Source organism: Syngnathus floridae, chromosome 4 (genome assembly GCF_059516105.1).
Source record: "Syngnathus floridae isolate MCC-2025c chromosome 4, RoL_Sflo_1.0, whole genome shotgun sequence".
NCBI lineage: Eukaryota > Metazoa > Chordata > Actinopteri > Syngnathiformes > Syngnathidae > Syngnathus > Syngnathus floridae.
Genome location: NC_142416.1, coordinates 525,385 through 669,563, shown reverse-complemented (window position 1 = coordinate 669,563; position 144,179 = coordinate 525,385).

The following is a 144,179-nucleotide window of genomic DNA, read 5'->3' as shown; positions in this document are numbered from 1 at the left end:
GAACTCAAGTGAAGCCAACACGCACAACCCCCCCCCCCCCCCCCCACACACACACACACACACAATGTTGATATGAACATAAAAGAGCCGCATGCGGTTCGGGAGTTGCGGCTTGGCCAAACCTGTACTATACAACTTTATTTGTATAAAATTTTCACAACAGCTGTCACACAAACAAAGCGGGAAAAACCGAAGACGTGCGTGTTCCGCCCACGCTGGATTTATTTGCACCTTTGAAAAGACACCGTATTGCCGCAGATGTGGCAAAGAGTACTTTTGGGCATCTGAGACGGAAGGATGTCCAAAGCATCACGTCACCTGCTCTGGTAGGCATGGTGGTGGGACGTTGAGGTCAACCGCTTTGGGGTTGGCTGAATCTTTGATCGCAGGATGCAAAACACTTGAAGACAGAAGCAGAAAAGCAGAGCTAAATGCAAAATGTACTCACCGGTGACTCCAATTTTTTTCCCCCCTGAAGAAACAGCTGGACGGGTGGCCCCGGCTGGCCAGTGGGACTCTTGTTATTCTGACCCTTTTTAGTGCGCGTTTGGGGCAACAACCGTTTTTTGTGGCGCTCTTTTCTGGTTCAAAAGTGCCCTGCATGTGAATTTGCTTTTCCTGCCTTCTGATTGGATGAGCGCCGGTGTGACGCGGTGCCTCTGTCACCGTGGCGGGGGGTATACGTTGGCATCGGAGCGTCTGCCAACGTCTGAGACCGGCTGGCAGTGTATCGGAGGTGTCGAGTGCGGTGCCGATGGAGCTCACTCACCAGCTGGTGTTAGGGCCACAGAATGAAGGCCAAGGAGAAGAATAGAAAGAGAAACAGAAACTTCTCCTCCAATTGTTTGATTTGTCTCTTCTGAGCTTCAATGAATTCTTTCAGCTCTTTGTAAGCGTGCAAGTAAGTGCCGGGCTGGCTTTGGGCCCTTACCTGTTGCGCGCTGTGCAGCAGATCCATTCTCTCTTGGAGGATGCAAGCGTCGCGCTCCCTCAACTCGCACATCAGGGCTCGCTTCCATTGGTCCACGGCGCTCCTAAGCTCTTCTCTCTGATCCGCCGTCAGCACGTCATTCACGCCAGCGTGGCTGGCTTTTTCGCCGTCCGTGGCGGGGCAGTCCCGCTGCGGTAGCGCCTCGTACAACATGGCCTCCAGCTCCAGGATCCTCTGGGCCGCAATCCTCGTCCATCAGTGGTCCGGCGGGAGATTTGAGGGAGGCTTACCTTATGAGCCTGGTCCATGGAACACTTCCTGAAGTCCAACTCTTCATCCAGGTAGCCCTTCTGCTTGCAGAACATAGAAGAGCCCAAAGGCACAGCGTCAACAAGCTTCTTTCAGCGCAAAGCCTTCCAAAAGTCACATTTGAGCCGCCGAGTCTCGTGGAGTGCGAACATAAGGAGTTCGACATACACTTACGGCGTTATAGCCCAGGATGTCCAGCTTCTTCATCAGATCACTGATGTTGATGTCCGGGGGAAAGGCGCAAGGAGCAATGTAAGGTGTTCTGGGACCTCGGGTTAAGGTTAGGGTTGCGAGGGACGCCTTACGTACGCTCACGCCCTCGGCCTCGCAGTAGATCTGCAAAGGGCTGAGGCCGTCTGGGAAACGGACTTGCAGAAACTTCAAGACGGGGGAGCGCCACTCCCTCTCCTGAAAGGCAGAGGCATGCATCCGTCCGTCCGTCCGTCCGTCACATCTCTGGCCTCAACACGCTTGTGCGAGTCTTCCCACCTCCAGCTCCAGGATGCGGAACTCAAGCAGTTCGTTTTGGTCTCGGATATCCTGGATGTGCTCTTTCAGACGCGCTTCTTCCGCCTCCATCCGCCTGACCTGAAAAGACAGTCAGACCTCATCTGCGGGGCTTCCCGACGGGTGTGACGCCAAGCGACTCCGCCCAGCGCCTTTCTTTCCGTCACCTTTTCGGCCAACTGCTGATTGCTCTGACGCAGCAGCTGCTTCTCCTCCACCCACTTGACATTCTAGAAGAGACAAACGCGTGGACAGCTTTGGAATGTTGTGTCATTTTCATCCACAAATTCTTTGGTTGACTGGAAAATGACATTTGCTTTTCTCCGCATTTTCCCAGCCACATTCGGGGGGGGGGTTGGTCCAGTAATGCCAGACGAATGAGTGACTGAAGAAAGTAGCTATTTTGTCTGAGAAAAAGGTGTGCTCATTGATGAGCTTACCTGTCCTTGTTGCTTCAGCGCTGACTCCAGATCTGCTACTCTGCTTTGATAGTGACCCATTTCTACCATCAGCTTTTCTCTGGTCTGAAAGGAGGAGGAGGGAGGCTCCTCCTCCTCCTTTCAGACCAGAGAACACCCGAGGCTGGGTGAGAACGGGGAGGCTGCGACCCGGCCGGGGGTTGCGGGAAGGGGCGCCACCTTGATCTCCTTCTCGGCGTCGTAGTCCCCTTCGCTGGTCTGGGCTAGCAGAGCGTAGGCTCGTTGCAGCGCTTGATATTCTTGCGTCAGCTGGCGGTAGCGAAGCTCCGCCTCTTCATGCACACACCAATGCAACACAGCACTAGTACCAGAATCAGTCAGACCGGCGACAAAGCACCCGCGACGCAAAGACGAGTCCGATTCCAGGCTGAAGAGGAATGTTTGGTGCCAATACGCTGGCAGAAATGGCGGGCTACCTCTTCGGGTTCCGTGTCGGGGGTTCTGTCGGTGTGAAAAGACAAGGACGATCCGTCCGAGTCCACCAACACGTCTTCGTCGTAGCCGTAAAATGTTTCGATGACCTGCGGGCGCGGAAGCAAACATCTCTCTGAACAAACTGAAGCGACACCTCACGATGAATCGACGATAGGAACGATAGCGAGAAAAAGGCCATTTCATCTTGCGCAACACCAAGCAGCCGCAAACAAACAGACTCACCTTGCAGGACCTCACGCTTTGTTCCTCCTCAGAGATTCTCGACGTCGGTATCGTAGCAGCAAATCTCTCTCCTGTCGACACAAATAATCCGCCTTTGAGATTCTTTGGATGCAAAGGGAACGAACGGCTCCGGCGCAGAAACAAACGCGACTCACAATGACATTTCTGACATGAGCTCCTGTCTCCAGAGCCTGAAAAACACGTCACCGGCGATGATTGGAGGGACGCTCGTCTTTTCCAAAAGTGACAACTACAGGGTGTGTCAGGGTTTTCCAGATTATCTTTATCGTATCATTATGTTGCTTTGACTTTGACTGCAACCTGTAATAAATAATATTATTTATCCCTTATTTATCCCTATCGCTTATCCCTTCCTACACAAAGTCGTAAAACACCCCTTGCTATGTTTTGACTAGAGGTCAAGGGCTTCCTCTATTCAATCCACTCTTACACCCACCCTGTTTCTCTTAATTGAAATGCTCGTGCAGGAGCCGAGAGTCAGACTTCATTCGTACAACGGATGGACTCTCCACCTGCAGGTGTCCAAAAGAACTTACTTGTCTCCCGTGTGGTTCTTGCAAAATAAGTTGGAGCGAGCGCAACTCTAACAGGGTGCATTTTGCCACTAGCTGCCTACGGACAATGATGTCGCGCTCGCGGCTCATGGTTGACGGGCTGAGCAGCCGGGCAAGTCCGTCGTTTTCAGCGCACAGCGAGTGGCAAAGGCGCTGACAAAACGGGAGCTTTGAGCTGCTGAAAACGGCAAAACAAGTCTAAAGCGTGTTCAAACGCGTGCGCACAATGCTCCTGCTTGAAAGGTCGGAATTTAAGGGGCCAATTTTTTGGATGGCGGCCGCCGGCCAAGCTTTGGACGGAAAAGGTTTCCTGGCGACAGCGAGCGAGCGTGGCGCTGCCGTACGTGCACCGAGTCGCCTGCCTGAAGACCTTGGACAAGTCGTCGATGATGTGCCGCTGCTCCACAACTTGAAGGAACTCCATTTCACCGTCCTGCTGGCCGCAACCGCGGTCCAGGTCATTGAGCGAACTAGGCCTTCTCTGTGGAACACAAATGCAGTGGACTCTGTTGGCACGCCGCCGTTGTCCGCGTCGACTTACCAAGCTTGCCATCTCCTCGTTCTCCTGGGTGACAAAGCGCACTTTGTTTTCAAGGCGACACAGCACCAGCGAGAGTTCTTCATTCTTCCTGCTCAGGCGTTTGTTTTTGTACAGGAGTGGCAGAAACTGGCTTTCTGTTTCTCTCAGTCGCTTTAGCTGCAAGCATGAAGTGCGGGATGTGAAAGACGCACAACACGCGGGCCAGAACGTATCCATTCCTTTTGCATCGGTTTGAACGGAATCGTGGCTTTGGCTCCCAATAAAAGACATCTACCAGGCAACCGACTCGACGCGCCGCTCAACTAATAAGCAAGCGCAATGGGTGCCTCGCTGGATGGCGCGCATCAAACGTAGCGCAAACCTTCAAGCGTGCCGTCAATAAATTACCAGTTCATTGCGCTCTTCAGAAAGCAGGGCGTTTCGATCCTCCAGGTTCCTGATGACTGCGCTGAGCTCAGCGATTTTCAGATGAAACCGTCGCGTGTCCCGATCCTCCTGAGACTGAAAACGCCCCGCAACACACACACACAAGCACTCGTTCAAAGTTCAAAACTGTTTTTGTGCTACCTTCCTCCAGCAACGAACTAAGTCATGCGTACTGCAAGTGTGTGATGAGGTGGCTTACGCAATGAAGAGGATTGCTAGTAGCGGCGTTGACCCCACTTCCAGGGTAGTTTAGGCCCGCCCTTTGGGAATCCCTCAGGGCAGCGATCTGCTGCTCGGCAGCCTGAGTCTGCAGCTGAAGGCGGTGGACGTGGCCGGCCCCAGGGCTTCATCCAAAACACTAACCGCTCTGTCTTTCAGCTTGATCTCATCCGTCTGGATGTACAAACGGGGAGCGCTCAGGCAGGCGGGCAAACTCATTTGCCAGAATTGTGACAAAAACAAAGAGAGCAACCGGCCAATTTTTTTTCTTGAATCGACTAGAACACCTTTGCTGTGACAAAAGCGAAGCGAGCAACCGGACATTTTCTTCTTGTGAAATAGAATAGAATAGAATGCCTTAGGTGTCATTGCACTGCAGGTATACAACGAAATTGGGAACATAGCCACGCACCGCGCATCTGATCAGTCCTACCAGTCGGCGGATCTCCCTCTCGCAGTCTCTCTTGGTTCGGCTCAGCTCCTCCCGATGCTGGTGATGAGCCGATCGGAGCTCGGCCGCTCGGGACTGCCAGGCCTGCTGGGCCGCTGCCAGGGCTTCTTCCGCGCTCCTGGTGGAGGCGACACCGCTCGGTCTCCCGACACCGCCGCGTCTCCTCCACCTCCGCCAGCAAAGCGCCCCCCCTCCTCACCTGAGCAGACATTGCGCCACACCGGGCCGTTGAGACCGCAACGGAGCGCCGCGACGCTTACTGGGGACAAGCTACACAATACGGTAGCGGCCGCATCGAAGCCCGACGTGGCGTGCGGATAGTCAGACACGGATAGAGCGGATCACCTTGTCCATGGAGCCGTCCCTCAGGCTGAGGACCAAGGCATTCAGTCGCTGGATCTCTCCATCTTTGATTTTGATCACTCTCATCAGCTCCATTTCATGCTGCCGCAGTAATGTCTCCCTGGTAATGGCTAACTCTTTCTGCTTCTCCTCATGGAGTTTGCTTTTGAGTTCCGTCATGGCGGCGGTGGCACGGTGGTGCTCCGCCCGCAGGTCCTGACTTCTCTCTCTCTCCAGACAGCTGACCTGACATGACTTAGACTTAGACTTAGACAAACTTTATTGTCATCTTGTCTGCACATGGTGCATACAAAACGAAATTCCGTTGCATACGTCTTACAACAAAGTAGTGATATTGCAGTTGAATAGAAGTAACATATCCTATGAAAATATATATATATACATATACTATATATATATATATATATATTAAAAATAAGTATAAAGTGCAGCAGTGATAATTATGCAATAGTGCAAGTAGGCAAAACAGTATTCAAGAGTGTGCAGAGGAATGCTAAACCATGTATTAAACTTCTATTTAAAGGGTTTATACAAGTTCAGTAAAGTTGGTAGTGCGAGATAGTGCAAGATAGAGGTCCGTAGTGTCATAAAGTACAGTTCTGTGAATGTGTGATGCAGAGTTCAGTTTAGAGCTCAACAGTTCTAGTGTTCAACAGTCTGATGACAGCAGGGAAAAAGCTGTTGCAGAACCTGGTGGACCTGCAGCGGATGCTGCAAACCTCTTCCCAGAGGGCAGCAGGGAGAACAGTCCATGGTGGGGGTGTGATGGGTCATTGATGATGTTACGGGCACGGGACATGCAGCGCTGAGATGAAATGTCCTGAATGGAGGGAAGAGGAGCCCCTATGATCCTCTCTGCTGTCCTCACCACTCTCCTCACGTTCTTCCAATCGGAGGCGGTGCAGCCTCCACACCACACAGAGAGACAGCTTGTCAGAATGCTCTCTATGGTGCTCCTGTAGAACGTCCTCATGATGGGTGGGGGCAGGTGGGCTCTCCTCATCCTCCGCTGTAAGTACAAGCGCTTCTGTGCCCTCTTGACCAGTGCCGTAGTGTTCATAGTCCAGGTGAGGTCTTCTGTGATGTGGACCCCCAGGAATTTGGTGGTGCTGACCACCTCCACAGCTGAGCTGTTGATGATCAGTGGAGCGTGGTGAGGCTGTTTTTTCCTGAAGTCGACGATGATCTCCTTCATCTTCTCCTCATTCAGGATCAGGCTGTTTTCTCTGCACCAGCCCACCAGCTGCTCCACCTCCTCTCTGTAGTCCAGGTCGTTGTTGTCTCTGATGAGCCCCACCACCGTTGTGTCGTCTGCTGACTTCACGATGTGATTGGTGGTGAACCTGAGGACGCAGTCGTGTGTCATCAGGGTGAACAGCAGGGGGCTCAGGACGCAGCCCTGAAGGGAGCCTGTGCTGAGGGTGATGACATCAGAGGTGTTCTGTCCGACCCGGACTGACTGAGGTCTGTTGCTGAGGAAGTCTAGCAGCCAGTTGCGAAGGGGGGTGTTGAAGCCCAGGTGTTCCAATTTTCCTACCAGATGCTGTGGGATGATGGTGTTAAACGCTGAGCTGAAGTCCAGGAACAGCCTCCGCACATGGGTGTTCTTCTCCTCCAGGTGAGCCAGGCTCAGGTGAAGAACGGAGGAGATGGCGTCCTGAGTGGAGCGGTTTTGCCGGTCGGCAAACTGGAACGGGTCAAATAATAGGGGGAGTCTGGAAACGATGTGACCTTTAAGCAGCCTTTCGAAGCACTTCATCATAACCGGAGTCAGTGCAACAGGCCGGTAATCATTAAATGAGGTGATTTGAGGTTTCTTCGGCACCGGAATGATGGAGGCAGTCTTAAAGCACGCCGGCACTGTGGCTTGGCCCAGCGAGGTGTTAAAAATGTCTGTGATGACCCCAGCCAGATGACTTGCACATTCCCTGAACACACGCCCAGGAATGTTGTCGGGGCCAGGGGCCTTACAGGGGTTGACTCTCCTCAGGGTCTTCAACACATCGGCGGAGTCAAGGCAGAGTACCTCCTCTTCCTGATGGGGGACAGTTTTAACTGCTGGAGTGCCGTTTAGTGCCTCGAACCTCCCAAAGAAGTTATTTAGACCATTTAGAAAGTCAGCATCAACTACACCCACCGGGGGGGGGGAGAGTGAGTTGTAGTCTGTAATCGCCCGTATGCCTTGCCACATACTCCTGATGTTTTTGACGTCGTGGAAACGATCCTGAAATTTTCGACTGCGGTCTCGCTTCGCTATCCTGATGGCACGGTTCAAGTTGGCTCTCGCTGTCCTCAGTGTCTCCTTGTCGCCAGACTTGAAGGCAGAGTTCCGCGCTCGTAGCGTTTGACGTACCTCCTCAGTCATCCAGGGTCGTTGGTTGCCCCGGGTGATGATATTCTTAGTGGTGCTGACGTCCTCGGTGCATTTGTTGATGTAGGCTGACACAGTCATGGCACACGCATGTCTAATCTACATCGGGAAAACTGGGAGGGAGGGAGGGAGGCAGGCAGGGAGGCAGGCAGGGAGGCAGGCAGTGTCTGTCTGTTGAGGTTTTCACCTTGTTCTTCTCCTGCTGAAGTTCTAACTGGACGTCCATCAGTTTGGTTCTCAGCTCGTCATTGGCGGCCTGAAGGGCGTCCGTTCGCTCCGCCTTGGCCCGCCCTGCCGGAGCTCGTTTGGACATCTCTTACTCGAGTCTCGCCCGGTCGTCAGTCAGAGATCACAACATTTGTACCTGGAGAGCACAAACGCAGCGCTGTTTTCCACTGGCTTCGAACTCAACTTCAATCGGTACCGTAACTTACAACATCATAAACATAGAACTAGCTTGACTTATTCATTGAATAAATGCATTTGGTTCTTCAAAACTGCATCACGCAACATAGCGTGACCGAGACGGCCGTTATCCACCTGCGTGAAGTTATTTGGTGAAATGAATGAGATGTTTAAGACACCATCGTTCTGTCTCTATGTAGATGAAGGGAAATAATCGATTGCTGAAGGTCCAAAGTTGTTGTGATAAACAAATAAACATATTAGTGATTAGTGACATATTTGTGATAAACATATTAGGCAGGATAATCACATATGTTAACGTGACTGCCCACACTGTATTTATTTATGGTTATTTGTTAAATCGAGTACTGTTAGACATGAAATAGGAAGTGTTTAACATAAATGGAAGACGAAAGGGGTACTCACCATTGTAGCTCCTGCTGGTCAATGATACGAGCCTCTTCTTGCAGTGGAAAACATACAGCCAACAAACACCGTGGAACCTAAAGGAATGAAATTAAACATTAACATTTAGCCTCAACCAACATTCACAGATACAACGCAACGCAAACTACACAAACGTAAATCTTTTTAAACACAATGAGTTGTACTTACCGTGTACGCTCTAGACGGTCCACTTGCAAGCAGAAAATAAAGATATTTCTGTTGATAATCGTCGTGTTTGTATCCGGTGTCTCGCTCAAGGCCATTGCGCCCACAGATTTGAATTTTGGCGAGAGTTCAGCCTATTGACGTCATTTCCGCGGTGTAATACCCGCATATCTGAAACGGCAAAGTTAAGAGTAGAGTTAAATAAAGTTTTTAGTCAACGCAATAATTTACAACCGTTGACCAGTCGAAATAATCGTCGAAATTTGGCGTCTGTGGCTGGAAGCAGACGCCGAGTTCGACATTCCTCCCAAACGCCACACTCCCTCGCTTTTCAGGGCTAAAAAAAAACAGTTGTAATTACCTTGTACGCTCTAGACGGTCAAGTTGCAAGCTGAAAACAAAAATATTTGCCTTGTTAGTCATCGTGTTACTAACCGCTGTGTCTTGTTTGCCAGAATTGCCGCTTTCCTACTTCCTGTTGCAAGCCACGCCCACGGATTATAATTTTGCCGTGAGTTCCGCCTATTGACGTCATGTCCGCGTCACATGACTGCGACGTAATATTATCTAAAACTGTTTGTGCGGTATTGTGTTGTTCTGTGCGGTATTGTTATTCTGTGCGGTGTCGTGTTGTTCTGTGCGGCGTCGTGTTGTTCAGTGCGACGTCGTGTTGTTCAGTGCGGCATGGTGTTGTTCAGTAAGGCATGGTGTTGTTCAGTGCGGCATGGTGTTGTTCAGTGCGGCATGCTGTTGTTCAGTGCGGAATGGTGTTGTTCAGTGCAGCATGGTGTTGTTCAGTCCGGGATGGTGTTGTTCAATGCGGGATGGTGTTGTTCAGTGCGGGGTGGTGTTGTTCAGTGCGGGATGGTGTTGTTCAATGCGGCATGGTGTTGTTCAATGCGGCATGGTGTTGTTCAGTGCGGGATGGTGTTGTTCATTGCGGCATGGTGTTGTTCAGTGCGGCATGGTGTTGTTCAGTGCGGCATGGTGTTGTTCAGTGCGGCATGGTGTTGTTCAGTGCGGCATAATGTTGTTCAGTGCGGCATGGTGTTGTTCACTGCAGGATGGTGTTGTTCAGTGCGGCATGGTGTTGTTCAATGCAGGATCGTGTTGTTCAGTGCAGCATAATGTTGTTCAGTGCAGCATGGTGTTGTTCAGTGCGGCATGGTGTTGTTCAATGCGGCATGGTGTTGTTCACTGCGGGATGGTGTTGTTCAATGCGGGATCGTGTTGTTCAGTGCGGCATAATGTTGTTCAGTGCGGCATGGTGTTGTTCAGTGCGGCATGGTGTTGTTCAGTGCGACATAATGTTGTTTAGTGCGGCATAATGTTGTTCAGTGCGGCATAATGTTGTTCAGTGCGGCATGGTGTTGTTCAGTGCGGCATGGTGTTGTTCAGTGCGGCATGGTGTTGTTCAGTGCAGGATGGTGTTGTTCAGTGCGGCATGGTGTTGTTCAATGCGGCATGGTGTTGTGCAGTGCGGGATGGTGTTGTTCAGTGCGGGATGGTGTTGTTCAGTGCGGCATGGTGTTGTTCAGTGCGGAATGGTGTTGTTCAGTGCGGCATGGTGTTGTTCAGTGCGGCATGGTGTTCTTCAGTGCAGGATGGTGTTGTTCAATGCGGGATCGTGTTGTTCAGTGCGGCATGGTGTTGTTCAGTGCGGCATGGTGTTGTTCAGTGCGGCATAATGTTGTTCAGTGCGGCATGGTGTTGTTCAGTGCGGCATGGTGTTGTTCAGTGCGGCATGGTGTTGTTCAGTGCGGCATGGTGTTGTTCAGTGCGCCATAATGTTGTTCAGTGCGGCATGGTGTTGTTCAGTGCGGGATGGTGTTGTTCAGTGCGGCATGGTGTTGTTCAATGCGGCATAGTGTTGTTCAGTGCGGGATGGTGTTGTTCAGTGCAGGATGGTGTTGTTCAGTGCGGCATGGTGTTGTTCAATGCGTCAGTGCGGCATAATGTTGTTCAGTGCGGCATGGTGTTGTTCAGTGCGGCATGGTGTTGTTCAGTGCGGCATGGTGTTGTTCAGTGCAGGATGGTGTTGTTCAGTGCGGCATGGTGTTGTTCAATGCGGCATGGTGTTGTTCAGTGCGGGATGGTGTTGTTCAGTGCAGGATGGTGTTGTTCAGTGCGGCATGGTGTTGTTCAGTGCGGAATGGTGCTGTTCAGTGCGGCATGGTGTTGTTCAGTGCGGCATGGTGTTGTTCAGTGCAGGATGGTGTTGTTCAATGCGGGATCGTGTTGTTCAGTGCGGCATGGTGTTGTTCAGTGCGGCATGGTGTTGTTCAGTGCGGCATAATGTTGTTCAGTGCGGCATGGTGTTGTTCAGTGCGGCATGGTGTTGTTCAGTGCGGCATGGTGTTGTTCAGTGCGGCATGGTGTTGTCCAGTGCGCCATAATGTTGTCCAGTGCGCCATAATGTTGTTCAGTGCGGCATGGTGTTGTTCAGTGCGGCATGGTGTTGTTCAGTGCGGCATGGTGTTGTTCAGTGCGGCATGGTGTTGTTCAGTGCGGGATGGTGTTGTTCAGTGCGGGATAGTGTTGTTCAGTGCGGCATGGTGTTGTTCAATGCGGCATGGTGTTGTTCAGTGCGGCATGGTGTTGTTCAGTGCGGCATGGTGTTGTTCAGTGCGGCATGGTGTTGTTCAGTGCGGCATGGTGTTGTTCAGTGCGGCATGGTGTTGTTCAGTGCGGCATGGTGTTGTTCAGTGCGGCATGGTGTTGTTCAGTGCGGGATGGTGTTGTTCAGTGCGGCATGGTGTTGTTCAGTGCGGGATGGTGTTGTTCAATGCGGGATCGTGTTGTTCAGTGCGGGGTGGTGTTGTTCAGTGCAGGATGGTGTTGTTCAGTGCAGGATGGTGTTGTTCAGTGCGGCATGGTGTTGTTCAGTGCAGCATGGTGTTGTTCAGTGCGGCATGGTGTTGTTCAGTGCGGCATGGTGTTGTTCAGTGCGGCATGGTGTTGTTCAATGCGGCATGGTGTTGTTCAGTGCGGCATGGTGTTGTTCAGTGCGGCATGGTGTTTTTCAGTGCGGCATGGTGTTGTTCAGTGCAGCATGGTGTTGTTCAGTGCGGCATGGTGTTGTTCAGTGCGACATAATGTTGTTCAGTGCGGCATAATGTTGTTCAGTGCGGCATGGTGTTGTTCAGTGCGGCATGGTGTTGTTCAGTGCGGCATGGTGTTGTTCAGTGCGGCATGGTGTTGTTCAGTGCAGGATGGTGTTGTTCAGTGCAGGATGGTGTTGTTCAATGCGGCATGGTGTTGTTCAGTGCGGGATGGTGTTGTTCAGAGCGGGATGGTGTTGTTCATTGCGGCATGGTGTTGTTCAGTGCGGCATGGTGTTGTTCAGTGCGGCATGGTGTTGTTCAGTGCGGCATGGTGTTGTTCAGTGCGGCATAATGTTGTTCAGTGCGGCATGGTGTTGTTCAGTGCGGCATGGTGTTGTTCAGTGCAGGATGGTGTTGTTCAGTGCGGCATGGTGTTGTTCAATGCGGGATCGTGTTGTTCAGTGCGGCATGGTGTTGTTCAGTGCGGCATGGTGTTGTTCAGTGCGGCATGGTGTTGTTCAGTGCGGCATGGTGTTGTTCAGTGCGGCATAATGTTGTTCAGTGCGGCATAATGTTGTTCAGTGCGGCATAATGTTGTTCAGTGCGGCATAATGTTGTTCAGTGCGGCATAATGTTGTTCAGTGCGGGATGGTGTTGTTCAGTGCGGCATGGTGTTGTTCAGTGCGGCATGGTGTTGTTCAGTGCGGCATGGTGTTGTTCAGTGCGGGTTGGTGTTGTTCAGTGCAGGATGGTGTTGTTCAGTGCGGCATGGTGTTGTTCAATGCGGCATGGTGTTGTTCAGTTCGGGATGGTGTTGTTCAGTGCGGCATGGTGTTGTTCAGTGCGGCATAATGTTTTTCAGTGCGGCATGGTGTTGTTCAGTGCGGCATGGTGTTGTTCAGTGCAGCATAATGTTGTTCAGTGCGGCATGGTGTTGTTCAGTGCGGCATGGTGTTGTTCAGTGCGGCATGGTGTTGTTCAGTGCGGCATGGTGTTGTTCAGTGCGGCATGGTGTTGTTCAGTGCGGCATGGTGTTGTTCAGTGCGGGATGGTGTTCAATGCGGGATCGTGTTGTTCAGTGCGGCATGGTGTTGTTCAGTGCGGCATGGTGTTGTTCAGTGCGGCATGGTGTTGTTCAGTGCGGCATGGTGTTGTTCAGTGCGGCATGGTGTTGTTCATTTCGGCATAATGTTGTTCAGTGCGGCATAATGTTGTTTAGTGCGGCATGGTGTTGTTCAGTGCGGGATGGTGTTGTTCAGTGCGTTATAATGTTGTTCAGTGCGGCATGGTGTTGTTCAGTGCGGCATGGTGTTCAGTGCGGCATGGTGTTGTTCAGTGCGGCATAATGTTGTTCAGTGCGGCATAATGTTGTTCAGTGCGGCATGGTGTTGTTCAGTGCGGGATGGTGTTGTTCAGTGCGGGATGGTGTTGTTCAGTGCGGCATGGTGTTCAATGCGGAATGGTGTTGTTCAGTGCAGGATGGTGTTTTTCAGTGCGGCATGGTGTTGTTCAGTGCGGCATAATGTTGTTCAGTGCGGCATGGTGTTGTTCAGTGCGGCATGGTGTTGTTCAGTGCGGCATGGTGTTGTTCAGTGCGGCATGGTGTTGTTCAGTCCGGCATAATGTTGTTCAGTGCGGCATGGTGTTGTTCAGTGCGGCATGGTGTTGTTCAGTGCGGCATAATGTTCAGTGCGGCATAATGTTGTTCAGTGCGGCATGGTGTTCTTCAGTGCGGGATGGTGTTGTTCAGTGCAGGATGGTGTTGTTCAGTGCGGCATGGTGTTCAGTGCGGGATGGTGTCTTTCAGTGCGGCATGGTGTCGTTCAGTGCGGCATGGTGTCTTTCAGTGCGGCATGGTGTCGTTCAGTGAGGCATGGTGTTGTTCAGTGCGGCATGGTGTTATTTAGTGCGGCATGGTGTTGTTCAGTGCGGGATGGTGTTGTTCAGTGTGGCATGGTGTTCAGTGCGGCATGGTGTTGTTCAGTGCGGTATCGTGTTGTTCAGTGCGGTATCGTGTTTCTCAGTGCGGTATCGTGTTGTTCAGTGCAGTATCGTCGTGTTGTTCGTATTGTGTTGTGTTGTTCGTAATGTGTTGTGTTGTTCGTATTGTGTTGTGTTGTTCATATTGTGTTGTTCATATTGTGTTGAGTTATTCGTATTGTGTTGTGTTGTTCGTATTGTGTTGCCTTTAACACTTAGCCTCTAACACTTAGCCTCTAACACTTAGCCTCTAACACTTAGCCTCTAGCATCTAGAAGGTAAATAAATAGGAAGGAAGGACTCACCAGTGACGTCTTCGCCCACGTCCAAGCGTTGTACTTTGTATTTTCATCCTTCTGACAGTGGAAAACATAGCCAACAAACACCGTGGAACCTAAACGAATGAAAGAAAACTATCATTTGGCCACAACCAACATTCACAGATACAACACAATGTGACGTGCGGGGTTGAGGTTAAAGGTTGAGTGAAGGGCCCTCGTTTTAAACTACTTTTTTGAAAAGGATTGGGAACAAGTAAGACGTATTTAATTTATTTAATGGGAAGTAGTAAGAGCTATTGAATTTAATCTATGTATTATATTCTATTGTATTGTATTCTGTTGTATTCTTTTGGATTGTATTCACACTAACCCCACTAATACTTCAGCCCACAAAAACTCGCCTCTGGCGCCTAGCCTCTGGCACTTAGCCTTTAACACTTAGCCTTTAACACTTAGCCTTTAACACTTAGCCTAGAAGGTGAATAAATAGGGTTAAAGGTTGAGTGAAGGGACCTCGTTTTAAACTACTTTTTTGAAAAGGAGTGGGAACAAGTAAGACGTATTTAATTTATTTAATGGGAAGTAGTAAGACTTATTAAATTTATTTAATCTACTTTTCTTCCCAGGCAAAATTTGATGTGCTGCAATTCCAAATTTCCAAAGTGAATGAAGGAATGAAGTCCTTTAAATTATGATTTTGTATAAATACTAGGCATTAACACAAAATCGACGGCACAAAATGGGCAGACTTTACTTGTTTGAAAAGGACTGGTTACAAGACAGACTTTTTTAATTTATTTAATGGGAAGAAGACTTATTTAGTTTAATTGATCTATTTTTGTTCCCTGGCAAAATTCGATTTGCTGCAATTCCAAATTTCCAAAGTGAATGAAGGAAAGAAGTCGTTTAAATTATGATTTTGTTTAAATACTAGGCATAGACACAAAATCTACGGCACAAAATGGGCAGACTTTACTTGTTTGAAGAGGACTGGTTACAAGACAGACTTTTCTGATTTATTTAATGGGAAGAAGACTTATTTAGTTTATTTAATCTATTTTTGTTCCCTGGCAAAATTGGATTTGCTGAAATTGTATTTTGCCAAATCTTGCCTTGAGACCTGATAGGAAGTATTAAACGCTTAGTTAAATCAATACAAGTTGGTAATAAGAGCGAGTAATGTTGGTTGAACCGATGAATGAAGGTTGAAAGCAATTTAAATTATGACTTTGTATAAATACTAGATATTAACAGAACATCTACTGCGCGAAATGGGCAGAGTTTACTTGTTTGAGAAGGAGTGGCTTATTCAAAACTAAGATTTATTTAATCTGTTTGTTCCCAGGCAAAATTGGATGTGATGCAATTCCAAATTTCACCACATGATGGTGCCCAATTTTGACTTCATAGGACATATTAAACACTTAGCTTGTTATTATGTTCAAGGTAATCAGATTTGTTTATTATTCTAATGGCCTCTTCAAAACTATTCTGGATTACTACTTTGGATCTATTCTACATTACTTGGCAACAACATACTCTGTAACAGATTAGGCAGTATAATCATATATGTTAACTTGAGAGTGTCCACACTCAATCTACTTATCGTGATGTGTTAAATCAATTACTGTTAGACATTATTTGTCTGATAATCTACCAAATCTTTGAATTGAAGAATTTGTGATTTAATTAATAGCTTGTTGTTATGTTCAGGGTAATCAGACTTGTATATAATTCTAATGGCCTTCTTTTGAAAACTATTCTGAATTACAACTTTGGATCTTATATTACTTTGCAACAATCTACTCGGTGACAGATTAGGCAGTATAATCACATATGTTAACTTCAGTGCCCACACCGTATTTATTTATGGTTATTTGTTAAATCAAGTACTGTTAGACATGAAATAGGAAGTGTTTAACATAAATGTTATGGCTACTCACCATTGTAGCTCGCTCCTGGTCAATGATACGAGCCTCTTCTTGCAGTGGAAAACTTGCAGCCAACAAACACCGTGGAACCTAAAGGAATGAAATTAAACATTAACATTTCGCCTCGACCAATTTTCACACGTACAACGCAACGCGGCTACACTTCTGCTATTACAAACGTAAATCTCCTTAAACACAATGAGTGTTACTTACCGTGTACGCTCTAGACGGTCCAGTTGCAAGCAGAAAATAAAGATATTTCCGTTGATAATCGTCGCTGCTCAGTGGCTCACGGCCATCGCGCCAACAGATTTGAATTTTGGCGGAGGTTCGGGCAATTACGTCATATCCGCGGCACATGACTGCGACGTAATACCCGCTTATCTGAAACGGCAGTTAAAAGTAGAGTTACATCAAGTTTTCTTGGAACCTAAACGAATGAAAGAAAACTATCATTTGGCCACAACCAACATTCACAGATACAACACAACGTGCGGGGTTGAGGTTAAAGATTGAGTGAAGGGCCCTCGTTTTAAACTACTGTTTTGAAAAGGAGTGGGAACAAGTAAGACGTATTTAATTTATTTAATGGGAAGTAGTAAGACTTATTAAATTTATTTAATCTACTTTTCTTCCCAGGCAAAATTTGATGTGCTGCAATTCCAAATTTCCAAAGTGAATGAAGGAATGAAGTCCTTTAAATTATGATTTTGTATAAATACTAGGCATTAACACAAAATCGACGGCACAAAATGGGCAGACTTTACTTGTTTGAAAAGGACTGGTTACAAGACAGACTTTTTTAATTTATTTAATGGGAAGAAGACTTATTTAGTTTAATTGATCTATTTTTGTTCCCTGGCAAAATTCGATTTGCTGCAATTCCAAATTTCCAAAGTGAATGAAGGAAAGAAGTCGTTTAAATTATGATTTTGTTTAAATACTTGGCATAGACACAAAATCTACGGCACAAAATGGGCAGACTTTACTTGTTTGAAGAGGACTGGTTACAAGACAGACTTTTCTGATTTATTTAATGGGAAGAAGACTTATTTAGTTTATTTAATCTATTTTTGTTCCCTGGCAAAATTGGATTTGCTGAAACTGTATTTTGCCAAATCTTGCCTTGAGACCTGATAGGAAGTATTAAACGCTTAGTTAAATCAATACAAGTTGGTAATAAGAGCGAGTAATGTTGGTTGAACCGATGAATGAAGGTTGAAAGCAATTTAAATTATGACTTTGTATAAATACTAGATATTAACAGAACATCTACTGCGCGAAATGGGCAGAGTTTACTTGTTTGAGAAGGAGTGGCTTATTCAAAACTAAGATTTATTTAATCTGTTTGTTCCCAGGCAAAATTGGATGTGATGCAATTCCAAATTTCACCACATGATGGTGCCCAATTTTGACTTCATAGGACATATTAAACACTTAGCTTGTTATTATGTTCAAGGTAATCAGATTTGTTTATTATTCTAATGGCCTCTTCAAAACTATTCTGGATTACTACTTTGGATCTATTCTACATTACTTGGCAACAACATACTCTGTAACAGATTAGGCAGTATAATCATATATGTTAACTTGAGAGTGCCCACACTCAATCTACTTATCGTGATGTGTTAAATCAATTACTGTTAGACATTATTTGTCTGATAATCTACCAAATCTTTGAATTGAAGAATTTGTGATTTAATTAATAGCTTGTTCAGGGTAATCAGACTTGTATATAATTCTAATGGCCTTCTTTTGAAAACTATTCTGAATTACAACTTTGGATCTTATATTACTTTGCAACAATCTACTCGGTGACAGATTAGGCAGTATAATCACATATGTTAACTTCAGTGCCCACACTGTATTTATTTATGGTTATTTGTTAAATCAAGTACTGTTACACATGAAATAGGAAGTGTTTAACATAAATGTTATGGCTACTCACCATTGTAGCTCGCTCCTGGTCAATGATACGAGCCTCTTCTTGCAGTGGAAAACTTGCAGCCAACAAACACCGTGGAACCTAAAGGAATGAAATTAAACATTAACATTTCGCCTCGACCAATTTTCACACGTACAACGCAACGCGGCTACACTTCTGCTATTACAAACGTAAATCTCCTTAAACACAATGAGTGTTACTTACCGTGTACGCTCTAGACGGTCCAGTTGCAAGCAGAAAATAAAGATATTTCCGTTGATAATCGTCGCTGCTCAGTGGCTCACGGCCATCGCGCCAACAGATTTGAATTTTGGCGGAGGTTCGGGCAATTACGTCATATCCGCGGCACATGACTGCGACGTAATACCCGCTTATCTGAAACGGCAGTTAAAAGTAGAGTTACATCAAGTTTTCTTGGAACCTAAACGAATGAAAGAAAACTATCATTTGGCCACAACCAACATTCACAGATACAACACAACGTGCGGGGTTGAGGTTAAAGATTGAGTGAAGGGCCCTCGTTTTAAACTACTGTTTTGAAAAGGAGTGGAAACAAGTAAGACGTATTTAATTTATTTAATGGGAAGTAGTAAGACTTATTAGATTTATTTAATCTACTTTTCTTCCCAGGCAAAATTTGATGTGCTGCAATTCCAAATTTCCAAAGTGAATGAAGGAATGAAGTCCTTTAAATTATGATTTTGTATAAATACTAGGCATAAACACAAAATCGACGGCACAAAATGGGCAGACTTTACTTGTTTGAAAAGGACTGGTTACAAGACAGACTTTTTTAATTTATTTAATGGGAAGAAGACTTATTTAGTTTAATTGATCTATTTTTGTTCCCTGGCAAAATTCGATTTGCTGCAATTCCAAATTTCCAAAGTGAATGAAGGAAAGAAGTCGTTTAAATTATGATTTTGTTTAAATACTAGGCATAGACACAAAATCTACGGCACAAAATGGGCAGACTTTACTTGTTTGAAGAGGACTGGTTACAAGACAGACTTTTCTGATTTATTTAATGGGAAGAGGACTTATTTAGTTTATTTAATCTATTTTTGTTCCCTGGCAAAATTGGATTTGCTGAAATTGTATTTTGCCAAATCTCGATTTGAGACCTGATAGGAAGTATTAAACGCTTAGTTAAATCAATACAAGTTGGTAATAAGAGCGAGTAATGTTGGTTGAACCGATGAATGAAGGTTGAAAGCAATTTAAATTATGACTTTGTATAAATACTAGATATTAAAAGAACATCTACTGCGCAAAATGGGCAGAGTTTACTTGTTTGAGAAGGAGTGGCTTATTCAAAACTAAGATTTATGTAATCTGTTTGTTCCCAGGCAAAATTGGATGTGATGCAATTCCAAATTTCACCATATGATGGTGCCCAATTTTGACTTCATAGGACATATTAAACACTTAGCTTGTTATTATGTTCAAGGTAATCAGATTTGTTTATCATTCTAATGGCCTCTTCAAAACTATTCTGGATTACTACTTTGGATCTATTCTACATTACTTGGCAACAACATACTCTGTAACAGATTAGGCAGTATAATCACATATGTTAACTTGAGAGTGCCCACACTCAATCTACTTATCGTGATGTGTTAAATCAATTACTGTTAGACATTATTTGTCTGATAATCTACCAAATCTTTGAATTGAAGAATTTGTGATTTAATTAATAGCTTGTTCAGGGTAATCAGACTTGTATATAATTCTAATGGCCTTCTTTTGAAAACTATTCTGAATTACAACTTTGGATCTTATATTACTTTGCAACAATCTACTCGGTGACAGATTAGGCAGTATAATCACATATGTTAACTTCAGTGCCCACACTGTATTTATTTATGGTTATTTGTTAAATCAAGTACCGTTAGACATGAAATAGGAAGTGTTTAACATAAATGTTATGGCTACTCACCATTGTAGCTCGCTCCTGGTCAATGATATGAGCCTCTTCTTGCAGTGGAAACCTTGCAGCCAACAAACACCGTGGAACCTAAAGGAATGAAATTAAACATTAACATTTCGCCTGGACCAACATTCACACGTACAACGCAACGCGGCTACACTTCTGCTATTACAAACGTAAATCTCCTTAAACACAACGAGTGTTACTTACCGTGTACGCTCTAGGCAAAATTGGATGTGATGCAATTCCAAATCTAGCTGAAACGGCAGTTAAAAGTAGAGTTACATCAAGTTTTCTTTTTTAATCAACACAATCATTTACAACCGTTGACCAGAAAGAATCGTCGAAATTCGACGTCCCCCACAAACGCCACGCTCACTCGCTTTTCAGGGCAACAAAAGTACTTCTTTTTAAAAACGATGAGTTGTACTTACCGTGTACGCTCTGGACGGTCCAGTTGCAAGCAGAAAATAAAAATATTTCTCTTGTTAGTCGTATGTTACCATCCGCTGTGTCTTTGTCAACATCGCCGCCATTTTCCTACTTCCTGCTGCGAGCCACGCCCACGGATTTAAATTTGGGCGGAAGCTCTTTCCATTGGCGTCGTTCTCGCGTATAGCAAATCCGATTGGTTGGGAAGGGGGCACGGTTATGCAGCCGAGGGGTCCTGTGATCGGTGGGATGTAAAGTAGGCGTCGACGTCACGTCCGCGTCACGTGACCACGACGTGGCAAACGTCATATAGCAACCGCTGTTTTGTTTAGTAGACTTACAGTTGTTATGCATTGACATAATGGCGCACACACCAAATAGATTTAAATAAATTAAATAATTCTTCTGCCCACTCTCTTTTAAACAAGTTAACTCTCCCCGCGGATTTGAATTCTGGCGAAAGTTACGCCCATCGACGTCACGTATGTCACGTGACCACGACGTGGCAGATGTCATATAGCAACCGCTGGTTTGTTTAGTAGATTTACAGTTGTTATGCATTGGCATAATGGTGTGCACTCAAAATAGATTTAAATAAATTAAATATTTCTTCTGCCCACTCCCTTTTAAACAAGTTAACTCTGCCCACGTCCATTGACGTCTTGTCTGCGTCACGTGACCACGACGTAGCGACGTCATATAGTAACCGCTGTTTTGATCAGTAGACTTAGTTATTATGCGTTGACATAATGGCGCATAGTGAGCTGAAGTGCATGGCGCTGAAGATTTGAATCTTTGAAATGCGCTGAGGTCTGACATATCAGGCAGAATGGTTTGCCATCACGTTCAACAAAAAATAGAAACTTTCCCACTCTGATTAAAACGTCCTGTGTTCATCTACGTATTTTCGTTTTGCTGTGCATCTTTTCCCTGCCATTTCGAGAGCCCAATTGACACTCATAGTTTAAAGAAATGTGTTTGCCCATCCTACTTTGTGGAATTTCACCACATGCGCTTTTGACCAAAATACCAAATTGAACTCAAGTGAAGCCAACACGCACAACCCCCCCCCCCCCCCACACACACACACACACACACACACAAATGTTGATATGAACATAAAAGAGCCGCATGCGGTTCGGGAGTTGCGGCTTGGCCAAACCTGTACTATACAACTTTATTTGTATAAAATTTTCACAACAGCTGTCACACAAACAAAGCGGGAAAAACCGAAGACGTGCGTGTTCCGCCCACGCTGGATTTATTTGCACCTTTGAAAAGACACCGTATTGCCGCAGATGTGGCAAAGAGTACTTTTGGGCATCTGAGACGGAAGGATGTCCAAAGCATCACGTCACCTGCTCTGGTAGGCATGGTGGTGGGACGTTGAGGTCAACCGCTTTGGGGTTGGCTGAATCTTTGATCGCAGGATGCAAAACACTTGAAGACAGAAGCAGAAAAGCAGAGCTAAATGCAAAATGTACTCACCGGTGACTCCAATTTTTTTCCCCCCTGAAGAAACAGCTGGACGGGTGGCCCCGGCTGGCCAGTGGGACTCTTGTTATTCTGACCCTTTTTAGTGCGCGTTTGGGGCAACAACCGTTTTTTGTGGCGCTCTTTTCTGGTTCAAAAGTGCCCTGCATGTGAATTTGCTTTTCCTGCCTTCTGATTGGATGAGCGCCGGTGTGACGCGGTGCCTCTGTCACCGTGGCGGGGGGTATACGTTGGCATCGGAGCGTCTGCCAACGTCTGAGACCGGCTGGCAGTGTATCGGAGGTGTCGAGTGCGGTGCCGATGGAGCTCACTCACCAGCTGGTGTTAGGGCCACAGAATGAAGGCCAAGGAGAAGAATAGAAAGAGAAACAGAAACTTCTCCTCCAATTGTTTGATTTGTCTCTTCTGAGCTTCAATGAATTCTTTCAGCTCTTTGTAAGCGTGCAAGTAAGTGCCGGGCTGGCTTTGGGCCCTTACCTGTTGCGCGCTGTGCAGCAGATCCATTCTCTCTTGGAGGATGCAAGCGTCGCGCTCCCTCAACTCGCACATCAGGGCTCGCTTCCATTGGTCCACGGCGCTCCTAAGCTCTTCTCTCTGATCCGCCGTCAGCACGTCATTCACGCCAGCGTGGCTGGCTTTTTCGCCGTCCGTGGCGGGGCAGTCCCGCTGCGGTAGCGCCTCGTACAACATGGCCTCCAGCTCCAGGATCCTCTGGGCCGCAATCCTCGTCCATCAGTGGTCCGGCGGGAGATTTGAGGGAGGCTTACCTTATGAGCCTGGTCCATGGAACACTTCCTGAAGTCCAACTCTTCATCCAGGTAGCCCTTCTGCTTGCAGAACATAGAAGAGCCCAAAGGCACAGCGTCAACAAGCTTCTTTCAGCGCAAAGCCTTCCAAAAGTCACATTTGAGCCGCCGAGTCTCGTGGAGTGCGAACATAAGGAGTTCGACATACACTTACGGCGTTATAGCCCAGGATGTCCAGCTTCTTCATCAGATCACTGATGTTGATGTCCGGGGGAAAGGCGCAAGGAGCAATGTAAGGTGTTCTGGGACCTCGGGTTAAGGTTAGGGTTGCGAGGGACGCCTTACGTACGCTCACGCCCTCGGCCTCGCAGTAGATCTGCAAAGGGCTGAGGCCGTCTGGGAAACGGACTTGCAGAAACTTCAAGACGGGGGAGCGCCACTCCCTCTCCTGAAAGGCAGAGGCATGCATCCGTCCGTCCGTCCGTCCGTCACATCTCTGGCCTCAACACGCTTGTGCGAGTCTTCCCACCTCCAGCTCCAGGATGCGGAACTCAAGCAGTTCGTTTTGGTCTCGGATATCCTGGATGTGCTCTTTCAGACGCGCTTCTTCCGCCTCCATCCGCCTGACCTGAAAAGACAGTCAGACCTCATCTGCGGGGCTTCCCGACGGGTGTGACGCCAAGCGACTCCGCCCAGCGCCTTTCTTTCCGTCACCTTTTCGGCCAACTGCTGATTGCTCTGACGCAGCAGCTGCTTCTCCTCCACCCACTTGACATTCTAGAAGAGACAAACGCGTGGACAGCTTTGGAATGTTGTGTCATTTTCATCCACAAATTCTTTGGTTGACTGGAAAATGACATTTGCTTTTCTCCGCATTTTCCCAGCCACATTCGGGGGGGGGGTTGGTCCAGTAATGCCAGACGAATGAGTGACTGAAGAAAGTAGCTATTTTGTCTGAGAAAAAGGTGTGCTCATTGATGAGCTTACCTGTCCTTGTTGCTTCAGCGCTGACTCCAGATCTGCTACTCTGCTTTGATAGTGACCCATTTCTACCATCAGCTTTTCTCTGGTCTGAAAGGAGGAGGAGGGAGGCTCCTCCTCCTCCTTTCAGACCAGAGAACACCCGAGGCTGGGTGAGAACGGGGAGGCTGCGACCCGGCCGGGGGTTGCGGGAAGGGGCGCCACCTTGATCTCCTTCTCGGCGTCGTAGTCCCCTTCGCTGGTCTGGGCTAGCAGAGCGTAGGCTCGTTGCAGCGCTTGATATTCTTGCGTCAGCTGGCGGTAGCGAAGCTCCGCCTCTTCATGCACACACCAATGCAACACAGCACTAGTACCAGAATCAGTCAGACCGGCGACAAAGCACCCGCGACGCAAAGACGAGTCCGATTCCAGGCTGAAGAGGAATGTTTGGTGCCAATACGCTGGCAGAAATGGCGGGCTACCTCTTCGGGTTCCGTGTCGGGGGTTCTGTCGGTGTGAAAAGACAAGGACGATCCGTCCGAGTCCACCAACACGTCTTCGTCGTAGCCGTAAAATGTTTCGATGACCTGCGGGCGCGGAAGCAAACATCTCTCTGAACAAACTGAAGCGACACCTCACGATGAATCGACGATAGGAACGATAGCGAGAAAAAGGCCATTTCATCTTGCGCAACACCAAGCAGCCGCAAACAAACAGACTCACCTTGCAGGACCTCACGCTTTGTTCCTCCTCAGAGATTCTCGACGTCGGTATCGTAGCAGCAAATCTCTCTCCTGTCGACACAAATAATCCGCCTTTGAGATTCTTTGGATGCAAAGGGAACGAACGGCTCCGGCGCAGAAACAAACGCGACTCACAATGACATTTCTGACATGAGCTCCTGTCTCCAGAGCCTGAAAAACACGTCACCGGCGATGATTGGAGGGACGCTCGTCTTTTCCAAAAGTGACAACTACAGGGTGTGTCAGGGTTTTCCAGATTATCTTTATCGTATCATTATGTTGCTTTGACTTTGACTGCAACCTGTAATAAATAATATTATTTATCCCTTATTTATCCCTATCGCTTATCCCTTCCTACACAAAGTCGTAAAACACCCCTTGCTATGTTTTGACTAGAGGTCAAGGGCTTCCTCTATTCAATCCACTCTTACACCCACCCTGTTTCTCTTAATTGAAATGCTCGTGCAGGAGCCGAGAGTCAGACTTCATTCGTACAACGGATGGACTCTCCACCTGCAGGTGTCCAAAAGAACTTACTTGTCTCCCGTGTGGTTCTTGCAAAATAAGTTGGAGCGAGCGCAACTCTAACAGGGTGCATTTTGCCACTAGCTGCCTACGGACAATGATGTCGCGCTCGCGGCTCATGGTTGACGGGCTGAGCAGCCGGGCAAGTCCGTCGTTTTCAGCGCACAGCGAGTGGCAAAGGCGCTGACAAAACGGGAGCTTTGAGCTGCTGAAAACGGCAAAACAAGTCTAAAGCGTGTTCAAACGCGTGCGCACAATGCTCCTGCTTGAAAGGTCGGAATTTAAGGGGCCAATTTTTTGGATGGCGGCCGCCGGCCAAGCTTTGGACGGAAAAGGTTTCCTGGCGACAGCGAGCGAGCGTGGCGCTGCCGTACGTGCACCGAGTCGCCTGCCTGAAGACCTTGGACAAGTCGTCGATGATGTGCCGCTGCTCCACAACTTGAAGGAACTCCATTTCACCGTCCTGCTGGCCGCAACCGCGGTCCAGGTCATTGAGCGAACTAGGCCTTCTCTGTGGAACACAAATGCAGTGGACTCTGTTGGCACGCCGCCGTTGTCCGCGTCGACTTACCAAGCTTGCCATCTCCTCGTTCTCCTGGGTGACAAAGCGCACTTTGTTTTCAAGGCGACACAGCACCAGCGAGAGTTCTTCATTCTTCCTGCTCAGGCGTTTGTTTTTGTACAGGAGTGGCAGAAACTGGCTTTCTGTTTCTCTCAGTCGCTTTAGCTGCAAGCATGAAGTGCGGGATGTGAAAGACGCACAACACGCGGGCCAGAACGTATCCATTCCTTTTGCATCGGTTTGAACGGAATCGTGGCTTTGGCTCCCAATAAAAGACATCTACCAGGCAACCGACTCGACGCGCCGCTCAACTAATAAGCAAGCGCAATGGGTGCCTCGCTGGATGGCGCGCATCAAACGTAGCGCAAACCTTCAAGCGTGCCGTCAATAAATTACCAGTTCATTGCGCTCTTCAGAAAGCAGGGCGTTTCGATCCTCCAGGTTCCTGATGACTGCGCTGAGCTCAGCGATTTTCAGATGAAACCGTCGCGTGTCCCGATCCTCCTGAGACTGAAAACGCCCCGCAACACACACACACAAGCACTCGTTCAAAGTTCAAAACTGTTTTTGTGCTACCTTCCTCCAGCAACGAACTAAGTCATGCGTACTGCAAGTGTGTGATGAGGTGGCTTACGCAATGAAGAGGATTGCTAGTAGCGGCGTTGACCCCACTTCCAGGGTAGTTTAGGCCCGCCCTTTGGGAATCCCTCAGGGCAGCGATCTGCTGCTCGGCAGCCTGAGTCTGCAGCTGAAGGCGGTGGACGTGGCCGGCCCCAGGGCTTCATCCAAAACACTAACCGCTCTGTCTTTCAGCTTGATCTCATCCGTCTGGATGTACAAACGGGGAGCGCTCAGGCAGGCGGGCAAACTCATTTGCCAGAATTGTGACAAAAACAAAGAGAGCAACCGGCCAATTTTTTTTCTTGAATCGACTAGAACACCTTTGCTGTGACAAAAGCGAAGCGAGCAACCGGACATTTTCTTCTTGTGAAATAGAATAGAATAGAATGCCTTAGGTGTCATTGCACTGCAGGTATACAACGAAATTGGGAACATAGCCACGCACCGCGCATCTGATCAGTCCTACCAGTCGGCGGATCTCCCTCTCGCAGTCTCTCTTGGTTCGGCTCAGCTCCTCCCGATGCTGGTGATGAGCTGATCGGAGCTCGGCCGCTCGGGACTGCCAGGCCTGCTGGGCCGCTGCCAGGGCTTCTTCCGCGCTCCTGGTGGAGGCGACACCGCTCGGTCTCCCGACACCGCCGCGTCTCCTCCACCTCCGCCAGCAAAGCGCCCCCCCTCCTCACCTGAGCAGACATTGCGCCACACCGGGCCGTTGAGACCGCAACGGAGCGCCGCGACGCTTACTGGGGACAAGCTACACAATACGGTAGCGGCCGCATCGAAGCCCGACGTGGCGTGCGGATAGTCAGACACGGATAGAGCGGATCACCTTGTCCATGGAGCCGTCCCTCAGGCTGAGGACCAAGGCATTCAGTCGCTGGATCTCTCCATCTTTGATTTTGATCACTCTCATCAGCTCCATTTCATGCTGCCGCAGTAATGTCTCCCTGGTAATGGCTAACTCTTTCTGCTTCTCCTCATGGAGTTTGCTTTTGAGTTCCGTCATGGCGGCGGTGGCACGGTGGTGCTCCGCCCGCAGGTCCTGACTTCTCTCTCTCTCCAGACAGCTGACCTGACATGACTTAGACTTAGACTTAGACAAACTTTATTGTCATCTTGTCTGCACATGGTGCATACAAAACGAAATTCCGTTGCATACGTCTTACAACAAAGTAGTGATATTGCAGTTGAATAGAAGTAACATATCCTATGAAAATATATATATATACATATACTATTTATATATATATATATATTAAAAATAAGTATAAAGTGCAGCAGTGATAATTATGCAATAGTGCAAGTAGGCAAAACAGTATTCAAGAGTGTGCAGAGGAATGCTAAACCATGTATTAAACTTCTATTTAAAGGGTTTATACAAGTTCAGTAAAGTTGGTAGTGCGAGATAGTGCAAGATAGAGGTCCGTAGTGTCATAAAGTACAGTTCTGTGAATGTGTGATGCAGAGTTCAGTTTAGAGCTCAACAGTTCTAGTGTTCAACAGTCTGATGACAGCAGGGAAAAAGCTGTTGCAGAACCTGGTGGACCTGCAGCGGATGCTGCAAACCTCTTCCCAGAGGGCAGCAGGGAGAACAGTCCATGGTGGGGGTGTGATGGGTCATTGATGATGTTACGGGCACGGGACATGCAGCGCTGAGATGAAATGTCCTGAATGGAGGGAAGAGGAGCCCCTATGATCCTCTCTGCTGTCCTCACCACTCTCCTCACGTTCTTCCAATCGGAGGCGGTGCAGCCTCCACACCACACAGAGAGACAGCTTGTCAGAATGCTCTCTATGGTGCTCCTGTAGAACGTCCTCATGATGGGTGGGGGCAGGTGGGCTCTCCTCATCCTCCGCTGTAAGTACAAGCGCTTCTGTGCCCTCTTGACCAGTGCCGTAGTGTTCATAGTCCAGGTGAGGTCTTCTGTGATGTGGACCCCCAGGAATTTGGTGGTGCTGACCACCTCCACAGCTGAGCTGTTGATGATCAGTGGAGCGTGGTGAGGCTGTTTTTTCCTGAAGTCGACGATGATCTCCTTCATCTTCTCCTCATTCAGGATCAGGCTGTTTTCTCTGCACCAGCCCACCAGCTGCTCCACCTCCTCTCTGTAGTCCAGGTCGTTGTTGTCTCTGATGAGCCCCACCACCGTTGTGTCGTCTGCTGACTTCACGATGTGATTGGTGGTGAACCTGAGGACGCAGTCGTGTGTCATCAGGGTGAACAGCAGGGGGCTCAGGACGCAGCCCTGAAGGGAGCCTGTGCTGAGGGTGATGACATCAGAGGTGTTCTGTCCGACCCGGACTGACTGAGGTCTGTTGCTGAGGAAGTCTAGCAGCCAGTTGCGAAGGGGGGTGTTGAAGCCCAGGTGTTCCAATTTTCCTACCAGATGCTGTGGGATGATGGTGTTAAACGCTGAGCTGAAGTCCAGGAACAGCCTCCGCACATGGGTGTTCTTCTCCTCCAGGTGAGCCAGGCTCAGGTGAAGAACGGAGGAGATGGCGTCCTGAGTGGAGCGGTTTTGCCGGTCGGCAAACTGGAACGGGTCAAATAATAGGGGGAGTCTGGAAACGATGTGACCTTTAAGCAGCCTTTCGAAGCACTTCATCATAACCGGAGTCAGTGCAACAGGCCGGTAATCATTAAATGAGGTGATTTGAGGTTTCTTCGGCACCGGAATGATGGAGGCAGTCTTAAAGCACGCCGGCACTGTGGCTTGGCCCAGCGAGGTGTTAAAAATGTCTGTGATGACCCCAGCCAGATGACTTGCACATTCCCTGAACACACGCCCAGGAATGTTGTCGGGGCCAGGGGCCTTACAGGGGTTGACTCTCCTCAGGGTCTTCAACACATCGGCGGAGTCAAGGCAGAGTACCTCCTCTTCCTGATGGGGGACAGTTTTAACTGCTGGAGTGCCGTTTAGTGCCTCGAACCTCCCAAAGAAGTTATTTAGACCATTTAGAAAGTCAGCATCAACTACACCCACCGGGGGGGGGGGGGGAGAGTGAGTTGTAGTCTGTAATCGCCCGTATGCCTTGCCACATACTCCTGATGTTTTTGACGTCGTGGAAACGATCCTGAAATTTTCGACTGCGGTCTCGCTTCGCTATCCTGATGGCACGGTTCAAGTTGGCTCTCGCTGTCCTCAGTGTCTCCTTGTCGCCAGACTTGAAGGCAGAGTTCCGCGCTCGTAGCGTTTGACGTACCTCCTCAGTCATCCAGGGTCGTTGGTTGCCCCGGGTGATGATATTCTTAGTGGTGCTGACGTCCTCGGTGCATTTGTTGATGTAGGCTGACACAGTCATGGCACACGCATGTCTAATCTACATCGGGAAAACTGGGAGGGAGGGAGGGAGGCAGGCAGGGAGGCAGGCAGGGAGGCAGGCAGTGTCTGTCTGTTGAGGTTTTCACCTTGTTCTTCTCCTGCTGAAGTTCTAACTGGACGTCCATCAGTTTGGTTCTCAGCTCGTCATTGGCGGCCTGAAGGGCGTCCGTTCGCTCCGCCTTGGCCCGCCCTGCCGGAGCTCGTTTGGACATCTCTTACTCGAGTCTCGCCCGGTCGTCAGTCAGAGATCACAACATTTGTACCTGGAGAGCACAAACGCAGCGCTGTTTTCCACTGGCTTCGAACTCAACTTCAATCGGTACCGTAACTTACAACATCATAAACATAGAACTAGCTTGACTTATTCATTGAATAAATGCATTTGGTTCTTCAAAACTGCATCACGCAACATAGCGTGACCGAGACGGCCGTTATCCACCTGCGTGAAGTTATTTGGTGAAATGAATGAGATGTTTAAGACACCATCGTTCTGTCTCTATGTAGATGAAGGGAAATAATCGATTGCTGAAGGTCCAAAGTTGTTGTGATAAACAAATAAACATATTAGTGATTAGTGACATATTTGTGATAAACATATTAGGCAGGATAATCACATATGTTAACGTGACTGCCCACACTGTATTTATTTATGGTTATTTGTTAAATCGAGTACTGTTAGACATGAAATAGGAAGTGTTTAACATAAATGGAAGACGAAAGGGGTACTCACCATTGTAGCTCCTGCTGGTCAATGATACGAGCCTCTTCTTGCAGTGGAAAACATACAGCCAACAAACACCGTGGAACCTAAAGGAATGAAATTAAACATTAACATTTAGCCTCAACCAACATTCACAGATACAACGCAACGCAATCTACACAAACGTAAATCTTTTTAAACACAATGAGTTGTACTTACCGTGTACGCTCTAGACGGTCCACTTGCAAGCAGAAAATAAAGATATTTCTGTTGATAATCGTCGTGTTTGTATCCGGTGTCTCGCTCAAGGCCATTGCGCCCACAGATTTGAATTTTGGCGAGAGTTCAGCCTATTGACGTCATTTCCGCGGTGTAATACCCGCATATCTGAAACGGCAAAGTTAAGAGTAGAGTTAAATAAAGTTTTTAGTCAACGCAATAATTTACAACCGTTGACCAGTCGAAATAATCGTCGAAATTTGGCGTCTGTGGCTGGAAGCAGACGCCGAGTTCGACATTCCTCCCAAACGCCACACTCCCTCGCTTTTCAGGGCTAAAAAAAAACAGTTGTAATTACCTTGTACGCTCTAGACGGTCAAGTTGCAAGCTGAAAACAAAAATATTTGCCTTGTTAGTCATCGTGTTACTAACCGCTGTGTCTTGTTTGCCAGAATTGCCGCTTTCCTACTTCCTGTTGCAAGCCACGCCCACGGATTATAATTTTGCCGTGAGTTCCGCCTATTGACGTCATGTCCGCGTCACATGACTGCGACGTAATATTATCTAAAACTGTTTGTGCGGTATTGTGTTGTTCTGTGCGGTATTGTTATTCTGTGCGGCGTCGTGTTGTTCTGTGCGGCGTCGTGTTGTTCAGTGCGACGTCGTGTTGTTCAGTGCGGCATGGTGTTGTTCAGTAAGGCATGGTGTTGTTCAGTGCGGCATGGTGTTGTTCAGTGCGGCATGGTGTTGTTCAGTGCGGAATGGTGTTGTTCAGTGCAGAATGGTGTTGTTCAGTCCGGGATGGTGTTGTTCAATGCGGGATGGTGTTGTTCAGTGCGGGGTGGTGTTGTTCAGTGCGGGATGGTGTTGTTCAGTGCGGCATGGTGTTGTTCAATGCGGCATGGTGTTGTTCAGTGCGGGATGGTGTTGTTCATTGCGGCATGGTGTTGTTCAGTGCGGCATGGTGTTGTTCAGTGCGGCATGGTGTTGTTCAGTGCGGCATGGTGTTGTTCAGTGCGGCATAATGTTGTTCAGTGCGGCATGGTGTTGTTCAGTGCAGGATGGTGTTGTTCAGTGCGGCATGGTGTTGTTCAATGCAGGATCGTGTTGTTCAGTGCAGCATAATGTTGTTCAGTGCAGCATGGTGTTGTTCAGTGCGGCATGGTGTTGTTCAATGCGGCATGGTGTTGTTCACTGCGGGATGGTGTTGTTCAATGCGGGATCGTGTTGTTCAGTGCGGCATAATGTTGTTCAGTGCGGCATGGTGTTGTTCAGTGCGGCATGGTGTTGTTCAGTGCGACATAATGTTGTTTAGTGCGGCATAATGTTGTTCAGTGCGGCATAATGTTGTTCAGTGCGGCATGGTGTTGTTCAGTGCGGCATGGTGTTGTTCAGTGCGGCATGGTGTTGTTCAGTGCAGGATGGTGTTGTTCAGTGCGGCATGGTGTTGTTCAATGCGGCATGGTGTTGTGCAGTGCGGGATGGTGTTGTTCAGTGCGGGATGGTGTTGTTCAGTGCGGCATGGTGTTGTTCAGTGCGGAATGGTGTTGTTCAGTGCGGCATGGTGTTGTTCAGTGCGGCATGGTGTTGTTCAGTGCAGGATGGTGTTGTTCAATGCGGGATCGTGTTGTTCAGTGCGGCATGGTGTTGTTCAGTGCGGCATGGTGTTGTTCAGTGCGGCATAATGTTGTTCAGTGCGGCATGGTGTTGTTCAGTGCGGCATGGTGTTGTTCAGTGCGGCATGGTGTTGTTCAGTGCGGCATGGTGTTGTTCAGTGCGCCATAATGTTGTTCAGTGCGGCATGGTGTTGTTCAGTGCGGGATGGTGTTGTTCAGTGCGGCATGGTGTTGTTCAATGCGGCATAGTGTTGTTCAGTGCGGGATGGTGTTGTTCAGTGCAGGATGGTGTTGTTCAGTGCGGCATGGTGTTGTTCAATGCGTCAGTGCGGCATAATGTTGTTCAGTGCGGCATGGTGTTGTTCAGTGCGGCATGGTGTTGTTCAGTGCGGCATGGTGTTGTTCAGTGCAGGATGGTGTTGTTCAGTGCGGCATGGTGTTGTTCAATGCGGCATGGTGTTGTTCAGTGCGGGATGGTGTTGTTCAGTGCAGGATGGTGTTGTTCAGTGCGGCATGGTGTTGTTCAGTGCGGAATGGTGCTGTTCAGTGCGGCATGGTGTTGTTCAGTGCGGCATGGTGTTGTTCAGTGCAGGATGGTGTTGTTCAATGCGGGATCGTGTTGTTCAGTGCGGCATGGTGTTGTTCAGTGCGGCATGGTGTTGTTCAGTGCGGCATAATGTTGTTCAGTGCGGCATGGTGTTGTTCAGTGCGGCATGGTGTTGTTCAGTGCGGCATGGTGTTGTTCAGTGCGGCATGGTGTTGTTCAGTGCGGCATAATGTTGTCCAGTGCGCCATAATGTTGTTCAGTGCGGCATGGTGTTGTTCAGTGCGGGATGGTGTTGTTCAGTGCGGCATGGTGTTGTTCAATGCGGCATGGTGTTGTTCAGTGCGGGATGGTGTTGTTCAGTGCGGGATAGTGTTGTTCAGTGCGGCATGGTGTTGTTCAATGCGGCATGGTGTTGTTCAGTGCGGGATGGTGTTGTTCAGTGCGGCATGGTGTTGTTCAGTGCGGCATGGTGTTGTTCAGTGCGGCATGGTGTTGTTCAGTGCGGCATGGTGTTGTTCAGTGCGGCATGGTGTTGTTCAGTGCGGCATGGTGTTGTTCAGTGCGGCATGGTGTTGTTCAGTGCGGCATGGTGTTGTTCAGTGCGGGATGGTGTTGTTCAATGCGGGATCGTGTTGTTCAGTGCGGGGTGGTGTTGTTCAGTGCAGGATGGTGTTGTTCAGTGCAGGATGGTGTTGTTCAGTGCGGCATGGTGTTGTTCAATGCAGGATCGTGTTGTTCAGTGCAGCATAATGTTGTTCAGTGCAGCATGGTGTTGTTCAGTGCGGCATGGTGTTGTTCAATGCGGCATGGTGTTGTTCAGTGCGGGATGGTGTTGTTCAGTGCGGCATGGTGTTTTTCAGTGCGGCATAATGTTGTTCAGTGCAGCATGGTGTTGTTCAGTGCGGCATGGTGTTGTTCAGTGCGACATAATGTTGTTCAGTGCGGCATAATGTTGTTCAGTGCGGCATGGTGTTGTTCAGTGCGGCATGGTGTTGTTCAGTGCGGCATGGTGTTGTTCAGTGCGGCATGGTGTTGTTCAGTGCAGGATGGTGTTGTTCAGTGCAGGATGGTGTTGTTCAATGCGGCATGGTGTTGTTCAGTGCGGGATGGTGTTGTTCAGTGCGGGATGGTGTTGTTCATTGCGGCATGGTGTTGTTCAGTGCGGCATGGTGTTGTTCAGTGCGGCATGGTGTTGTTCAGTGCGGCATGGTGTTGTTCAGTGCGGCATAATGTTGTTCAGTGCGGCATGGTGTTGTTCAGTGCGGCATGGTGTTGTTCAGTGCAGGATGGTGTTGTTCAGTGCGGCATGGTGTTGTTCAATGCGGGATCGTGTTGTTCAGTGCGGCATGGTGTTGTTCAGTGCGGCATGGTGTTGTTCAGTGCGGCATGGTGTTGTTCAGTGCGGCATGGTGTTGTTCAGTGCGGCATAATGTTGTTCAGTGCGGCATAATGTTGTTCAGTGCGGCATAATGTTGTTCAGTGCGGCATAATGTTGTTCAGTGCGGCATAATGTTGTTCAGTGCGGCATAATGTTGTTCAGTGCGGGATGGTGTTGTTCATTGAGGCATGGTGTTGTTCAGTGCGGCATGGTGTTGTTCAGTGCGGCATGGTGTTGTTCAGTGCGGGATGGTGTTGTTCAGTGCAGGATGGTGTTGTTCAGTGCGGCATGGTGTTGTTCAATGCGGCATGGTGTTGTTCAGTGCGGCATGGTGTTGTTCAGTGCGGCATGGTGTTGTTCAGTGCGGCATAATGTTTTTCAGTGCGGCATGGTGTTGTTCAGTGCGGCATGGTGTTGTTCAGTGCGGCATAATGTTGTTCAGTGCGGCATGGTGTTGTTCAGTGCGGCATGGTGTTGTTCAGTGCGGCATGGTGTTGTTCAGTGCGGCATGGTGTTGTTCAGTGCGGGATGGTGTTGTTCAGTGCGGGATCGTGTTGTTCAGTGCGGCATGGTGTTGTTCAGTGCGGCATGGTGTTGTTCAGTGCGGCATGGTGTTGTTCAGTGCGGCATGGTGTTGTTCAGTGCGGCATGGTGTTGTTCAGTGCGGCATAATGTTGTTCATTTCGGCATAATGTTGTTCACTGCGGCATAATGTTGTTTAGTGCGGCATGGTGTTGTTCAGTGCGGGATGGTGTTGTTCAGTGCGTTATAATGTTGTTCAGTGCGGCATGGTGTTGTTCAGTGCGGCATGGTGTTGTTCAGTGCGGCATGGTGTTGTTCAGTGCGGCATGGTGTTGTTCAGTGCGGCATAATGTTGTTCAGTGCGGCATAATGTTGTTCAGTGCGGCATGGTGTTGTTCAGTGCGGGATGGTGTTGTTCAGTGCGGGATGGTGTTGTTCAGTGCGGCATGGTGTTCAATGCGGAATGGTGTTGTTCAGTGCAGGATGGTGTTGTTCAGTGCGGCATGGTGTTGTTCAGTGCGGCATAATGTTGTTCAGTGCGGCATGGTGTTGTTCAGTGCGGCATGGTGTTGTTCAGTGCGGCATGGTGTTGTTCAGTGCGGCATGGTGTTGTTCAGTGCGGCATAATGTTGTTCAGTGCGGCATGGTGTTGTTCAGTGCGGCATGGTGTTGTTCAGTGCGGCATAATGTTCAGTGCGGCATAATGTTGTTCAGTGCGGCATGGTGTTGTTCAGTGCGGGATGGTGTTGTTCAGTGCAGGATGGTGTTGTTCAGTGCGGCATGGTGTTGTTCAATGCGGGATCGTGTTGTTCAGTGCGGCATGGTGTTGTTCAGTGCGGCATGGTGTTGTTCAGTGCGGCATGGTGTTGTTCAGTGCGGCATGGTGTTGTTCAGTGCGGCATAATGTTGTTCAGTGCGGCATAATGTTGTTCAGTGCGGCATAATGTTGTTCAGTGCGGCATAATGTTGTTCAGTGCGGCATAATGTTGTTCAGCGCGGCATAATGTTGTTCAGTGCGGGATGGTGTTGTTCATTGAGGCATGGTGTTGTTCAGTGCGGCATGGTGTTGTTCAGTGCGGCATGGTGTTGTTCAGTGCGGGATGGTGTTGTTCAGTGCAGGATGGTGTTGTTCAGTGCGGCATGGTGTTGTTCAATGCGGCATGGTGTTGTTCAGTTCGGGATGGTGTTGTTCAGTGCGGCATGGTGTTTTTCAGTGCGGCATAATGTTTTTCAGTGCGGCATGGTGTTGTTCAGTGCGGCATGGTGTTGTTCAGTGCAGCATAATGTTGTTCAGTGCGGCATGGTGTTGTTCAGTGCGGAATGGTGTTGTTCAGTGCGGCATGGTGTTGTTCAGTGCGGCATGGTGTTGTTCAGTGCGGCATGGTGTTGTTCAGTGCGGCATGGTGTTGTTCAGTGCGGGATGGTGTTCAATGCGGGATCGTGTTGTTCAGTGCGGCATGGTGTTGTTCAGTGCGGCATGGTGTTGTTCAGTGCGGCATGGTGTTGTTCAGTGCGGCATGGTGTTGTTCAGTGCGGCATGGTGTTGTTCATTTCGGCATAATGTTGTTCAGTGCGGCATAATGTTGTTTAGTGCGGCATGGTGTTGTTCAGTGCGGGATGGTGTTGTTCAGTGCGTTACAATGTTGTTCAGTGCGGCATGGTGTTGTTCAGTGCGGCATGGTGTTGTTCAGTGCGGCATGGTGTTGTTCAGTGCGGCATAATGTTGTTCAGTGCGGCATAATGTTGTTCAGTGCGGCATGGTGTTGTTCAGTGCGGGATGGTGTTGTTCAGTGCGGGATGGTGTTGTTCAGTGCGGCATGGTGTTCAATGCGGAATGGTGTTGTTCAGTGCAGGATGGTGTTGTTCAGTGCGGCATGGTGTTGTTCAGTGCGGCATAATGTTGTTCAGTGCGGCATGGTGTTCAGTGCGGCATGGTGTTGTTCAGTGCGGCATGGTGTTGTTCAGTGCGGCATGGTGTTGTTCAGTGCGGCATAATGTTGTTCAGTGCGGCATGGTGTTGTTCAGTGCGGCATGGTGTTGTTCAGTGCGGCATAATGTTCAGTGCGGCATAATGTTGTTCAGTGCGGCATGGTGTTGTTCAGTGCGGGATGGTGTTGTTCAGTGCAGGATGGTGTTGTTCAGTGCGGCATGGTGTTCAGTGCGGGATGGTGTCTTTCAGTGCGGCATGGTGTCGTTCAGTGCGGCATGGTGTCTTTCAGTGCGGCATGGTGTCGTTCAGTGAGGCATGGTGTTGTTCAGTGCGGCATGGTGTTATTTAGTGCGGCATGGTGTTGTTCAGTGCGGGATGGTGTTGTTCAGTGTGGCATGGTGTTCAGTGCGGCATGGTGTTGTTCAGTGCGGTATCGTGTTGTTCAGTGCGGTATCGTGTTTCTCAGTGCGGTATCGTGTTGTTCAGTGCAGTATCGTTGTGTTGTTCGTATTGTGTTGTGTTGTTCGTAATGTGTTGTGTTGTTCGTATTGTGTTGTGTTGTTCATATTGTGTTGTTCATATTGTGTTGAGTTATTCGTATTGTGTTGTGTTGTTCGTATTGTGTTGCCTTTAACACTTAGCCTCTAACACTTAGCCTCTAACACTTAGCCTCTAACACTTAGCCTCTAGCATCTAGAAGGTAAATAAATAGGAAGGAAGGACTCACCAGTGACGTCTTCGCCCACGTCCAAGCGTTGTACTTTGTATTTTCATCCTTCTGACAGTGGAAAACATAGCCAACAAACACCGTGGAACCTAAACGAATGAAAGAAAACTATCATTTGGCCACAACCAACATTCACAGATACAACACAATGTGACGTGCGGGGTTGAGGTTAAAGGTTGAGTGAAGGGCCCTCGTTTTAAACTACTTTTTTGAAAAGGATTGGGAACAAGTAAGACGTATTTAATTTATTTAATGGGAAGTAGTAAGAGCTATTGAATTTAATCTATGTATTATATTCTATTGTATTGTATTGTTGTTTTCTTTTGGATTGTATTCACACTAACCCCACTAAAACTTCAGCCCACAAAAACTCGCCTCTGGCGCCTAGCCTCTGGCACTTAGCCTCTAACACTTAGCCTTTAACACTTAGCCTTTAACACTTAGCCTTTAACACTTAGCCTAGAAGGTGAATAAATAGGGTTAAAGGTTGAGTGAAGGGACCTCGTTTTAAACTACTTTTTTGAAAAGGAGTGGGAACAAGTAAGACGTATTTAATTTATTTAATGGGAAGTAGTAAGACTTATTAAATTTATTTAATCTACTTTTCTTCCCAGGCAAAATTTGATGTGCTGCAATTCCAAATTTCCAAAGTGAATGAAGGAATGAAGTCCTTTAAATTATGATTTTGTATAAATACTAGGCATTAACACAAAATCGACGGCACAAAATGGGCAGACTTTACTTGTTTGAAAAGGACTGGTTACAAGACAGACTTTTTTAATTTATTTAATGGGAAGAAGACTTATTTAGTTTAATTGATCTATTTTTGTTCCCTGGCAAAATTCGATTTGCTGCAATTCCAAATTTCCAAAGTGAATGAAGGAAAGAAGTCGTTTAAATTATGATTTTGTTTAAATACTAGGCATAGACACAAAATCTACGGCACAAAATGGGCAGACTTTACTTGTTTGAAGAGGACTGGTTACAAGACAGACTTTTCTGATTTATTTAATGGGAAGAAGACTTATTTAGTTTATTTAATCTATTTTTGTTCCCTGGCAAAATTGGATTTGCTGAAATTGTATTTTGCCAAATCTTGCCTTGAGACCTGATAGGAAGTATTAAACGCTTAGTTAAATCAATACAAGTTGGTAATAAGAGCGAGTAATGTTGGTTGAACCGATGAATGAAGGTTGAAAGCAATTTAAATTATGACTTTGTATAAATACTAGATATTAACAGAACATCTACTGCGCGAAATGGGCAGAGTTTACTTGTTTGAGAAGGAGTGGCTTATTCAAAACTAAGATTTATTTAATCTGTTTGTTCCCAGGCAAAATTGGATGTGATGCAATTCCAAATTTCACCACATGATGGTGCCCAATTTTGACTTCATAGGACATATTAAACACTTAGCTTGTTATTATGTTCAAGGTAATCAGATTTGTTTATTATTCTAATGGCCTCTTCAAAACTATTCTGGATTACTACTTTGGATCTATTCTACATTACTTGGCAACAACATACTCTGTAACAGATTAGGCAGTATAATCATATATGTTAACTTGAGAGTGTCCACACTCAATCTACTTATCGTGATGTGTTAAATCAATTACTGTTAGACATTATTTGTCTGATAATCTACCAAATCTTTAAATTGAAGAATTTGTGATTTAATTAATAGCTTGTTGTTATGTTCAGGGTAATCAGACTTGTATATAATTCTAATGGCCTTCTTTTGAAAACTATTCTGAATTACAACTTTGGATCTTATATTACTTTGCAACAATCTACTCGGTGACAGATTAGGCAGTATAATCACATATGTTAACTTCAGTGCCCACACCGTATTTATTTATGGTTATTTGTTAAATCAAGTACTGTTAGACATGAAATAGGAAGTGTTTAACATAAATGTTATGGCTACTCACCATTGTAGCTCGCTCCTGGTCAATGATACGAGCCTCTTCTTGCAGTGGAAAACTTGCAGCCAACAAACACCGTGGAACCTAAAGGAATGAAATTAAACATTAACATTTCGCCTCGACCAATTTTCACACGTACAACGCAACGCGGCTACACTTCTGCTATTACAAACGTAAATCTCCTTAAACACAATGAGTGTTACTTACCGTGTACGCTCTAGACGGTCCAGTTGCAAGCAGAAAATAAAGATATTTCCGTTGATAATCGTCGCTGCTCAGTGGCTCACGGCCATCGCGCCAACAGATTTGAATTTTGGCGGAGGTTCGGGCAATTACGTCATATCCGCGGCACATGACTGCAACGTAATACCCGCTTATCTGAAACGGCAGTTAAAAGTAGAGTTACATCAAGTTTTCTTGGAACCTAAACGAATGAAAGAAAACTATCATTTGGCCACAACCAACATTCACAGATACAACACAACGTGCGGGGTTGAGGTTAAAGATTGAGTGAAGGGCCCTCGTTTTAAACTACTGTTTTGAAAAGGAGTGGGAACAAGTAAGACGTATTTAATTTATTTAATGGGAAGTAGTAAGACTTATTAAATTTATTTAATCTACTTTTCTTCCCAGGCAAAATTTGATGTGCTGCAATTCCAAATTTCCAAAGTGAATGAAGGAATGAAGTCCTTTAAATTATGATTTTGTATAAATACTAGGCATTAACACAAAATCGACGGCACAAAATGGGCAGACTTTACTTGTTTGAAAAGGACTGGTTACAAGACAGACTTTTTTAATTTATTTAATGGGAAGAAGACTTATTTAGTTTAATTGATCTATTTTTGTTCCCTGGCAAAATTCGATTTGCTGCAATTCCAAATTTCCAAAGTGAATGAAGGAAAGAAGTCGTTTAAATTATGATTTTGTTTAAATACTAGGCATAGACACAAAATCTACGGCACAAAATGGGCAGACTTTACTTGTTTGAAGAGGACTGGTTACAAGACAGACTTTTCTGATTTATTTAATGGGAAGAAGACTTATTTATTTTATTTAATCTATTTTTGTTCCCTGGCAAAATTGGATTTGCTGAAACTGTATTTTGCCAAATCTTGCCTTGAGACCTGATAGGAAGTATTAAACGCTTAGTTAAATCAATACAAGTTGGTAATAAGAGCGAGTAATGTTGGTTGAACCGATGAATGAAGGTTGAAAGCAATTTAAATTATGACTTTGTATAAATACTAGATATTAACAGAACATCTACTGCGCGAAATGGGCAGAGTTTACTTGTTTGAGAAGGAGTGGCTTATTCAAAACTAAGATTTATTTAATCTGTTTGTTCCCAGGCAAAATTGGATGTGATGCAATTCCAAATTTCACCACATGATGGTGCCCAATTTTGACTTCATAGGACATATTAAACACTTAGCTTGTTATTATGTTCAAGGTAATCAGATTTGTTTATTATTCTAATGGCCTCTTCAAAACTATTCTGGATTACTACTTTGGATCTATTCTACATTACTTGGCAACAACATACTCTGTAACAGATTAGGCAGTATAATCATATATGTTAACTTGAGAGTGCCCACACTCAATCTACTTATCGTGATGTGTTAAATCAATTACTGTTAGACATTATTTGTCTGATAATCTACCAAATCTTTGAATTGAAGAATTTGTGATTTAATTAATAGCTTGTTCAGGGTAATCAGACTTGTATATAATTCTAATGGCCTTCTTTTGAAAACTATTCTGAATTACAACTTTGGATCTTATATTACTTTGCAACAATCTACTCGGTGACAGATTAGGCAGTATAATCACATATGTTAACTTCAGTGCCCACACTGTATTTATTTATGGTTATTTGTTAAATCAAGTACTGTTACACATGAAATAGGAAGTGTTTAACATAAATGTTATGGCTACTCACCATTGTAGCTCGCTCCTGGTCAATGATACGAGCCTCTTCTTGCAGTGGAAAACTTGCAGCCAACAAACACCGTGGAACCTAAAGGAATGAAATTAAACATTAACATTTCGCCTCGACCAATTTTCACACGTACAACGCAACGCGGCTACACTTCTGCTATTACAAACGTAAATCTCCTTAAACACAATGAGTGTTACTTACCGTGTACGCTCTAGACGGTCCAGTTGCAAGCAGAAAATAAAGATATTTCCGTTGATAATCGTCGCTGCTCAGTGGCTCACGGCCATCGCGCCAACAGATTTGAATTTTGGCGGAGGTTCGGGCAATTACGTCATATCCGCGGCACATGACTGCGACGTAATACCCGCTTATCTGAAACGGCAGTTAAAAGTAGAGTTACATCAAGTTTTCTTGGAACCTAAACGAATGAAAGAAAACTATCATTTGGCCACAACCAACATTCACAGATACAACACAACGTGCGGGGTTGAGGTTAAAGATTGAGTGAAGGGCCCTCGTTTTAAACTACTGTTTTGAAAAGGAGTGGAAACAAGTAAGACGTATTTAATTTATTTAATGGGAAGTAGTAAGACTTATTAGATTTATTTAATCTACTTTTCTTCCCAGGCAAAATTTGATGTGCTGCAATTCCAAATTTCCAAAGTGAATGAAGGAATGAAGTCCTTTAAATTATGATTTTGTATAAATACTAGGCATAAACACAAAATCGACGGCACAAAATGGGCAGACTTTACTTGTTTGAAAAGGACTGGTTACAAGACAGACTTTTTTAATTTATTTAATGGGAAGAAGACTTATTTAGTTTAATTGATCTATTTTTGTTCCCTGGCAAAATTCGATTTGCTGCAATTCCAAATTTCCAAAGTGAATGAAGGAAAGAAGTCGTTTAAATTATGATTTTGTTTAAATACTAGGCATAGACACAAAATCTACGGCACAAAATGGGCAGACTTTACTTGTTTGAAGAGGACTGGTTACAAGACAGACTTTTCTGATTTATTTAATGGGAAGAGGACTTATTTAGTTTATTTAATCTATTTTTGTTCCCTGGCAAAATTGGATTTGCTGAAATTGTATTTTGCCAAATCTCGATTTGAGACCTGATAGGAAGTATTAAACGCTTAGTTAAATCAATACAAGTTGGTAATAAGAGCGAGTAATGTTGGTTGAACCGATGAATGAAGGTTGAAAGCAATTTAAATTATGACTTTGTATAAATACTAGATATTAAAAGAACATCTACTGCGCAAAATGGGCAGAGTTTACTTGTTTGAGAAGGAGTGGCTTATTCAAAACTAAGATTTATGTAATCTGTTTGTTCCCAGGCAAAATTGGATGTGATGCAATTCCAAATTTCACCATATGATGGTGCCCAATTTTGACTTCATAGGACATATTAAACACTTAGCTTGTTATTATGTTCAAGGTAATCAGATTTGTTTATCATTCTAATGGCCTCTTCAAAACTATTCTGGATTACTACTTTGGATCTATTCTACATTACTTGGCAACAACATACTCTGTAACAGATTAGGCAGTATAATCACATATGTTAACTTGAGAGTGCCCACACTCAATCTACTTATCGTGATGTGTTAAATCAATTACTGTTAGACATTATTTGTCTGATAATCTACCAAATCTTTGAATTGAAGAATTTGTGATTTAATTAATAGCTTGTTCAGGGTAATCAGACTTGTATATAATTCTAATGGCCTTCTTTTGAAAACTATTCTGAATTACAACTTTGGATCTTATATTACTTTGCAACAATCTACTCGGTGACAGATTAGGCAGTATAATCACATATGTTAACTTCAGTGCCCACACTGTATTTATTTATGGTTATTTGTTAAATCAAGTACTGTTAGACATGAAATAGGAAGTGTTTAACATAAATGTTATGGCTACTCACCATTGTAGCTCGCTCCTGGTCAATGATATGAGCCTCTTCTTGCAGTGGAAACCTTGCAGCCAACAAACACCGTGGAACCTAAAGGAATGAAATTAAACATTAACATTTCGCCTGGACCAACATTCACACGTACAACGCAACGCGGCTACACTTCTGCTATTACAAACGTAAATCTCCTTAAACACAACGAGTGTTACTTACCGTGTACGCTCTAGGCAAAATTGGATGTGATGCAATTCCAAATCTAGCTGAAACGGCAGTTAAAAGTAGAGTTACATCAAGTTTTCTTTTTTAATCAACACAATCATTTACAACCGTTGACCAGAAAGAATCGTCGAAATTCGACGTCCCCCACAAACGCCACGCTCACTCGCTTTTCAGGGCAACAAAAGTACTTCTTTTTAAAAACGATGAGTTGTACTTACCGTGTACGCTCTGGACGGTCCAGTTGCAAGCAGAAAATAAAAATATTTCTCTTGTTAGTCGTATGTTACCATCCGCTGTGTCTTTGTCAACATCGCCGCCATTTTCCTACTTCCTGCTGCGAGCCACGCCCACGGATTTAAATTTGGGCGGAAGCTCTTTCCATTGGCGTCGTTTTCGCGTATAGCAAATCCGATTGGTTGGGAAGGGGGCACGGTTATGCAGCCGAGGGGTCCTGTGATCGGTGGGATGTAAAGTAGGCGTCGACGTCACGTCCGCGTCACGTGACCACGACGTGGCAAACGTCATATAGCAACCGCTGTTTTGTTTAGTAGACTTACAGTTGTTATGCATTGACATAATGGCGCACACACCAAATAGATTTAAATAAATTAAATAATTCTTCTGCCCACTCTCTTTTAAACAAGTTAACTCTCCCCGCGGATTTGAATTCTGGCGAAAGTTACGCCCATCGACGTCACGTATGTCACGTGACCACGACGTGGCAGATGTCATATAGCAACCGCTGGTTTGTTTAGTAGATTTACAGTTGTTATGCATTGGCATAATGGTGTGCACTCAAAATAGATTTAAATAAATTAAATATTTCTTCTGCCCACTCCCTTTTAAACAAGTTAACTCTGCCCACGTCCATTGACGTCTTGTCTGCGTCACGTGACCACGACGTAGCGACGTCATATAGTAACCGCTGTTTTGATCAGTAGACTTAGTTATTATGCGTTGACATAATGGCGCATAGTGAGCTGAAGTGCATGGCGCTGAAGATTTGAATCTTTGAAATGCGCTGAGGTCTGACATATCAGGCAGAATGGTTTGCCATCACGTTCAACAAAAAATAGAAACTTTCCCACTCTGATTAAAACGTCCTGTGTTCATCTACGTATTTTCGTTTTGCTGTGCATCTTTTCCCTGCCATTTCGAGAGCCCAATTGACACTCATAGTTTAAAGAAATGTGTTTGCCCATCCTACTTTGTGGAATTTCACCACATGCGCTTTTGACCAAAATACCAAATTGAACTCAAGTGAAGCCAACACGCACAACCCCCCCCCCCCCCCCCCCCCCCCCCACACACACACACACACACAAATGTTGATATGAACATAAAAGAGCCGCATGCGGTTCGGGAGTTGCGGCTTGGCCAAACCTGTACTATACAACTTTATTTGTATAAAATTTTCACAACAGCTGTCACACAAACAAAGCGGGAAAAACCGAAGACGTGCGTGTTCCGCCCACGCTGGATTTATTTGCACCTTTGAAAAGACACCGTATTGCCGCAGATGTGGCAAAGAGTACTTTTGGGCATCTGAGACGGAAGGATGTCCAAAGCATCACGTCACCTGCTCTGGTAGGCATGGTGGTGGGACGTTGAGGTCAACCGCTTTGGGGTTGGCTGAATCTTTGATCGCAGGATGCAAAACACTTGAAGACAGAAGCAGAAAAGCAGAGCTAAATGCAAAATGTACTCACCGGTGACTCCAATTTTTTTCCCCCCTGAAGAAACAGCTGGACGGGTGGCCCCGGCTGGCCAGTGGGACTCTTGTTATTCTGACCCTTTTTAGTGCGCGTTTGGGGCAACAACCGTTTTTTGTGGCGCTCTTTTCTGGTTCAAAAGTGCCCTGCATGTGAATTTGCTTTTCCTGCCTTCTGATTGGATGAGCGCCGGTGTGACGCGGTGCCTCTGTCACCGTGGCGGGGGGTATACGTTGGCATCGGAGCGTCTGCCAACGTCTGAGACCGGCTGGCAGTGTATCGGAGGTGTCGAGTGCGGTGCCGATGGAGCTCACTCACCAGCTGGTGTTAGGGCCACAGAATGAAGGCCAAGGAGAAGAATAGAAAGAGAAACAGAAACTTCTCCTCCAATTGTTTGATTTGTCTCTTCTGAGCTTCAATGAATTCTTTCAGCTCTTTGTAAGCGTGCAAGTAAGTGCCGGGCTGGCTTTGGGCCCTTACCTGTTGCGCGCTGTGCAGCAGATCCATTCTCTCTTGGAGGATGCAAGCGTCGCGCTCCCTCAACTCGCACATCAGGGCTCGCTTCCATTGGTCCACGGCGCTCCTAAGCTCTTCTCTCTGATCCGCCGTCAGCACGTCATTCACGCCAGCGTGGCTGGCTTTTTCGCCGTCCGTGGCGGGGCAGTCCCGCTGCGGTAGCGCCTCGTACAACATGGCCTCCAGCTCCAGGATCCTCTGGGCCGCAATCCTCGTCCATCAGTGGTCCGGCGGGAGATTTGAGGGAGGCTTACCTTATGAGCCTGGTCCATGGAACACTTCCTGAAGTCCAACTCTTCATCCAGGTAGCCCTTCTGCTTGCAGAACATAGAAGAGCCCAAAGGCACAGCGTCAACAAGCTTCTTTCAGCGCAAAGCCTTCCAAAAGTCACATTTGAGCCGCCGAGTCTCGTGGAGTGCGAACATAAGGAGTTCGACATACACTTACGGCGTTATAGCCCAGGATGTCCATCTTCTTCATCAGATCACTGATGTTGATGTCCGGGGGAAAGGCGCAAGGAGCAATGTAAGGTGTTCTGGGACCTCGGGTTAAGGTTAGGGTTGCGAGGGACGCCTTACGTACGCTCACGCCCTCGGCCTCGCAGTAGATCTGCAAAGGGCTGAGGCCGTCTGGGAAACGGACTTGCAGAAACTTCAAGACGGGGGAGCGCCACTCCCTCTCCTGAAAGGCAGAGGCATGCATCCGTCCGTCCGTCCGTCCGTCACATCTCTGGCCTCAACACGCTTGTGCGAGTCTTCCCACCTCCAGCTCCAGGATGCGGAACTCAAGCAGTTCGTTTTGGTCTCGGATATCCTGGATGTGCTCTTTCAGACGCGCTTCTTCCGCCTCCATCCGCCTGACCTGAAAAGACAGTCAGACCTCATCTGCGGGGCTTCCCGACGGGTGTGACGCCAAGCGACTCCGCCCAGCGCCTTTCTTTCCGTCACCTTTTCGGCCAACTGCTGATTGCTCTGACGCAGCAGCTGCTTCTCCTCCACCCACTTGACATTCTAGAAGAGACAAACGCGTGGACAGCTTTGGAATGTTGTGTCATTTTCATCCACAAATTCTTTGGTTGACTGGAAAATGACATTTGCTTTTCTCCGCATTTTCCCAGCCACATTCGGGGGGGGGGTTGGTCCAGTAATGCCAGACGAATGAGTGACTGAAGAATGTAGCTATTTTGTCTGAGAAAAAGGTGTGCTCATTGATGAGCTTACCTGTCCTTGTTGCTTCAGCGCTGACTCCAGATCTGCTACTCTGCTTTGATAGTGACCCATTTCTACCATCAGCTTTTCTCTGGTCTGAAAGGAGGAGGAGGGAGGCTCCTCCTCCTCCTTTCAGACCAGAGAACACCCGAGGCTGGGTGAGAACGGGGAGGCTGCGACCCGGCCGGGGGTTGCGGGAAGGGGCGCCACCTTGATCTCCTTCTCGGCGTCGTAGTCCCCTTCGCTGGTCTGGGCTAGCAGAGCGTAGGCTCGTTGCAGCGCTTGATATTCTTGCGTCAGCTGGCGGTAGCGAAGCTCCGCCTCTTCATGCACACACCAATGCAACACAGCACTAGTACCAGAATCAGTCAGACCGGCGACAAAGCACCCGCGACGCAAAGACGAGTCCGATTCCAGGCTGAAGAGGAATGTTTGGTGCCAATACGCTGGCAGAAATGGCGGGCTACCTCTTCGGGTTCCGTGTCGGGGGTTCTGTCGGTGTGAAAAGACAAGGACGATCCGTCCGAGTCCACCAACACGTCTTCGTCGTAGCCGTAAAATGTTTCGATGACCTGCGGGCGCGGAAGCAAACATCTCTCTGAACAAACTGAAGCGACACCTCACGATGAATCGACGATAGGAACGATAGCGAGAAAAAGGCCATTTCATCTTGCGCAACACCAAGCAGCCGCAAACAAACAGACTCACCTTGCAGGACCTCACGCTTTGTTCCTCCTCAGAGATTCTCGACGTCGGTATCGTAGCAGCAAATCTCTCTCCTGTCGACACAAATAATCCGCCTTTGAGATTCTTTGGATGCAAAGGGAACGAACGGCTCCGGCGCAGAAACAAACGCGACTCACAATGACATTTCTGACATGAGCTCCTGTCTCCAGAGCCTGAAAAACACGTCACCGGCGATGATTGGAGGGACGCTCGTCTTTTCCAAAAGTGACAACTACAGGGTGTGTCAGGGTTTTCCAGATTATCTTTATCGTATCATTATGTTGCTTTGACTTTGACTGCAACCTGTAATAAATAATATTATTTATCCCTTATTTATCCCTATCGCTTATCCCTTCCTACACAAAGTCGTAAAACACCCCTTGCTATGTTTTGACTAGAGGTCAAGGGCTTCCTCTATTCAATCCACTCTTACACCCACCCTGTTTCTCTTAATTGAAATGCTCGTGCAGGAGCCGAGAGTCAGACTTCATTCGTACAACGGATGGACTCTCCACCTGCAGGTGTCCAAAAGAACTTACTTGTCTCCCGTGTGGTTCTTGCAAAATAAGTTGGAGCGAGCGCAACTCTAACAGGGTGCATTTTGCCACTAGCTGCCTACAGACAATGATGTCGCGCTCGCGGCTCATGGTTGACGGGCTGAGCAGCCGGGCAAGTCCGTCGTTTTCAGCGCACAGCGAGTGGCAAAGGCGCTGACAAAACGGGAGCTTTGAGCTGCTGAAAACGGCAAAACAAGTCTAAAGCGTGTTCAAACGCGTGCGCACAATGCTCCTGCTTGAAAGGTCGGAATTTAAGGGGCCAATTTTTTGGATGGCGGCCGCCGGCCAAGCTTTGGACGGAAAAGGTTTCCTGGCGACAGCGAGCGAGCGTGGCGCTGCCGTACGTGCACCGAGTCGCCTGCCTGAAGACGTTGGACAAGTCGTCGATGATGTGCCGCTGCTCCACAACTTGAAGGAACTCCATTTCACCGTCCTGCTGGCCGCAACCGCGGTCCAGGTCATTGAGCGAACTAGGCCTTCTCTGTGGAACACAAATGCAGTGGACTCTGTTGGCACGCCGCCGTTGTCCGCGTCGACTTACCAAGCTTGCCATCTCCTCGTTCTCCTGGGTGACAAAGCGCACTTTGTTTTCAAGGCGACACAGCACCAGCGAGAGTTCTTCATTCTTCCTGCTCAGGCGTTTGTTTTTGTACAGGAGTGGCAGAAACTGGCTTTCTGTTTCTCTCAGTCGCTTTAGCTGCAAGCATGAAGTGCGGGATGTGAAAGACGCACAACACGCGGGCCAGAACGTATCCATTCCTTTTGCATCGGTTTGAACGGAATCGTGGCTTTGGCTCCCAATAAAAGACATCTACCAGGCAACCGACTCGACGCGCCGCTCAACTAATAAGCAAGCGCAATGGGTGCCTCGCTGGATGGCGCGCATCAAACGTAGCGCAAACCTTCAAGCGTGCCGTCAATAAATTACCAGTTCATTGCGCTCTTCAGAAAGCAGGGCGTTTCGATCCTCCAGGTTCCTGATGACTGCGCTGAGCTCAGCGATTTTCAGATGAAACCGTCGCGTGTCCCGATCCTCCTGAGACTGAAAACGCCCCGCAACACACACACACAAGCACTCGTTCAAAGTTCAAAACTGTTTTTGTGCTACCTTCCTCCAGCAACGAACTAAGTCATGCGTACTGCAAGTGTGTGATGAGGTGGCTTACGCAATGAAGAGGATTGCTAGTAGCGGCGTTGACCCCACTTCCAGGGTAGTTTAGGCCCGCCCTTTGGGAATCCCTCAGGGCAGCGATCTGCTGCTCGGCAGCCTGAGTCTGCAGCTGAAGGCGGTGGACGTGGCCGGCCCCAGGGCTTCATCCAAAACACTAACCGCTCTGTCTTTCAGCTTGATCTCATCCGTCTGGATGTACAAACGGGGAGCGCTCAGGCAGGCGGGCAAACTCATTTGCCAGAATTGTGACAAAAACAAAGAGAGCAACCGGCCAATTTTTTTTCTTGAATCGACTAGAACACCTTTGCTGTGACAAAAGCGAAGCGAGCAACCGGACATTTTCTTCTTGTGAAATAGAATAGAATAGAATGCCTTAGGTGTCATTGCACTGCAGGTATACAACGAAATTGGGAACATAGCCACGCACCGCGCATCTGATCAGTCCTACCAGTCGGCGGATCTCCCTCTCGCAGTCTCTCTTGGTTCGGCTCAGCTCCTCCCGATGCTGGTGATGAGCCGATCGGAGCTCGGCCGCTCGGGACTGCCAGGCCTGCTGGGCCGCTGCCAGGGCTTCTTCCGCGCTCCTGGTGGAGGCGACACCGCTCGGTCTCCCGACACCGCCGCGTCTCCTCCACCTCCGCCAGCAAAGCGCCCCCCCTCCTCACCTGAGCAGACATTGCGCCACACCGGGCCGTTGAGACCGCAACGGAGCGCCGCGACGCTTACTGGGGACAAGCTACACAATACGGTAGCGGCCGCATCGAAGCCCGACGTGGCGTGCGGATAGTCAGACACGGATAGAGCGGATCACCTTGTCCATGGAGCCGTCCCTCAGGCTGAGGACCAAGGCATTCAGTTGCTGGATCTCTCCATCTTTGATTTTGATCACTCTCATCAGCTCCATTTCATGCTGCCGCAGTAATGTCTCCCTGGTAATGGCTAACTCTTTCTGCTTCTCCTCATGGAGTTTGCTTTTGAGTTCCGTCATGGCGGCGGTGGCACGGTGGTGCTCCGCCCGCAGGTCCTGACTTCTCTCTCTCTCCAGACAGCTGACCTGACATGACTTAGACTTAGACTTAGACAAACTTTATTGTCATCTTGTCTGCACATGGTGCATACAAAACGAAATTCCGTTGCATACGTCTTACAACAAAGTAGTGATATTGCAGTTGAATAGAAGTAACATATCCTATGAAAATATATATATATACATATACTATATATATATATATATATATTAAAAATAAGTATAAAGTGCAGCAGTGATAATTATGCAATAGTGCAAGTAGGCAAAACAGTATTCAAGAGTGTGCAGAGGAATGCTAAACCATGTATTAAACTTCTATTTAAAGGGTTTATACAAGTTCAGTAAAGTTGGTAGTGCGAGATAGTGCAAGATAGAGGTCCGTAGTGTCATAAAGTACAGTTCTGTGAATGTGTGATGCAGAGTTCAGTTTAGAGCTCAACAGTTCTAGTGTTCAACAGTCTGATGACAGCAGGGAAAAAGCTGTTGCAGAACCTGGTGGACCTGCAGCGGATGCTGCAAACCTCTTCCCAGAGGGCAGCAGGGAGAACAGTCCATGGTGGGGGTGTGATGGGTCATTGATGATGTTACGGGCACGGGACATGCAGCGCTGAGATGAAATGTCCTGAATGGAGGGAAGAGGAGCCCCTATGATCCTCTCTGCTGTCCTCACCACTCTCCTCACGTTCTTCCAATCGGAGGCGGTGCAGCCTCCACACCACACAGAGAGACAGCTTGTCAGAATGCTCTCTATGGTGCTCCTGTAGAACGTCCTCATGATGGGTGGGGGCAGGTGGGCTCTCCTCATCCTCCGCTGTAAGTACAAGCGCTTCTGTGCCCTCTTGACCAGTGCCGTAGTGTTCATAGTCCAGGTGAGGTCTTCTGTGATGTGGACCCCCAGGAATTTGGTGGTGCTGACCACCTCCACAGCTGAGCTGTTGATGATCAGTGGAGCGTGGTGAGGCTGTTTTTTCCTGAAGTCGACGATGATCTCCTTCATCTTCTCCTCATTCAGGATCAGGCTGTTTTCTCTGCACCAGCCCACCAGCTGCTCCACCTCCTCTCTGTAGTCCAGGTCGTTGTTGTCTCTGATGAGCCCCACCACCGTTGTGTCGTCTGCTGACTTCACGATGTGATTGGTGGTGAACCTGAGGACGCAGTCGTGTGTCATCAGGGTGAACAGCAGGGGGCTCAGGACGCAGCCCTGAAGGGAGCCTGTGCTGAGGGTGATGACATCAGAGGTGTTCTGTCCGACCCGGACTGACTGAGGTCTGTTGCTGAGGAAGTCTAGCAGCCAGTTGCGAAGGGGGGTGTTGAAGCCCAGGTGTTCCAATTTTCCTACCAGATGCTGTGGGATGATGGTGTTAAACGCTGAGCTGAAGTCCAGGAACAGCCTCCGCACATGGGTGTTCTTCTCCTCCAGGTGAGCCAGGCTCAGGTGAAGAACGGAGGAGATGGCGTCCTGAGTGGAGCGGTTTTGCCGGTCGGCAAACTGGAACGGGTCAAATAATAGGGGGAGTCTGGAAACGATGTGACCTTTAAGCAGCCTTTCGAAGCACTTCATCATAACCGGAGTCAGTGCAACAGGCCGGTAATCATTAAATGAGGTGATTTGAGGTTTCTTCGGCACCGGAATGATGGAGGCAGTCTTAAAGCACGCCGGCACTGTGGCTTGGCCCAGCGAGGTGTTAAAAATGTCTGTGATGACCCCAGCCAGATGACTTGCACATTCCCTGAACACACGCCCAGGAATGTTGTCGGGGCCAGGGGCCTTACAGGGGTTGACTCTCCTCAGGGTCTTCAACACATCGGCGGAGTCAAGGCAGAGTACCTCCTCTTCCTGATGGGGGACAGTTTTAACTGCTGGAGTGCCGTTTAGTGCCTCGAACCTCCCAAAGAAGTTATTTAGACCATTTAGAAAGTCAGCATCAACTACACCCACCGGGGGGGGGGGAGAGTGAGTTGTAGTCTGTAATCGCCCGTATGCCTTGCCACATACTCCTGATGTTTTTGACGTCGTGGAAACGATCCTGAAATTTTCGACTGCGGTCTCGCTTCGCTATCCTGATGGCACGGTTCAAGTTGGCTCTCGCTGTCCTCAGTGTCTCCTTGTCGCCAGACTTGAAGGCAGAGTTCCGCGCTCGTAGCGTTTGACGTACCTCCTCAGTCATCCAGGGTCGTTGGTTGCCCCGGGTGATGATATTCTTAGTGGTGCTGACGTCCTCGGTGCATTTGTTGATGTAGGCTGACACAGTCATGGCACACGCATGTCTAATCTACATCGGGAAAACTGGGAGGGAGGGAGGGAGGCAGGCAGGGAGGCAGGCAGGGAGGCAGGCAGTGTCTGTCTGTTGAGGTTTTCACCTTGTTCTTCTCCTGCTGAAGTTCTAACTGGACGTCCATCAGTTTGGTTCTCAGCTCGTCATTGGCGGCCTGAAGGGCGTCCGTTCGCTCCGCCTTGGCCCGCCCTGCCGGAGCTCGTTTGGACATCTCTTACTCGAGTCTCGCCCGGTCGTCAGTCAGAGATCACAACATTTGTACCTGGAGAGCACAAACGCAGCGCTGTTTTCCACTGGCTTCGAACTCAACTTCAATCGGTACCGTAACTTACAACATCATAAACATAGAACTAGCTTGACTTATTCATTGAATAAATGCATTTGGTTCTTCAAAACTGCATCACGCAACATAGCGTGACCGAGACGGCCGTTATCCACCTGCGTGAAGTTATTTGGTGAAATGAATGAGATGTTTAAGACACCATCGTTCTGTCTCTATGTAGATGAAGGGAAATAATCGATTGCTGAAGGTCCAAAGGTGTTGTGATAAACAAATAAACATATTAGTGATTAGTGACATATTTGTGATAAACATATTAGGCAGGATAATCACATATGTTAACGTGACTGCCCACACTGTATTTATTTATGGTTATTTGTTAAATCGAGTACTGTTAGACATGAAATAGGAAGTGTTTAACATAAATGGAAGACGAAAGGGGTACTCACCATTGTAGCTCCTGCTGGTCAATGATACGAGCCTCTTCTTGCAGTGGAAAACATACAGCCAACAAACACCGTGGAACCTAAAGGAATGAAATTAAACATTAACATTTAGCCTCAACCAACATTCACAGATACAACGCAACGCAAACTACACAAACGTAAATCTTTTTAAACACAATGAGTTGTACTTACCGTGTACGCTCTAGACGGTCCACTTGCAAGCAGAAAATAAAGATATTTCTGTTGATAATCGTCGTGTTTGTATCCGGTGTCTCGCTCAAGGCCATTGCGCCCACAGATTTGAATTTTGGCGAGAGTTCAGCCTATTGACGTCATTTCCGCGGTGTAATACCCGCATATCTGAAACGGCAAAGTTAAGAGTAGAGTTAAATAAAGTTTTTAGTCAACGCAATAATTTACAACCGTTGACCAGTCGAAATAATCGTCGAAATTTGGCGTCTGTGGCTGGAAGCAGACGCCGAGTTCGACATTCCTCCCAAACGCCACACTCCCTCGCTTTTCAGGGCTAAAAAAAAACAGTTGTAATTACCTTGTACGCTCTAGACGGTCAAGTTGCAAGCTGAAAACAAAAATATTTGCCTTGTTAGTCATCGTGTTACTAACCGCTGTGTCTTGTTTGCCAGAATTGCCGCTTTCCTACTTCCTGTTGCAAGCCACGCCCACGGATTATAATTTTGCCGTGAGTTCCGCCTATTGACGTCATGTCCGCGTCACATGACTGCGACGTAATATTATCTAAAACTGTTTGTGCGGTATTGTGTTGTTCTGTGCGGTATTGTTATTCTGTGCGGCGTCGTGTTGTTCTGTGCGGCGTCGTGTTGTTCAGTGCGACGTCGTGTTGTTCAGTGCGGCATGGTGTTGTTCAGTAAGGCATGGTGTTGTTCAGTGCGGCATGGTGTTGTTCAGTGCGGCATGGTGTTGTTCAGTGCGGAATGGTGTTGTTCAGTGCAGCATGGTGTTGTTCAGTCCGGGATGGTGTTGTTCAATGCGGGATGGTGTTGTTCAGTGCGGGGTGGTGTTGTTCAGTGCGGGATGGTGTTGTTCAGTGCGGCATGGTGTTGTTCAATGCGGCATGGTGTTGTTCAGTGCGGGATGGTGTTGTTCATTGCGGCATGGTGTTGTTCAGTGCGGCATGGTGTTGTTCAGTGCGGCATGGTGTTGTTCAGTGCGGCATGGTGTTGTTCAGTGCGGCATAATGTTGTTCAGTGCGGCATGGTGTTGTTCAGTGCAGGATGGTGTTGTTCAGTGCGGCATGGTGTTGTTCAATGCAGGATCGTGTTGTTCAGTGCAGCATAATGTTGTTCAGTGCAGCATGGTGTTGTTCAGTGCGGCATGGTGTTGTTCAATGCGGCATGGTGTTGTTCACTGCGGGATGGTGTTGTTCAATGCGGGATCGTGTTGTTCAGTGCGGCATAATGTTGTTCAGTGCGGCATGGTGTTGTTCAGTGCGGCATGGTGTTGTTCAGTGCGACATAATGTTGTTTAGTGCGGCATAATGTTGTTCAGTGCGGCATAATGTTGTTCAGTGCGGCATGGTGTTGTTCAGTGCGGCATGGTGTTGTTCAGTGCGGCATGGTGTTGTTCAGTGCAGGATGGTGTTGTTCAGTGCGGCATGGTGTTGTTCAATGCGGCATGGTGTTGTGCAGTGCGGGATGGTGTTGTTCAGTGCGGGATGGTGTTGTTCAGTGCGGCATGGTGTTGTTCAGTGCGGAATGGTGTTGTTCAGTGCGGCATGGTGTTGTTCAGTGCGGCATGGTGTTGTTCAGTGCAGGATGGTGTTGTTCAATGCGGGATCGTGTTGTTCAGTGCGGCATGGTGTTGTTCAGTGCGGCATGGTGTTGTTCAGTGCGGCATAATGTTGTTCAGTGCGGCATGGTGTTGTTCAGTGCGGCATGGTGTTGTTCAGTGCGGCATGGTGTTGTTCAGTGCGGCATGGTGTTGTTCAGTGCGCCATAATGTTGTTCAGTGCGGCATGGTGTTGTTCAGTGCGGGATGGTGTTGTTCAGTGCGGCATGGTGTTGTTCAATGCGGCATAGTGTTGTTCAGTGCGGGATGGTGTTGTTCAGTGCAGGATGGTGTTGTTCAGTGCGGCATGGTGTTGTTCAATGCGTCAGTGCGGCATAATGTTGTTCAGTGCGGCATGGTGTTGTTCAGTGCGGCATGGTGTTGTTCAGTGCGGCATGGTGTTGTTCAGTGCAGGATGGTGTTGTTCAGTGCGGCATGGTGTTGTTCAATGCGGCATGGTGTTGTTCAGTGCGGGATGGTGTTGTTCAGTGCAGGATGGTGTTGTTCAGTGCGGCATGGTGTTGTTCAGTGCGGAATGGTGCTGTTCAGTGCGGCATGGTGTTGTTCAGTGCGGCATGGTGTTGTTCAGTGCGGCATGGTGTTGTTCAGTGCAGGATGGTGTTGTTCAATGCGGGATCGTGTTGTTCAGTGCGGCATGGTGTTGTTCAGTGCGGCATGGTGTTGTTCAGTGCGGCATAATGTTGTTCAGTGCGGCATGGTGTTGTTCAGTGTGGCATGGTGTTGTTCAGTGCGGCATGGTGTTGTTCAGTGCGGCATGGTGTTGTTCAGTGCGCCATAATGTTGTTCAGTGCGGCATGGTGTTGTTCAGTGCGGGATGGTGTTGTTCAGTGCGGCATGGTGTTGTTCAATGCGGCATAGTGTTGTTCAGTGCGGGATGGTGTTGTTCAGTGCAGGATGGTGTTGTTCAGTGCGGCATGGTGTTGTTCAATGCGTCAGTGCGGCATAATGTTGTTCAGTGCGGCATGGTGTTGTTCAGTGCGGCATGGTGTTGTTCAGTGCGGCATGGTGTTGTTCAGTGCAGGATGGTGTTGTTCAGTGCGGCATGGTGTTGTTCAATGCGGCATGGTGTTGTTCAGTGCGGGATGGTGTTGTTCAGTGCAGGATGGTGTTGTTCAGTGCGGCATGGTGTTGTTCAGTGCGGAATGGTGCTGTTCAGTGCGGCATGGTGTTGTTCAGTGCGGCATGGTGTTGTTCAGTGCAGGATGGTGTTGTTCAATGCGGGATCGTGTTGTTCAGTGCGGCATGGTGTTGTTCAGTGCGGCATGGTGTTGTTCAGTGCGGCATAATGTTGTTCAGTGCGGCATGGTGTTGTTCAGTGCGGCATGGTGTTGTTCAGTGCGGCATGGTGTTGTTCAGTGCGGCATGGTGTTGTTCAGTGCGGCATAATGTTGTCCAGTGCGCCATAATGTTGTTCAGTGCGGCATGGTGTTGTTCAGTGCGGGATGGTGTTGTTCAGTGCGGCATGGTGTTGTTCAATGCGGCATGGTGTTGTTCAGTGCGGGATGGTGTTGTTCAGTGCGGGATAGTGTTGTTCAGTGCGGCATGGTGTTGTTCAATGCGGCATGGTGTTGTTCAGTGCGGGATGGTGTTGTTCAGTGCGGCATGGTGTTGTTCAGTGCGGCATGGTGTTGTTCAGTGCGGCATGGTGTTGTTCAGTGCGGCATGGTGTTGTTCAGTGCGGCATGGTGTTGTTCAGTGCGGAATGGTGTTGTTCAGTGCGGCATGGTGTTGTTCAGTGCGGGATGGTGTTGTTCAATGCGGGATCGTGTTGTTCAGTGCGGGGTGGTGTTGTTCAGTGCAGGATGGTGTTGTTCAGTGCAGGATGGTGTTGTTCAGTGCGGCATGGTGTTGTTCAATGCAGGATCGTGTTGTTCAGTGCAGCATAATGTTGTTCAGTGCAGCATGGTGTTGTTCAGTGCGGCATGGTGTTGTTCAATGCGGTATGGTGTTGTTCAGTGCGGGATGGTGTTGTTCAGTGCGGCATGGTGTTTTTCAGTGCGGCATAATGTTGTTCAGTGCAGCATGGTGTTGTTCAGTGCGGCATGGTGTTGTTCAGTGCGACATAATGTTGTTCAGTGCGGCATAATGTTGTTCAGTGCGGCATGGTGTTGTTCAGTGCGGCATGGTGTTGTTCAGTGCGGCATGGTGTTGTTCAGTGCGGCATGGTGTTGTTCAGTGCAGGATGGTGTTGTTCAGTGCAGGATGGTGTTGTTCAATGCGGCATGGTGTTCAGTGCGGGATGGTGTTGTTCAGTGCGGGATGGTGTTGTTCATTGCGGCATGGTGTTGTTCAGTGCGGCATGGTGTTGTTCAGTGCGGCATGGTGTTGTTCAGTGCGGCATAATGTTGTTCAGTGCGGCATAATGTTGTTCAGTGCGGCATGGTGTTGTTCAGTGCGGGATGGTGTTGTTCAGTGCAGGATGGTGTTGTTCAGTGCGGCATGGTGTTGTTCAATGCGGGATCGTGTTGTTCAGTGCGGCATGGTGTTGTTCAGTGCGGCATGGTGTTGTTCAGTGCGGCATGGTGTTGTTCAGTGCGGCATGGTGTTGTTCAGTGCGGCATAATGTTGTTCAGTGCGGCATAATGTTGTTCAGTGCGGCATAATGTTGTTCAGTGCGGCATGGTGTTGTTCAGTGCGGGATGGTGTTGTTCAGTGCAGGATGGTGTTGTTCAGTGCGGCATGGTGTTGTTCAATGCGGCATGGTGTTGTTCAGTTCGGGATGGTGTTGTTCAGTGCGGCATGGTGTTGTTCAGTGCGGCATAATGTTTTTCAGTGCGGCATGGTGTTGTTCAGTGCGGCATGGTGTTGTTCAGTGCAGCATAATGTTGTTCAGTGCGGCATGGTGTTGTTCAGTGCGGAATGGTGTTGTTCAGTGCGGCATGGTGTTGTTCAGTGCGGCATGGTGTTGTTCAGTGCGGCATGGTGTTGTTCAGTGCGGCATGGTGTTGTTCAGTGCGGGATGGTGTTCAATGCGGGATCGTGTTGTTCAGTGCGGCATGGTGTTGTTCAGTGCGGCATGGTGTTGTTCAGTGCGGCATGGTGTTGTTCAGTGCGGCATGGTGTTGTTCAGTGCGGCATGGTGTTGTTCATTTCGGCATAATGTTGTTCAGTGCGGCATAATGTTGTTTAGTGCGGCATGGTGTTGTTCAGTGCGGGATGGTGTTGTTCAGTGCGTTATAATGTTGTTCAGTGCGGCATAGTGTTGTTCAGTGCGGCATGGTGTTGTTCAGTGCGGCATGGTGTTGTTCAGTGCGGCATAATGTTGTTCAGTGGGGCATAATGTTGTTCAGTGCGGCATGGTGTTGTTCAGTGCGGGATGGTGTTGTTCAGTGCGGGATGGTGTTGTTCAGTGCGGCATGGTGTTCAATGCGGAATGGTGTTGTTCAGTGCAGGATGGTGTTGTTCAGTGCGGCATGGTGTTCAATGCGGAATGGTGTTGTTCAGTGCAGGATGGTGTTGTTCAGTGCGGCATGGTGTTGTTCAGTGCGGCATAATGTTGTTCAGTGCGGCATGGTGTTGTTCAGTGCGGCATGGTGTTGTTCAGTGCGGCATGGTGTTGTTCAGTGCGGCATGGTGTTGTTCAGTGCGGCATAATGTTGTTCAGTGCGGCATGGTGTTGTTCAGTGCGGCATGGTGTTGTTCAGTGCGGCATAATGTTGTTCAGTGCGGCATGGTGTTGTTCAGTGCGGCATGGTGTTGTTCAGTGCGGCATGGTGTTGTTCAATGCGTCAGTGCGGCATAATGTTGTTCAGTGCGGCATGGTGTTGTTCAGTGCGGCATGGTGTTGTTCAGTGCGGCATGGTGTTGTTCAGTGCAGGATGGTGTTGTTCAGTGCGGCATGGTGTTGTTCAATGCGGCATGGTGTTGTTCAGTGCGGGATGGTGTTGTTCAGTGCAGGATGGTGTTGTTCAGTGCGGCATGGTGTTGTTCAGTGCGGAATGGTGCTGTTCAGTGCGGCATGGTGTTGTTCAGTGCGGCATGGTGTTGTTCAGTGCAGGATGGTGTTGTTCAATGCGGGATCGTGTTGTTCAGTGCGGCATGGTGTTGTTCAGTGCGGCATGGTGTTGTTCAGTGCGGCATAATGTTGTTCAGTGCGGCATGGTGTTGTTCAGTGCGGCATGGTGTTGTTCAGTGCGGCATGGTGTTGTTCAGTGCGGCATGGTGTTGTTCAGTGCGGCATAATGTTGTCCAGTGCGCCATAATGTTGTTCAGTGCGGCATGGTGTTGTTCAGTGCGGGATGGTGTTGTTCAGTGCGGCATGGTGTTGTTCAATGCGGCATGGTGTTGTTCAGTGCGGGATGGTGTTGTTCAGTGCGGGATAGTGTTGTTCAGTGCGGCATGGTGTTGTTCAATGCGGCATGGTGTTGTTCAGGGCGGGATGGTGTTGTTCAGTGCGGCATGGTGTTGTTCAGTGCGGCATGGTGTTGTTCAGTGCGGCATGGTGTTGTTCAGTGCGGCATGGTGTTGTTCAGTGCGGCATGGTGTTGTTCAGTGCGGCATGGTGTTGTTCAGTGCGGAATGGTGTTGTTCAGTGCGGCATGGTGTTGTTCAGTGCGGGATGGTGTTGTTCAATGCGGGATCGTGTTGTTCAGTGCGGGGTGGTGTTGTTCAGTGCAGGATGGTGTTTTTCAGTGCAGGATGGTGTTGTTCAGTGCGGCATGGTGTTGTTCAATGCAGGATCGTGTTGTTCAGTGCAGCATAATGTTGTTCAGTGCAGCATGGTGTTGTTCAGTGCGGCATGGTGTTGTTCAATGCGGCATGGTGTTGTTCAGTGCGGGATGGTGTTGTTCAGTGCGGCATGGTGTTTTTCAGTGCGGCATAATGTTGTTCAGTGCAGCATGGTGTTGTTCAGTGCGGCATGGTGTTGTTCAGTGCGACATAATGTTGTTCAGTGCGGCATAATGTTGTTCAGTGCGGCATGGTGTTGTTCAGTGCGGCATGGTGTTGTTCAGTGCGGCATGGTGTTGTTCAGTGCGGCATGGTGTTGTTCAGTGCAGGATGGTGTTGTTCAGTGCAGGATGGTGTTGTTCAATGCGGCATGGTGTTCAGTGCGGGATGGTGTTGTTCAGTGCGGGATGGTGTTGTTCATTGCGGCATGGTGTTGTTCAGTGCGGCATGGTGTTGTTCAGTGCGGCATGGTGTTGTTCAGTGCGGCATAATGTTGTTCAGTGCGGCATAATGTTGTTCAGTGCGGCATGGTGTTGTTCAGTGCGGGATGGTGTTGTTCAGTGCAGGATGGTGTTGTTCAGTGCGGCATGGTGTTGTTCAATGCGGGATCGTGTTGTTCAGTGCGGCATGGTGTTGTTCAGTGCGGCATGGTGTTGTTCAGTGCGGCATGGTGTTGTTCAGTGCGGCATGGTGTTGTTCAGTGCGGCATAATGTTGTTCAGTGCGGCATAATGTTGTTCAGTGCGGCATAATGTTGTTCAGTGCGGCATGGTGTTGTTCAGTGCGGGATGGTGTTGTTCAGTGCAGGATGGTGTTGTTCAGTGCGGCATGGTGTTGTTCAATGCGGCATGGTGTTGTTCAGTTCGGGATGGTGTTGTTCAGTGCGGCATGGTGTTGTTCAGTGCGGCATAATGTTTTTCAGTGCGGCATGGTGTTGTTCAGTGCGGCATGGTGTTGTTCAGTGCAGCATAATGTTGTTCAGTGCGGCATGGTGTTGTTCAGTGCGGAATGGTGTTGTTCAGTGCGGCATGGTGTTGTTCAGTGCGGCATGGTGTTGTTCAGTGCGGCATGGTGTTGTTCAGTGCGGCATGGTGTTGTTCAGTGCGGGATGGTGTTCAATGCGGGATCGTGTTGTTCAGTGCGGCATGGTGTTGTTCAGTGCGGCATGGTGTTGTTCAGTGCGGCATGGTGTTGTTCAGTGCGGCATGGTGTTGTTCAGTGCGGCATGGTGTTGTTCATTTCGGCATAATGTTGTTCAGTGCGGCATAATGTTGTTTAGTGCGGCATGGTGTTGTTCAGTGCGGGATGGTGTTGTTCAGTGCGTTATAATGTTGTTCAGTGCGGCATGGTGTTGTTCAGTGCGGCATGGTGTTGTTCAGTGCGGCATGGTGTTGTTCAGTGCGGCATAATGTTGTTCAGTGGGGCATAATGTTGTTCAGTGCGGCATGGTGTTGTTCAGTGCGGGATGGTGTTGTTCAGTGCGGGATGGTGTTGTTCAGTGCGGCATGGTGTTCAATGCGGAATGGTGTTGTTCAGTGCAGGATGGTGTTGTTCAGTGCGGCATGGTGTTCAATGCGGAATGGTGTTGTTCAGTGCAGGATGGTGTTGTTCAGTGCGGCATGGTGTTGTTCAGTGCGGCATAATGTTGTTCAGTGCGGCATGGTGTTGTTCAGTGCGGCATGGTGTTGTTCAGTGCGGCATGGTGTTGTTCAGTGCGGCATGGTGTTGTTCAGTGCGGCATAATGTTGTTCAGTGCGGCATGGTGTTGTTCAGTGCGGCATGGTGTTGTTCAGTGCGGCATAATGTTGTTCAGTGCGGCATGGTGTTGTTCAGTGCGGCATGGTGTTGTTCAGTGCGGCATGGTGTTGTTCAATGCGTCAGTGCGGCATAATGTTGTTCAGTGCGGCATGGTGTTGTTCAGTGCGGCATGGTGTTGTTCAGTGCGGCATGGTGTTGTTCAGTGCAGGATGGTGTTGTTCAGTGCGGCATGGTGTTGTTCAATGCGGCATGGTGTTGTTCAGTGCGGGATGGTGTTGTTCAGTGCAGGATGGTGTTGTTCAGTGCGGCATGGTGTTGTTCAGTGCGGAATGGTGCTGTTCAGTGCGGCATGGTGTTGTTCAGTGCGGCATGGTGTTGTTCAGTGCAGGATGGTGTTGTTCAATGCGGGATCGTGTTGTTCAGTGCGGCATGGTGTTGTTCAGTGCGGCATGGTGTTGTTCAGTGCGGCATAATGTTGTTCAGTGCGGCATGGTGTTGTTCAGTGCGGCATGGTGTTGTTCAGTGCGGCATGGTGTTGTTCAGTGCGGCATGGTGTTGTTCAGTGCGGCATAATGTTGTCCAGTGCGCCATAATGTTGTTCAGTGCGGCATGGTGTTGTTCAGTGCGGGATGGTGTTGTTCAGTGCGGCATGGTGTTGTTCAATGCGGCATGGTGTTGTTCAGTGCGGGATGGTGTTGTTCAGTGCGGGATAGTGTTGTTCAGTGCGGCATGGTGTTGTTCAATGCGGCATGGTGTTGTTCAGGGCGGGATGGTGTTGTTCAGTGCGGCATGGTGTTGTTCAGTGCGGCATGGTGTTGTTCAGTGCGGCATGGTGTTGTTCAGTGCGGCATGGTGTTGTTCAGTGCGGCATGGTGTTGTTCAGTGCGGCATGGTGTTGTTCAGTGCGGAATGGTGTTGTTCAGTGCGGCATGGTGTTGTTCAGTGCGGGATGGTGTTGTTCAATGCGGGATCGTGTTGTTCAGTGCGGGGTGGTGTTGTTCAGTGCAGGATGGTGTTTTTCAGTGCAGGATGGTGTTGTTCAGTGCGGCATGGTGTTGTTCAATGCAGGATCGTGTTGTTCAGTGCAGCATAATGTTGTTCAGTGCAGCATGGTGTTGTTCAGTGCGGCATGGTGTTGTTCAATGCGGCATGGTGTTGTTCAGTGCGGGATGGTGTTGTTCAGTGCGGCATGGTGTTTTTCAGTGCGGCATAATGTTGTTCAGTGCAGCATGGTGTTGTTCAGTGCGGCATGGTGTTGTTCAGTGCGACATAATGTTGTTCAGTGCGGCATAATGTTGTTCAGTGCGGCATGGTGTTGTTCAGTGCGGCATGGTGTTGTTCAGTGCGGCATGGTGTTGTTCAGTGCGGCATGGTGTTGTTCAGTGCAGGATGGTGTTGTTCAGTGCAGGATGGTGTTGTTCAATGCGGCATGGTGTTCAGTGCGGGATGGTGTTGTTCAGTGCGGGATGGTGTTGTTCATTGCGGCATGGTGTTGTTCAGTGCGGCATGGTGTTGTTCAGTGCGGCATGGTGTTGTTCAGTGCGGCATAATGTTGTTCAGTGCGGCATAATGTTGTTCAGTGCGGCATGGTGTTGTTCAGTGCGGGATGGTGTTGTTCAGTGCAGGATGGTGTTGTTCAGTGCGGCATGGTGTTGTTCAATGCGGGATCGTGTTGTTCAGTGCGGCATGGTGTTGTTCAGTGCGGCATGGTGTTGTTCAGTGCGGCATGGTGTTGTTCAGTGCGGCATGGTGTTGTTCAGTGCGGCATAATGTTGTTCAGTGCGGCATAATGTTGTTCAGTGCGGCATAATGTTGTTCAGTGCGGCATGGTGTTGTTCAGTGCGGGATGGTGTTGTTCAGTGCAGGATGGTGTTGTTCAGTGCGGCATGGTGTTGTTCAATGCGGCATGGTGTTGTTCAGTTCGGGATGGTGTTGTTCAGTGCGGCATGGTGTTGTTCAGTGCGGCATAATGTTTTTCAGTGCGGCATGGTGTTGTTCAGTGCGGCATGGTGTTGTTCAGTGCAGCATAATGTTGTTCAGTGCGGCATGGTGTTGTTCAGTGCGGAATGGTGTTGTTCAGTGCGGCATGGTGTTGTTCAGTGCGGCATGGTGTTGTTCAGTGCGGCATGGTGTTGTTCAGTGCGGCATGGTGTTGTTCAGTGCGGGATGGTGTTCAATCCGGGATCGTGTTGTTCAGTGCGGCATGGTGTTGTTCAGTGCGGCATGGTGTTGTTCAGTGCGGCATGGTGTTGTTCAGTGCGGCATGGTGTTGTTCAGTGCGGCATGGTGTTGTTCATTTCGGCATAATGTTGTTCAGTGCGGCATAATGTTGTTTAGTGCGGCATGGTGTTGTTCAGTGCGGGATGGTGTTGTTCAGTGCGTTATAATGTTGTTCAGTGCGGCATGGTGTTGTTCAGTGCGGCATGGTGTTGTTCAGTGCGGCATGGTGTTGTTCAGTGCGGCATAATGTTGTTCAGTGGGGCATAATGTTGTTCAGTGCGGCATGGTGTTGTTCAGTGCGGGATGGTGTTGTTCAGTGCGGGATGGTGTTGTTCAGTGCGGCATGGTGTTCAATGCGGAATGGTGTTGTTCAGTGCAGGATGGTGTTGTTCAGTGCGGCATGGTGTTCAATGCGGAATGGTGTTGTTCAGTGCAGGATGGTGTTGTTCAGTGCGGCATGGTGTTGTTCAGTGCGGCATAATGTTGTTCAGTGCGGCATGGTGTTGTTCAGTGCGGCATGGTGTTGTTCAGTGCGGCATGGTGTTGTTCAGTGCGGCATGGTGTTGTTCAGTGCGGCATAATGTTGTTCAGTGCGGCATGGTGTTGTTCAGTGCGGCATGGTGTTGTTCAGTGCGGCATAATGTTCAGTGCGGCATAATGTTGTTCAGTGCGGCATGGTGTTGTTCAGTGCGGGATGGTGTTGTTCAGTGCAGGATGGTGTTGTTCAGTGCGGCATGGTGTTCAGTGCGGGATGGTGTCTTTCAGTGCGGCATGGTGTCGTTCAGTGCGGCATGGTGTCTTTCAGTGCGGCATGGTGTCGTTCAGTGAGGCATGGTGTTGTTCAGTGCGGCATGGTGTTATTTAGTGCGGCATGGTGTTGTTCAGTGCGGGATGGTGTTGTTCAGTGTGGCATGGTGTTCAGTGCGGCATGGTGTTGTTCAGTGCGGTATCGTGTTGTTCAGTGCGGTATCGTGTTTCTCAGTGCGGTATCGTGTTGTTCAGTGCAGTATCGTTGTGTTGTTCGTATTGTGTTGTGTTGTTCGTAATGTGTTGTGTTGTTCGTATTGTGTTGTGTTGTTCATATTGTGTTGTTCATATTGTGTTGAGTTATTCGTATTGTGTTGTGTTGTTCGTATTGTGTTGCCTTTAACACTTAGCCTCTAACACTTAGCCTCTAACACTTAGCCTCTAACACTTAGCCTCTAGCATCTAGAAGGTAAATAAATAGGAAGGAAGGACTCACCAGTGACGTCTTCGCCCACGTCCAAGCGTTGTACTTTGTATTTTCATCCTTCTGACAGTGGAAAACATAGCCAACAAACACCGTGGAACCTAAACGAATGAAAGAAAACTATCATTTGGCCACAACCAACATTCACAGATACAACACAATGTGACGTGCGGGGTTGAGGTTAAAGGTTGAGTGAAGGGCCCTCGTTTTAAACTACTTTTTTGAAAAGGATTGGGAACAAGTAAGACGTATTTAATTTATTTAATGGGAAGTAGTAAGAGCTATTGAATTTAATCTATGTATTATATTCTATTGTATTGTATTCTGTTGTATTCTTTTGGATTGTATTCACACTAACCCCACTAAAACTTCAGCCCACAAAAACTCGCCTCTGGCGCCTAGCCTCTGGCACTTAGCCTCTAACACTTAGCCTTTAACACTTAGCCTTTAACACTTAGCCTTTAACACTTAGCCTAGAAGGTGAATAAATAGGGTTAAAGGTTGAGTGAAGGGACCTCGTTTTAAACTACTTTTTTGAAAAGGAGTGGGAACAAGTAAGACGTATTTAATTTATTTAATGGGAAGTAGTAAGACTTATTAAATTTATTTAATCTACTTTTCTTCCCAGGCAAAATTTGATGTGCTGCAATTCCAAATTTCCAAAGTGAATGAAGGAATGAAGTCCTTTAAATTATGATTTTGTATAAATACTAGGCATTAACACAAAATCGACGGCACAAAATGGGCAGACTTTACTTGTTTGAAAAGGACTGGTTACAAGACAGACTTTTTTAATTTATTTAATGGGAAGAAGACTTATTTAGTTTAATTGATCTATTTTTGTTCCCTGGCAAAATTCGATTTGCTGCAATTCCAAATTTCCAAAGTGAATGAAGGAAAGAAGTCGTTTAAATTATGATTTTGTTTAAATACTAGGCATAGACACAAAATCTACGGCACAAAATGGGCAGACTTTACTTGTTTGAAGAGGACTGGTTACAAGACAGACTTTTCTGATTTATTTAATGGGAAGAAGACTTATTTAGTTTATTTAATCTATTTTTGTTCCCTGGCAAAATTGGATTTGCTGAAATTGTATTTTGCCAAATCTTGCCTTGAGACCTGATAGGAAGTATTAAACGCTTAGTTAAATCAATACAAGTTGGTAATAAGAGCGAGTAATGTTGGTTGAACCGATGAATGAAGGTTGAAAGCAATTTAAATTATGACTTTGTATAAATACTAGATATTAACAGAACATCTACTGCGCGAAATGGGCAGAGTTTACTTGTTTGAGAAGGAGTGGCTTATTCAAAACTAAGATTTATTTAATCTGTTTGTTCCCAGGCAAAATTGGATGTGATGCAATTCCAAATTTCACCACATGATGGTGCCCAATTTTGACTTCATAGGACATATTAAACACTTAGCTTGTTATTATGTTCAAGGTAATCAGATTTGTTTATTATTCTAATGGCCTCTTCAAAACTATTCTGGATTACTACTTTGGATCTATTCTACATTACTTGGCAACAACATACTCTGTAACAGATTAGGCAGTATAATCATATATGTTAACTTGAGAGTGTCCACACTCAATCTACTTATCGTGATGTGTTAAATCAATTACTGTTAGACATTATTTGTCTGATAATCTACCAAATCTTTGAATTGAAGAATTTGTGATTTAATTAATAGCTTGTTGTTATGTTCAGGGTAATCAGACTTGTATATAATTCTAATGGCCTTCTTTTGAAAACTATTCTGAATTACAACTTTGGATCTTATATTACTTTGCAACAATCTACTCGGTGACAGATTAGGCAGTATAATCACATATGTTAACTTCAGTGCCCACACCGTATTTATTTATGGTTATTTGTTAAATCAAGTACTGTTAGACATGAAATAGGAAGTGTTTAACATAAATGTTATGGCTACTCACCATTGTAGCTCGCTCCTGGTCAATGATACGAGCCTCTTCTTGCAGTGGAAAACTTGCAGCCAACAAACACCGTGGAACCTAAAGGAATGAAATTAAACATTAACATTTCGCCTCGACCAATTTTCACACGTACAACGCAACGCGGCTACACTTCTGCTATTACAAACGTAAATCTCCTTAAACACAATGAGTGTTACTTACCGTGTACGCTCTAGACGGTCCAGTTGCAAGCAGAAAATAAAGATATTTCCGTTGATAATCGTCGCTGCTCAGTGGCTCACGGCCATCGCGCCAACAGATTTGAATTTTGGCGGAGGTTCGGGCAATTACGTCATATCCGCGGCACATGACTGCGACGTAATACCCGCTTATCTGAAACGGCAGTTAAAAGTAGAGTTACATCAAGTTTTCTTGGAACCTAAACGAATGAAAGAAAACTATCATTTGGCCACAACCAACATTCACAGATACAACACAACGTGCGGGGTTGAGGTTAAAGATTGAGTGAAGGGCCCTCGTTTTAAACTACTGTTTTGAAAAGGAGTGGGAACAAGTAAGACGTATTTAATTTATTTAATGGGAAGTAGTAAGACTTATTAAATTTATTTAATCTACTTTTCTTCCCAGGCAAAATTTGATGTGCTGCAATTCCAAATTTCCAAAGTGAATGAAGGAATGAAGTCCTTTAAATTATGATTTTGTATAAATACTAGGCATTAACACAAAATCGACGGCACAAAATGGGCAGACTTTACTTGTTTGAAAAGGACTGGTTACAAGACAGACTTTTTTAATTTATTTAATGGGAAGAAGACTTATTTAGTTTAATTGATCTATTTTTGTTCCCTGGCAAAATTCGATTTGCTGCAATTCCAAATTTCCAAAGTGAATGAAGGAAAGAAGTCGTTTAAATTATGATTTTGTTTAAATACTAGGCATAGACACAAAATCTACGGCACAAAATGGGCAGACTTTACTTGTTTGAAGAGGACTGGTTACAAGACAGACTTTTCTGATTTATTTAATGGGAAGAAGACTTATTTAGTTTATTTAATCTATTTTTGTTCCCTGGCAAAATTGGATTTGCTGAAACTGTATTTTGCCAAATCTTGCCTTGAGACCTGATAGGAAGTATTAAACGCTTAGTTAAATCAATACAAGTTGGTAATAAGAGCGAGTAATGTTGGTTGAACCGATGAATGAAGGTTGAAAGCAATTTAAATTATGACTTTGTATAAATACTAGATATTAACAGAACATCTACTGCGCGAAATGGGCAGAGTTTACTTGTTTGAGAAGGAGTGGCTTATTCAAAACTAAGATTTATTTAATCTGTTTGTTCCCAGGCAAAATTGGATGTGATGCAATTCCAAATTTCACCACATGATGGTGCCCAATTTTGACTTCATAGGACATATTAAACACTTAGCTTGTTATTATGTTCAAGGTAATCAGATTTGTTTATTATTCTAATGGCCTCTTCAAAACTATTCTGGATTACTACTTTGGATCTATTCTACATTACTTGGCAACAACATACTCTGTAACAGATTAGGCAGTATAATCATATATGTTAACTTGAGAGTGCCCACACTCAATCTACTTATCGTGATGTGTTAAATCAATTACTGTTAGACATTATTTGTCTGATAATCTACCAAATCTTTGAATTGAAGAATTTGTGATTTAATTAATAGCTTGTTCAGGGTAATCAGACTTGTATATAATTCTAATGGCCTTCTTTTGAAAACTATTCTGAATTACAACTTTGGATCTTATATTACTTTGCAACAATCTACTCGGTGACAGATTAGGCAGTATAATCACATATGTTAACTTCAGTGCCCACACTGTATTTATTTATGGTTATTTGTTAAATCAAGTACTGTTACACATGAAATAGGAAGTGTTTAACATAAATGTTATGGCTACTCACCATTGTAGCTCGCTCCTGGTCAATGATACGAGCCTCTTCTTGCAGTGGAAAACTTGCAGCCAACAAACACCGTGGAACCTAAAGGAATGAAATTAAACATTAACATTTCGCCTCGACCAATTTTCACACGTACAACGCAACGCGGCTACACTTCTGCTATTACAAACGTAAATCTCCTTAAACACAATGAGTGTTACTTACCGTGTACGCTCTAGACGGTCCAGTTGCAAGCAGAAAATAAAGATATTTCCGTTGATAATCGTCGCTGCTCAGTGGCTCACGGCCATCGCGCCAACAGATTTGAATTTTGGCGGAGGTTCGGGCAATTACGTCATATCCGCGGCACATGACTGCGACGTAATACCCGCTTATCTGAAACGGCAGTTAAAAGTAGAGTTACATCAAGTTTTCTTGGAACCTAAACGAATGAAAGAAAACTATCATTTGGCCACAACCAACATTCACAGATACAACACAACGTGCGGGGTTGAGGTTAAAGATTGAGTGAAGGGCCCTCGTTTTAAACTACTGTTTTGAAAAGGAGTGGAAACAAGTAAGACGTATTTAATTTATTTAATGGGAAGTAGTAAGACTTATTAAATTTATTTAATCTACTTTTCTTCCCAGGCAAAATTTGATGTGCTGCAATTCCAAATTTCCAAAGTGAATGAAGGAATGAAGTCCTTTAAATTATGATTTTGTATAAATACTAGGCATAAACACAAAATCGACGGCACAAAATGGGCAGACTTTACTTGTTTGAAAAGGACTGGTTACAAGACAGACTTTTTTAATTTATTTAATGGGAAGAAGACTTATTTAGTTTAATTGATCTATTTTTGTTCCCTGGCAAAATTCGATTTGCTGCAATTCCAAATTTCCAAAGTGAATGAAGGAAAGAAGTCGTTTAAATTATGATTTTGTTTAAATACTAGGCATAGACACAAAATCTACGGCACAAAATGGGCAGACTTTACTTGTTTGAAGAGGACTGGTTACAAGACAGACTTTTCTGATTTATTTAATGGGAAGAGGACTTATTTAGTTTATTTAATCTATTTTTGTTCCCTGGCAAAATTGGATTTGCTGAAATTGTATTTTGCCAAATCTCGATTTGAGACCTGATAGGAAGTATTAAACGCTTAGTTAAATCAATACAAGTTGGTAATAAGAGCGAGTAATGTTGGTTGAACCGATGAATGAAGGTTGAAAGCAATTTAAATTATGACTTTGTATAAATACTAGATATTAAAAGAACATCTACTGCGCAAAATGGGCAGAGTTTACTTGTTTGAGAAGGAGTGGCTTATTCAAAACTAAGATTTATGTAATCTGTTTGTTCCCAGGCAAAATTGGATGTGATGCAATTCCAAATTTCACCATATGATGGTGCCCAATTTTGACTTCATAGGACATATTAAACACTTAGCTTGTTATTATGTTCAAGGTAATCAGATTTGTTTATCATTCTAATGGCCTCTTCAAAACTATTCTGGATTACTACTTTGGATCTATTCTACATTACTTGGCAACAACATACTCTGTAACAGATTAGGCAGTATAATCACATATGTTAACTTGAGAGTGCCCACACTCAATCTACTTATCGTGATGTGTTAAATCAATTACTGTTAGACATTATTTGTCTGATAATCTACCAAATCTGTGAATTGAAGAATTTGTGATTTAATTAATAGCTTGTTCAGGGTAATCAGACTTGTATATAATTCTAATGGCCTTCTTTTGAAAACTATTCTGAATTACAACTTTGGATCTTATATTACTTTGCAACAATCTACTCGGTGACAGATTAGGCAGTATAATCACATATGTTAACTTCAGTGCCCACACTGTATTTATTTATGGTTATTTGTTAAATCAAGTACCGTTAGACATGCAATAGGAAGTGTTTAACATAAATGTTATGGCTACTCACCATTGTAGCTCGCTCCTGGTCAATGATATGAGCCTCTTCTTGCAGTGGAAACCTTGCAGCCAACAAACACCGTGGAACCTAAAGGAATGAAATTAAACATTAACATTTCGCCTGGACCAACATTCACACGTACAACGCAACGCGGCTACACTTCTGCTATTACAAACGTAAATCTCCTTAAACACAACGAGTGTTACTTACCGTGTACGCTCTAGGCAAAATTGGATGTGATGCAATTCCAAATCTAGCTGAAACGGCAGTTAAAAGTAGAGTTACATCAAGTTTTCTTTTTTAATCAACACAATCATTTACAACCGTTGACCAGAAAGAATCGTCGAAATTCGACGTCCCCCACAAACGCCACGCTCACTCGCTTTTCAGGGCAACAAAAGTACTTCTTTTTAAAAACGATGAGTTGTACTTACCGTGTACGCTCTGGACGGTCCAGTTGCAAGCAGAAAATAAAAATATTTCTCTTGTTAGTCGTATGTTACCATCCGCTGTGTCTTTGTCAACATCGCCGCCATTTTCCTACTTCCTGCTGCGAGCCACGCCCACGGATTTAAATTTGGGCGGAAGCTCTTTCCATTGGCGTCGTTTTCGCGTATAGCAAATCCGATTGGTTGGGAAGGGGGCACGGTTATGCAGCCGAGGGGTCCTGTGATCGGTGGGATGTAAAGTAGGCGTCGACGTCACGTCCGCGTCACGTGACCACGACGTGGCAAACGTCATATAGCAACCGCTGTTTTGTTTAGTAGACTTACAGTTGTTATGCATTGACATAATGGCGCACACACCAAATAGATTTAAATAAATTAAATAATTCTTCTGCCCACTCTCTTTTAAACAAGTTAACTCTTCCCGCGGATTTGAATTCTGGCGAAAGTTACGCCCATCGACGTCACGTATGTCACGTGACCACGACGTGGCAGATGTCATATAGCAACCGCTGGTTTGTTTAGTAGATTTACAGTTGTTATGCATTGGCATAATGGTGTGCACTCAAAATAGATTTAAATAAATTAAATATTTCTTCTGCCCACTCCCTTTTAAACAAGTTAACTCTGCCCACGTCCATTGACGTCTTGTCTGCGTCACGTGACCACGACGTAGCGACGTCATATAGTAACCGCTGTTTTGATCAGTAGACTTAGTTATTATGCGTTGACATAATGGCGCATAGTGAGCTGAAGTGCATGGCGCTGAAGATTTGAATCTTTGAAATGCGCTGAGGTCTGACATATCAGGCAGAATGGTTTGCCATCACGTTCAACAAAAAATAGAAACTTTCCCACTCTGATTAAAACGTCCTGTGTTCATCTACGTATTTTCGTTTTGCTGTGCATCTTTTCCCTGCCATTTCGAGAGCCCAATTGACACTCATAGTTTAAAGAAATGTGTTTGCCCATCCTACTTTGTGGAATTTCACCACATGCGCTTTTGACCAAAATACCAAATTGAACTCAAGTGAAGCCAACACGCACAACCCCCCCCCCACACACACACACACACAAATGTTGATATGAACATAAAAGAGCCGCATGCGGTTCGGGAGTTGCGGCTTGGCCAAACCTGTACTATACAACTTTATTTGTATAAAATTTTCACAACAGCTGTCACACAAACAAAGCGGGAAAAACCGAAGACGTGCGTGTTCCGCCCACGCTGGATTTATTTGCACCTTTGAAAAGACACCGTATTGCCGCAGATGTGGCAAAGAGTACTTTTGGGCATCTGAGACGGAAGGATGTCCAAAGCATCACGTCACCTGCTCTGGTAGGCATGGTGGTGGGACGTTGAGGTCAACCGCTTTGGGGTTGGCTGAATCTTTGATCGCAGGATGCAAAACACTTGAAGACAGAAGCAGAAAAGCAGAGCTAAATGCAAAATGTACTCACCGGTGACTCCAATTTTTTTCCCCCCTGAAGAAACAGCTGGACGGGTGGCCCCGGCTGGCCAGTGGGACTCTTGTTATTCTGACCCTTTTTAGTGCGCGTTTGGGGCAACAACCGTTTTTTGTGGCGCTCTTTTCTGGTTCAAAAGTGCCCTGCATGTGAATTTGCTTTTCCTGCCTTCTGATTGGATGAGCGCCGGTGTGACGCGGTGCCTCTGTCACCGTGGCGGGGGGTATACGTTGGCATCGGAGCGTCTGCCAACGTCTGAGACCGGCTGGCAGTGTATCGGAGGTGTCGAGTGCGGTGCCGATGGAGCTCACTCACCAGCTGGTGTTAGGGCCACAGAATGAAGGCCAAGGAGAAGAATAGAAAGAGAAACAGAAACTTCTCCTCCAATTGTTTGATTTGTCTCTTCTGAGCTTCAATGAATTCTTTCAGCTCTTTGTAAGCGTGCAAGTAAGTGCCGGGCTGGCTTTGGGCCCTTACCTGTTGCGCGCTGTGCAGCAGATCCATTCTCTCTTGGAGGATGCAAGCGTCGCGCTCCCTCAACTCGCACATCAGGGCTCGCTTCCATTGGTCCACGGCGCTCCTAAGCTCTTCTCTCTGATCCGCCGTCAGCACGTCATTCACGCCAGCGTGGCTGGCTTTTTCGCCGTCCGTGGCGGGGCAGTCCCGCTGCGGTAGCGCCTCGTACAACATGGCCTCCAGCTCCAGGATCCTCTGGGCCGCAATCCTCGTCCATCAGTGGTCCGGCGGGAGATTTGAGGGAGGCTTACCTTATGAGCCTGGTCCATGGAACACTTCCTGAAGTCCAACTCTTCATCCAGGTAGCCCTTCTGCTTGCAGAACATAGAAGAGCCCAAAGGCACAGCGTCAACAAGCTTCTTTCAGCGCAAAGCCTTCCAAAAGTCACATTTGAGCCGCCGAGTCTCGTGGAGTGCGAACATAAGGAGTTCGACATACACTTACGGCGTTATAGCCCAGGATGTCCAGCTTCTTCATCAGATCACTGATGTTGATGTCCGGGGGAAAGGCGCAAGGACCAATGTAAGGTGTTCTGGGACCTCGGGTTAAGGTTAGGGTTGCGAGGGACGCCTTACGTACGCTCACGCCCTCGGCCTCGCAGTAGATCTGCAAAGGGCTGAGGCCGTCTGGGAAACGGACTTGCAGAAACTTCAAGACGGGGGAGCGCCACTCCCTCTCCTGAAAGGCAGAGGCATGCATCCGTCCGTCCGTCCGTCCGTCCGTCACATCTCTGGCCTCAACACGCTTGTGCGAGTCTTCCCACCTCCAGCTCCAGGATGCGGAACTCAAGCAGTTCGTTTTGGTCTCGGATATCCTGGATGTGCTCTTTCAGACGCGCTTCTTCCGCCTCCATCCGCCTGACCTGAAAAGACAGTCAGACCTCATCTGCGGGGCTTCCCGACGGGTGTGACGCCAAGCGACTCCGCCCAGCGCCTTTCTTTCCGTCACCTTTTCGGCCAACTGCTGATTGCTCTGACGCAGCAGCTGCTTCTCCTCCACCCACTTGACATTCTAGAAGAGACAAACGCGTGGACAGCTTTGGAATGTTGTGTCATTTTCATCCACAAATTCTTTGGTTGACTGGAAAATGACATTTGCTTTTCTCCGCATTTTCCCAGCCACATTCGGGGGGGGGGGTTGGTCCAGTAATGCCAGACGAATGAGTGACTGAAGAATGTAGCTATTTTGTCTGAGAAAAAGGTGTGCTCATTGATGAGCTTACCTGTCCTTGTTGCTTCAGCGCTGACTCCAGATCTGCTACTCTGCTTTGATAGTGACCCATTTCTACCATCAGCTTTTCTCTGGTCTGAAAGGAGGAGGAGGGAGGCTCCTCCTCCTCCTTTCAGACCAGAGAACACCCGAGGCTGGGCGAGAACGGGGAGGCTGCGACCCGGCCGGGGGTTGCGGGAAGGGGCGCCACCTTGATCTCCTTCTCGGCGTCGTAGTCCCCTTCGCTGGTCTGGGCTAGCAGAGCGTAGGCTCGTTGCAGCGCTTGATATTCTTGCGTCAGCTGGCGGTAGCGAAGCTCCGCCTCTTCATGCACACACCAATGCAACACAGCACTAGTACCAGAATCAGTCAGACCGGCGACAAAGCACCCGCGACGCAAAGACGAGTCCGATTCCAGGCTGAAGAGGAATGTTTGGTGCCAATACGCTGGCAGAAATGGCGGGCTACCTCTTCGGGTTCCGTGTCGGGGGTTCTGTCGGTGTGAAAAGACAAGGACGATCCGTCCGAGTCCACCAACACGTCTTCGTCGTAGCCGTAAAATGTTTCGATGACCTGCGGGCGCGGAAGCAAACATCTCTCTGAACAAACTGAAGCGACACCTCACGATGAATCGACGATAGGAACGATAGCGAGAAAAAGGCCATTTCATCTTGCGCAACACCAAGCAGCCGCAAACAAACAGACTCACCTTGCAGGACCTCACGCTTTGTTCCTCCTCAGAGATTCTCGACGTCGGTATCGTAGCAGCAAATCTCTCTCCTGTCGACACAAATAATCCGCCTTTGAGATTCTTTGGATGCAAAGGGAACGAACGGCTCCGGCGCAGAAACAAACGCGACTCACAATGACATTTCTGACATGAGCTCCTGTCTCCAGAGCCTGAAAAACACGTCACCGGCGATGATTGGAGGGACGCTCGTCTTTTCCAAAAGTGACAACTACAGGGTGTGTCAGGGTTTTCCAGATTATCTTTATCGTATCATTATGTTGCTTTGACTTTGACTGCAACCTGTAATAAATAATATTATTTATCCCTTATTTATCCCTATCGCTTATCCCTTCCTACACAAAGTCGTAAAACACCCCTTGCTATGTTTTGACTAGAGGTCAAGGGCTTCCTCTATTCAATCCACTCTTACACCCACCCTGTTTCTCTTAATTGAAATGCTCGTGCAGGAGCCGAGAGTCAGACTTCATTCGTACAACGGATGGACTCTCCACCTGCAGGTGTCCAAAAGAACTTACTTGTCTCCCGTGTGGTTCTTGCAAAATAAGTTGGAGCGAGCGCAACTCTAACAGGGTGCATTTTGCCACTAGCTGCCTACGGACAATGATGTCGCGCTCGCGGCTCATGGTTGACGGGCTGAGCAGCCGGGCAAGTCCGTCGTTTTCAGCGCACAGCGAGTGGCAAAGGCGCTGACAAAACGGGAGCTTTGAGCTGCTGAAAACGGCAAAACAAGTCTAAAGCGTGTTCAAACGCGTGCGCACAATGCTCCTGCTTGAAAGGTCGGAATTTAAGGGGCCAATTTTTTGGATGGCGGCCGCCGGCCAAGCTTTGGACGGAAAAGGTTTCCTGGCGACAGCGAGCGAGCGTGGCGCTGCCGTACGTGCACCGAGTCGCCTGCCTGAAGACCTTGGACAAGTCGTCGATGATGTGCCGCTGCTCCACAACTTGAAGGAACTCCATTTCACCGTCCTGCTGGCCGCAACCGCGGTCCAGGTCATTGAGCGAACTAGGCCTTCTCTGTGGAACACAAATGCAGTGGACTCTGTTGGCACGCCGCCGTTGTCCGCGTCGACTTACCAAGCTTGCCATCTCCTCGTTCTCCTGGGTGACAACGCGCACTTTGTTTTCAAGGCGACACAGCACCAGCGAGAGTTCTTCATTCTTCCTGCTCAGGCGTTTGTTTTTGTACAGGAGTGGCAGAAACTGGCTTTCTGTTTCTCTCAGTCGCTTTAGCTGCAAGCATGAAGTGCGGGATGTGAAAGACGCACAACACGCGGGCCAGAACGTATCCATTCCTTTTGCATCGGTTTGAACGGAATCGTGGCTTTGGCTCCCAATAAAAGACATCTACCAGGCAACCGACTCGACGCGCCGCTCAACTAATAAGCAAGCGCAATGGGTGCCTCGCTGGATGGCGCGCATCAAACGTAGCGCAAACCTTCAAGCGTGCCGTCAATAAATTACCAGTTCATTGCGCTCTTCAGAAAGCAGGGCGTTTCGATCCTCCAGGTTCCTGATGACTGCGCTGAGCTCAGCGATTTTCAGATGAAACCGTCGCGTGTCCCGATCCTCCTGAGACTGAAAACGCCCCGCAACACACACACACAAGCACTCGTTCAAAGTTCAAAACTGTTTTTGTGCTACCTTCCTCCAGCAACGAACTAAGTCATGCGTACTGCAAGTGTGTGATGAGGTGGCTTACGCAATGAAGAGGATTGCTAGTAGCGGCGTTGACCCCACTTCCAGGGTAGTTTAGGCCCGCCCTTTGGGAATCCCTCAGGGCAGCGATCTGCTGCTCGGCAGCCTGAGTCTGCAGCTGAAGGCGGTGGACGTGGCCGGCCCCAGGGCTTCATCCAAAACACTAACCGCTCTGTCTTTCAGCTTGATCTCATCCGTCTGGATGTACAAACGGGGAGCGCTCAGGCAGGCGGGCAAACTCATTTGCCAGAATTGTGACAAAAACAAAGAGAGCAACCGGCCAATTTTTTTTCTTGAATCGACTAGAACACCTTTGCTGTGACAAAAGCGAAGCGAGCAACCGGACATTTTCTTCTTGTGAAATAGAATAGAATAGAATGCCTTAGGTGTCATTGCACTGCAGGTATACAACGAAATTGGGAACATAGCCACGCACCGCGCATCTGATCAGTCCTACCAGTCGGCGGATCTCCCTCTCGCAGTCTCTCTTGGTTCGGCTCAGCTCCTCCCGATGCTGGTGATGAGCCGATCGGAGCTCGGCAGCTCGGGACTGCCAGGCCTGCTGGGCCGCTGCCAGGGCTTCTTCCGCGCTCCTGGTGGAGGCGACACCGCTCGGTCTCCCGACACCGCCGCGTCTCCTCCACCTCCGCCAGCAAAGCGCCCCCCCTCCTCACCTGAGCAGACATTGCGCCACACCGGGCCGTTGAGACCGCAACGGAGCGCCGCGACGCTTACTGGGGACAAGCTACACAATACGGTAGCGGCCGCATCGAAGCCCGACGTGGCGTGCGGATAGTCAGACACGGATAGAGCGGATCACCTTGTCCATGGAGCCGTCCCTCAGGCTGAGGACCAAGGCATTCAGTCGCTGGATCTCTCCATCTTTGATTTTGATCACTCTCATCAGCTCCATTTCATGCTGCCGCAGTAATGTCTCCCTGGTAATGGCTAACTCTTTCTGCTTCTCCTCATGGAGTCTGCTTTTGAGTTCCGTCATGGCGGCGGTGGCACGGTGGTGCTCCGCCCGCAGGTCCTGACTTCTCTCTCTCTCCAGACAGCTGACCTGACATGACTTAGACTTAGACTTAGACAAACTTTATTGTCATCTTGTCTGCACATGGTGCATACAAAACGAAATTCCGTTGCATACGTCTTACAACAAAGTAGTGATATTGCAGTTGAATAGAAGTAACATATCCTATGAAAAAATATATATATACATATACTATATATATATATATATATATTAAAAATAAGTATAAAGTGCAGCAGTGATAATTATGCAATAGTGCAAGTAGGCAAAACAGTATTCAAGAGTGTGCAGAGGAATGCTAAACCATGTATTAAACTTCTATTTAAAGGGTTTATACAAGTTCAGTAAAGTTGGTAGTGCGAGATAGTGCAAGATAGAGGTCCGTAGTGTCATAAAGTACAGTTCTGTGAATGTGTGATGCAGAGTTCAGTTTAGAGCTCAACAGTTCTAGTGTTCAACAGTCTGATGACAGCAGGGAAAAAGCTGTTGCAGAACCTGGTGGACCTGCAGCGGATGCTGCAAACCTCTTCCCAGAGGGCAGCAGGGAGAACAGTCCATGGTGGGGGTGTGATGGGTCATTGATGATGTTACGGGCACGGGACATGCAGCGCTGAGATGAAATGTCCTGAATGGAGGGAAGAGGAGCCCCTATGATCCTCTCTGCTGTCCTCACCACTCTCCTCACGTTCTTCCAATCGGAGGCGGTGCAGCCTCCACACCACACAGAGAGACAGCTTGTCAGAATGCTCTCTATGGTGCTCCTGTAGAACGTCCTCATGATGGGTGGGGGCAGGTGGGCTCTCCTCATCCTCCGCTGTAAGTACAAGCGCTTCTGTGCCCTCTTGACCAGTGCCGTAGTGTTCATAGTCCAGGTGAGGTCTTCTGTGATGTGGACCCCCAGGAATTTGGTGGTGCTGACCACCTCCACAGCTGAGCTGTTGATGATCAGTGGAGCGTGGTGAGGCTGTTTTTTCCTGAAGTCGACGATGATCTCCTTCATCTTCTCCTCATTCAGGATCAGGCTGTTTTCTCTGCACCAGCCCACCAGCTGCTCCACCTCCTCTCTGTAGTCCAGGTCGTTGTTGTCTCTGATGAGCCCCACCACCGTTGTGTCGTCTGCTGACTTCACGATGTGATTGGTGGTGAACCTGAGGACGCAGTCGTGTGTCATCAGGGTGAACAGCAGGGGGCTCAGGACGCAGCCCTGAAGGGAGCCTGTGCTGAGGGTGATGACATCAGAGGTGTTCTGTCCGACCCGGACTGACTGAGGTCTGTTGCTGAGGAAGTCTAGCAGCCAGTTGCGAAGGGGGGTGTTGAAGCCCAGGTGTTCCAATTTTCCTACCAGATGCTGTGGGATGATGGTGTTAAACGCTGAGCTGAAGTCCAGGAACAGCCTCCGCACATGGGTGTTCTTCTCCTCCAGGTGAGCCAGGCTCAGGTGAAGAACGGAGGAGATGGCGTCCTGAGTGGAGCGGTTTTGCCGGTCGGCAAACTGGAACGGGTCAAATAATAGGGGGAGTCTGGAAACGATGTGACCTTTAAGCAGCCTTTCGAAGCACTTCATCATAACCGGAGTCAGTGCAACAGGCCGGTAATCATTAAATGAGGTGATTTGAGGTTTCTTCGGCACCGGAATGATGGAGGCAGTCTTAAAGCACGCCGGCACTGTGGCTTGGCCCAGCGAGGTGTTAAAAATGTCTGTGATGACCCCAGCCAGATGACTTGCACATTCCCTGAACACACGCCCAGGAATGTTGTCGGGGCCAGGGGCCTTACAGGGGTTGACTCTCCTCAGGGTCTTCAACACATCGGCGGAGTCAAGGCAGAGTACCTCCTCTTCCTGATGGGGGACAGTTTTAACTGCTGGAGTGCCGTTTAGTGCCTCGAACCTCCCAAAGAAGTTATTTAGACCATTTAGAAAGTCAGCATCAACTACACCCACCGGGGGGGGGGGAGAGTGAGTTGTAGTCTGTAATCGCCCGTATGCCTTGCCACATACTCCTGATGTTTTTGACGTCGTGGAAACGATCCTGAAATTTTCGACTGCGGTCTCGCTTCGCTATCCTGATGGCACGGTTCAAGTTGGCTCTCGCTGTCCTCAGTGTCTCCTTGTCGCCAGACTTGAAGGCAGAGTTCCGCGCTCGTAGCGTTTGACGTACCTCCTCAGTCATCCAGGGTCGTTGGTTGCCCCGGGTGATGATATTCTTAGTGGTGCTGACGTCCTCGGTGCATTTGTTGATGTAGGCTGACACAGTCATGGCACACGCATGTCTAATCTACATCGGGAAAACTGGGAGGGAGGGAGGGAGGCAGGCAGGGAGGCAGGCAGGGAGGCAGGCAGTGTCTGTCTGTTGAGGTTTTCACCTTGTTCTTCTCCTGCTGAAGTTCTAACTGGACGTCCATCAGTTTGGTTCTCAGCTCGTCATTGGCGGCCTGAAGGGCGTCCGTTCGCTCCGCCTTGGCCCGCCCTGCCGGAGCTCGTTTGGACATCTCTTACTCGAGTCTCGCCCGGTCGTCAGTCAGAGATCACAACATTTGTACCTGGAGAGCACAAACGCAGCGCTGTTTTCCACTGGCTTCGAACTCAACTTCAATCGGTACCGTAACTTACAACATCATAAACATAGAACTAGCTTGACTTATTCATTGAATAAATGCATTTGGTTCTTCAAAACTGCATCACGCAACATAGCGTGACCGAGACGGCCGTTATCCACCTGCGTGAAGTTATTTGGTGAAATGAATGAGATGTTTAAGACACCATCGTTCTGTCTCTATGTAGATGAAGGGAAATAATCGATTGCTGAAGGTCCAAAGTTGTTGTGATAAACAAATAAACATATTAGTGATTAGTGACATATTTGTGATAAACATATTAGGCAGGATAATCACATATGTTAACGTGACTGCCCACACTGTATTTATTTATGGTTATTTGTTAAATCGAGTACTGTTAGACATGAAATAGGAAGTGTTTAACATAAATGGAAGACGAAAGGGGTACTCACCATTGTAGCTCCTGCTGGTCAATGATACGAGCCTCTTCTTGCAGTGGAAAACATACAGCCAACAAACACCGTGGAACCTAAAGGAATGAAATTAAACATTAACATTTAGCCTCAACCAACATTCACAGATACAACGCAACGCAAACTACACAAACGTAAATCTTTTTAAACACAATGAGTTGTACTTACCGTGTACGCTCTAGACGGTCCACTTGCAAGCAGAAAATAAAGATATTTCTGTTGATAATCGTCGTGTTTGTATCCGGTGTCTCGCTCAAGGCCATTGCGCCCACAGATTTGAATTTTGGCGAGAGTTCAGCCTATTGACGTCATTTCCGCGGTGTAATACCCGCATATCTGAAACGGCAAAGTTAAGAGTAGAGTTAAATAAAGTTTTTAGTCAACGCAATAATTTACAACCGTTGACCAGTCGAAATAATCGTCGAAATTTGGCGTCTGTGGCTGGAAGCAGACGCCGAGTTCGACATTCCTCCCAAACGCCACACTCCCTCGCTTTTCAGGGCTAAAAAAAAACAGTTGTAATTACCTTGTACGCTCTAGACGGTCAAGTTGCAAGCTGAAAACAAAAATATTTGCCTTGTTAGTCATCGTGTTACTAACCGCTGTGTCTTGTTTGCCAGAATTGCCGCTTTCCTACTTCCTGTTGCAAGCCACGCCCACGGATTATAATTTTGCCGTGAGTTCCGCCTATTGACGTCATGTCCGCGTCACATGACTGCGACGTAATATTATCTAAAACTGTTTGTGCGGTATTGTGTTGTTCTGTGCGGTATTGTTATTCTGTGCGGCGTCGTGTTGTTCTGTGCGGCGTCGTGTTGTTCAGTGCGACGTCGTGTTGTTCAGTGCGGCATGGTGTTGTTCAGTAAGGCATGGTGTTGTTCAGTGCGGCATGGTGTTGTTCAGTGCGGCATGGTGTTGTTCAGTGCGGAATGGTGTTGTTCAGTGCAGCATGGTGTTGTTCAGTCCGGGATGGTGTTGTTCAATGCGGGATGGTGTTGTTCAGTGCGGGGTGGTGTTGTTCAGTGCGGGATGGTGTTGTTCAGTGCGGCATGGTGTTGTTCAATGCGGCATGGTGTTGTTCAGTGCGGGATGGTGTTGTTCATTGCGGCATGGTGTTGTTCAGTGCGGCATGGTGTTGTTCAGTGCGGCATGGTGTTGTTCAGTGCGGCATGGTGTTGTTCAGTGCGGCATAATGTTGTTCAGTGCGGCATGGTGTTGTTCAGTGCAGGATGGTGTTGTTCAGTGCGGCATGGTGTTGTTCAATGCAGGATCGTGTTGTTCAGTGCAGCATAATGTTGTTCAGTGCAGCATGGTGTTGTTCAGTGCGGCATGGTGTTGTTCAATGCGGCATGGTGTTGTTCACTGCGGGATGGTGTTGTTCAATGCGGGATCGTGTTGTTCAGTGCGGCATAATGTTGTTCAGTGCGGCATGGTGTTGTTCAGTGCGGCATGGTGTTGTTCAGTGCGACATAATGTTGTTTAGTGCGGCATAATGTTGTTCAGTGCGGCATAATGTTGTTCAGTGCGGCATGGTGTTGTTCAGTGCGGCATGGTGTTGTTCAGTGCGGCATGGTGTTGTTCAGTGCAGGATGGTGTTGTTCAGTGCGGCATGGTGTTGTTCAATGCGGCATGGTGTTGTGCAGTGCGGGATGGTGTTGTTCAGTGCGGGATGGTGTTGTTCAGTGCGGCATGGTGTTGTTCAGTGCGGAATGGTGTTGTTCAGTGCGGCATGGTGTTGTTCAGTGCGGCATGGTGTTGTTCAGTGCAGGATGGTGTTGTTCAATGCGGGATCGTGTTGTTCAGTGCGGCATGGTGTTGTTCAGTGCGGCATGGTGTTGTTCAGTGCGGCATAATGTTGTTCAGTGCGGCATGGTGTTGTTCAGTGCGGCATGGTGTTGTTCAGTGCGGCATGGTGTTGTTCAGTGCGGCATGGTGTTGTTCAGTGCGCCATAATGTTGTTCAGTGCGGCATGGTGTTGTTCAGTGCGGGATGGTGTATTTCAGTGCGGCATGGTGTTGTTCAATGCGGCATAGTGTTGTTCAGTGCGGGATGGTGTTGTTCAGTGCAGGATGGTGTTGTTCAGTGCGGCATGGTGTTGTTCAATGCGTCAGTGCGGCATAATGTTGTTCAGTGCGGCATGGTGTTGTTCAGTGCGGCATGGTGTTGTTCAGTGCGGCATGGTGTTGTTCAGTGCAGGATGGTGTTGTTCAGTGCGGCATGGTGTTGTTCAATGCGGCATGGTGTTGTTCAGTGCGGGATGGTGTTGTTCAGTGCAGGATGGTGTTGTTCAGTGCGGCATGGTGTTGTTCAGTGCGGAATGGTGCTGTTCAGTGCGGCATGGTGTTGTTCAGTGCGGCATGGTGTTGTTCAGTGCAGGATGGTGTTGTTCAATGCGGGATCGTGTTGTTCAGTGCGGCATGGTGTTGTTCAGTGCGGCATGGTGTTGTTCAGTGCGGCATAATGTTGTTCAGTGCGGCATGGTGTTGTTCAGTGCGGCATGGTGTTGTTCAGTGCGGCATGGTGTTGTTCAGTGCGGCATGGTGTTGTCCAGTGCGGCATAATGTTGTCCAGTGCGCCATAATGTTGTTCAGTGCGGCATGGTGTTGTTCAGTGCGGGATGGTGTTGTTCAGTGCGGCATGGTGTTGTTCAATGCGGCATGGTGTTGTTCAGTGCGGGATGGTGTTGTTCAGTGCGGGATAGTGTTGTTCAGTGCGGCATGGTGTTGTTCAATGCGGCATGGTGTTGTTCAGTGCGGGATGGTGTTGTTCAGTGCGGCATGGTGTTGTTCAGTGCGGCATGGTGTTGTTCAGTGCGGCATGGTGTTGTTCAGTGCGGCATGGTGTTGTTCAGTGCGGCATGGTGTTGTTCAGTGCGGCATGGTGTTGTTCAGTGCGGAATGGTGTTGTTCAGTGCGGCATGGTGTTGTTCAGTGCGGGATGGTGTTGTTCAATGCGGGATCGTGTTGTTCAGTGCGGGGTGGTGTTGTTCAGTGCAGGATGGTGTTGTTCAGTGCAGGATGGTGTTGTTCAGTGCGGCATGGTGTTGTTCAATGCAGGATCGTGTTGTTCAGTGCAGCATAATGTTGTTCAGTGCAGCATGGTGTTGTTCAGTGCGGCATGGTGTTGTTCAATGCGGCATGGTGTTGTTCAGTGCGGGATGGTGTTGTTCAGTGCGGCATGGTGTTTTTCAGTGCGGCATAATGTTGTTCAGTGCAGCATGGTGTTGTTCAGTGCGGCATGGTGTTGTTCAGTGCGACATAATGTTGTTCAGTGCGGCATAATGTTGTTCAGTGCGGCATGGTGTTGTTCAGTGCGGCATGGTGTTGTTCAGTGCGGCATGGTGTTGTTCAGTGCGGCATGGTGTTGTTCAGTGCAGGATGGTGTTGTTCAGTGCAGGATGGTGTTGTTCAATGCGGCATGGTGTTGTTCAGTGCGGGATGGTGTTGTTCATTGCGGGATGGTGTTGTTCATTGCGGCATGGTGTTGTTCAGTGCGGCATGGTGTTGTTCAGTGCGGCATGGTGTTGTTCAGTGCGGCATAATGTTGTTCAGTGCGGCATAATGTTGTTCAGTGCGGCATGGTGTTGTTCAGTGCGGGATGGTGTTGTTCAGTGCAGGATGGTGTTGTTCAGTGCGGCATGGTGTTGTTCAATGCGGGATCGTGTTGTTCAGTGCGGCATGGTGTTGTTCAGTGCGGCATGGTGTTGTTCAGTGCGGCATGGTGTTGTTCAGTGCGGCATGGTGTTGTTCAGTGCGGCATAATGTTGTTCAGTGCGGCATAATGTTGTTCAGTGCGGCATAATGTTGTTCAGTGCGGCATAATGTTGTTCAGTGCGGCATAATGTTGTTCAGCGCGGCATAATGTTGTTCAGTGCGGGATGGTGTTGTTCATTGAGGCATGGTGTTGTTCAGTGCGGCATGGTGTTGTTCAGTGCGGCATGGTGTTGTTCAGTGCGGGATGGTGTTGTTCAGTGCAGGATGGTGTTGTTCAGTGCGGCATGGTGTTGTTCAATGCGGCATGGTGTTGTTCAGTTCGGGATGGTGTTGTTCAGTGCGGCATGGTGTTGTTCAGTGCGGCATAATGTTTTTCAGTGCGGCATGGTGTTGTTCAGTGCGGCATGGTGTTGTTCAGTGCAGCATAATGTTGTTCAGTGCGGCATGGTGTTGTTCAGTGCGGAATGGTGTTGTTCAGTGCGGCATGGTGTTGTTCAGTGCGGCATGGTGTTGTTCAGTGCGGCATGGTGTTGTTCAGTGCGGCATGGTGTTGTTCAGTGCGGGATGGTGTTCAATGCGGGATCGTGTTGTTCAGTGCGGCATGGTGTTGTTCAGTGCGGCATGGTGTTGTTCAGTGCGGCATGGTGTTGTTCAGTGCGGCATGGTGTTGTTCAGTGCGGCATGGTGTTGTTCATTTCGGCATAATGTTGTTCAGTGCGGCATAATGTTGTTTAGTGCGGCATGGTGTTGTTCAGTGCGGGATGGTGTTGTTCAGTGCGTTATAATGTTGTTCAGTGCGGCATGGTGTTGTTCAGTGCGGCATGGTGTTGTTCAGTGCGGCATGGTGTTGTTCAGTGCGGCATAATGTTGTTCAGTGCGGCATAATGTTGTTCAGTGCGGCATGGTGTTGTTCAGTGCGGGATGGTGTTGTTCAGTGCGGGATGGTGTTGTTCAGTGCGGCATGGTGTTCAATGCGGAATGGTGTTGTTCAGTGCAGGATGGTGTTGTTCAGTGCGGCATGGTGTTGTTCAGTGCGGCATAATGTTGTTCAGTGCGGCATGGTGTTGTTCAGTGCGGCATGGTGTTGTTCAGTGCGGCATGGTGTTGTTCAGTGCGGCATGGTGTTGTTCAGTGCGGCATAATGTTGTTCAGTGCGGCATGGTGTTGTTCAGTGCGGCATGGTGTTATTCAGTGCGGCATAATGTTCAGTGCGGCATAATGTTGTTCAGTGCGGCATGGTGTTCTTCAGTGCGGGATGGTGTTGTTCAGTGCAGGATGGTGTTGTTCAGTGCGGCATGGTGTTCAGTGCGGGATGGTGTCTTTCAGTGCGGCATGGTGTCGTTCAGTGCGGCATGGTGTCTTTCAGTGCGGCATGGTGTCGTTCAGTGAGGCATGGTGTTGTTCAGTGCGGCATGGTGTTATTTAGTGCGGCATGGTGTTGTTCAGTGCGGGATGGTGTTGTTCAGTGTGGCATGGTGTTCAGTGCGGCATGGTGTTGTTCAGTGCGGTATCGTGTTGTTCAGTGCGGTATCGTGTTTCTCAGTGCGGTATCGTGTTGTTCAGTGCAGTATCGTTGTGTTGTTCGTATTGTGTTGTGTTGTTCGTAATGTGTTGTGTTGTTCGTATTGTGTTGTGTTGTTCATATTGTGTTGTTCATATTGTGTTGAGTTATTCGTATTGTGTTGTGTTGTTCGTATTGTGTTGCCTTTAACACTTAGCCTCTAACACTTAGCCTCTAACACTTAGCCTCTAACACTTAGCCTCTAGCATCTAGAAGGTAAATAAATAGGAAGGAAGGACTCACCAGTGACGTCTTCGCCCACGTCCAAGCGTTGTACTTTGTATTTTCATCCTTCTGACAGTGGAAAACATAGCCAACAAACACCGTGGAACCTAAACGAATGAAAGAAAACTATCATTTGGCCACAACCAACATTCACAGATACAACACAATGTGACGTGCGGGGTTGAGGTTAAAGGTTGAGTGAAGGGCCCTCGTTTTAAACTACTTTTTTGAAAAGGATTGGGAACAAGTAAGACGTATTTAATTTATTTAATGGGAAGTAGTAAGAGCTATTGAATTTAATCTATGTATTATATTCTATTGTATTGTATTCTGTTGTTTTCTTTTGGATTGTATTCACACTAACCCCACTAAAACTTCAGCCCACAAAAACTCGCCTCTGGCGCCTAGCCTCTGGCACTTAGCCTCTAACACTTAGCCTTTAACACTTAGCCTTTAACACTTAGCCTTTAACACTTAGCCTAGAAGGTGAATAAATAGGGTTAAAGGTTGAGTGAAGGGACCTCGTTTTAAACTACTTTTTTGAAAAGGAGTGGGAACAAGTAAGACGTATTTAATTTATTTAATGGGAAGTAGTAAGACTTATTAAATTTATTTAATCTACTTTTCTTCCCAGGCAAAATTTGATGTGCTGCAATTCCAAATTTCCAAAGTGAATGAAGGAATGAAGTCCTTTAAATTATGATTTTGTATAAATACTAGGCATTAACACAAAATCGACGGCACAAAATGGGCAGACTTTACTTGTTTGAAAAGGACTGGTTACAAGACAGACTTTTTTAATTTATTTAATGGGAAGAAGACTTATTTAGTTTAATTGATCTATTTTTGTTCCCTGGCAAAATTCGATTTGCTGCAATTCCAAATTTCCAAAGTGAATGAAGGAAAGAAGTCGTTTAAATTATGATTTTGTTTAAATACTAGGCATAGACACAAAATCTACGGCACAAAATGGGCAGACTTTACTTGTTTGAAGAGGACTGGTTACAAGACAGACTTTTCTGATTTATTTAATGGGAAGAAGACTTATTTAGTTTATTTAATCTATTTTTGTTCCCTGGCAAAATTGGATTTGCTGAAATTGTATTTTGCCAAATCTTGCCTTGAGACCTGATAGGAAGTATTAAACGCTTAGTTAAATCAATACAAGTTGGTAATAAGAGCGAGTAATGTTGGTTGAACCGATGAATGAAGGTTGAAAGCAATTTAAATTATGACTTTGTATAAATACTAGATATTAACAGAACATCTACTGCGCGAAATGGGCAGAGTTTACTTGTTTGAGAAGGAGTGGCTTATTCAAAACTAAGATTTATTTAATCTGTTTGTTCCCAGGCAAAATTGGATGTGATGCAATTCCAAATTTCACCACATGATGGTGCCCAATTTTGACTTCATAGGACATATTAAACACTTAGCTTGTTATTATGTTCAAGGTAATCAGATTTGTTTATTATTCTAATGGCCTCTTCAAAACTATTCTGGATTACTACTTTGGATCTATTCTACATTACTTGGCAACAACATACTCTGTAACAGATTAGGCAGTATAATCATATATGTTAACTTGAGAGTGTCCACACTCAATCTACTTATCGTGATGTGTTAAATCAATTACTGTTAGACATTATTTGTCTGATAATCTACCAAATCTTTAAATTGAAGAATTTGTGATTTAATTAATAGCTTGTTGTTATGTTCAGGGTAATCAGACTTGTATATAATTCTAATGGCCTTCTTTTGAAAACTATTCTGAATTACAACTTTGGATCTTATATTACTTTGCAACAATCTACTCGGTGACAGATTAGGCAGTATAATCACATATGTTAACTTCAGTGCCCACACCGTATTTATTTATGGTTATTTGTTAAATCAAGTACTGTTAGACATGAAATAGGAAGTGTTTAACATAAATGTTATGGCTACTCACCATTGTAGCTCGCTCCTGGTCAATGATACGAGCCTCTTCTTGCAGTGGAAAACTTGCAGCCAACAAACACCGTGGAACCTAAAGGAATGAAATTAAACATTAACATTTCGCCTCGACCAATTTTCACACGTACAACGCAACGCGGCTACACTTCTGCTATTACAAACGTAAATCTCCTTAAACACAATGAGTGTTACTTACCGTGTACGCTCTAGACGGTCCAGTTGCAAGCAGAAAATAAAGATATTTCCGTTGATAATCGTCGCTGCTCAGTGGCTCACGGCCATCGCGCCAACAGATTTGAATTTTGGCGGAGGTTCGGGCAATTACGTCATATCCGCGGCACATGACTGCGACGTAATACCCGCTTATCTGAAACGGCAGTTAAAAGTAGAGTTACATCAAGTTTTCTTGGAACCTAAACGAATGAAAGAAAACTATCATTTGGCCACAACCAACATTCACAGATACAACACAACGTGCGGGGTTGAGGTTAAAGATTGAGTGAAGGGCCCTCGTTTTAAACTACTGTTTTGAAAAGGAGTGGGAACAAGTAAGACGTATTTAATTTATTTAATGGGAAGTAGTAAGACTTATTAAATTTATTTAATCTACTTTTCTTCCCAGGCAAAATTTGATGTGCTGCAATTCCAAATTTCCAAAGTGAATGAAGGAATGAAGTCCTTTAAATTATGATTTTGTATAAATACTAGGCATTAACACAAAATCGACGGCACAAAATGGGCAGACTTTACTTGTTTGAAAAGGACTGGTTACAAGACAGACTTTTTTAATTTATTTAATGGGAAGAAGACTTATTTAGTTTAATTGATCTATTTTTGTTCCCTGGCAAAATTCGATTTGCTGCAATTCCAAATTCCCAAAGTGAATGAAGGAAAGAAGTCGTTTAAATTATGATTTTGTTTAAATACTAGGCATAGACACAAAATCTACGGCACAAAATGGGCAGACTTTACTTGTTTGAAGAGGACTGGTTACAAGACAGACTTTTCTGATTTATTTAATGGGAAGAAGACTTATTTAGTTTATTTAATCTATTTTTGTTCCCTGGCAAAATTGGATTTGCTGAAACTGTATTTTGCCAAATCTTGCCTTGAGACCTGATAGGAAGTATTAAACGCTTAGTTAAATCAATACAAGTTGGTAATAAGAGCGAGTAATGTTGGTTGAACCGATGAATGAAGGTTGAAAGCAATTTAAATTATGACTTTGTATAAATACTAGATATTAACAGAACATCTACTGCGCGAAATGGGCAGAGTTTACTTGTTTGAGAAGGAGTGGCTTATTCAAAACTAAGATTTATTTAATCTGTTTGTTCCCAGGCAAAATTGGATGTGATGCAATTCCAAATTTCACCACATGATGGTGCCCAATTTTGACTTCATAGGACATATTAAACACTTAGCTTGTTATTATGTTCAAGGTAATCAGATTTGTTTATTATTCTAATGGCCTCTTCAAAACTATTCTGGATTACTACTTTGGATCTATTCTACATTACTTGGCAACAACATACTCTGTAACAGATTAGGCAGTATAATCATATATGTTAACTTGAGAGTGCCCACACTCAATCTACTTATCGTGATGTGTTAAATCAATTACTGTTAGACATTATTTGTCTGATAATCTACCAAATCTTTGAATTGAAGAATTTGTGATTTAATTAATAGCTTGTTCAGGGTAATCAGACTTGTATATAATTCTAATGGCCTTCTTTTGAAAACTATTCTGAATTACAACTTTGGATCTTATATTACTTTGCAACAATCTACTCGGTGACAGATTAGGCAGTATAATCACATATGTTAACTTCAGTGCCCACACTGTATTTATTTATGGTTATTTGTTAAATCAAGTACTGTTACACATGAAATAGGAAGTGTTTAACATAAATGTTATGGCTACTCACCATTGTAGCTCGCTCCTGGTCAATGATACGAGCCTCTTCTTGCAGTGGAAAACTTGCAGCCAACAAACACCGTGGAACCTAAAGGAATGAAATTAAACATTAACATTTCGCCTCGACCAATTTTCACACGTACAACGCAACGCGGCTACACTTCTGCTATTACAAACGTAAATCTCCTTAAACACAATGAGTGTTACTTACCGTGTACGCTCTAGACGGTCCAGTTGCAAGCAGAAAATAAAGATATTTCCGTTGATAATCGTCGCTGCTCAGTGGCTCACGGCCATCGCGCCAACAGATTTGAATTTTGGCGGAGGTTCGGGCAATTACGTCATATCCGCGGCACATGACTGCGACGTAATACCCGCTTATCTGAAACGGCAGTTAAAAGTAGAGTTACATCAAGTTTTCTTGGAACCTAAACGAATGAAAGAAAACTATCATTTGGCCACAACCAACATTCACAGATACAACACAACGTGCGGGGTTGAGGTTAAAGATTGAGTGAAGGGCCCTCGTTTTAAACTACTGTTTTGAAAAGGAGTGGAAACAAGTAAGACGTATTTAATTTATTTAATGGGAAGTAGTAAGACTTATTAGATTTATTTAATCTACTTTTCTTCCCAGGCAAAATTTGATGTGCTGCAATTCCAAATTTCCAAAGTGAATGAAGGAATGAAGTCCTTTAAATTATGATTTTGTATAAATACTAGGCATAAACACAAAATCGACGGCACAAAATGGGCAGACTTTACTTGTTTGAAAAGGACTGGTTACAAGACAGACTTTTTTAATTTATTTAATGGGAAGAAGACTTATTTAGTTTAATTGATCTATTTTTGTTCCCTGGCAAAATTCGATTTGCTGCAATTCCAAATTTCCAAAGTGAATGAAGGAAAGAAGTCGTTTAAATTATGATTTTGTTTAAATACTAGGCATAGACACAAAATCTACGGCACAAAATGGGCAGACTTTACTTGTTTGAAGAGGACTGGTTACAAGACAGACTTTTCTGATTTATTTAATGGGAAGAGGACTTATTTAGTTTATTTAATCTATTTTTGTTCCCTGGCAAAATTGGATTTGCTGAAATTGTATTTTGCCAAATCTCGATTTGAGACCTGATAGGAAGTATTAAACGCTTAGTTAAATCAATACAAGTTGGTAATAAGAGCGAGTAATGTTGGTTGAACCGATGAATGAAGGTTGAAAGCAATTTAAATTATGACTTTGTATAAATACTAGATATTAAAAGAACATCTACTGCGCAAAATGGGCAGAGTTTACTTGTTTGAGAAGGAGTGGCTTATTCAAAACTAAGATTTATGTAATCTGTTTGTTCCCAGGCAAAATTGGATGTGATGCAATTCCAAATTTCACCATATGATGGTGCCCAATTTTGACTTCATAGGACATATTAAACACTTAGCTTGTTATTATGTTCAAGGTAATCAGATTTGTTTATCATTCTAATGGCCTCTTCAAAACTATTCTGGATTACTACTTTGGATCTATTCTACATTACTTGGCAACAACATACTCTGTAACAGATTAGGCAGTATAATCACATATGTTAACTTGAGAGTGCCCACACTCAATCTACTTATCGTGATGTGTTAAATCAATTACTGTTAGACATTATTTGTCTGATAATCTACCAAATCTTTGAATTGAAGAATTTGTGATTTAATTAATAGCTTGTTCAGGGTAATCAGACTTGTATATAATTCTAATGGCCTTCTTTTGAAAACTATTCTGAATTACAACTTTGGATCTTATATTACTTTGCAACAATCTACTCGGTGACAGATTAGGCAGTATAATCACATATGTTAACTTCAGTGCCCACACTGTATTTATTTATGGTTATTTGTTAAATCAAGTACCGTTAGACATGAAATAGGAAGTGTTTAACATAAATGTTATGGCTACTCACCATTGTAGCTCGCTCCTGGTCAATGATATGAGCCTCTTCTTGCAGTGGAAACCTTGCAGCCAACAAACACCGTGGAACCTAAAGGAATGAAATTAAACATTAACATTTCGCCTGGACCAACATTCACACGTACAACGCAACGCGGCTACACTTCTGCTATTACAAACGTAAATCTCCTTAAACACAACGAGTGTTACTTACCGTGTACGCTCTAGGCAAAATTGGATGTGATGCAATTCCAAATCTAGCTGAAACGGCAGTTAAAAGTAGAGTTACATCAAGTTTTCTTTTTTAATCAACACAATCATTTACAACCGTTGACCAGAAAGAATCGTCGAAATTCGACGTCCCCCACAAACGCCACGCTCACTCGCTTTTCAGGGCAACAAAAGTACTTCTTTTTAAAAACGATGAGTTGTACTTACCGTGTACGCTCTGGACGGTCCAGTTGCAAGCAGAAAATAAAAATATTTCTCTTGTTAGTCGTATGTTACCATCCGCTGTGTCTTTGTCAACATCGCCGCCATTTTCCTACTTCCTGCTGCGAGCCACGCCCACGGATTTAAATTTGGGCGGAAGCTCTTTCCATTGGCGTCGTTCTCGCGTATAGCAAATCCGATTGGTTGGGAAGGGGGCACGGTTATGCAGCCGAGGGGTCCTGTGATCGGTGGGATGTAAAGTAGGCGTCGACGTCACGTCCGCGTCACGTGACCACGACGTGGCAAACGTCATATAGCAACCGCTGTTTTGTTTAGTAGACTTACAGTTGTTATGCATTGACATAATGGCGCACACACCAAATAGATTTAAATAAATTAAATAATTCTTCTGCCCACTCTCTTTTAAACAAGTTAACTCTCCCCGCGGATTTGAATTCTGGCGAAAGTTACGCCCATCGACGTCACGTATGTCACGTGACCACGACGTGGCAGATGTCATATAGCAACCGCTGGTTTGTTTAGTAGATTTACAGTTGTTATGCATTGGCATAATGGTGTGCACTCAAAATAGATTTAAATAAATTAAATATTTCTTCTGCCCACTCCCTTTTAAACAAGTTAACTCTGCCCACGTCCATTGACGTCTTGTCTGCGTCACGTGACCACGACGTAGCGACGTCATATAGTAACCGCTGTTTTGATCAGTAGACTTAGTTATTATGCGTTGACATAATGGCGCATAGTGAGCTGAAGTGCATGGCGCTGAAGATTTGAATCTTTGAAATGCGCTGAGGTCTGACATATCAGGCAGAATGGTTTGCCATCACGTTCAACAAAAAATAGAAACTTTCCCACTCTGATTAAAACGTCCTGTGTTCATCTACGTATTTTCGTTTTGCTGTGCATCTTTTCCCTGCCATTTCGAGAGCCCAATTGACACTCATAGTTTAAAGAAATGTGTTTGCCCATCCTACTTTGTGGAATTTCACCACATGCGCTTTTGACCAAAATACCAAATTGAACTCAAGTGAAGCCAACACGCACAACCCCCCCCCCCCCCACACACACACACACACAATGTTGATATGAACATAAAAGAGCCGCATGCGGTTCGGGAGTTGCGGCTTGGCCAAACCTGTACTATACAACTTTATTTGTATAAAATTTTCACAACAGCTGTCACACAAACAAAGCGGGAAAAACCGAAGACGTGCGTGTTCCGCCCACGCTGGATTTATTTGCACCTTTGAAAAGACACCGTATTGCCGCAGATGTGGCAAAGAGTACTTTTGGGCATCTGAGACGGAAGGATGTCCAAAGCATCACGTCACCTGCTCTGGTAGGCATGGTGGTGGGACGTTGAGGTCAACCGCTTTGGGGTTGGCTGAATCTTTGATCGCAGGATGCAAAACACTTGAAGACAGAAGCAGAAAAGCAGAGCTAAATGCAAAATGTACTCACCGGTGACTCCAATTTTTTTCCCCCCTGAAGAAACAGCTGGACGGGTGGCCCCGGCTGGCCAGTGGGACTCTTGTTATTCTGACCCTTTTTAGTGCGCGTTTGGGGCAACAACCGTTTTTTGTGGCGCTCTTTTCTGGTTCAAAAGTGCCCTGCATGTGAATTTGCTTTTCCTGCCTTCTGATTGGATGAGCGCCGGTGTGACGCGGTGCCTCTGTCACCGTGGCGGGGGGTATACGTTGGCATCGGAGCGTCTGCCAACGTCTGAGACCGGCTGGCAGTGTATCGGAGGTGTCGAGTGCGGTGCCGATGGAGCTCACTCACCAGCTGGTGTTAGGGCCACAGAATGAAGGCCAAGGAGAAGAATAGAAAGAGAAACAGAAACTTCTCCTCCAATTGTTTGATTTGTCTCTTCTGAGCTTCAATGAATTCTTTCAGCTCTTTGTAAGCGTGCAAGTAAGTGCCGGGCTGGCTTTGGGCCCTTACCTGTTGCGCGCTGTGCAGCAGATCCATTCTCTCTTGGAGGATGCAAGCGTCGCGCTCCCTCAACTCGCACATCAGGGCTCGCTTCCATTGGTCCACGGCGCTCCTAAGCTCTTCTCTCTGATCCGCCGTCAGCACGTCATTCACGCCAGCGTGGCTGGCTTTTTCGCCGTCCGTGGCGGGGCAGTCCCGCTGCGGTAGCGCCTCGTACAACATGGCCTCCAGCTCCAGGATCCTCTGGGCCGCAATCCTCGTCCATCAGTGGTCCGGCGGGAGATTTGAGGGAGGCTTACCTTATGAGCCTGGTCCATGGAACACTTCCTGAAGTCCAACTCTTCATCCAGGTAGCCCTTCTGCTTGCAGAACATAGAAGAGCCCAAAGGCACAGCGTCAACAAGCTTCTTTCAGCGCAAAGCCTTCCAAAAGTCACATTTGAGCCGCCGAGTCTCGTGGAGTGCGAACATAAGGAGTTCGACATACACTTACGGCGTTATAGCCCAGGATGTCCAGCTTCTTCATCAGATCACTGATGTTGATGTCCGGGGGAAAGGCGCAAGGAGCAATGTAAGGTGTTCTGGGACCTCGGGTTAAGGTTAGGGTTGCGAGGGACGCCTTACGTACGCTCACGCCCTCGGCCTCGCAGTAGATCTGCAAAGGGCTGAGGCCGTCTGGGAAACGGACTTGCAGAAACTTCAAGACGGGGGAGCGCCACTCCCTCTCCTGAAAGGCAGAGGCATGCATCCGTCCGTCCGTCCGTCCGTCACATCTCTGGCCTCAACACGCTTGTGCGAGTCTTCCCACCTCCAGCTCCAGGATGCGGAACTCAAGCAGTTCGTTTTGGTCTCGGATATCCTGGATGTGCTCTTTCAGACGCGCTTCTTCCGCCTCCATCCGCCTGACCTGAAAAGACAGTCAGACCTCATCTGCGGGGCTTCCCGACGGGTGTGACGCCAAGCGACTCCGCCCAGCGCCTTTCTTTCCGTCACCTTTTCGGCCAACTGCTGATTGCTCTGACGCAGCAGCTGCTTCTCCTCCACCCACTTGACATTCTAGAAGAGACAAACGCGTGGACAGCTTTGGAATGTTGTGTCATTTTCATCCACAAATTCTTTGGTTGACTGGAAAATGACATTTGCTTTTCTCCGCATTTTCCCAGCCACATTCGGGGGGGGGGTTGGTCCAGTAATGCCAGACGAATGAGTGACTGAAGAATGTAGCTATTTTGTCTGAGAAAAAGGTGTGCTCATTGATGAGCTTACCTGTCCTTGTTGCTTCAGCGCTGACTCCAGATCTGCTACTCTGCTTTGATAGTGACCCATTTCTACCATCAGCTTTTCTCTGGTCTGAAAGGAGGAGGAGGGAGGCTCCTCCTCCTCCTTTCAGACCAGAGAACACCCGAGGCTGGGTGAGAACGGGGAGGCTGCGACCCGGCCGGGGGTTGCGGGAAGGGGCGCCACCTTGATCTCCTTCTCGGCGTCGTAGTCCCCTTCGCTGGTCTGGGCTAGCAGAGCGTAGGCTCGTTGCAGCGCTTGATATTCTTGCGTCAGCTGGCGGTAGCGAAGCTCCGCCTCTTCATGCACACACCAATGCAACACAGCACTAGTACCAGAATCAGTCAGACCGGCGACAAAGCACCCGCGACGCAAAGACGAGTCCGATTCCAGGCTGAAGAGGAATGTTTGGTGCCAATACGCTGGCAGAAATGGCGGGCTACCTCTTCGGGTTCCGTGTCGGGGGTTCTGTCGGTGTGAAAAGACAAGGACGATCCGTCCGAGTCCACCAACACGTCTTCGTCGTAGCCGTAAAATGTTTCGATGACCTGCGGGCGCGGAAGCAAACATCTCTCTGAACAAACTGAAGCGACACCTCACGATGAATCGACGATAGGAACGATAGCGAGAAAAAGGCCATTTCATCTTGCGCAACACCAAGCAGCCGCAAACAAACAGACTCACCTTGCAGGACCTCACGCTTTGTTCCTCCTCAGAGATTCTCGACGTCGGTATCGTAGCAGCAAATCTCTCTCCTGTCGACACAAATAATCCGCCTTTGAGATTCTTTGGATGCAAAGGGAACGAACGGCTCCGGCGCAGAAACAAACGCGACTCACAATGACATTTCTGACATGAGCTCCTGTCTCCAGAGCCTGAAAAACACGTCACCGGCGATGATTGGAGGGACGCTCGTCTTTTCCAAAAGTGACAACTACAGGGTGTGTCAGGGTTTTCCAGATTATCTTTATCGTATCATTATGTTGCTTTGACTTTGACTGCAACCTGTAATAAATAATATTATTTATCCCTTATTTATCCCTATCGCTTATCCCTTCCTACACAAAGTCGTAAAACACCCCTTGCTATGTTTTGACTAGAGGTCAAGGGCTTCCTCTATTCAATCCACTCTTACACCCACCCTGTTTCTCTTAATTGAAATGCTCGTGCAGGAGCCGAGAGTCAGACTTCATTCGTACAACGGATGGACTCTCCACCTGCAGGTGTCCAAAAGAACTTACTTGTCTCCCGTGTGGTTCTTGCAAAATAAGTTGGAGCGAGCGCAACTCTAACAGGGTGCATTTTGCCACTAGCTGCCTACGGACAATGATGTCGCGCTCGCGGCTCATGGTTGACGGGCTGAGCAGCCGGGCAAGTCCGTCGTTTTCAGCGCACAGCGAGTGGCAAAGGCGCTGACAAAACGGGAGCTTTGAGCTGCTGAAAACGGCAAAACAAGTCTAAAGCGTGTTCAAACGCGTGCGCACAATGCTCCTGCTTGAAAGGTCGGAATTTAAGGGGCCAATTTTTTGGATGGCGGCCGCCGGCCAAGCTTTGGACGGAAAAGGTTTCCTGGCGACAGCGAGCGAGCGTGGCGCTGCCGTACGTGCACCGAGTCGCCTGCCTGAAGACCTTGGACAAGTCGGCGATGATGTGCCGCTGCTCCACAACTTGAAGGAACTCCATTTCACCGTCCTGCTGGCCGCAACCGCGGTCCAGGTCATTGAGCGAACTAGGCCTTCTCTGTGGAACACAAATGCAGTGGACTCTGTTGGCACGCCGCCGTTGTCCGCGTCGACTTACCAAGCTTGCCATCTCCTCGTTCTCCTGGGTGACAAAGCGCACTTTGTTTTCAAGGCGACACAGCACCAGCGAGAGTTCTTCATTCTTCCTGCTCAGGCGTTTGTTTTTGTACAGGAGTGGCAGAAACTGGCTTTCTGTTTCTCTCAGTCGCTTTAGCTGCAAGCATGAAGTGCGGGATGTGAAAGACGCACAACACGCGGGCCAGAACGTATCCATTCCTTTTGCATCGGTTTGAACGGAATCGTGGCTTTGGCTCCCAATAAAAGACATCTACCAGGCAACCGACTCGACGCGCCGCTCAACTAATAAGCAAGCGCAATGGGTGCCTCGCTGGATGGCGCGCATCAAACGTAGCGCAAACCTTCAAGCGTGCCGTCAATAAATTACCAGTTCATTGCGCTCTTCAGAAAGCAGGGCGTTTCGATCCTCCAGGTTCCTGATGACTGCGCTGAGCTCAGCGATTTTCAGATGAAACCGTCGCGTGTCCCGATCCTCCTGAGACTGAAAACGCCCCGCAACACACACACACAAGCACTCGTTCAAAGTTCAAAACTGTTTTTGTGCTACCTTCCTCCAGCAACGAACTAAGTCATGCGTACTGCAAGTGTGTGATGAGGTGGCTTACGCAATGAAGAGGATTGCTAGTAGCGGCGTTGACCCCACTTCCAGGGTAGTTTAGGCCCGCCCTTTGGGAATCCCTCAGGGCAGCGATCTGCTGCTCGGCAGCCTGAGTCTGCAGCTGAAGGCGGTGGACGTGGCCGGCCCCAGGGCTTCATCCAAAACACTAACCGCTCTGTCTTTCAGCTTGATCTCATCCGTCTGGATGTACAAACGGGGAGCGCTCAGGCAGGCGGGCAAACTCATTTGCCAGAATTGTGACAAAAACAAAGAGAGCAACCGGCCAATTTTTTTTCTTGAATCGACTAGAACACCTTTGCTGTGACAAAAGCGAAGCGAGCAACCGGACATTTTCTTCTTGTGAAATAGAATAGAATAGAATGCCTTAGGTGTCATTGCACTGCAGGTATACAACGAAATTGGGAACATAGCCACGCACCGCGCATCTGATCAGTCCTACCAGTCGGCGGATCTCCCTCTCGCAGTCTCTCTTGGTTCGGCTCAGCTCCTCCCGATGCTGGTGATGAGCTGATCGGAGCTCGGCCGCTCGGGACTGCCAGGCCTGCTGGGCCGCTGCCAGGGCTTCTTCCGCGCTCCTGGTGGAGGCGACACCGCTCGGTCTCCCGACACCGCCGCGTCTCCTCCACCTCCGCCAGCAAAGCGCCCCCCCTCCTCACCTGAGCAGACATTGCGCCACACCGGGCCGTTGAGACCGCAACGGAGCGCCGCGACGCTTACTGGGGACAAGCTACACAATACGGTAGCGGCCGCATCGAAGCCCGACGTGGCGTGCGGATAGTCAGACACGGATAGAGCGGATCACCTTGTCCATGGAGCCGTCCCTCAGGCTGAGGACCAAGGCATTCAGTCGCTGGATCTCTCCATCTTTGATTTTGATCACTCTCATCAGCTCCATTTCATGCTGCCGCAGTAATGTCTCCCTGGTAATGGCTAACTCTTTCTGCTTCTCCTCATGGAGTTTGCTTTTGAGTTCCGTCATGGCGGCGGTGGCACGGTGGTGCTCCGCCCGCAGGTCCTGACTTCTCTCTCTCTCCAGACAGCTGACCTGACATGACTTAGACTTAGACTTAGACAAACTTTATTGTCATCTTGTCTGCACATGGTGCATACAAAACGAAATTCCGTTGCATACGTCTTACAACAAAGTAGTGATATTGCAGTTGAATAGAAGTAACATATCCTATGAAAATATATATATATACATATACTATTTATATATATATATATATTAAAAATAAGTATAAAGTGCAGCAGTGATAATTATGCAATAGTGCAAGTAGGCAAAACAGTATTCAAGAGTGTGCAGAGGAATGCTAAACCATGTATTAAACTTCTATTTAAAGGGTTTATACAAGTTCAGTAAAGTTGGTAGTGCGAGATAGTGCAAGATAGAGGTCCGTAGTGTCATAAAGTACAGTTCTGTGAATGTGTGATGCAGAGTTCAGTTTAGAGCTCAACAGTTCTAGTGTTCAACAGTCTGATGACAGCAGGGAAAAAGCTGTTGCAGAACCTGGTGGACCTGCAGCGGATGCTGCAAACCTCTTCCCAGAGGGCAGCAGGGAGAACAGTCCATGGTGGGGGTGTGATGGGTCATTGATGATGTTACGGGCACGGGACATGCAGCGCTGAGATGAAATGTCCTGAATGGAGGGAAGAGGAGCCCCTATGATCCTCTCTGCTGTCCTCACCACTCTCCTCACGTTCTTCCAATCGGAGGCGGTGCAGCCTCCACACCACACAGAGAGACAGCTTGTCAGAATGCTCTCTATGGTGCTCCTGTAGAACGTCCTCATGATGGGTGGGGGCAGGTGGGCTCTCCTCATCCTCCGCTGTAAGTACAAGCGCTTCTGTGCCCTCTTGACCAGTGCCGTAGTGTTCATAGTCCAGGTGAGGTCTTCTGTGATGTGGACCCCCAGGAATTTGGTGGTGCTGACCACCTCCACAGCTGAGCTGTTGATGATCAGTGGAGCGTGGTGAGGCTGTTTTTTCCTGAAGTCGACGATGATCTCCTTCATCTTCTCCTCATTCAGGATCAGGCTGTTTTCTCTGCACCAGCCCACCAGCTGCTCCACCTCCTCTCTGTAGTCCAGGTCGTTGTTGTCTCTGATGAGCCCCACCACCGTTGTGTCGTCTGCTGACTTCACGATGTGATTGGTGGTGAACCTGAGGACGCAGTCGTGTGTCATCAGGGTGAACAGCAGGGGGCTCAGGACGCAGCCCTGAAGGGAGCCTGTGCTGAGGGTGATGACATCAGAGGTGTTCTGTCCGACCCGGACTGACTGAGGTCTGTTGCTGAGGAAGTCTAGCAGCCAGTTGCGAAGGGGGGTGTTGAAGCCCAGGTGTTCCAATTTTCCTACCAGATGCTGTGGGATGATGGTGTTAAACGCTGAGCTGAAGTCCAGGAACAGCCTCCGCACATGGGTGTTCTTCTCCTCCAGGTGAGCCAGGCTCAGGTGAAGAACGGAGGAGATGGCGTCCTGAGTGGAGCGGTTTTGCCGGTCGGCAAACTGGAACGGGTCAAATAATAGGGGGAGTCTGGAAACGATGTGACCTTTAAGCAGCCTTTCGAAGCACTTCATCATAACCGGAGTCAGTGCAACAGGCCGGTAATCATTAAATGAGGTGATTTGAGGTTTCTTCGGCACCGGAATGATGGAGGCAGTCTTAAAGCACGCCGGCACTGTGGCTTGGCCCAGCGAGGTGTTAAAAATGTCTGTGATGACCCCAGCCAGATGACTTGCACATTCCCTGAACACACGCCCAGGAATGTTGTCGGGGCCAGGGGCCTTACAGGGGTTGACTCTCCTCAGGGTCTTCAACACATCGGCGGAGTCAAGGCAGAGTACCTCCTCTTCCTGATGGGGGACAGTTTTAACTGCTGGAGTGCCGTTTAGTGCCTCGAACCTCCCAAAGAAGTTATTTAGACCATTTAGAAAGTCAGCATCAACTACACCCACCGGGGGGGGGGGAGAGTGAGTTGTAGTCTGTAATCGCCCGTATGCCTTGCCACATACTCCTGATGTTTTTGACGTCGTGGAAACGATCCTGAAATTTTCGACTGCGGTCTCGCTTCGCTATCCTGATGGCACGGTTCAAGTTGGCTCTCGCTGTCCTCAGTGTCTCCTTGTCGCCAGACTTGAAGGCAGAGTTCCGCGCTCGTAGCGTTTGACGTACCTCCTCAGTCATCCAGGGTCGTTGGTTGCCCCGGGTGATGATATTCTTAGTGGTGCTGACGTCCTCGGTGCATTTGTTGATGTAGGCTGACACAGTCATGGCACACGCATGTCTAATCTACATCGGGAAAACTGGGAGGGAGGGAGGGAGGCAGGCAGGGAGGCAGGCAGGGAGGCAGGCAGTGTCTGTCTGTTGAGGTTTTCACCTTGTTCTTCTCCTGCTGAAGTTCTAACTGGACGTCCATCAGTTTGGTTCTCAGCTCGTCATTGGCGGCCTGAAGGGCGTCCGTTCGCTCCGCCTTGGCCCGCCCTGCCGGAGCTCGTTTGGACATCTCTTACTCGAGTCTCGCCCGGTCGTCAGTCAGAGATCACAACATTTGTACCTGGAGAGCACAAACGCAGCGCTGTTTTCCACTGGCTTCGAACTCAACTTCAATCGGTACCGTAACTTACAACATCATAAACATAGAACTAGCTTGACTTATTCATTGAATAAATGCATTTGGTTCTTCAAAACTGCATCACGCAACATAGCGTGACCGAGACGGCCGTTATCCACCTGCGTGAAGTTATTTGGTGAAATGAATGAGATGTTTAAGACACCATCGTTCTGTCTCTATGTAGATGAAGGGAAATAATCGATTGCTGAAGGTCCAAAGTTGTTGTGATAAACAAATAAACATATTAGTGATTAGTGACATATTTGTGATAAACATATTAGGCAGGATAATCACATATGTTAACGTGACTGCCCACACTGTATTTATTTATGGTTATTTGTTAAATCGAGTACTGTTAGACATGAAATAGGAAGTGTTTAACATAAATGGAAGACGAAAGGGGTACTCACCATTGTAGCTCCTGCTGGTCAATGATACGAGCCTCTTCTTGCAGTGGAAAACATACAGCCAACAAACACCGTGGAACCTAAAGGAATGAAATTAAACATTAACATTTAGCCTCAACCAACATTCACAGATACAACGCAACGCAAACTACACAAACGTAAATCTTTTTAAACACAATGAGTTGTACTTACCGTGTACGCTCTAGACGGTCCACTTGCAAGCAGAAAATAAAGATATTTCTGTTGATAATCGTCGTGTTTGTATCCGGTGTCTCGCTCAAGGCCATTGCGCCCACAGATTTGAATTTTGGCGAGAGTTCAGCCTATTGACGTCATTTCCGCGGTGTAATACCCGCATATCTGAAACGGCAAAGTTAAGAGTAGAGTTAAATAAAGTTTTTAGTCAACGCAATAATTTACAACCGTTGACCAGTCGAAATAATCGTCGAAATTTGGCGTCTGTGGCTGGAAGCAGACGCCGAGTTCGACATTCCTCCCAAACGCCACACTCCCTCGCTTTTCAGGGCTAAAAAAAAACAGTTGTAATTACCTTGTACGCTCTAGACGGTCAAGTTGCAAGCTGAAAACAAAAATATTTGCCTTGTTAGTCATCGTGTTACTAACCGCTGTGTCTTGTTTGCCAGAATTGCCGCTTTCCTACTTCCTGTTGCAAGCCACGCCCACGGATTATAATTTTGCCGTGAGTTCCGCCTATTGACGTCATGTCCGCGTCACATGACTGCGACGTAATATTATCTAAAACTGTTTGTGCGGTATTGTGTTGTTCTGTGCGGTATTGTTATTCTGTGCGGCGTCGTGTTGTTCTGTGCGGCGTCGTGTTGTTCAGTGCGACGTCGTGTTGTTCAGTGCGGCATGGTGTTGTTCAGTAAGGCATGGTGTTGTTCAGTGCGGCATGGTGTTGTTCAGTGCGGCATGGTGTTGTTCAGTGCGGAATGGTGTTGTTCAGTGCAGCATGGTGTTGTTCAGTCCGGGATGGTGTTGTTCAATGCGGGATGGTGTTGTTCAGTGCGGGGTGGTGTTGTTCAGTGCGGGATGGTGTTGTTCAGTGCGGCATGGTGTTGTTCAATGCGGCATGGTGTTGTTCAGTGCGGGATGGTGTTGTTCATTGCGGCATGGTGTTGTTCAGTGCGGCATGGTGTTGTTCAGTGCGGCATGGTGTTGTTCAGTGCGGCATGGTGTTGTTCAGTGCGGCATAATGTTGTTCAGTGCGGCATGGTGTTGTTCAGTGCAGGATGGTGTTGTTCAGTGCGGCATGGTGTTGTTCAATGCAGGATCGTGTTGTTCAGTGCAGCATAATGTTGTTCAGTGCAGCATGGTGTTGTTCAGTGCGGCATGGTGTTGTTCAATGCGGCATGGTGTTGTTCACTGCGGGATGGTGTTGTTCAATGCGGGATCGTGTTGTTCAGTGCGGCATAATGTTGTTCAGTGCGGCATGGTGTTGTTCAGTGCGGCATGGTGTTGTTCAGTGCGACATAATGTTGTTTAGTGCGGCATAATGTTGTTCAGTGCGGCATAATGTTGTTCAGTGCGGCATGGTGTTGTTCAGTGCGGCATGGTGTTGTTCAGTGCGGCATGGTGTTGTTCAGTGCAGGATGGTGTTGTTCAGTGCGGCATGGTGTTGTTCAATGCGGCATGGTGTTGTGCAGTGCGGGATGGTGTTGTTCAGTGCGGGATGGTGTTGTTCAGTGCGGCATGGTGTTGTTCAGTGCGGAATGGTGTTGTTCAGTGCGGCATGGTGTTGTTCAGTGCGGCATGGTGTTGTTCAGTGCAGGATGGTGTTGTTCAATGCGGGATCGTGTTGTTCAGTGCGGCATGGTGTTGTTCAGTGCGGCATGGTGTTGTTCAGTGCGGCATAATGTTGTTCAGTGCGGCATGGTGTTGTTCAGTGCGGCATGGTGTTGTTCAGTGCGGCATGGTGTTGTTCAGTGCGGCATGGTGTTGTTCAGTGCGCCATAATGTTGTTCAGTGCGGCATGGTGTTGTTCAGTGCGGGATGGTGTTGTTCAGTGCGGCATGGTGTTGTTCAATGCGGCATAGTGTTGTTCAGTGCGGGATGGTGTTGTTCAGTGCAGGATGGTGTTGTTCAGTGCGGCATGGTGTAGTTCAATGCGTCAGTGCGGCATAATGTTGTTCAGTGCGGCATGGTGTTGTTCAGTGCGGCATGGTGTTGTTCAGTGCGGCATGGTGTTGTTCAGTGCAGGATGGTGTTGTTCAGTGCGGCATGGTGTTGTTCAATGCGGCATGGTGTTGTTCAGTGCGGGATGGTGTTGTTCAGTGCAGGATGGTGTTGTTCAGTGCGGCATGGTGTTGTTCAGTGCGGAATGGTGCTGTTCAGTGCGGCATGGTGTTGTTCAGTGCGGCATGGTGTTGTTCAGTGCAGGATGGTGTTGTTCAATGCGGGATCGTGTTGTTCAGTGCGGCATGGTGTTGTTCAGTGCGGCATGGTGTTGTTCAGTGCGGCATAATGTTGTTCAGTGCGGCATGGTGTTGTTCAGTGCGGCATGGTGTTGTTCAGTGCGGCATGGTGTTGTTCAGTGCGGCATGGTGTTGTTCAGTGCGGCATAATGTTGTCCAGTGCGCCATAATGTTGTTCAGTGCGGCATGGTGTTGTTCAGTGCGGGATGGTGTTGTTCAGTGCGGCATGGTGTTGTTCAATGCGGCATGGTGTTGTTCAGTGCGGGATGGTGTTGTTCAGTGCGGGATAGTGTTGTTCAGTGCGGCATGGTGTTGTTCAATGCGGCATGGTGTTGTTCAGTGCGGGATGGTGTTGTTCAGTGCGGCATGGTGTTGTTCAGTGCGGCATGGTGTTGTTCAGTGCGGCATGGTGTTGTTCAGTGCGGCATGGTGTTGTTCAGTGCGGCATGGTGTTGTTCAGTGCGGCATGGTGTTGTTCAGTGCGGCATGGTGTTGTTCAGTGCGGCATGGTGTTGTTCAGTGCGGGATGGTGTTGTTCAATGCGGGATCGTGTTGTTCAGTGCGGGGTGGTGTTGTTCAGTGCAGGATGGTGTTGTTCAGTGCAGGATGGTGTTGTTCAGTGCGGCATGGTGTTGTTCAATGCAGGATCGTGTTGTTCAGTGCAGCATAATGTTGTTCAGTGCAGCATGGTGTTGTTCAGTGCGGCATGGTGTTGTTCAATGCGGCATGGTGTTGTTCAGTGCGGGATGGTGTTGTTCAGTGCGGCATGGTGTTTTTCAGTGCGGCATAATGTTGTTCAGTGCAGCATGGTGTTGTTCAGTGCGGCATGGTGTTGTTCAGTGCGACATAATGTTGTTCAGTGCGGCATAATGTTGTTCAGTGCGGCATGGTGTTGTTCAGTGCGGCATGGTGTTGTTCAGTGCGGCATGGTGTTGTTCAGTGCGGCATGGTGTTGTTCAGTGCAGGATGGTGTTGTTCAGTGCAGGATGGTGTTGTTCAATGCGGCATGGTGTTGTTCAGTGCGGGATGGTGTTGTTCAGTGCGGGATGGTGTTGTTCATTGCGGCATGGTGTTGTTCAGTGCGGCATGGTGTTGTTCAGTGCGGCATGGTGTTGTTCAGTGCGGCATGGTGTTGTTCAGTGCGGCATGGTGTTGTTCAGTGCGGCATGGTGTTGTTCAGTGCAGGATGGTGTTGTTCAATGCGGCATGGTGTTGTTCAGTGCGGGATGGTGTTGTTCAGTGCGGGATGGTGTTGTTCAGTGCGGCATGGTGTTGTTCAGTGCGGCATGGTGTTGTTCAGTGCGGCATGGTGTTGTTCAGTGCGGCATGGTGTTGTTCAGTGCGGCATAATGTTGTTCAGTGCGGCATAATGTTGTTCAGTGCGGCATAATGTTGTTCAGTGCGGCATAATGTTGTTCAGTGCGGCATAATGTTGTTCAGTGCGGCATAATGTTGTTCAGTGCGGGATGGTGTTGTTCATTGAGGCATGGTGTTGTTCAGTGCGGCATGGTGTTGTTCAGTGCGGCATGGTGTTGTTCAGTGCGGGATGGTGTTGTTCAGTGCAGGATGGTGTTGTTCAGTGCGGCATGGTGTTGTTCAATGCGGCATGGTGTTGTTCAGTGCGGCATGGTGTTGTTCAGTGCGGCATGGTGTTGTTCAGTGCGGCATAATGTTTTTCAGTGCGGCATGGTGTTGTTCAGTGCGGCATGGTGTTGTTCAGTGCAGCATAATGTTGTTCAGTGCGGCATGGTGTTGTTCAGTGCGGCATGGTGTTGTTCAGTGCGGCATGGTGTTGTTCAGTGCGGCATGGTGTTGTTCAGTGCGGGATGGTGTTGTTCAGTGCGGGATCGTGTTGTTCAGTGCGGCATGGTGTTGTTCAGTGCGGCATGGTGTTGTTCAGTGCGGCATGGTGTTGTTCAGTGCGGCATGGTGTTGTTCAGTGCGGCATGGTGTTGTTCAGTGCGGCATAATGTTGTTCATTTCGGCATAATGTTGTTCACTGCGGCATAATGTTGTTTAGTGCGGCATGGTGTTGTTCAGTGCGGGATGGTGTTGTTCAGTGCGTTATAATGTTGTTCAGTGCGGCATGGTGTTGTTCAGTGCGGCATGGTGTTGTTCAGTGCGGCATGGTGTTGTTCAGTGCGGCATGGTGTTGTTCAGTGCGGCATAATGTTGTTCAGTGCGGCATAATGTTGTTCAGTGCGGCATGGTGTTGTTCAGTGCGGGATGGTGTTGTTCAGTGCGGGATGGTGTTGTTCAGTGCGGCATGGTGTTCAATGCGGAATGGTGTTGTTCAGTGCAGGATGGTGTTGTTCAGTGCGGCATGGTGTTCAGTGCGGCATAATGTTGTTCAGTGCGGCATGGTGTTGTTCAGTGCGGCATGGTGTTGTTCAGTGCGGCATGGTGTTGTTCAGTGCGGCATGGTGTTGTTCAGTGCGGCATAATGTTGTTCAGTGCGGCATGGTGTTGTTCAGTGCGGCATGGTGTTGTTCAGTGCGGCATAATGTTCAGTGCGGCATAATGTTGTTCAGTGCGGCATGGTGTTGTTCAGTGCGGGATGGTGTTGTTCAGTGCAGGATGGTGTTGTTCAGTGCGGCATGGTGTTGTTCAATGCGGGATCGTGTTGTTCAGTGCGGCATGGTGTTGTTCAGTGCGGCATGGTGTTGTTCAGTGCGGCATGGTGTTGTTCAGTGCGGCATGGTGTTGTTCAGTGCGGCATAATGTTGTTCAGTGCGGCATAATGTTGTTCAGTGCGGCATAATGTTGTTCAGTGCGGCATAATGTTGTTCAGTGCGGCATAATGTTGTTCAGCGCGGCATAATGTTGTTCAGTGCGGGATGGTGTTGTTCATTGAGGCATGGTGTTGTTCAGTGCGGCATGGTGTTGTTCAGTGCGGCATGGTGTTGTTCAGTGCGGGATGGTGTTGTTCAGTGCAGGATGGTGTTGTTCAGTGCGGCATGGTGTTGTTCAATGCGGCATGGTGTTGTTCAGTTCGGGATGGTGTTGTTCAGTGCGGCATGGTGTTGTTCAGTGCGGCATAATGTTTTTCAGTGCGGCATGGTGTTGTTCAGTGCGGCATGGTGTTGTTCAGTGCAGCATAATGTTGTTCAGTGCGGCATGGTGTTGTTCAGTGCGGAATGGTGTTGTTCAGTGCGGCATGGTGTTGTTCAGTGCGGCATGGTGTTGTTCAGTGCGGCATGGTGTTGTTCAGTGCGGCATGGTGTTGTTCAGTGCGGGATGGTGTTCAATGCGGGATCGTGTTGTTCAGTGCGGCATGGTGTTGTTCAGTGCGGCATGGTGTTGTTCAGTGCGGCATGGTGTTGTTCAGTGCGGCATGGTGTTGTTCAGTGCGGCATGGTGTTGTTCATTTCGGCATAATGTTGTTCAGTGCGGCATAATGTTGTTTAGTGCGGCATGGTGTTGTTCAGTGCGGGATGGTGTTGTTCAGTGCGTTACAATGTTGTTCAGTGCGGCATGGTGTTGTTCAGTGCGGCATGGTGTTGTTCAGTGCGGCATGGTGTTGTTCAGTGCGGCATAATGTTGTTCAGTGCGGCATAATGTTGTTCAGTGCGGCATGGTGTTGTTCAGTGCGGGATGGTGTTGTTCAGTGCGGGATGGTGTTGTTCAGTGCGGCATGGTGTTCAATGCGGAATGGTGTTGTTCAGTGCAGGATGGTGTTGTTCAGTGCGGCATGGTGTTGTTCAGTGCGGCATAATGTTGTTCAGTGCGGCATGGTGTTCAGTGCGGCATGGTGTTGTTCAGTGCGGCATGGTGTTGTTCAATGCGGCATGGTGTTGTTCAGTGCGGCATGGTGTTGTTCAGTGCGGCATGGTGTTGTTCAGTGCGGCATAATGTTTTTCAGTGCGGCATGGTGTTGTTCAGTGCGGCATGGTGTTGTTCAGTGCAGCATAATGTTGTTCAGTGCGGCATGGTGTTGTTCAGTGCGGCATGGTGTTGTTCAGTGCGGCATGGTGTTGTTCAGTGCGGCATGGTGTTGTTCAGTGCGGCATGGTGTTGTTCAGTGCGGGATGGTGTTGTTCAGTGCGGGATCGTGTTGTTCAGTGCGGCATGGTGTTGTTCAGTGCGGCATGGTGTTGTTCAGTGCGGCATGGTGTTGTTCAGTGCGGCATGGTGTTGTTCAGTGCGGCATGGTGTTGTTCAGTGCGGCATAATGTTGTTCATTTCGGCATAATGTTGTTCACTGCATCATAATGTTGTTTAGTGCGGCATGGTGTTGTTCAGTGCGGGATGGTGTTGTTCAGTGCGTTATAATGTTGTTCAGTGCGGCATGGTGTTGTTCAGTGCGGCATGGTGTTGTTCAGTGCGGCATGGTGTTGTTCAGTGCGGCATGGTGTTGTTCAGTGCGGCATAATGTTGTTCAGTGCGGCATAATGTTGTTCAGTGCGGCATGGTGTTGTTCAGTGCGGGATGGTGTTGTTCAGTGCGGGATGGTGTTGTTCAGTGCGGCATGGTGTTCAATGCGGAATGGTGTTGTTCAGTGCAGGATGGTGTTGTTCAGTGCGGCATGGTGTTGTTCAGTGCGGCATAATGTTGTTCAGTGCGGCATGGTGTTGTTCAGTGCGGCATGGTGTTGTTCAGTGCGGCATGGTGTTGTTCAGTGCGGCATGGTGTTGTTCAGTGCGGCATAATGTTGTTCAGTGCGGCATGGTGTTGTTCAGTGCGGCATGGTGTTGTTCAGTGCGGCATAATGTTCAGTGCGGCATAATGTTGTTCAGTGCGGCATGGTGTTGTTCAGTGCGGGATGGTGTTGTTCAGTGCAGGATGGTGTTGTTCAGTGCGGCATGGTGTTGTTCAATGCGGGATCGTGTTGTTCAGTGCGGCATGGTGTTGTTCAGTGCGGCATGGTGTTGTTCAGTGCGGCATGGTGTTGTTCAGTGCGGCATGGTGTTGTTCAGTGCGGCATAATGTTGTTCAGTGCGGCATAATGTTGTTCAGTGCGGCATAATGTTGTTCAGTGCGGCATAATGTTGTTCAGTGCGGCATAATGTTGTTCAGCGCGGCATAATGTTGTTCAGTGCGGGATGGTGTTGTTCATTGAGGCATGGTGTTGTTCAGTGCGGCATGGTGTTGTTCAGTGCGGCATGGTGTTGTTCAGTGCGGGATGGTGTTGTTCAGTGCAGGATGGTGTTGTTCAGTGCGGCATGGTGTTGTTCAATGCGGCATGGTGTTGTTCAGTTCGGGATGGTGTTGTTCAGTGCGGCATGGTGTTGTTCAGTGCGGCATAATGTTTTTCAGTGCGGCATGGTGTTGTTCAGTGCGGCATGGTGTTGTTCAGTGCAGCATAATGTTGTTCAGTGCGGCATGGTGTTGTTCAGTGCGGAATGGTGTTGTTCAGTGCGGCATGGTGTTGTTCAGTGCGGCATGGTGTTGTTCAGTGCGGCATGGTGTTGTTCAGTGCGGCATGGTGTTGTTCAGTGCGGGATGGTGTTCAATGCGGGATCGTGTTGTTCAGTGCGGCATGGTGTTGTTCAGTGCGGCATGGTGTTGTTCAGTGCGGCATGGTGTTGTTCAGTGCGGCATGGTGTTGTTCAGTGCGGCATGGTGTTGTTCATTTCGGCATAATGTTGTTCAGTGCGGCATAATGTTGTTTAGTGCGGCATGGTGTTGTTCAGTGCGGGATGGTGTTGTTCAGTGCGTTACAATGTTGTTCAGTGCGGCATGGTGTTGTTCAGTGCGGCATGGTGTTGTTCAGTGCGGCATGGTGTTGTTCAGTGCGGCATAATGTTGTTCAGTGCGGCATAATGTTGTTCAGTGCGGCATGGTGTTGTTCAGTGCGGGATGGTGTTGTTCAGTGCGGGATGGTGTTGTTCAGTGCGGCATGGTGTTCAATGCGGAATGGTGTTGTTCAGTGCAGGATGGTGTTGTTCAGTGCGGCATGGTGTTGTTCAGTGCGGCATAATGTTGTTCAGTGCGGCATGGTGTTCAGTGCGGCATGGTGTTGTTCAGTGCGGCATGGTGTTGTTCAGTGCGGCATGGTGTTGTTCAGTGCGGCATAATGTTGTTCAGTGCGGCATGGTGTTGTTCAGTGCGGCATGGTGTTGTTCAGTGCGGCATAATGTTCAGTGCGGCATAATGTTGTTCAGTGCGGCATGGTGTTGTTCAGTGCGGGATGGTGTTGTTCAGTGCAGGATGGTGTTGTTCAGTGCGGCATGGTGTTCAGTGCGGGATGGTGTCTTTCAGTGCGGCATGGTGTCGTTCAGTGCGGCATGGTGTCTTTCAGTGCGGCATGGTGTCGTTCAGTGAGGCATGGTGTTGTTCAGTGCGGCATGGTGTTATTTAGTGCGGCATGGTGTTGTTCAGTGCGGGATGGTGTTGTTCAGTGTGGCATGGTGTTCAGTGCGGCATGGTGTTGTTCAGTGCGGTATCGTGTTGTTCAGTGCGGTATCGTGTTTCTCAGTGCGGTATCGTGTTGTTCAGTGCAGTATCGTTGTGTTGTTCGTATTGTGTTGTGTTGTTCGTAATGTGTTGTGTTGTTCGTATTGTGTTGTGTTGTTCATATTGTGTTGTTCATATTGTGTTGAGTTATTCGTATTGTGTTGTGTTGTTCGTATTGTGTTGCCTTTAACACTTAGCCTCTAACACTTAGCCTCTAACACTTAGCCTCTAACACTTAGCCTCTAGCATCTAGAAGGTAAATAAATAGGAAGGAAGGACTCACCAGTGACGTCTTCGCCCACGTCCAAGCGTTGTACTTTGTATTTTCATCCTTCTGACAGTGGAAAACATAGCCAACAAACACCGTGGAACCTAAACGAATGAAAGAAAACTATCATTTGGCCACAACCAACATTCACAGATACAACACAATGTGACGTGCGGGGTTGAGGTTAAAGGTTGAGTGAAGGGCCCTCGTTTTAAACTACTTTTTTGAAAAGGATTGGGAACAAGTAAGACGTATTTAATTTATTTAATGGGAAGTAGTAAGAGCTATTGAATTTAATCTATGTATTATATTCTATTGTATTGTATTGTTGTTTTCTTTTGGATTGTATTCACACTAACCCCACTAAAACTTCAGCCCACAAAAACTCGCCTCTGGCGCCTAGCCTCTGGCACTTAGCCTCTAACACTTAGCCTTTAACACTTAGCCTTTAACACTTAGCCTTTAACACTTAGCCTAGAAGGTGAATAAATAGGGTTAAAGGTTGAGTGAAGGGACCTCGTTTTAAACTACTTTTTTGAAAAGGAGTGGGAACAAGTAAGACGTATTTAATTTATTTAATGGGAAGTAGTAAGACTTATTAAATTTATTTAATCTACTTTTCTTCCCAGGCAAAATTTGATGTGCTGCAATTCCAAATTTCCAAAGTGAATGAAGGAATGAAGTCCTTTAAATTATGATTTTGTATAAATACTAGGCATTAACACAAAATCGACGGCACAAAATGGGCAGACTTTACTTGTTTGAAAAGGACTGGTTACAAGACAGACTTTTTTAATTTATTTAATGGGAAGAAGACTTATTTAGTTTAATTGATCTATTTTTGTTCCCTGGCAAAATTCGATTTGCTGCAATTCCAAATTTCCAAAGTGAATGAAGGAAAGAAGTCGTTTAAATTATGATTTTGTTTAAATACTAGGCATAGACACAAAATCTACGGCACAAAATGGGCAGACTTTACTTGTTTGAAGAGGACTGGTTACAAGACAGACTTTTCTGATTTATTTAATGGGAAGAAGACTTATTTAGTTTATTTAATCTATTTTTGTTCCCTGGCAAAATTGGATTTGCTGAAATTGTATTTTGCCAAATCTTGCCTTGAGACCTGATAGGAAGTATTAAACGCTTAGTTAAATCAATACAAGTTGGTAATAAGAGCGAGTAATGTTGGTTGAACCGATGAATGAAGGTTGAAAGCAATTTAAATTATGACTTTGTATAAATACTAGATATTAACAGAACATCTACTGCGCGAAATGGGCAGAGTTTACTTGTTTGAGAAGGAGTGGCTTATTCAAAACTAAGATTTATTTAATCTGTTTGTTCCCAGGCAAAATTGGATGTGATGCAATTCCAAATTTCACCACATGATGGTGCCCAATTTTGACTTCATAGGACATATTAAACACTTAGCTTGTTATTATGTTCAAGGTAATCAGATTTGTTTATTATTCTAATGGCCTCTTCAAAACTATTCTGGATTACTACTTTGGATCTATTCTACATTACTTGGCAACAACATACTCTGTAACAGATTAGGCAGTATAATCATATATGTTAACTTGAGAGTGTCCACACTCAATCTACTTATCGTGATGTGTTAAATCAATTACTGTTAGACATTATTTGTCTGATAATCTACCAAATCTTTAAATTGAAGAATTTGTGATTTAATTAATAGCTTGTTGTTATGTTCAGGGTAATCAGACTTGTATATAATTCTAATGGCCTTCTTTTGAAAACTATTCTGAATTACAACTTTGGATCTTATATTACTTTGCAACAATCTACTCGGTGACAGATTAGGCAGTATAATCACATTTGTTAACTTCAGTGCCCACACCGTATTTATTTATGGTTATTTGTTAAATCAAGTACTGTTAGACATGAAATAGGAAGTGTTTAACATAAATGTTATGGCTACTCACCATTGTAGCTCGCTCCTGGTCAATGATACGAGCCTCTTCTTGCAGTGGAAAACTTGCAGCCAACAAACACCGTGGAACCTAAAGGAATGAAATTAAACATTAACATTTCGCCTCGACCAATTTTCACACGTACAACGCAACGCGGCTACACTTCTGCTATTACAAACGTAAATCTCCTTAAACACAATGAGTGTTACTTACCGTGTACGCTCTAGACGGTCCAGTTGCAAGCAGAAAATAAAGATATTTCCGTTGATAATCGTCGCTGCTCAGTGGCTCACGGCCATCGCGCCAACAGATTTGAATTTTGGCGGAGGTTCGGGCAATTACGTCATATCCGCGGCACATGACTGCAACGTAATACCCGCTTATCTGAAACGGCAGTTAAAAGTAGAGTTACATCAAGTTTTCTTGGAACCTAAACGAATGAAAGAAAACTATCATTTGGCCACAACCAACATTCACAGATACAACACAACGTGCGGGGTTGAGGTTAAAGATTGAGTGAAGGGCCCTCGTTTTAAACTACTGTTTTGAAAAGGAGTGGGAACAAGTAAGACGTATTTAATTTATTTAATGGGAAGTAGTAAGACTTATTAAATTTATTTAATCTACTTTTCTTCCCAGGCAAAATTTGATGTGCTGCAATTCCAAATTTCCAAAGTGAATGAAGGAATGAAGTCCTTTAAATTATGATTTTGTATAAATACTAGGCATTAACACAAAATCGACGGCACAAAATGGGCAGACTTTACTTGTTTGAAAAGGACTGGTTACAAGACAGACTTTTTTAATTTATTTAATGGGAAGAAGACTTATTTAGTTTAATTGATCTATTTTTGTTCCCTGGCAAAATTCGATTTGCTGCAATTCCAAATTTCCAAAGTGAATGAAGGAAAGAAGTCGTTTAAATTATGATTTTGTTTAAATACTAGGCATAGACACAAAATCTACGGCACAAAATGGGCAGACTTTACTTGTTTGAAGAGGACTGGTTACAAGACAGACTTTTCTGATTTATTTAATGGGAAGAAGACTTATTTATTTTATTTAATCTATTTTTGTTCCCTGGCAAAATTGGATTTGCTGAAACTGTATTTTGCCAAATCTTGCCTTGAGACCTGATAGGAAGTATTAAACGCTTAGTTAAATCAATACAAGTTGGTAATAAGAGCGAGTAATGTTGGTTGAACCGATGAATGAAGGTTGAAAGCAATTTAAATTATGACTTTGTATAAATACTAGATATTAACAGAACATCTACTGCGCGAAATGGGCAGAGTTTACTTGTTTGAGAAGGAGTGGCTTATTCAAAACTAAGATTTATTTAATCTGTTTGTTCCCAGGCAAAATTGGATGTGATGCAATTCCAAATTTCACCACATGATGGTGCCCAATTTTGACTTCATAGGACATATTAAACACTTAGCTTGTTATTATGTTCAAGGTAATCAGATTTGTTTATTATTCTAATGGCCTCTTCAAAACTATTCTGGATTACTACTTTGGATCTATTCTACATTACTTGGCAACAACATACTCTGTAACAGATTAGGCAGTATAATCATATATGTTAACTTGAGAGTGCCCACACTCAATCTACTTATCGTGATGTGTTAAATCAATTACTGTTAGACATTATTTGTCTGATAATCTACCAAATCTTTGAATTGAAGAATTTGTGATTTAATTAATAGCTTGTTCAGGGTAATCAGACTTGTATATAATTCTAATGGCCTTCTTTTGAAAACTATTCTGAATTACAACTTTGGATCTTATATTACTTTGCAACAATCTACTCGGTGACAGATTAGGCAGTATAATCACATATGTTAACTTCAGTGCCCACACTGTATTTATTTATGGTTATTTGTTAAATCAAGTACTGTTACACATGAAATAGGAAGTGTTTAACATAAATGTTATGGCTACTCACCATTGTAGCTCGCTCCTGGTCAATGATACGAGCCTCTTCTTGCAGTGGAAAACTTGCAGCCAACAAACACCGTGGAACCTAAAGGAATGAAATTAAACATTAACATTTCGCCTCGACCAATTTTCACACGTACAACGCAACGCGGCTACACTTCTGCTATTACAAACGTAAATCTCCTTAAACACAATGAGTGTTACTTACCGTGTACGCTCTAGACGGTCCAGTTGCAAGCAGAAAATAAAGATATTTCCGTTGATAATCGTCGCTGCTCAGTGGCTCACGGCCATCGCGCCAACAGATTTGAATTTTGGCGGAGGTTCGGGCAATTACGTCATATCCGCGGCACATGACTGCGACGTAATACCCGCTTATCTGAAACGGCAGTTAAAAGTAGAGTTACATCAAGTTTTCTTGGAACCTAAACGAATGAAAGAAAACTATCATTTGGCCACAACCAACATTCACAGATACAACACAACGTGCGGGGTTGAGGTTAAAGATTGAGTGAAGGGCCCTCGTTTTAAACTACTGTTTTGAAAAGGAGTGGAAACAAGTAAGACGTATTTAATTTATTTAATGGGAAGTAGTAAGACTTATTAGATTTATTTAATCTACTTTTCTTCCCAGGCAAAATTTGATGTGCTGCAATTCCAAATTTCCAAAGTGAATGAAGGAATGAAGTCCTTTAAATTATGATTTTGTATAAATACTAGGCATAAACACAAAATCGACGGCACAAAATGGGCAGACTTTACTTGTTTGAAAAGGACTGGTTACAAGACAGACTTTTTTAATTTATTTAATGGGAAGAAGACTTATTTAGTTTAATTGATCTATTTTTGTTCCCTGGCAAAATTCGATTTGCTGCAATTCCAAATTTCCAAAGTGAATGAAGGAAAGAAGTCGTTTAAATTATGATTTTGTTTAAATACTAGGCATAGACACAAAATCTACGGCACAAAATGGGCAGACTTTACTTGTTTGAAGAGGACTGGTTACAAGACAGACTTTTCTGATTTATTTAATGGGAAGAGGACTTATTTAGTTTATTTAATCTATTTTTGTTCCCTGGCAAAATTGGATTTGCTGAAATTGTATTTTGCCAAATCTCGATTTGAGACCTGATAGGAAGTATTAAACGCTTAGTTAAATCAATACAAGTTGGTAATAAGAGCGAGTAATGTTGGTTGAACCGATGAATGAAGGTTGAAAGCAATTTAAATTATGACTTTGTATAAATACTAGATATTAAAAGAACATCTACTGCGCAAAATGGGCAGAGTTTACTTGTTTGAGAAGGAGTGGCTTATTCAAAACTAAGATTTATGTAATCTGTTTGTTCCCAGGCAAAATTGGATGTGATGCAATTCCAAATTTCACCATATGATGGTGCCCAATTTTGACTTCATAGGACATATTAAACACTTAGCTTGTTATTATGTTCAAGGTAATCAGATTTGTTTATCATTCTAATGGCCTCTTCAAAACTATTCTGGATTACTACTTTGGATCTATTCTACATTACTTGGCAACAACATACTCTGTAACAGATTAGGCAGTATAATCACATATGTTAACTTGAGAGTGCCCACACTCAATCTACTTATCGTGATGTGTTAAATCAATTACTGTTAGACATTATTTGTCTGATAATCTACCAAATCTTTGAATTGAAGAATTTGTGATTTAATTAATAGCTTGTTCAGGGTAATCAGACTTGTATATAATTCTAATGGCCTTCTTTTGAAAACTATTCTGAATTACAACTTTGGATCTTATATTACTTTGCAACAATCTACTCGGTGACAGATTAGGCAGTATAATCACATATGTTAACTTCAGTGCCCACACTGTATTTATTTATGGTTATTTGTTAAATCAAGTACTGTTAGACATGAAATAGGAAGTGTTTAACATAAATGTTATGGCTACTCACCATTGTAGCTCGCTCCTGGTCAATGATATGAGCCTCTTCTTGCAGTGGAAACCTTGCAGCCAACAAACACCGTGGAACCTAAAGGAATGAAATTAAACATTAACATTTCGCCTGGACCAACATTCACACGTACAACGCAACGCGGCTACACTTCTGCTATTACAAACGTAAATCTCCTTAAACACAACGAGTGTTACTTACCGTGTACGCTCTAGGCAAAATTGGATGTGATGCAATTCCAAATCTAGCTGAAACGGCAGTTAAAAGTAGAGTTACATCAAGTTTTCTTTTTTAATCAACACAATCATTTACAACCGTTGACCAGAAAGAATCGTCGAAATTCGACGTCCCCCACAAACGCCACGCTCACTCGCTTTTCAGGGCAACAAAAGTACTTCTTTTTAAAAACGATGAGTTGTACTTACCGTGTACGCTCTGGACGGTCCAGTTGCAAGCAGAAAATAAAAATATTTCTCTTGTTAGTCGTATGTTACCATCCGCTGTGTCTTTGTCAACATCGCCGCCATTTTCCTACTTCCTGCTGCGAGCCACGCCCACGGATTTAAATTTGGGCGGAAGCTCTTTCCATTGGCGTCGTTTTCGCGTATAGCAAATCCGATTGGTTGGGAAGGGGGCACGGTTATGCAGCCGAGGGGTCCTGTGATCGGTGGGATGTAAAGTAGGCGTCGACGTCACATCCGCGTCACGTGACCACGACGTGGCAAACGTCATATAGCAACCGCTGTTTTGTTTAGTAGACTTACAGTTGTTATGCATTGACATAATGGCGCACACACCAAATAGATTTAAATAAATTAAATAATTCTTCTGCCCACTCTCTTTTAAACAAGTTAACTCTCCCCGCGGATTTGAATTCTGGCGAAAGTTACGCCCATCGACGTCACGTATGTCACGTGACCACGACGTGGCAGATGTCATATAGCAACCGCTGGTTTGTTTAGTAGATTTACAGTTGTTATGCATTGGCATAATGGTGTGCACTCAAAATAGATTTAAATAAATTAAATATTTCTTCTGCCCACTCCCTTTTAAACAAGTTAACTCTGCCCACGTCCATTGACGTCTTGTCTGCGTCACGTGACCACGACGTAGCGACGTCATATAGTAACCGCTGTTTTGATCAGTAGACTTAGTTATTATGCGTTGACATAATGGCGCATAGTGAGCTGAAGTGCATGGCGCTGAAGATTTGAATCTTTGAAATGCGCTGAGGTCTGACATATCAGGCAGAATGGTTTGCCATCACGTTCAACAAAAAATAGAAACTTTCCCACTCTGATTAAAACGTCCTGTGTTCATCTACGTATTTTCGTTTTGCTGTGCATCTTTTCCCTGCCATTTCGAGAGCCCAATTGACACTCATAGTTTAAAGAAATGTGTTTGCCCATCCTACTTTGTGGAATTTCACCACATGCGCTTTTGACCAAAATACCAAATTGAACTCAAGTGAAGCCAACACGCACAACCCCCCCCCCCCCCCCCCCCCACACACACACACCCACACACACACACACAAATGTTGATATGAACATAAAAGAGCCGCATGCGGTTCGGGAGTTGCGGCTTGGCCAAACCTGTACTATACAACTTTATTTGTATAAAATTTTCACAACAGCTGTCACACAAACAAAGCGGGAAAAACCGAAGACGTGCGTGTTCCGCCCACGCTGGATTTATTTGCACCTTTGAAAAGACACCGTATTGCCGCAGATGTGGCAAAGAGTACTTTTGGGCATCTGAGACGGAAGGATGTCCAAAGCATCACGTCACCTGCTCTGGTAGGCATGGTGGTGGGACGTTGAGGTCAACCGCTTTGGGGTTGGCTGAATCTTTGATCGCAGGATGCAAAACACTTGAAGACAGAAGCAGAAAAGCAGAGCTAAATGCAAAATGTACTCACCGGTGACTCCAATTTTTTTCCCCCCTGAAGAAACAGCTGGACGGGTGGCCCCGGCTGGCCAGTGGGACTCTTGTTATTCTGACCCTTTTTAGTGCGCGTTTGGGGCAACAACCGTTTTTTGTGGCGCTCTTTTCTGGTTCAAAAGTGCCCTGCATGTGAATTTGCTTTTCCTGCCTTCTGATTGGATGAGCGCCGGTGTGACGCGGTGCCTCTGTCACCGTGGCGGGGGGTATACGTTGGCATCGGAGCGTCTGCCAACGTCTGAGACCGGCTGGCAGTGTATCGGAGGTGTCGAGTGCGGTGCCGATGGAGCTCACTCACCAGCTGGTGTTAGGGCCACAGAATGAAGGCCAAGGAGAAGAATAGAAAGAGAAACAGAAACTTCTCCTCCAATTGTTTGATTTGTCTCTTCTGAGCTTCAATGAATTCTTTCAGCTCTTTGTAAGCGTGCAAGTAAGTGCCGGGCTGGCTTTGGGCCCTTACCTGTTGCGCGCTGTGCAGCAGATCCATTCTCTCTTGGAGGATGCAAGCGTCGCGCTCCCTCAACTCGCACATCAGGGCTCGCTTCCATTGGTCCACGGCGCTCCTAAGCTCTTCTCTCTGATCCGCCGTCAGCACGTCATTCACGCCAGCGTGGCTGGCTTTTTCGCCGTCCGTGGCGGGGCAGTCCCGCTGCGGTAGCGCCTCGTACAACATGGCCTCCAGCTCCAGGATCCTCTGGGCCGCAATCCTCGTCCATCAGTGGTCCGGCGGGAGATTTGAGGGAGGCTTACCTTATGAGCCTGGTCCATGGAACACTTCCTGAAGTCCAACTCTTCATCCAGGTAGCCCTTCTGCTTGCAGAACATAGAAGAGCCCAAAGGCACAGCGTCAACAAGCTTCTTTCAGCGCAAAGCCTTCCAAAAGTCACATTTGAGCCGCCGAGTCTTGTGGAGTGCGAACATAAGGAGTTCGACATACACTTACGGCGTTATAGCCCAGGATGTCCATCTTCTTCATCAGATCACTGATGTTGATGTCCGGGGGAAAGGCGCAAGGAGCAATGTAAGGTGTTCTGGGACCTCGGGTTAAGGTTAGGGTTGCGAGGGACGCCTTACGTACGCTCACGCCCTCGGCCTCGCAGTAGATCTGCAAAGGGCTGAGGCCGTCTGGGAAACGGACTTGCAGAAACTTCAAGACGGGGGAGCGCCACTCCCTCTCCTGAAAGGCAGAGGCATGCATCCGTCCGTCCGTCCGTCCGTCACATCTCTGGCCTCAACACGCTTGTGCGAGTCTTCCCACCTCCAGCTCCAGGATGCGGAACTCAAGCAGTTCGTTTTGGTCTCGGATATCCTGGATGTGCTCTTTCAGACGCGCTTCTTCCGCCTCCATCCGCCTGACCTGAAAAGACAGTCAGACCTCATCTGCGGGGCTTCCCGACGGGTGTGACGCCAAGCGACTCCGCCCAGCGCCTTTCTTTCCGTCACCTTTTCGGCCAACTGCTGATTGCTCTGACGCAGCAGCTGCTTCTCCTCCACCCACTTGACATTCTAGAAGAGACAAACGCGTGGACAGCTTTGGAATGTTGTGTCATTTTCATCCACAAATTCTTTGGTTGACTGGAAAATGACATTTGCTTTTCTCCGCATTTTCCCAGCCACATTCGGGGGGGGGGTTGGTCCAGTAATGCCAGACGAATGAGTGACTGAAGAATGTAGCTATTTTGTCTGAGAAAAAGGTGTGCTCATTGATGAGCTTACCTGTCCTTGTTGCTTCAGCGCTGACTCCAGATCTGCTACTCTGCTTTGATAGTGACCCATTTCTACCATCAGCTTTTCTCTGGTCTGAAAGGAGGAGGAGGGAGGCTCCTCCTCCTCCTTTCAGACCAGAGAACACCCGAGGCTGGGTGAGAACGGGGAGGCTGCGACCCGGCCGGGGGTTGCGGGAAGGGGCGCCACCTTGATCTCCTTCTCGGCGTCGTAGTCCCCTTCGCTGGTCTGGGCTAGCAGAGCGTAGGCTCGTTGCAGCGCTTGATATTCTTGCGTCAGCTGGCGGTAGCGAAGCTCCGCCTCTTCATGCACACACCAATGCAACACAGCACTAGTACCAGAATCAGTCAGACCGGCGACAAAGCACCCGCGACGCAAAGACGAGTCCGATTCCAGGCTGAAGAGGAATGTTTGGTGCCAATACGCTGGCAGAAATGGCGGGCTACCTCTTCGGGTTCCGTGTCGGGGGTTCTGTCGGTGTGAAAAGACAAGGACGATCCGTCCGAGTCCACCAACACGTCTTCGTCGTAGCCGTAAAATGTTTCGATGACCTGCGGGCGCGGAAGCAAACATCTCTCTGAACAAACTGAAGCGACACCTCACGATGAATCGACGATAGGAACGATAGCGAGAAAAAGGCCATTTCATCTTGCGCAACACCAAGCAGCCGCAAACAAACAGACTCACCTTGCAGGACCTCACGCTTTGTTCCTCCTCAGAGATTCTCGACGTCGGTATCGTAGCAGCAAATCTCTCTCCTGTCGACACAAATAATCCGCCTTTGAGATTCTTTGGATGCAAAGGGAACGAACGGCTCCGGCGCAGAAACAAACGCGACTCACAATGACATTTCTGACATGAGCTCCTGTCTCCAGAGCCTGAAAAACACGTCACCGGCGATGATTGGAGGGACGCTCGTCTTTTCCAAAAGTGACAACTACAGGGTGTGTCAGGGTTTTCCAGATTATCTTTATCGTATCATTATGTTGCTTTGACTTTGACTGCAACCTGTAATAAATAATATTATTTATCCCTTATTTATCCCTATCGCTTATCCCTTCCTACACAAAGTCGTAAAACACCCCTTGCTATGTTTTGACTAGAGGTCAAGGGCTTCCTCTATTCAATCCACTCTTACACCCACCCTGTTTCTCTTAATTGAAATGCTCGTGCAGGAGCCGAGAGTCAGACTTCATTCGTACAACGGATGGACTCTCCACCTGCAGGTGTCCAAAAGAACTTACTTGTCTCCCGTGTGGTTCTTGCAAAATAAGTTGGAGCGAGCGCAACTCTAACAGGGTGCATTTTGCCACTAGCTGCCTACAGACAATGATGTCGCGCTCGCGGCTCATGGTTGACGGGCTGAGCAGCCGGGCAAGTCCGTCGTTTTCAGCGCACAGCGAGTGGCAAAGGCGCTGACAAAACGGGAGCTTTGAGCTGCTGAAAACGGCAAAACAAGTCTAAAGCGTGTTCAAACGCGTGCGCACAATGCTCCTGCTTGAAAGGTCGGAATTTAAGGGGCCAATTTTTTGGATGGCGGCCGCCGGCCAAGCTTTGGACGGAAAAGGTTTCCTGGCGACAGCGAGCGAGCGTGGCGCTGCCGTACGTGCACCGAGTCGCCTGCCTGAAGACGTTGGACAAGTCGTCGATGATGTGCCGCTGCTCCACAACTTGAAGGAACTCCATTTCACCGTCCTGCTGGCCGCAACCGCGGTCCAGGTCATTGAGCGAACTAGGCCTTCTCTGTGGAACACAAATGCAGTGGACTCTGTTGGCACGCCGCCGTTGTCCGCGTCGACTTACCAAGCTTGCCATCTCCTCGTTCTCCTGGGTGACAAAGCGCACTTTGTTTTCAAGGCGACACAGCACCAGCGAGAGTTCTTCATTCTTCCTGCTCAGGCGTTTGTTTTTGTACAGGAGTGGCAGAAACTGGCTTTCTGTTTCTCTCAGTCGCTTTAGCTGCAAGCATGAAGTGCGGGATGTGAAAGACGCACAACACGCGGGCCAGAACGTATCCATTCCTTTTGCATCGGTTTGAACGGAATCGTGGCTTTGGCTCCCAATAAAAGACATCTACCAGGCAACCGACTCGACGCGCCGCTCAACTAATAAGCAAGCGCAATGGGTGCCTCGCTGGATGGCGCGCATCAAACGTAGCGCAAACCTTCAAGCGTGCCGTCAATAAATTACCAGTTCATTGCGCTCTTCAGAAAGCAGGGCGTTTCGATCCTCCAGGTTCCTGATGACTGCGCTGAGCTCAGCGATTTTCAGATGAAACCGTCGCGTGTCCCGATCCTCCTGAGACTGAAAACGCCCCGCAACACACACACACAAGCACTCGTTCAAAGTTCAAAACTGTTTTTGTGCTACCTTCCTCCAGCAACGAACTAAGTCATGCGTACTGCAAGTGTGTGATGAGGTGGCTTACGCAATGAAGAGGATTGCTAGTAGCGGCGTTGACCCCACTTCCAGGGTAGTTTAGGCCCGCCCTTTGGGAATCCCTCAGGGCAGCGATCTGCTGCTCGGCAGCCTGAGTCTGCAGCTGAAGGCGGTGGACGTGGCCGGCCCCAGGGCTTCATCCAAAACACTAACCGCTCTGTCTTTCAGCTTGATCTCATCCGTCTGGATGTACAAACGGGGAGCGCTCAGGCAGGCGGGCAAACTCATTTGCCAGAATTGTGACAAAAACAAAGAGAGCAACCGGCCAATTTTTTTTCTTGAATCGACTAGAACACCTTTGCTGTGACAAAAGCGAAGCGAGCAACCGGACATTTTCTTCTTGTGAAATAGAATAGAATAGAATGCCTTAGGTGTCATTGCACTGCAGGTATACAACGAAATTGGGAACATAGCCACGCACCGCGCATCTGATCAGTCCTACCAGTCGGCGGATCTCCCTCTCGCAGTCTCTCTTGGTTCGGCTCAGCTCCTCCCGATGCTGGTGATGAGCCGATCGGAGCTCGGCCGCTCGGGACTGCCAGGCCTGCTGGGCCGCTGCCAGGGCTTCTTCCGCGCTCCTGGTGGAGGCGACACCGCTCGGTCTCCCGACACCGCCGCGTCTCCTCCACCTCCGCCAGCAAAGCGCCCCCCCTCCTCACCTGAGCAGACATTGCGCCACACCGGGCCGTTGAGACCGCAACGGAGCGCCGCGACGCTTACTGGGGACAAGCTACACAATACGGTAGCGGCCGCATCGAAGCCCGACGTGGCGTGCGGATAGTCAGACACGGATAGAGCGGATCACCTTGTCCATGGAGCCGTCCCTCAGGCTGAGGACCAAGGCATTCAGTTGCTGGATCTCTCCATCTTTGATTTTGATCACTCTCATCAGCTCCATTTCATGCTGCCGCAGTAATGTCTCCCTGGTAATGGCTAACTCTTTCTGCTTCTCCTCATGGAGTTTGCTTTTGAGTTCCGTCATGGCGGCGGTGGCACGGTGGTGCTCCGCCCGCAGGTCCTGACTTCTCTCTCTCTCCAGACAGCTGACCTGACATGACTTAGACTTAGACTTAGACAAACTTTATTGTCATCTTGTCTGCACATGGTGCATACAAAACGAAATTCCGTTGCATACGTCTTACAACAAAGTAGTGATATTGCAGTTGAATAGAAGTAACATATCCTATGAAAATATATATATATACATATACTATATATATATATATATATATTAAAAATAAGTATAAAGTGCAGCAGTGATAATTATGCAATAGTGCAAGTAGGCAAAACAGTATTCAAGAGTGTGCAGAGGAATGCTAAACCATGTATTAAACTTCTATTTAAAGGGTTTATACAAGTTCAGTAAAGTTGGTAGTGCGAGATAGTGCAAGATAGAGGTCCGTAGTGTCATAAAGTACAGTTCTGTGAATGTGTGATGCAGAGTTCAGTTTAGAGCTCAACAGTTCTAGTGTTCAACAGTCTGATGACAGCAGGGAAAAAGCTGTTGCAGAACCTGGTGGACCTGCAGCGGATGCTGCAAACCTCTTCCCAGAGGGCAGCAGGGAGAACAGTCCATGGTGGGGGTGTGATGGGTCATTGATGATGTTACGGGCACGGGACATGCAGCGCTGAGATGAAATGTCCTGAATGGAGGGAAGAGGAGCCCCTATGATCCTCTCTGCTGTCCTCACCACTCTCCTCACGTTCTTCCAATCGGAGGCGGTGCAGCCTCCACACCACACAGAGAGACAGCTTGTCAGAATGCTCTCTATGGTGCTCCTGTAGAACGTCCTCATGATGGGTGGGGGCAGGTGGGCTCTCCTCATCCTCCGCTGTAAGTACAAGCGCTTCTGTGCCCTCTTGACCAGTGCCGTAGTGTTCATAGTCCAGGTGAGGTCTTCTGTGATGTGGACCCCCAGGAATTTGGTGGTGCTGACCACCTCCACAGCTGAGCTGTTGATGATCAGTGGAGCGTGGTGAGGCTGTTTTTTCCTGAAGTCGACGATGATCTCCTTCATCTTCTCCTCATTCAGGATCAGGCTGTTTTCTCTGCACCAGCCCACCAGCTGCTCCACCTCCTCTCTGTAGTCCAGGTCGTTGTTGTCTCTGATGAGCCCCACCACCGTTGTGTCGTCTGCTGACTTCACGATGTGATTGGTGGTGAACCTGAGGACGCAGTCGTGTGTCATCAGGGTGAACAGCAGGGGGCTCAGGACGCAGCCCTGAAGGGAGCCTGTGCTGAGGGTGATGACATCAGAGGTGTTCTGTCCGACCCGGACTGACTGAGGTCTGTTGCTGAGGAAGTCTAGCAGCCAGTTGCGAAGGGGGGTGTTGAAGCCCAGGTGTTCCAATTTTCCTACCAGATGCTGTGGGATGATGGTGTTAAACGCTGAGCTGAAGTCCAGGAACAGCCTCCGCACATGGGTGTTCTTCTCCTCCAGGTGAGCCAGGCTCAGGTGAAGAACGGAGGAGATGGCGTCCTGAGTGGAGCGGTTTTGCCGGTCGGCAAACTGGAACGGGTCAAATAATAGGGGGAGTCTGGAAACGATGTGACCTTTAAGCAGCCTTTCGAAGCACTTCATCATAACCGGAGTCAGTGCAACAGGCCGGTAATCATTAAATGAGGTGATTTGAGGTTTCTTCGGCACCGGAATGATGGAGGCAGTCTTAAAGCACGCCGGCACTGTGGCTTGGCCCAGCGAGGTGTTAAAAATGTCTGTGATGACCCCAGCCAGATGACTTGCACATTCCCTGAACACACGCCCAGGAATGTTGTCGGGGCCAGGGGCCTTACAGGGGTTGACTCTCCTCAGGGTCTTCAACACATCGGCGGAGTCAAGGCAGAGTACCTCCTCTTCCTGATGGGGGACAGTTTTAACTGCTGGAGTGCCGTTTAGTGCCTCGAACCTCCCAAAGAAGTTATTTAGACCATTTAGAAAGTCAGCATCAACTACACCCACCGGGGGGGGGGGAGAGTGAGTTGTAGTCTGTAATCGCCCGTATGCCTTGCCACATACTCCTGATGTTTTTGACGTCGTGGAAACGATCCTGAAATTTTCGACTGCGGTCTCGCTTCGCTATCCTGATGGCACGGTTCAAGTTGGCTCTCGCTGTCCTCAGTGTCTCCTTGTCGCCAGACTTGAAGGCAGAGTTCCGCGCTCGTAGCGTTTGACGTACCTCCTCAGTCATCCAGGGTCGTTGGTTGCCCCGGGTGATGACATTCTTAGTGGTGCTGACGTCCTCGGTGCATTTGTTGATGTAGGCTGACACAGTCATGGCACACGCATGTCTAATCTACATCGGGAAAACTGGGAGGGAGGGAGGGAGGGAGGCAGGCAGGGAGGCAGGCAGGGAGGCAGGCAGTGTCTGTCTGTTGAGGTTTTCACCTTGTTCTTCTCCTGCTGAAGTTCTAACTGGACGTCCATCAGTTTGGTTCTCAGCTCGTCATTGGCGGCCTGAAGGGCGTCCGTTCGCTCCGCCTTGGCCCGCCCTGCCGGAGCTCGTTTGGACATCTCTTACTCGAGTCTCGCCCGGTCGTCAGTCAGAGATCACAACATTTGTACCTGGAGAGCACAAACGCAGCGCTGTTTTCCACTGGCTTCGAACTCAACTTCAATCGGTACCGTAACTTACAACATCATAAACATAGAACTAGCTTGACTTATTCATTGAATAAATGCATTTGGTTCTTCAAAACTGCATCACGCAACATAGCGTGACCGAGACGGCCGTTATCCACCTGCGTGAAGTTATTTGGTGAAATGAATGAGATGTTTAAGACACCATCGTTCTGTCTCTATGTAGATGAAGGGAAATAATCGATTGCTGAAGGTCCAAAGGTGTTGTGATAAACAAATAAACATATTAGTGATTAGTGACATATTTGTGATAAACATATTAGGCAGGATAATCACATATGTTAACGTGACTGCCCACACTGTATTTATTTATGGTTATTTGTTAAATCGAGTACTGTTAGACATGAAATAGGAAGTGTTTAACATAAATGGAAGACGAAAGGGGTACTCACCATTGTAGCTCCTGCTGGTCAATGATACGAGCCTCTTCTTGCAGTGGAAAACATACAGCCAACAAACACCGTGGAACCTAAAGGAATGAAATTAAACATTAACATTTAGCCTCAACCAACATTCACAGATACAACGCAACGCAAACTACACAAACGTAAATCTTTTTAAACACAATGAGTTGTACTTACCGTGTACGCTCTAGACGGTCCACTTGCAAGCAGAAAATAAAGATATTTCTGTTGATAATCGTCGTGTTTGTATCCGGTGTCTCGCTCAAGGCCATTGCGCCCACAGATTTGAATTTTGGCGAGAGTTCAGCCTATTGACGTCATTTCCGCGGTGTAATACCCGCATATCTGAAACGGCAAAGTTAAGAGTAGAGTTAAATAAAGTTTTTAGTCAACGCAATAATTTACAACCGTTGACCAGTCGAAATAATCGTCGAAATTTGGCGTCTGTGGCTGGAAGCAGACGCCGAGTTCGACATTCCTCCCAAACGCCACACTCCCTCGCTTTTCAGGGCTAAAAAAAAACAGTTGTAATTACCTTGTACGCTCTAGACGGTCAAGTTGCAAGCTGAAAACAAAAATATTTGCCTTGTTAGTCATCGTGTTACTAACCGCTGTGTCTTGTTTGCCAGAATTGCCGCTTTCCTACTTCCTGTTGCAAGCCACGCCCACGGATTATAATTTTGCCGTGAGTTCCGCCTATTGACGTCATGTCCGCGCCACATGACTGCGACGTAATATTATCTAAAACTGTTTGTGCGGTATTGTGTTGTTCTGTGCGGTATTGTTATTCTGTGCGGCGTCGTGTTGTTCTGTGCGGCGTCGTGTTGTTCAGTGCGACGTCGTGTTGTTCAGTGCGGCATGGTGTTGTTCAGTGCGGCATGGTGTTGTTCAGTGCGGCATGGTGTTGTTCAGTGCGGCATGGTGTTGTTCAGTGCGGAATGGTGTTGTTCAGTGCAGCATGGTGTTGTTCAGTCCGGGATGGTGTTGTTCAATGCGGGATGGTGTTGTTCAGTGCGGGGTGGTGTTGTTCAGTGCGGGATGGTGTTGTTCAGTGCGGCATGGTGTTGTTCAATGCGGCATGGTGTTGTTCAGTGCGGGATGGTGTTGTTCATTGCGGCATGGTGTTGTTCAGTGCGGCATGGTGTTGTTCAGTGCGGCATGGTGTTGTTCAGTGCGGCATGGTGTTGTTCAGTGCGGCATAATGTTGTTCAGTGCGGCATGGTGTTGTTCAGTGCAGGATGGTGTTGTTCAGTGCGGCATGGTGTTGTTCAATGCAGGATCGTGTTGTTCAGTGCAGCATAATGTTGTTCAGTGCAGCATGGTGTTGTTCAGTGCGGCATGGTGTTGTTCAATGCGGCATGGTGTTGTTCACTGCGGGATGGTGTTGTTCAATGCGGGATCGTGTTGTTCAGTGCGGCATAATGTTGTTCAGTGCGGCATGGTGTTGTTCAGTGCGGCATGGTGTTGTTCAGTGCGACATAATGTTGTTTAGTGCGGCATAATGTTGTTCAGTGCGGCATAATGTTGTTCAGTGCGGCATGGTGTTGTTCAGTGCGGCATGGTGTTGTTCAGTGCGGCATGGTGTTGTTCAGTGCAGGATGGTGTTGTTCAGTGCGGCATGGTGTTGTTCAATGCGGCATGGTGTTGTGCAGTGCGGGATGGTGTTGTTCAGTGCGGGATGGTGTTGTTCAGTGCGGCATGGTGTTGTTCAGTGCGGAATGGTGTTGTTCAGTGCGGCATGGTGTTGTTCAGTGCGGCATGGTGTTGTTCAGTGCAGGATGGTGTTGTTCAATGCGGGATCGTGTTGTTCAGTGCGGCATGGTGTTGTTCAGTGCGGCATGGTGTTGTTCAGTGCGGCATAATGTTGTTCAGTGCGGCATGGTGTTGTTCAGTGCGGCATGGTGTTGTTCAGTGCGGCATGGTGTTGTTCAGTGCGGCATGGTGTTGTTCAGTGCGCCATAATGTTGTTCAGTGCGGCATGGTGTTGTTCAGTGCGGGATGGTGTTGTTCAGTGCGGCATGGTGTTGTTCAATGCGGCATAGTGTTGTTCAGTGCGGGATGGTGTTGTTCAGTGCAGGATGGTGTTGTTCAGTGCGGCATGGTGTAGTTCAATGCGTCAGTGCGGCATAATGTTGTTCAGTGCGGCATGGTGTTGTTCAGTGCGGCATGGTGTTGTTCAGTGCGGCATGGTGTTGTTCAGTGCAGGATGGTGTTGTTCAGTGCGGCATGGTGTTGTTCAATGCGGCATGGTGTTGTTCAGTGCGGGATGGTGTTGTTCAGTGCAGGATGGTGTTGTTCAGTGCGGCATGGTGTTGTTCAGTGCGGAATGGTGCTGTTCAGTGCGGCATGGTGTTGTTCAGTGCGGCATGGTGTTGTTCAGTGCAGGATGGTGTTGTTCAATGCGGGATCGTGTTGTTCAGTGCGGCATGGTGTTGTTCAGTGCGGCATGGTGTTGTTCAGTGCGGCATAATGTTGTTCAGTGCGGCATGGTGTTGTTCAGTGCGGCATGGTGTTGTTCAGTGCGGCATGGTGTTGTTCAGTGCGGCATGGTGTTGTTCAGTGCGGCATAATGTTGTCCAGTGCGCCATAATGTTGTTCAGTGCGGCATGGTGTTGTTCAGTGCGGGATGGTGTTGTTCAGTGCGGCATGGTGTTGTTCAATGCGGCATGGTGTTGTTCAGTGCGGGATGGTGTTGTTCAGTGCGGGATAGTGTTGTTCAGTGCGGCATGGTGTTGTTCAATGCGGCATGGTGTTGTTCAGTGCGGGATGGTGTTGTTCAGTGCGGCATGGTGTTGTTCAGTGCGGCATGGTGTTGTTCAGTGCGGCATGGTGTTGTTCAGTGCGGCATGGTGTTGTTCAGTGCGGCATGGTGTTGTTCAGTGCGGCATGGTGTTGTTCAGTGCGGCATGGTGTTGTTCAGTGCGGCATGGTGTTGTTCAGTGCGGGATGGTGTTGTTCAATGCGGGATCGTGTTGTTCAGTGCGGGGTGGTGTTGTTCAGTGCAGGATGGTGTTGTTCAGTGCAGGATGGTGTTGTTCAGTGCGGCATGGTGTTGTTCAATGCAGGATCGTGTTGTTCAGTGCAGCATAATGTTGTTCAGTGCAGCATGGTGTTGTTCAGTGCGGCATGGTGTTGTTCAATGCGGCATGGTGTTGTTCAGTGCGGGATGGTGTTGTTCAGTGCGGCATGGTGTTTTTCAGTGCGGCATAATGTTGTTCAGTGCAGCATGGTGTTGTTCAGTGCGGCATGGTGTTGTTCAGTGCGACATAATGTTGTTCAGTGCGGCATAATGTTGTTCAGTGCGGCATGGTGTTGTTCAGTGCGGCATGGTGTTGTTCAGTGCGGCATGGTGTTGTTCAGTGCGGCATGGTGTTGTTCAGTGCAGGATGGTGTTGTTCAGTGCAGGATGGTGTTGTTCAATGCGGCATGGTGTTGTTCAGTGCGGGATGGTGTTGTTCAGTGCGGGATGGTGTTGTTCATTGCGGCATGGTGTTGTTCAGTGCGGCATGGTGTTGTTCAGTGCGGCATGGTGTTGTTCAGTGCGGCATGGTGTTGTTCAGTGCGGCATGGTGTTGTTCAGTGCGGCATGGTGTTGTTCAGTGCAGGATGGTGTTGTTCAATGCGGCATGGTGTTGTTCAGTGCGGGATGGTGTTGTTCAGTGCGGGATGGTGTTGTTCAGTGCGGCATGGTGTTGTTCAGTGCGGCATGGTGTTGTTCAGTGCGGCATGGTGTTGTTCAGTGCGGCATGGTGTTGTTCAGTGCGGCATAATGTTGTTCAGTGCGGCATAATGTTGTTCAGTGCGGCATAATGTTGTTCAGTGCGGCATAATGTTGTTCAGTGCGGCATAATGTTGTTCAGTGCGGCATAATGTTGTTCAGTGCGGGATGGTGTTGTTCATTGAGGCATGGTGTTGTTCAGTGCGGCATGGTGTTGTTCAGTGCGGCATGGTGTTGTTCAGTGCGGGATGGTGTTGTTCAGTGCAGGATGGTGTTGTTCAGTGCGGCATGGTGTTGTTCAATGCGGCATGGTGTTGTTCAGTGCGGCATGGTGTTGTTCAGTGCGGCATGGTGTTGTTCAGTGCGGCATAATGTTTTTCAGTGCGGCATGGTGTTGTTCAGTGCGGCATGGTGTTGTTCAGTGCAGCATAATGTTGTTCAGTGCGGCATGGTGTTGTTCAGTGCGGCATGGTGTTGTTCAGTGCGGCATGGTGTTGTTCAGTGCGGCATGGTGTTGTTCAGTGCGGCATGGTGTTGTTCAGTGCGGGATGGTGTTGTTCAGTGCGGGATCGTGTTGTTCAGTGCGGCATGGTGTTGTTCAGTGCGGCATGGTGTTGTTCAGTGCGGCATGGTGTTGTTCAGTGCGGCATGGTGTTGTTCAGTGCGGCATGGTGTTGTTCAGTGCGGCATAATGTTGTTCATTTCGGCATAATGTTGTTCACTGCGGCATAATGTTGTTTAGTGCGGCATGGTGTTGTTCAGTGCGGGATGGTGTTGTTCAGTGCGTTATAATGTTGTTCAGTGCGGCATGGTGTTGTTCAGTGCGGCATGGTGTTGTTCAGTGCGGCATGGTGTTGTTCAGTGCGGCATGGTGTTGTTCAGTGCGGCATAATGTTGTTCAGTGCGGCATAATGTTGTTCAGTGCGGCATGGTGTTGTTCAGTGCGGGATGGTGTTGTTCAGTGCGGGATGGTGTTGTTCAGTGCGGCATGGTGTTCAATGCGGAATGGTGTTGTTCAGTGCAGGATGGTGTTGTTCAGTGCGGCATGGTGTTCAGTGCGGCATAATGTTGTTCAGTGCGGCATGGTGTTGTTCAGTGCGGCATGGTGTTGTTCAGTGCGGCATGGTGTTGTTCAGTGCGGCATGGTGTTGTTCAGTGCGGCATAATGTTGTTCAGTGCGGCATGGTGTTGTTCAGTGCGGCATGGTGTTGTTCAGTGCGGCATAATGTTCAGTGCGGCATAATGTTGTTCAGTGCGGCATGGTGTTGTTCAGTGCGGGATGGTGTTGTTCAGTGCAGGATGGTGTTGTTCAGTGCGGCATGGTGTTGTTCAATGCGGGATCGTGTTGTTCAGTGCGGCATGGTGTTGTTCAGTGCGGCATGGTGTTGTTCAGTGCGGCATGGTGTTGTTCAGTGCGGCATGGTGTTGTTCAGTGCGGCATAATGTTGTTCAGTGCGGCATAATGTTGTTCAGTGCGGCATAATGTTGTTCAGTGCGGCATAATGTTGTTCAGTGCGGCATAATGTTGTTCAGCGCGGCATAATGTTGTTCAGTGCGGGATGGTGTTGTTCATTGAGGCATGGTGTTGTTCAGTGCGGCATGGTGTTGTTCAGTGCGGCATGGTGTTGTTCAGTGCGGGATGGTGTTGTTCAGTGCAGGATGGTGTTGTTCAGTGCGGCATGGTGTTGTTCAATGCGGCATGGTGTTGTTCAGTTCGGGATGGTGTTGTTCAGTGCGGCATGGTGTTGTTCAGTGCGGCATAATGTTTTTCAGTGCGGCATGGTGTTGTTCAGTGCGGCATGGTGTTGTTCAGTGCGGCATAATGTTGTTCAGTGCGGCATGGTGTTGTTCAGTGCGGAATGGTGTTGTTCAGTGCGGCATGGTGTTGTTCAGTGCGGCATGGTGTTGTTCAGTGCGGCATGGTGTTGTTCAGTGCGGCATGGTGTTGTTCAGTGCGGGATGGTGTTCAATGCGGGATCGTGTTGTTCAGTGCGGCATGGTGTTGTTCAGTGCGGCATGGTGTTGTTCAGTGCGGCATGGTGTTGTTCAGTGCGGCATGGTGTTGTTCAGTGCGGCATGGTGTTGTTCATTTCGGCATAATGTTGTTCAGTGCGGCATAATGTTGTTTAGTGCGGCATGGTGTTGTTCAGTGCGGGATGGTGTTGTTCAGTGCGTTACAATGTTGTTCAGTGCGGCATGGTGTTGTTCAGTGCGGCATGGTGTTGTTCAGTGCGGCATGGTGTTGTTCAGTGCGGCATAATGTTGTTCAGTGCGGCATAATGTTGTTCAGTGCGGCATGGTGTTGTTCAGTGCGGGATGGTGTTGTTCAGTGCGGGATGGTGTTGTTCAGTGCGGCATGGTGTTCAATGCGGAATGGTGTTGTTCAGTGCAGGATGGTGTTGTTCAGTGCGGCATGGTGTTGTTCAGTGCGGCATAATGTTGTTCAGTGCGGCATGGTGTTCAGTGCGGCATGGTGTTGTTCAGTGCGGCATGGTGTTGTTCAATGCGGCATGGTGTTGTTCAGTGCGGCATGGTGTTGTTCAGTGCGGCATGGTGTTGTTCAGTGCGGCATAATGTTTTTCAGTGCGGCATGGTGTTGTTCAGTGCGGCATGGTGTTGTTCAGTGCAGCATAATGTTGTTCAGTGCGGCATGGTGTTGTTCAGTGCGGCATGGTGTTGTTCAGTGCGGCATGGTGTTGTTCAGTGCGGCATGGTGTTGTTCAGTGCGGCATGGTGTTGTTCAGTGCGGGATGGTGTTGTTCAGTGCGGGATCGTGTTGTTCAGTGCGGCATGGTGTTGTTCAGTGCGGCATGGTGTTGTTCAGTGCGGCATGGTGTTGTTCAGTGCGGCATGGTGTTGTTCAGTGCGGCATGGTGTTGTTCAGTGCGGCATAATGTTGTTCATTTCGGCATAATGTTGTTCACTGCAGCATAATGTTGTTTAGTGCGGCATGGTGTTGTTCAGTGCGGGATGGTGTTGTTCAGTGCGTTATAATGTTGTTCAGTGCGGCATGGTGTTGTTCAGTGCGGCATGGTGTTGTTCAGTGCGGCATGGTGTTGTTCAGTGCGGCATGGTGTTGTTCAGTGCGGCATAATGTTGTTCAGTGCGGCATAATGTTGTTCAGTGCGGCATGGTGTTGTTCAGTGCGGGATGGTGTTGTTCAGTGCGGGATGGTGTTGTTCAGTGCGGCATGGTGTTCAATGCGGAATGGTGTTGTTCAGTGCAGGATGGTGTTGTTCAGTGCGGCATGGTGTTGTTCAGTGCGGCATAATGTTGTTCAGTGCGGCATGGTGTTGTTCAGTGCGGCATGGTGTTGTTCAGTGCGGCATGGTGTTGTTCAGTGCGGCATGGTGTTGTTCAGTGCGGCATAATGTTGTTCAGTGCGGCATGGTGTTGTTCAGTGCGGCATGGTGTTGTTCAGTGCGGCATAATGTTCAGTGCGGCATAATGTTGTTCAGTGCGGCATGGTGTTGTTCAGTGCGGGATGGTGTTGTTCAGTGCAGGATGGTGTTGTTCAGTGCGGCATGGTGTTGTTCAATGCGGGATCGTGTTGTTCAGTGCGGCATGGTGTTGTTCAGTGCGGCATGGTGTTGTTCAGTGCGGCATGGTGTTGTTCAGTGCGGCATGGTGTTGTTCAGTGCGGCATAATGTTGTTCAGTGCGGCATAATGTTGTTCAGTGCGGCATAATGTTGTTCAGTGCGGCATAATGTTGTTCAGTGCGGCATAATGTTGTTCAGCGCGGCATAATGTTGTTCAGTGCGGGATGGTGTTGTTCATTGAGGCATGGTGTTGTTCAGTGCGGCATGGTGTTGTTCAGTGCGGCATGGTGTTGTTCAGTGCGGGATGGTGTTGTTCAGTGCAGGATGGTGTTGTTCAGTGCGGCATGGTGTTGTTCAATGCGGCATGGTGTTGTTCAGTTCGGGATGGTGTTGTTCAGTGCGGCATGGTGTTGTTCAGTGCGGCATAATGTTTTTCAGTGCGGCATGGTGTTGTTCAGTGCGGCATGGTGTTGTTCAGTGCAGCATAATGTTGTTCAGTGCGGCATGGTGTTGTTCAGTGCGGAATGGTGTTGTTCAGTGCGGCATGGTGTTGTTCAGTGCGGCATGGTGTTGTTCAGTGCGGCATGGTGTTGTTCAGTGCGGCATGGTGTTGTTCAGTGCGGGATGGTGTTCAATGCGGGATCGTGTTGTTCAGTGCGGCATGGTGTTGTTCAGTGCGGCATGGTGTTGTTCAGTGCGGCATGGTGTTGTTCAGTGCGGCATGGTGTTGTTCAGTGCGGCATGGTGTTGTTCATTTCGGCATAATGTTGTTCAGTGCGGCATAATGTTGTTTAGTGCGGCATGGTGTTGTTCAGTGCGGGATGGTGTTGTTCAGTGCGTTACAATGTTGTTCAGTGCGGCATGGTGTTGTTCAGTGCGGCATGGTGTTGTTCAGTGCGGCATGGTGTTGTTCAGTGCGGCATAATGTTGTTCAGTGCGGCATAATGTTGTTCAGTGCGGCATGGTGTTGTTCAGTGCGGGATGGTGTTGTTCAGTGCGGGATGGTGTTGTTCAGTGCGGCATGGTGTTCAATGCGGAATGGTGTTGTTCAGTGCAGGATGGTGTTGTTCAGTGCGGCATGGTGTTGTTCAGTGCGGCATAATGTTGTTCAGTGCGGCATGGTGTTCAGTGCGGCATGGTGTTGTTCAGTGCGGCATGGTGTTGTTCAGTGCGGCATGGTGTTGTTCAGTGCGGCATAATGTTGTTCAGTGCGGCATGGTGTTGTTCAGTGCGGCATGGTGTTGTTCAGTGCGGCATAATGTTCAGTGCGGCATAATGTTGTTCAGTGCGGCATGGTGTTGTTCAGTGCGGGATGGTGTTGTTCAGTGCAGGATGGTGTTGTTCAGTGCGGCATGGTGTTCAGTGCGGGATGGTGTCTTTCAGTGCGGCATGGTGTCGTTCAGTGCGGCATGGTGTCTTTCAGTGCGGCATGGTGTCGTTCAGTGAGGCATGGTGTTGTTCAGTGCGGCATGGTGTTATTTAGTGCGGCATGGTGTTGTTCAGTGCGGGATGGTGTTGTTCAGTGTGGCATGGTGTTCAGTGCGGCATGGTGTTGTTCAGTGCGGTATCGTGTTGTTCAGTGCGGTATCGTGTTTCTCAGTGCGGTATCGTGTTGTTCAGTGCAGTATCGTTGTGTTGTTCGTATTGTGTTGTGTTGTTCGTAATGTGTTGTGTTGTTCGTATTGTGTTGTGTTGTTCATATTGTGTTGTTCATATTGTGTTGAGTTATTCGTATTGTGTTGTGTTGTTCGTATTGTGTTGCCTTTAACACTTAGCCTCTAACACTTAGCCTCTAACACTTAGCCTCTAACACTTAGCCTCTAGCATCTAGAAGGTAAATAAATAGGAAGGAAGGACTCACCAGTGACGTCTTCGCCCACGTCCAAGCGTTGTACTTTGTATTTTCATCCTTCTGACAGTGGAAAACATAGCCAACAAACACCGTGGAACCTAAACGAATGAAAGAAAACTATCATTTGGCCACAACCAACATTCACAGATACAACACAATGTGACGTGCGGGGTTGAGGTTAAAGGTTGAGTGAAGGGCCCTCGTTTTAAACTACTTTTTTGAAAAGGATTGGGAACAAGTAAGACGTATTTAATTTATTTAATGGGAAGTAGTAAGAGCTATTGAATTTAATCTATGTATTATATTCTATTGTATTGTATTGTTGTTTTCTTTTGGATTGTATTCACACTAACCCCACTAAAACTTCAGCCCACAAAAACTCGCCTCTGGCGCCTAGCCTCTGGCACTTAGCCTCTAACACTTAGCCTTTAACACTTAGCCTTTAACACTTAGCCTTTAACACTTAGCCTAGAAGGTGAATAAATAGGGTTAAAGGTTGAGTGAAGGGACCTCGTTTTAAACTACTTTTTTGAAAAGGAGTGGGAACAAGTAAGACGTATTTAATTTATTTAATGGGAAGTAGTAAGACTTATTAAATTTATTTAATCTACTTTTCTTCCCAGGCAAAATTTGATGTGCTGCAATTCCAAATTTCCAAAGTGAATGAAGGAATGAAGTCCTTTAAATTATGATTTTGTATAAATACTAGGCATTAACACAAAATCGACGGCACAAAATGGGCAGACTTTACTTGTTTGAAAAGGACTGGTTACAAGACAGACTTTTTTAATTTATTTAATGGGAAGAAGACTTATTTAGTTTAATTGATCTATTTTTGTTCCCTGGCAAAATTCGATTTGCTGCAATTCCAAATTTCCAAAGTGAATGAAGGAAAGAAGTCGTTTAAATTATGATTTTGTTTAAATACTAGGCATAGACACAAAATCTACGGCACAAAATGGGCAGACTTTACTTGTTTGAAGAGGACTGGTTACAAGACAGACTTTTCTGATTTATTTAATGGGAAGAAGACTTATTTAGTTTATTTAATCTATTTTTGTTCCCTGGCAAAATTGGATTTGCTGAAATTGTATTTTGCCAAATCTTGCCTTGAGACCTGATAGGAAGTATTAAACGCTTAGTTAAATCAATACAAGTTGGTAATAAGAGCGAGTAATGTTGGTTGAACCGATGAATGAAGGTTGAAAGCAATTTAAATTATGACTTTGTATAAATACTAGATATTAACAGAACATCTACTGCGCGAAATGGGCAGAGTTTACTTGTTTGAGAAGGAGTGGCTTATTCAAAACTAAGATTTATTTAATCTGTTTGTTCCCAGGCAAAATTGGATGTGATGCAATTCCAAATTTCACCACATGATGGTGCCCAATTTTGACTTCATAGGACATATTAAACACTTAGCTTGTTATTATGTTCAAGGTAATCAGATTTGTTTATTATTCTAATGGCCTCTTCAAAACTATTCTGGATTACTACTTTGGATCTATTCTACATTACTTGGCAACAACATACTCTGTAACAGATTAGGCAGTATAATCATATATGTTAACTTGAGAGTGTCCACACTCAATCTACTTATCGTGATGTGTTAAATCAATTACTGTTAGACATTATTTGTCTGATAATCTACCAAATCTTTAAATTGAAGAATTTGTGATTTAATTAATAGCTTGTTGTTATGTTCAGGGTAATCAGACTTGTATATAATTCTAATGGCCTTCTTTTGAAAACTATTCTGAATTACAACTTTGGATCTTATATTACTTTGCAACAATCTACTCGGTGACAGATTAGGCAGTATAATCACATTTGTTAACTTCAGTGCCCACACCGTATTTATTTATGGTTATTTGTTAAATCAAGTACTGTTAGACATGAAATAGGAAGTGTTTAACATAAATGTTATGGCTACTCACCATTGTAGCTCGCTCCTGGTCAATGATACGAGCCTCTTCTTGCAGTGGAAAACTTGCAGCCAACAAACACCGTGGAACCTAAAGGAATGAAATTAAACATTAACATTTCGCCTCGACCAATTTTCACACGTACAACGCAACGCGGCTACACTTCTGCTATTACAAACGTAAATCTCCTTAAACACAATGAGTGTTACTTACCGTGTACGCTCTAGACGGTCCAGTTGCAAGCAGAAAATAAAGATATTTCCGTTGATAATCGTCGCTGCTCAGTGGCTCACGGCCATCGCGCCAACAGATTTGAATTTTGGCGGAGGTTCGGGCAATTACGTCATATCCGCGGCACATGACTGCAACGTAATACCCGCTTATCTGAAACGGCAGTTAAAAGTAGAGTTACATCAAGTTTTCTTGGAACCTAAACGAATGAAAGAAAACTATCATTTGGCCACAACCAACATTCACAGATACAACACAACGTGCGGGGTTGAGGTTAAAGATTGAGTGAAGGGCCCTCGTTTTAAACTACTGTTTTGAAAAGGAGTGGGAACAAGTAAGACGTATTTAATTTATTTAATGGGAAGTAGTAAGACTTATTAAATTTATTTAATCTACTTTTCTTCCCAGGCAAAATTTGATGTGCTGCAATTCCAAATTTCCAAAGTGAATGAAGGAATGAAGTCCTTTAAATTATGATTTTGTATAAATACTAGGCATTAACACAAAATCGACGGCACAAAATGGGCAGACTTTACTTGTTTGAAAAGGACTGGTTACAAGACAGACTTTTTTAATTTATTTAATGGGAAGAAGACTTATTTAGTTTAATTGATCTATTTTTGTTCCCTGGCAAAATTCGATTTGCTGCAATTCCAAATTTCCAAAGTGAATGAAGGAAAGAAGTCGTTTAAATTATGATTTTGTTTAAATACTAGGCATAGACACAAAATCTACGGCACAAAATGGGCAGACTTTACTTGTTTGAAGAGGACTGGTTACAAGACAGACTTTTCTGATTTATTTAATGGGAAGAAGACTTATTTATTTTATTTAATCTATTTTTGTTCCCTGGCAAAATTGGATTTGCTGAAACTGTATTTTGCCAAATCTTGCCTTGAGACCTGATAGGAAGTATTAAACGCTTAGTTAAATCAATACAAGTTGGTAATAAGAGCGAGTAATGTTGGTTGAACCGATGAATGAAGGTTGAAAGCAATTTAAATTATGACTTTGTATAAATACTAGATATTAACAGAACATCTACTGCGCGAAATGGGCAGAGTTTACTTGTTTGAGAAGGAGTGGCTTATTCAAAACTAAGATTTATTTAATCTGTTTGTTCCCAGGCAAAATTGGATGTGATGCAATTCCAAATTTCACCACATGATGGTGCCCAATTTTGACTTCATAGGACATATTAAACACTTAGCTTGTTATTATGTTCAAGGTAATCAGATTTGTTTATTATTCTAATGGCCTCTTCAAAACTATTCTGGATTACTACTTTGGATCTATTCTACATTACTTGGCAACAACATACTCTGTAACAGATTAGGCAGTATAATCATATATGTTAACTTGAGAGTGCCCACACTCAATCTACTTATCGTGATGTGTTAAATCAATTACTGTTAGACATTATTTGTCTGATAATCTACCAAATCTTTGAATTGAAGAATTTGTGATTTAATTAATAGCTTGTTCAGGGTAATCAGACTTGTATATAATTCTAATGGCCTTCTTTTGAAAACTATTCTGAATTACAACTTTGGATCTTATATTACTTTGCAACAATCTACTCGGTGACAGATTAGGCAGTATAATCACATATGTTAACTTCAGTGCCCACACTGTATTTATTTATGGTTATTTGTTAAATCAAGTACTGTTACACATGAAATAGGAAGTGTTTAACATAAATGTTATGGCTACTCACCATTGTAGCTCGCTCCTGGTCAATGATACGAGCCTCTTCTTGCAGTGGAAAACTTGCAGCCAACAAACACCGTGGAACCTAAAGGAATGAAATTAAACATTAACATTTCGCCTCGACCAATTTTCACACGTACAACGCAACGCGGCTACACTTCTGCTATTACAAACGTAAATCTCCTTAAACACAATGAGTGTTACTTACCGTGTACGCTCTAGACGGTCCAGTTGCAAGCAGAAAATAAAGATATTTCCGTTGATAATCGTCGCTGCTCAGTGGCTCACGGCCATCGCGCCAACAGATTTGAATTTTGGCGGAGGTTCGGGCAATTACGTCATATCCGCGGCACATGACTGCGACGTAATACCCGCTTATCTGAAACGGCAGTTAAAAGTAGAGTTACATCAAGTTTTCTTGGAACCTAAACGAATGAAAGAAAACTATCATTTGGCCACAACCAACATTCACAGATACAACACAACGTGCGGGGTTGAGGTTAAAGATTGAGTGAAGGGCCCTCGTTTTAAACTACTGTTTTGAAAAGGAGTGGAAACAAGTAAGACGTATTTAATTTATTTAATGGGAAGTAGTAAGACTTATTAGATTTATTTAATCTACTTTTCTTCCCAGGCAAAATTTGATGTGCTGCAATTCCAAATTTCCAAAGTGAATGAAGGAATGAAGTCCTTTAAATTATGATTTTGTATAAATACTAGGCATAAACACAAAATCGACGGCACAAAATGGGCAGACTTTACTTGTTTGAAAAGGACTGGTTACAAGACAGACTTTTTTAATTTATTTAATGGGAAGAAGACTTATTTAGTTTAATTGATCTATTTTTGTTCCCTGGCAAAATTCGATTTGCTGCAATTCCAAATTTCCAAAGTGAATGAAGGAAAGAAGTCGTTTAAATTATGATTTTGTTTAAATACTAGGCATAGACACAAAATCTACGGCACAAAATGGGCAGACTTTACTTGTTTGAAGAGGACTGGTTACAAGACAGACTTTTCTGATTTATTTAATGGGAAGAGGACTTATTTAGTTTATTTAATCTATTTTTGTTCCCTGGCAAAATTGGATTTGCTGAAATTGTATTTTGCCAAATCTCGATTTGAGACCTGATAGGAAGTATTAAACGCTTAGTTAAATCAATACAAGTTGGTAATAAGAGCGAGTAATGTTGGTTGAACCGATGAATGAAGGTTGAAAGCAATTTAAATTATGACTTTGTATAAATACTAGATATTAAAAGAACATCTACTGCGCAAAATGGGCAGAGTTTACTTGTTTGAGAAGGAGTGGCTTATTCAAAACTAAGATTTATGTAATCTGTTTGTTCCCAGGCAAAATTGGATGTGATGCAATTCCAAATTTCACCATATGATGGTGCCCAATTTTGACTTCATAGGACATATTAAACACTTAGCTTGTTATTATGTTCAAGGTAATCAGATTTGTTTATCATTCTAATGGCCTCTTCAAAACTATTCTGGATTACTACTTTGGATCTATTCTACATTACTTGGCAACAACATACTCTGTAACAGATTAGGCAGTATAATCACATATGTTAACTTGAGAGTGCCCACACTCAATCTACTTATCGTGATGTGTTAAATCAATTACTGTTAGACATTATTTGTCTGATAATCTACCAAATCTTTGAATTGAAGAATTTGTGATTTAATTAATAGCTTGTTCAGGGTAATCAGACTTGTATATAATTCTAATGGCCTTCTTTTGAAAACTATTCTGAATTACAACTTTGGATCTTATATTACTTTGCAACAATCTACTCGGTGACAGATTAGGCAGTATAATCACATATGTTAACTTCAGTGCCCACACTGTATTTATTTATGGTTATTTGTTAAATCAAGTACTGTTAGACATGAAATAGGAAGTGTTTAACATAAATGTTATGGCTACTCACCATTGTAGCTCGCTCCTGGTCAATGATATGAGCCTCTTCTTGCAGTGGAAACCTTGCAGCCAACAAACACCGTGGAACCTAAAGGAATGAAATTAAACATTAACATTTCGCCTGGACCAACATTCACACGTACAACGCAACGCGGCTACACTTCTGCTATTACAAACGTAAATCTCCTTAAACACAACGAGTGTTACTTACCGTGTACGCTCTAGGCAAAATTGGATGTGATGCAATTCCAAATCTAGCTGAAACGGCAGTTAAAAGTAGAGTTACATCAAGTTTTCTTTTTTAATCAACACAATCATTTACAACCGTTGACCAGAAAGAATCGTCGAAATTCGACGTCCCCCACAAACGCCACGCTCACTCGCTTTTCAGGGCAACAAAAGTACTTCTTTTTAAAAACGATGAGTTGTACTTACCGTGTACGCTCTGGACGGTCCAGTTGCAAGCAGAAAATAAAAATATTTCTCTTGTTAGTCGTATGTTACCATCCGCTGTGTCTTTGTCAACATCGCCGCCATTTTCCTACTTCCTGCTGCGAGCCACGCCCACGGATTTAAATTTGGGCGGAAGCTCTTTCCATTGGCGTCGTTTTCGCGTATAGCAAATCCGATTGGTTGGGAAGGGGGCACGGTTATGCAGCCGAGGGGTCCTGTGATCGGTGGGATGTAAAGTAGGCGTCGACGTCACATCCGCGTCACGTGACCACGACGTGGCAAACGTCATATAGCAACCGCTGTTTTGTTTAGTAGACTTACAGTTGTTATGCATTGACATAATGGCGCACACACCAAATAGATTTAAATAAATTAAATAATTCTTCTGCCCACTCTCTTTTAAACAAGTTAACTCTCCCCGCGGATTTGAATTCTGGCGAAAGTTACGCCCATCGACGTCACGTATGTCACGTGACCACGACGTGGCAGATGTCATATAGCAACCGCTGGTTTGTTTAGTAGATTTACAGTTGTTATGCATTGGCATAATGGTGTGCACTCAAAATAGATTTAAATAAATTAAATATTTCTTCTGCCCACTCCCTTTTAAACAAGTTAACTCTGCCCACGTCCATTGACGTCTTGTCTGCGTCACGTGACCACGACGTAGCGACGTCATATAGTAACCGCTGTTTTGATCAGTAGACTTAGTTATTATGCGTTGACATAATGGCGCATAGTGAGCTGAAGTGCATGGCGCTGAAGATTTGAATCTTTGAAATGCGCTGAGGTCTGACATATCAGGCAGAATGGTTTGCCATCACGTTCAACAAAAAATAGAAACTTTCCCACTCTGATTAAAACGTCCTGTGTTCATCTACGTATTTTCGTTTTGCTGTGCATCTTTTCCCTGCCATTTCGAGAGCCCAATTGACACTCATAGTTTAAAGAAATGTGTTTGCCCATCCTACTTTGTGGAATTTCACCACATGCGCTTTTGACCAAAATACCAAATTGAACTCAAGTGAAGCCAACACGCACAACCCCCCCCCCCCCCCCCCCCCACACACACACACCCACACACACACACACAAATGTTGATATGAACATAAAAGAGCCGCATGCGGTTCGGGAGTTGCGGCTTGGCCAAACCTGTACTATACAACTTTATTTGTATAAAATTTTCACAACAGCTGTCACACAAACAAAGCGGGAAAAACCGAAGACGTGCGTGTTCCGCCCACGCTGGATTTATTTGCACCTTTGAAAAGACACCGTATTGCCGCAGATGTGGCAAAGAGTACTTTTGGGCATCTGAGACGGAAGGATGTCCAAAGCATCACGTCACCTGCTCTGGTAGGCATGGTGGTGGGACGTTGAGGTCAACCGCTTTGGGGTTGGCTGAATCTTTGATCGCAGGATGCAAAACACTTGAAGACAGAAGCAGAAAAGCAGAGCTAAATGCAAAATGTACTCACCGGTGACTCCAATTTTTTTCCCCCCTGAAGAAACAGCTGGACGGGTGGCCCCGGCTGGCCAGTGGGACTCTTGTTATTCTGACCCTTTTTAGTGCGCGTTTGGGGCAACAACCGTTTTTTGTGGCGCTCTTTTCTGGTTCAAAAGTGCCCTGCATGTGAATTTGCTTTTCCTGCCTTCTGATTGGATGAGCGCCGGTGTGACGCGGTGCCTCTGTCACCGTGGCGGGGGGTATACGTTGGCATCGGAG